The sequence below is a fragment of the Cryptomeria japonica genome, chromosome 5 (genome assembly GCF_030272615.1).
Source record: "Cryptomeria japonica chromosome 5, Sugi_1.0, whole genome shotgun sequence".
Classification (NCBI taxonomy): domain Eukaryota; kingdom Viridiplantae; phylum Streptophyta; class Pinopsida; order Cupressales; family Cupressaceae; genus Cryptomeria; species Cryptomeria japonica.
The window spans coordinates 197,400,786-197,544,964 of NC_081409.1; the positions used below are offsets into that span (position 1 = coordinate 197,400,786).

The 144,179-nt window shown below is 38.8% G+C and overlaps 2 protein-coding genes across 2 annotated transcripts; both read left to right on the top strand.

Annotated features, from left to right (window-relative positions):
• The first annotated feature begins 468 nt into the window (after window positions 1-468).
• Window positions 469-1,581, top strand: LOC131028006 (glutamyl-tRNA(Gln) amidotransferase subunit B, chloroplastic/mitochondrial-like). Its single transcript, XM_057958118.2, has one exon. It carries the CDS (start codon window positions 600-602, stop codon window positions 1,320-1,322), a length of 723 nt encoding a protein of 240 aa, XP_057814101.2. The 5' UTR covers window positions 469-599; the 3' UTR covers window positions 1,323-1,581.
• A 14,905-nt stretch (window positions 1,582-16,486) lies between these two features.
• On the top strand, window positions 16,487-121,251 carry LOC131027970 (glutamyl-tRNA(Gln) amidotransferase subunit B, chloroplastic/mitochondrial). Its single transcript, XM_057958063.2, has 8 exons — window positions 16,487-17,215; window positions 51,028-51,237; window positions 54,369-54,509; window positions 54,720-54,923; window positions 55,005-55,202; window positions 55,785-55,853; window positions 112,906-113,022; window positions 121,066-121,251. Exons 1-8 carry the CDS (start codon window positions 16,535-16,537, stop codon window positions 121,144-121,146), a joined length of 1,701 nt encoding a protein of 566 aa, XP_057814046.2. The 5' UTR covers window positions 16,487-16,534; the 3' UTR covers window positions 121,147-121,251.
• The last annotated feature ends 22,928 nt before the right edge of the window (window positions 121,252-144,179 follow it).

The window sequence follows — 144,179 nt, forward strand, 5'->3', positions numbered from 1 at the left end:
GCTGCAAGGATACACAATGCTTTACGTTTCCCAAGAATCCAGTCAAACATAACCTATACATATTCATGATCTTTTTATTTTTCTTTCTGTTATATATTAATGCAAAACAAAGTACGAAGAATAAGCAGCAATGAAGCTGCAAGGACACACAATACTTTACTCTTCCCAAGAATCTAGTCAAACATAACCTATACACTTTTTGCACACACTTATTATCTATAATATTGTTTCAAAGTCTACAAACAAGCAGAGTCTAAGAATGAACGTACGAAAGAGTTTTAATGACATCCATGAGACCATCAGTCTATAAGATCAAGAGCAACGTCGTTAACAATTTTTAGGTTCTTTTCATTGTCAGCTCTTCTGTTGTGGATCTTGATCAAGAAGCCTGCGGTTTTGTGAAGTCTTACCTCTTTAAAAAGCTCATTTAGACTGATGAAGGTACAATCTTATTAGGAAAGGATTCGCCACTTTTCATTGCCAGCTTTTCTATTGTAGATCTTGATCAAGAAGCCCACAATTTTGACAAGTCTTGCCTCCTTAAAAAACTCATTTAGAATGATCAAGCTCAATATACAATCCTATTGGAAAAGGATAACATGGCTTCAATTCGCCACTGTTGTCTACCAGGAGCCTCAGCCACCACTATCACCACCCCTGCATATTGCCGGTCCTTCAATAAAGTGATTACAAAACATAGGGTAAGAAGTTCATCACTTCTCCACAGACATTTAAACTCCACCAAAAATAATTCTATACAAAAAATTGTATGCAGATTCCCAGTGGAGAAAGAAAAAGAGGAGGGAGGTTTAAGATTTGAAAGGTATGAACCAGTGATAGGAATAGAAACCCATGTGCAGCTCTCAACGTTAACAAAAGCATTCTGTAGCTGCCCATCTCTGTATGGTTCACAACCAAATACAAATGTATGCCCAATTTGTACGGGACTTCCTGGTTCTCTGCCTGTTTTGAATGAAAAAGTGGTGGAGTATGCAGTCAAGTTGGGACTGGCATTGCATTGCCATGTGGGTCTTGAATCCAAGTTTGACAGGAAGCATTACTTCTATCCTGATCTTCCCAAAGGATACCAGATTTCACAATTTGATGTTCCTATTGCTACAAATGGGTTCGTTGATGTGGACATCCCTGTGGGTTTTGCTGGTGAGCATAGAAGATTTGGTGTGACTAGAGTGCATATGGAGGAGGATGCTGGGAAATTGATGTATGCTGGAAGTAGGCGGTTTTTTGGTTCTTCTTACACCAAGGTTCTGTTCTGTATCCTGTTTCCACTTTCTGGATTGAAAATGCAGTTACCCATTTAGAAAATCTTAATGTCATAGCATAGGGAGTGTTCTTTGCTGTCTTGCAAACTATAAAAGCCCATAGTCTCCCATAACATAGCATGACAAATTATATCAGCACTGCAAATAGGCGAAATCCAGAAGTTTCACATAACATATTATAGGAAATGATTACTCCTGCCCTGCCCATTGTAAATTAACAAATTCCAAATAATTTCCTGAAAATGAGCAATCCTACAAAATTAAAAAGGGATGATCGTCTTAGCTTAACTGATTGAAAAGGGAAGTATTAATGGTAGAGAATTTGTGTTCTTAATGAAAAATCATAAATTCAAATTCTATGAAAGTAAGGTATATATGTTTACAGGAAGTATAGGATAGTCTTATATTATTATAAGTGATAGTCCCATATCTAGATCCATATGCAGATGGATATCTATAAAAACATTCTAACTAATTAATTATCTTAGGTTTGAATTCTGATTGAGGATGATTTTATGATATGTATAAAAATATATTTTATTTAATATTTGTAAATTTATAAATAATTTTATAAATAAAATAAAATAATTTAAAAAATAGATATTTTCGAATAAAATAATGTTAAAATAAAAACTAAAAAAGTAAATTAAATAAATAAATCTAATGATAAAAGAAAAATATTTTAAATAAATAAGAAATTGAATAAATAAATGATCTAAATAAATAAAATGTTTTTGAAGTAAATAAAACAACTTTTAAGTAAATTAAAATAAAATTTTAATAAAAATAAAACTAGTAAAAGAATATCATTGTTAGGTGTCTATTCCATTTTTTATGAAGATAGATATGCTAGTATAAATATATTATATATATCTATTAGTCATGGAAATATATTAAAGTTATTTAATAAAGTTTTCTTAAAACAATCACGAAAGTGATTGACTACTATAATAATGAGGACACTTTTATTAAATTATCTTAAGTAAATAAAATAATTTAATGGTTGGTGTGTATGTGTGCCTGTAATTATTGCTTTCTTGATTCCTTTTTTTTATATTGATAAAATGCAATAAAAAGTTAAGCTTTCTTCATTCTTATATCAACATAGTAATTGCTTCTTCAATTTTATGTACATCAATAGTTTTTCCTTTGATTCCATATATAATCGTAATGACTATTGCTTTGACTTCATGTATGACTATAGTTATTGCTCATTTGACTCAATTTATGTCTATAGTTGTGCTTGTTGCTATTTCTAGAAGATTTCAAATCACACCATGTGATCAATCATCTTTCACATCCATCATCTTTATATTCTTCATCTCTTCCAAGAACGCCAGTAAAATTATGGATTGTGGAAAACTATTATCTTTATGTCTATAGTTGTTAACTCATTTGATTTTGTGTGGTCATAGTGATTCTTCGACTCATTGTATATTTGTAGCTATTGTTGTTTTAATGTGTTGTGAAATGCATCCATGATTGTTGCCTCTTGTGATGATGTGGGTGTTTATATGTCACTCCTTTAGTCTCTTTTGTTGTTTTTAACTCTTCAATATTATCAACCTTTTCTTTTGCCCATTCTTTTGGGTCTCGAATAGATGAAGTATTTCAGATTTCTTCACAAGTATCCTTATTCTTTCTAATGCTTTATTTTCAACAATTTCTTTATTTTCTTTTTTCAAATATATTTAGTTTCATCTTTATGTTTTACTTACACATTACTTTGTTCCTCATTGCGTATAATATTCTATAAGATTGTCTTCTTTTTTCATGCTTTACTTACACCTTACTTTGTTCCTCATTGTGCATAATATTATATAAGGTTGCCTTCTTTTTTTCTGTACCAAATATTCACAAACTTCTTTTGCACATTAATAATACCTATTCAAAAATGTCTAATCAAAGATATGAATGAACAATGTCCAAGCCATCCATAACTATAATAGAAAAATATGAATGCACAACATATTTATCGATAATAAACATAAAATTGTTAAGAAAATCTTAATTGTCTTATTATTGATTTTTTCATACAATCCTCAATATTCTTTGCTTGAATTAGTATTTGCTTATCGAGTCCATATTGATAAAACCATACATGTTGCTAGCATCTAAAGGCTAGAACTCTTAAATTCTTATCATCGGAGGCCAGACTTCTAGTTTTCAACTGAGAACTGGTTCTCATCATCTTAGATGTGAGACGGGTAGATGGGCAGTCCCTAAGGAAGAGTGGGATGAAAGAACTTGTCTTTTCTACAATTAAGAAGTGGTGGAAAACGAATGACACTTCATGCTTAAATGTGCAGAATAATTTGAAGGTGAGCAGTCTAAATGAACTATTTGAAGAGGCAAGGCCTCACAAAACCACGGGTTTTTTTTAATTAAGATCCACAATAGAAAAACCGACATTGAAAGGAACTTCAAAATTGTTTACAATAATACTCATGTTAGATACGCTTCTGGATTAGAACATGTGCAAGTTTTTTATATCTCAGCTTTCTATCATTTTAGTGATGAATCACAATATGATCAGAAACATTGATCATAAAAAACTTGCACACAATCGAATTCAAAAATAGCATCACAATACATATATTATAAAAATCTTACATGTTAATAATACTCCTCCTACCCTATGGACTAATAATTTTGTCGACGTCATTAAAACTTGCTCATTCGTTCCATTTTCGTCGCCCTTATCATCACCATCATGTTTTTATGATTGGCGAACCTGTAAAAAACCGAACATAAAAATAAAATGGATTGCAAAATATGAAGATTTTGCTAGTTCGCACCTTAAAAATTGACAGAATTTGCAATTATATAGGTCACCTTTGGACGACTGCGATTTCCTCAATTCTGTTCAGAAATTTTATTGTGATCATTTTTAGAAAGGATTTGAAAAGTTCTTTGCGATGGTGCAGAAATCATCTGAATAAAAAAACCTGGCAACGTAAGCGGAGCTTCTGAAATTGATCTAATTTGCCCTAAGTTTGTAACAAAAAATTCCTCAAATTTTTAATTTCACGACATTTATCTCCTTCGATAGTACTCATAATCTTTATCGTGACCACTGTAAAGCTCCTGGTTAAGGAATCGCCTAAATAAAAAATATGAATAAGAAAAAAAAAGCTTTTAAAGTTGAATTTATGGAAAACATATTCTTGTTTGTAGCATACAATGTCATATAATGACGGTGTTGTAAGGTTAAGGCTCCCATTTGCTTTGTAATCTTATGGATTATTCTTATGTTTATGTTTATGATACTTTTGGAAAATGTCCTTGAATACATATGGGTAAATAGAAATTTATATTTTCAAGGAATTTTCTTTTCTTTTCTTTTTTTTTTTTTTAACTAATGTCTAACTCATCATATTCAATCGTATGCAAACCATGTGCATAGGGTAAGTCCAGGGCTCAAAACCAATGGGGAGTAGACCCACGACTCAAGCCAACTCCACTACTCATGTAGACTAATAAGTGTATAGAGTATTGGTTGTCATATGCATTCCAAGCAGAATGGATTTCAAAATGTATTGAGGCATGTTTAAGGGGGCAAACTTTGCAACAAATTAGGGCATTTCAAGGTGTGTGAGTAGGTCATTTCACAATGGGCATGTGGCTTGAAAGGGCATTTGAACAAAGAGCAACAAGCAAAGAAGGGAACAGTTATAGAGGAGAGCACTTTTGGAGGGTTTTTTTGGATTCCTTGTCGGACTTAGCAGAGCAGTGGGACCACATTCATCGTATCAACAAACACAGGTTGAACCTAGGGAGCTATTGTGACATAAATCGAGGGTTTGGTCTATTGTGAGGCCCACACAAAGATTGGAGATAGTGCACAACCAAAGACAAAGCAAGCTCAAGAGGGCCCTACATATCAAATCAAGAAGACACCGTGGATCCCACAAATGCTTCATGGGGGATTTTGAAAGTGCATAAAAAGGTAAGTCCTTATTGTTTCCCTACGACAGAAGTGGATTTTGCAACAACTGGGTTCCTTTTTTAGTTTCTCTGAATGCATCTCAACTGTGACAACTTCAACGCAAACAAACCTAACAACAACAAAACAATATTTGGCAACAAGTTTTATTTTATTTTTTGGATACTCATTAAACCCAAAACACCATTGGTTAGTCAATATGGAAGAAAACATCTCAGGATCAGAGGTAGATTTATTAATAGACTTTTCAAACTACAAGGAGGAGGCACACTATGTGCTTTTGGTAAAACCTAATGGAAAAGATGGGGGAGGGACCTTAATGGAGCATGAGGCATCTTTTGCTCCATCTTTCTTTATAAAAGATTTGGAACCCCATGTCTACACACAGGATAAAGTTTCAGAAATAAGCAAAAAACGTACGTTTGTCAATGCCAAACAGAGAATACTACAGTGAAGGCAAGCCAAGATAGCTAGAAAGTTACAATGGCTAAGGCACACTAAGTTTATCATGATACTGCCAAATATAGTAAGCTTCAACCAAACAATCATACATGAGAAGTAGTAAGAGCAAGGAAAGACAAAAATAGAAATGCTAGATATTCTTGAAAATTTTGGGAAACAAGCTAAAAGAGAGTACCAACAAAATAACCAACTTAAATGAATTGAGGGAATGAAGCAACAAGAGGTGGAAATAAAAAATTTAGGAGAGGAAAGCAAGTTGGATCAATATAGCCCCGATTCAACTCCTTTAACATGGTCCTTAGATCTATATGTTAAGGAGCTAATGGGGTTAAAGAGGAGACTGGAAGGTTTGGAAGCATTAGAATGGTCAAAACATAGCAAATGGCAAGAGACGATGGATACCAATTATAAACTTACACAAGAGAACAAGTTCCCTAAAGAGGAACTATTCAAATTGCAAGCCAATTTGAAAATAGGGTAGCAAGAAATCGTGACCATGAAGGCAGAATTAAAACAGGTTAAAAATGGAAATTCTTTTAAACCAGCAGAGGAAAGAGATATTTCACACCTACAGGAGTTCTAATTAGCATTGGCAAACATAGAGATGAAGGAAGCTAAACTAAAGGAACAATTAGAAGAGGCAAAATCATGGGTACAAGTAACAAAAGGATCAACAAAGAGCCAAAGGGAAATCATAGAGAAGCATATTAAAGTGCAAATAGGGGAAGAATGGCATTGAAAGGATAGGGCGGCAAATATAATCATAACAGGTTTGAAGGACTGTGGAGAAGGTGAGCACACCGATAGGTTAGTAAAAGACTTTTTGGCAGATAAGGTGGAGTGGATAGGGCATATTCATCAAGCAAGAAGAATTGGTAGAGTGTTAAAAGATGGCAAAAATAGGAATGTAAGAGTGACATTGAAAAGCATAGAGGACAAGAATAAAATTTTGAGGAACAAAAGGTTTCTTAAAGGTACACGATTCTTCATAGATGCAGATTTAACCCCCATACAGCTAGAAGAGAGAAGGAAAGAATGGGAAAAAGCAGTTGCAAAGAGAAGTGTAGGTAATGAAGCATGGATGTACAAAGGGAAAGCTCGGTTCAACAATAAAACAACATATAATAAATAGGAAGGCGGGCCCCCCCAAACACATCTCTCAATGGTAAGCTGGAATTGTAGAGGTTATCCTTGGAGGATGGGGCCTAGTTTAGGGCCCATAGATGAGGGAATGGACATAATTGTCCTCCTTGAAACTAATGAGCATGAGGGTTGTAAGGTTTCAATTTTTTAGGGTTACACAAAGATATCAGTTTGGAATGAGTTGACAGAAAGTGGAAAAGGTTGTGGAGGGGTAACAATTTTAGTAAAAGAATCTTGGGAAAAAATGTAGAAGTGGAAAAAGAAGACCCAAATAAGTAGTACATATGAATGAAAATAGAGGCTAAAAAGATCATAATATATCTTGCAACATGTTATTTTTCTCCACATAGTTCAAAATTTTATAAGAAGAGGAAACTAGACAAAGAGGATCCTTATGCAGCCTTGAAAAAGAACATATCGGCATACAACCATAAGGAGAAATCATTGTAATGGGGGACTTTAATTCTAGAAAAACAAACAACCAATCTCTTTGCCTTAGTAATGAAGAAGGAATGGGTGACAATCTTTTATGGTTAGAAGAGGAAGGGAGTCAAAAATGGGAAAGAGTATCTCAGGATGCAAAAGGAGCTATCACATAATATGGAGCAAAATTGTTGGGAGTTTGCAGCCTATATGATCTGATTAATGCAATGGTTTAAAAGGTTGGCCAAGCTCAGGAAACTTCACATGCCACACATATAATGGTCAAAGTGTGGTAGATTATGTTATAAGCTCAAAGAAACTTATGTCAAGTTTTATAGAAGTTGAGGTGAAGGACTGCCCCACATAAATGAAATTAGACCATAGCCCAATATATACTAAGGTTAGCATGTCGAAAGATAATCAATGTCATGGGAAGATACAACAAAAAGAGAATAAAGAAGCCACTCAAATTACAGTCCTCTTGAAACAAGAAAACCAAGAAATCTTTCAAACAATGCTCAAAAAATAGTTGCAAGGAAAAGGAGTCAATGGGTTGACCAATTCAAGCAAAGAATTAATAGGAAGCATCAAGTTGACATCAATAATCCTCAAGGCACTCAATTCATGCAAAAGGTCTATGCCTAAGAGAAGTAGAAAGAATAGCTTTCCAACAAATCCATGGTATGACGAAGAATGTAAGGCAACAAAGAAAATGGTCAAACTATGGGGCAATAACAAAGAATATGTCAAGCTAGTGAGAATGAAAAAAGAGGTCTATATGCAAACTAGAAGAAGAGAGTTGATTTTGCTTGGGAAGCACAATCCAAGAGGCTTTTGGAGAGAGTTGCAACAAAGAGACATAGTCAAGGAGAATAACATCACAAATACTTAGTGGTTAGAATATGCAAAGAAACTTCATGAGAGAGTGCAAGATAAAGACTCCCCTCTGGCAATCAAGTCAAGAACTAAGCTCTTCACCTTAGACAATATTAAAGAAAGAATTAAAAAACTTGCTGCAGGTAAAGCCTGAGATATAGATGGCTTACAAGAAGAATATTTAAGATGGGACATGGAAATTCTTACACCACACATTAAAAGAATATTCAATGGGGTCATTCAAAATGGATTTCCAACAAATTGGACAACAAGTATTGTCATTCCCCTTGCATAAGAGTGGCAACATCAACAATCCCTCAAACTACCACACCATAATTATCAATCCTCTTTTTGGTAAACTTGTTGGGAGCATGATAGAAAGACAAATCAGTATTTGGGCTGAAAAAGAGGGAAAGAGGGTGAAAGGGCAGGCAGGATTTAGGCCAAAACATTCCACTATTGACCATTGCATTACCCTCAGACACTTGATTGAAAAGGTTTGGGACAAACAAGGTGATGAGGTCTTTTGTTGCTTTGTTGATTTCAAGAAAGCTTTCGACATGGTACCAGAAGTAAACTATGGATCAAGATGGAAGAATTGGAAATTCCATAACATTATAGAGTTTTTCATAGGCTGTATGACCAAGTCTGGGCCAAACTCTGAACCAAATAGAGATTATCAGAATGATTTGGAAGTGACATTGGGTTCAAGCAGGGCTGCCCACTCTCTCCCACCTTATTTGGGTTATATATCGACAAAATAGAGGATTGGATAGATAAGTTTGGTGGAGGGGGAGTTCATTTGACCAACTATGTAATAAAATTGCTCTTATATGCTGATGATCTTATCTTAATGGCAAAATCAACACCAGATTTGGAGAAACACTTGAAGGCCTTATAACTTTTTTGCCATGAGGCAGGGATGCAAGTAAACACTAGCAAAACTAAGATCATGATCTTTACCTTGAAGAGAAAGAAGGTTCATAGGGAATTTGTTTTTGAAGGCAACCCATTACAAATGGTCAATGAATTTAAATACCCTGACCTTGATTTCCACAATAAAATAAGTTGGGAAACATATAGAGCGAAAATGATCCAAGGAGGATGGAAAGCCTTATACTCATTGCAACATAGATGTAGAAGAGCTGAGCTATGGGACTGGAAAACTAAAAAGACTCTCTTTGTCCTTCTTGTGGTTCTAGTGGTCTTATATGGTTGTGAGGTATGGGGCAACAACACTTCAGAAAAGTAAATGGAGGCAGATAGAGAGATTACAAAAACACTTAATCACAAATAGCCTCAAGATTAAATCATTTGTTCCCTACGAGACTGTTTTAGCAAAAGCAGGGGCTTTCCCTATTGAGGTAGCAACTATGGCCCGATTACTAAGTTATTTAAAAAGAGTAGAAAACATGGAGACACATCGTTTGCCAAAAATAGCAGCGAACGAGAGGCTACAAAGAAGAAAGAAAACATGGATGAAACAAAACATTAAATGGTTGAGTAAATGGATTATTAGCATAAGTGACTGCCCAAATAACAAAAAGGAAATTAAAAAGTACATGGAAGGAAAGTTTAGAGAAAAGATATTGATACGACAACTTGAGAGAAAAAGGGAATATTATATCAGACATTTCAATTCCACACATGACCATACACAAAAGAATTACATTGGAATGGATATAAAATGGAAAGCAAAAATGTTAATTGCTCAAATCAGGACTAGTTCACATCAGCTTAGGTGTGAAACCAGGAGATGGATGATACCTAAAGAGGAGTGGGCAGATAGAAAATGTAGATATTGCACCCAAGGGGTTATGGAGACAGAATGACACTATATCATGGAATGTCCAGCTTACAATGGTATCCGAATTCACTGCATTAACGTGCTAAATGTAAACACCTTGAGCAGTTTATTTGAAGAAGATAAGATAACAAGAGTCGCAAATTTATTGATCAAGTTACATAGTTTAAGATCCAAGATGCAGAAGAAAATAGAAAAGGAGGTTTAGCAAATTGTTCTTTAGTCTTGCATACTCTTCTTTTGCTAGCTACCCGTGGGTCCCATAGTTTGTTTGGCCTCGTGGATGTTATTAAAAGAATTCATCCATTCATGATTAAGGTGGAGTTGAAAGTGACGGTTATGAAGCTAGTTTTAGCAAATCTCTCAAATTGGGCATGAGAAGTGAGTGGCCGTGAAGGCATACGAGTGTAATCGATGTTTCACAGACATTTTGTCACCTATTGTAGAGAAATATTTTTCTATTTTGCTAATTTCATCTCAAGATTGATCACGCAAAATTAAGTTGTATTATTTTGATGAATTTATGAAGTTTTCGTCACATTGATGTGTGTGTGTGTGTGTGTGTGTATGTGTGTGCATGTGTGTGTGCTCATGTGTGTGCGTGTGTGTGTGTGTGTGCGTGCGTGTGTGTGTGTGTGTGCGCGCGTGTGTGCCAACTTTATATGAACTGTCATTTTACTCTATTGATGTCCTACCACCATTCGAAGGATCTTATTATTCATTCACAGTTACTGTCATCATCGACAAAGTGAGTTTGTTGTAATTCTAATAAAGAATTACTCTGTTAAAGTTTGAACTTCTTGTTGCATGTAGGAAGTAAAATCATCTCTCTAACTTCTTGTCATTATTGTAGGCAAAGATAAATGCCATTATTTTGGGAATAGATTGTGTCACTAGTTGGGTATCAAAGCTCAGTTGTCATCATTTCGATAGTTGCCATTGTCATGGAAGTTGTGTGTCATCAAATTCTATAAATTGTTTTACCTTGATCACATGAAGATGTGCAAGTATCAATGATTTTCAAAAATATCTTGAGGAAGAAGTTCAATGGTAAGGGTCAAGTTCTTAGTAATCATCTCTCTTGTCAATTGACTTTATAACCTTGAGTGGATGTTTGTAGACAACATTCTTAAGCATGGATGTGACCTATATGATTTTAATGCTCTAAAGTGAAATATTCCTAAATAGATTTCTCCTTGATAATCAATATAAATTAACTACTTATTGAATGTGTTTAATTACTAATGTATAACAATAACATGCACAAAACATGTAGCAAGTCAACTCACCATGACTAGTGAAAGGATATGATCGACCAAATTTAAATTTATAAATTTGAAATTTGAAAGTCAATCCTAAATAAGTAAAAATTTAATATTGACCTAAAACAAAAAATAATAAATCTTAACACATAAATGAACATCCATACAAAAAAATAAATAAAAAATAATTATTAAATAAAAATGAAAAGAAGATTAAATGCATGAACACATATATAACAAGAGATGCAAAGCGTCAAGTTCCTGTCATTAGTGTGGTTAGCTTAGAGTAGATAAAACTAGAGATGAACATAGAGGAGGAAGGAAATAAAAAAGGATGATACAAAAATCTAATGTGAAACTAAGGTTTTTGAAAACTTGTTGTCAAAGGGGTAATGCATTCACATGCAAATATAGCATGGCATTATGATAGAAGTGAGATCAATTTTGAGAGTAACTCAACTAGATAAGGACACCTTTATAAGTTTGTATGATAGATGGATGATGGATTGTAGATCCGAGATGACAAATAATCTTAAATGAGGGAGAGGTAATGTCTTTTATAATTGACTTAACACATAATTTAATAGTTTGATACAAGAAACAGACAATGAGTAGCTTGAACGGAGTTAGGTTGAGCCTATTTTAAACTTTTTAATTTGAATATTTCAAGGTTGAATTTGTAGGTATGAAAATAATTGGGTCAATTTCACAAGAGTAGAATTAATCTTGGAAGGAGAATACATAATTTAAGAGCAAACATAATGATGGTTAAGTTTGTATTTATGACATTTTGCATTTATGGTAATCTTGATGTGTAGTTTAAATGTAGAGTGCAAATGATGTTTATGAAAAAACATTGCTTACATTATGTTTGTTTGAAAATGAGATGTTAGAAAAATTAAATTGCCACTTTATTGTTTTCTCAAGATTTGTCTTAATTAGAAAATAACAATAATAATAATATACTTATATTATTTTCAATTATGAAATTTTCTTGCTTCTATATGTAGAAAAATTATATATTTAATTATTTTATAAATATATATTAATATAAAATATAAACATATTTTAAATAATACATACATTTTTAATATAAAATACTTCTAATTAAATTCCAGTTATTACACTTAATGTTTTATTTTATTATAAAACAATGATTCTTTTTCTTTTTAAATAAAAAATATTATTTTTAAAATAATTATCAATGAAATGATTATATTTTATTTAAAAAAAGAAAAAGAAAAGTGAACACATGTCACAATACATGTTTTTAGCAAAAACTAAATTTAAAAAAAAAAAAAAGTAATTTAAAAATAAAAATAAAAATGCATAACCCTAAAGTTCATAACCCTAGAGTACGTTCTTTTTAAGAGCTAAAAAAATGGTTTTATGACTTAAAAACTAATGAGGTGAGCATTTATTTAGGTGAAGTTAGTTTTAAGAATTAAATAAAACAAAAAAAATTAAATATATAGTCTATTGTTTCCACATAATGTTCTATTGGCAAGTACAAATTAGTATATAATGTGCAGGTGTGAGTACTGGTGTTGGATCATAAACATCACACTTTGGCTATGGGTTTTCTTGCTTTCTTTTTTATGGTTATAGGTGTAGATCTTAGGTTGGTCTTGGAACTCCTGTCTCTATCTCTGATGCTACTGGTGTACCTAGAATTGCTTCTGCTTCTTTAACTGTCTCCACGTTTGGAACTGCTCCTGCTCCTACTACCTCTGCCTACTGTTTATAATTTATAATTTAAATAAAGAAATAAAAAATTAAATTTTATACTCACTATTTGCCATATAAGTCAATATAAAGAAAGATAAATAGCATTTTTTTAAATTACTAAATTAAAAAATTAATTATAAACTATAGAATTGTTAATGCTATCCGATTTCCACAATCCATGGTATAATTATTTTGATCCTTGTGGATTCAATTATGTAAATTGTTTTTTATCATCAACGTTTCGAATCACACTCTGTGATTCATCGTCAGGATGAGAGTTTAAAGGAGGTGAAAGATTGTTAGTTGCAGATCTAGACTGAATATAAAGATGAGAGAGGGGTAGAGAGAGAAAGAGCGATTCATCATCGACATCTCTCTTTCTCTCTCATCTTTATATTCAGTCTGGATCTGCAACTGACCATATTTACTCTCTCTCTCTCTCTCATCTTTATATTCAGTCTGGATCTGCAACTGACCATATTTACTCTCTCTCTCTCTCCTCTCTCTCTCTCTCCCCTCTCTCATCTTTATATTCAGTCTGGATCTGCAACTGACCATCTTTCACCTCCTTTGAACTCTCATCCTGATGATGAATCACAAAGTGTGATTCAAAATGTTGATGATAATTTTTTTTTACACAATCGAATCTAGAAGCATCAAAATAATTATAGAATTGTTAGTCAAAATTTTTAATTTTGTAAAATGATTGATTGAGTTAATTATAAAATTGAATTCAATGAATGCATTAGGGGAAGAGTACTAATAGTCATCATAGTTCCAATAGTCGTCATCTTATTGTCATAGTGACCCCCCAATAGCTGTCATAGTGAAAACACCATTAATAAATTTGTTATATACCAATAGCCGATCATTTTTTGTAATTTCTTGTTCATAATTGGCTCATTTGTGCACCACTATTGAATGAATGAATGAATGAATGAGTTTTAATGACATCCACGAGACCCAACGGCCTAAGGGACCCATAGGTTCACTTATCCCAGTTTCAGATTCTTTTCCATGCTGGATCTTCTCTTGTGAATCTTGATTAAGAGGTTTGCTATTTTGTGAAGTCTTGACTCTTCAAAAAGCTTGTTCAGACTATCTACTTTTAATTCATTCCCAAAGTGGCTGCGAATGTCTTCATATAGAGTACACTCCATAAGGAAATGCCATTATGTTTCTACTATCCTCTTGTTGCAAAACAAGCATGCTCTTTCCTCCCACTCTTCTTTAGGCGCCTTCCATCTACCAGTTTCACATCTCAAATGGTGGGATCCAGTCCTTAATTGTGCAATTAGAATTTTGGCCTTACTGTTGATCGTAGATCTCAAATATTCTTTTTCCTCATGTGCCCAAGTAGGGTTGAATTCTTTAATATAGTATGCTTTTTTCTTGCCTAGCATGGCCTTCCTAAATTTCTCTAAGACCCACTTTTTAATCTCCTCTTTGTTGTTGGGGCAGTCATGCAAATTTATGTCCCACTTGTTCATCCACTTGTTATTTTGTTTCTTCCAAGTCTTTTTCCTACGACTTAAGTTTTCATCAACAATCAAGATGGGCCAACGGTGTTTATCCATACTTTCCACCTTTTTTAAGTAACATAACAACCGAATGACCGCCGAAGCCTCAATTGGGTACATACTAGCTTCAACCAAAAGGATCTCATATGGTATTGTTGATTTGACTTTGAGGCTGCTAGTGATTAGATGCTTTTGTATTCTCTCTATTTGTCTCCATTTGAGGTTTGACATGCTATTCCCCAAAACTTCACACCCATAAAAGATAACCGGAACCACTAGTAAACCGAAAAGTGTTTTCTTAGTCTTCCAATCCCACAACTCCGCTTTCCTACATCTGTTTTGAAGAAGGTATAAAGCTCTCCAACCCCCTTGTATCTTTTTTGATCTACATGTTTCCCAGCTGAGCTTATTGTGGAAGTCAATTCCTAAGTACTTATATTCAATCATTACCTCCAAGGGGCAGCCCTCAAATATAAAGTCTACTTGCTGTTGCCTCTTCTTCAAAGAAAAGATCATAACCTTGGTCTTGCTGGTGTTCACTTGCATCCCAACTTCCTGACAAAATAACTCAAGAGCCTTCAAGTGTTGTGCAAATTTTGCAATAAGAATAAGATCATCAGAATATAAAAACAATTTCACTACGTATCCTGCCAACTAGATACCTTCCCCATTTGTATTGTTTAACCACTCTCCAAGTTTATCAATATATAAGCCAAACAAAGTGGGAGATAAAGGATACCCTTGTTTGACCTCGATGTTGCTGCCGAAACATTTAGACATTTCATCTTTAGTTCTGATTTTAGCTCTAACCTGCTCATATAGTTTGTGAACAACAACCCTAAGTTCCTTTGGAACTCCAAGTTCTTCCATTCTACACCAAAGCTTGTCCCTAGGTACAGTATCAAAGGCTTTTTTGAAATCCACAAAGCAACAAAAGGCTTCTTCAACTTGATTGTTCCACACAATTTCAATGAAGTGTCTTAGTGTAATGCAATGATCAATGGTGGAATGTTTTGAGCGGAAACCAGCCTGCCCTCTTGCCCTTTTCCCTCTTTTTCTGCCCATTTATTGATCCTACATTCTATCATACTCCCAAAAAGTTTTCCAAAGAGGGGGTTGACCATAATAGTACGGTAATTAGAAGGATTATTGACATCCCCACTTTTGTGGAGAGGAATGACAACACTAGTTGTCCATTCAACTGGAAAGTTGTTTCAGATAACTCCATTAAAAATCTGTTTGATATGTGGAGCTAGGAGCTCAACTCCCCATTTAAAAAATTCTACTTGTAGACTATCAATATCCTGTGCTTTACCACTTGCCAGATTCTTTATACCTTGTTTGATGTCCATTACTGAAAAAAGTTCAGCTGAGGTGTCAATTGTGGGTGGTTTCATTTTCTCATGTGTTCGTTCATAGAGGAGCTTTGCATACTCCATCCATTAGGCATTTGTGATAATATTTTCTGTTTGTTTTTTCTTTTCTTGTAATTCCCTCCAAAATCCTTTGGGATTGTGTTTCCCCAAAGCAATTAGTTCTTTCCTTCTTGTGATCACATAATTTTCTTTTTTTGATTTTATCAATTGTTTGTATATTAACTTGTGTTCCTTGTTTGATTCTTTCCTTTAAGAGATTTTTTCGCAACTTTGCAGCTTTGCAAAACTATTGGGACATTTGCCCACAAGTACTGGCAATTTTGAGTGGATGGTTATTGGAACATCTTTAGTTAGGTATCGGGTGACACTTTGAAATGTGTACTTTTTGACCTTTTGTGCGTATACTTATTCCAAAGCGTGCATCGTTACTACCCACAAGCTAGATCAATAGCTACAAGCAGTTAAGTCACGTATGAAGACAACTAAAAAAAAATCAAAATCTGATGCACCATTTAAGACTTGTGGGTGCGCAAAATTAGATATGACGGCTACTAGTGCTCTTCCCCTAGTACCCTGCCAATGGCATGAACTTAAAAAAAAATAAAAATGGATAAAATTTTAAAAAATCAAATTTAACACAACCATAAACCACATTGGAATTTGCCACTACAAGTATATGGTGCGTATACAGTCTTACTGTGAAAGGATAGGATGGCTTCAATCTGCCACTGTTGTCCGCAAGGAGCCTCCGCCACCACCATCAACACCTCTGCATTTTCCCGGTCCTTCAATTCAATTGTTGGAAAACACAGGCTTTTCCCATCCTCAAGTTTATCATTTCTCCACAGGCATTTACAGAAAGAGAGAAGATTTTCGATAAAAGAAATAGCATGTAGAGCCCAAGTGGTGGAGAAAGAGAAAGAGAAAGAGGAGGGCTTCAGATTTGAACGGTATGAAGCGGTGATAGGAATAGAAACCCATGTACAGCTCTCAACATTAACAAAGGCATTCTGTAGCTGCCCATCTCAGTATGGTTCACAGCCAAATACAAATGTTTGCCCAATTTGTATGGGACTTCCTGGCTGTCTGCCTGTTTTGAATGAAAAAGTGGTGGAATATGCGGTCAAGTTGGGATTGGCGTTGCATTGTCACGTGGGTCTTAAGTCGAAGTTCGACAGGAAGCAGTACTTCTATCCAGACCTTCCCAAAGGCTACCAGATTTCACAATTTGACGTTCCTATTGCTACGAATGGGTTCATTGATGTGGACACACGCGTGGAGTTCGGTGGTGGGCATAAAAGATTCGGTGTGACTAGAGTGCATATGGAGGAGGATGCTGGGAAATTGATTCACGCCGGAAATGATCGGCTTTCTGGTTCTTCTTACACCCAGGTTCTGTTTTCTATCCTGTTTCTACTTTCTGGGTTGAAAGTTCAGCTACCCATATACAAAAGGTTGGTTTCATGCTTTAGGAAGGAAGTTTCTCTTGTAGCGCTGCAAACTATAAAAGGCTAATCGTCTCCCATGACATAGCAAGACAAATCACTATACCACTGCAAATAATCGGAGTCCAGTAGTCTCACATAACATGTTATAGGAGAATCTTTACTCTTGCCGAGCACATTGTAAATTCACAGATTCCAAATAATTTCTGGAAGAACAATCGATGCTCCAGACTGAAAAGGATCGAGTAGCTTAGTGATAAGCACTCCATGGAAGATCTGCGGTTAGCATCCTAGTTGGTCCATTGGGTGATTTTATGACGTATATAGAAGTAGTCACTGCACTTAGAATATTCTTCAGACGATATATCTTGCACAATTATAGTCACCTCATGTAAAAATCTCCATCTAACGATAATGAGGGTAAACCCATAGTCCCAACATAGGAGAATTCATTATTCAACATAACTAATTCCACAAATTATCTATTTCACATAATAATACTCGTCAAGGGGATGTGTGCAACATTTTGGCTATTCTATCATCTTGTATATGTTTTTTTTTAATATATAAATATTAAAACAATGCAAATACAAGAATGAAGCTACCAGCAGGTAGCTGAAGCATAAATAAAACTAAATAATATACATTACAGCCAAAGAATGGCAGAGAAGAGGATACAATTCATTTCATTACTTGACAAATTGCTTGATTCTGATCAAGATCGTACACAGTCTGAAACTGGCTAACTTGCTCTTTGATTTGCTGAAGCTTGTCCAAAGCATCCACGTTCTTTTTGTGATCATTACATGAGCAAATTTGCAATCAAGATTGAAGTGATTTTGTAAACAACAGTTTAACGCAGATTCAAGAGCAATTTTCCTTTCATTTCCAAGCTGGATTGAGGCGAATTTGTGATCAGACCTGAAGCACTGATGTTTCCAGGCCTGAACTTTAATTTCTAGGGTGGCAAGGGTTTGAATGGTGTGAGTTCTGAAAGGATTGATGGGATTTTCATTCATTTTATGTGTTTGATTCAGTATTTGTTTTCTTTTCCAGGTCTGATGCATGGAGCGTGAGGATGAAACAAAAGATGCAGCGTGGTGTGGACTTCATAAGGATTGCACTACAAATTCAAGGAGGTCAATCATATCAAGGACGAAGGATATAACTCAAGGCGTGAAGAAGACTTGACAATGATGGCGAATAGATGAGGAAATGTAATGTCCCCTTCTCGATGATGTGCTTTCTGTGGTCCATTGGCCTATCTTAGGGACCTGTAGGCTATGTGGAATGAACAATTAGGGTTTCAAACATTGGTGTAGCATGAACTTACTATTTTTAGTAAGTCAGAGGTTGACTGTTTAGATGATGCTATCTTACAGAGTTTTCCATGTTCTGTCACAAGGTGCGAAGATGATGTTTTTCGGAGCTATATAGCTTGACTTACTATTTTTAGTAAGTATTTGTTCAGGTGATTCTATTCATAGCAGGGCAGTTCAGAGATTTAGTTTAGTTTGGTGGATGGTTCAGAACTCCAGTCCTCAATTCATTTGGGTTTTGAGCAGTATTTGGCTTGCAGGATGATTTATTAAATATTAACACTGCATTCTAAAGTTAATATTTAATTATATTATTTTGGACGACTTTGGGAAATAGAAGCTTATTTTATTTAAATGATTTTATCAAATTTTCCCAAGTCAAGGGCATAAAGGAAATCGAATTATTTCATGAGCATCACCCAATGTCTTGTGTGCAAGTTATTATCCTAGGCAAAACTTCGAACTTGCTTAAGGGAAGGGGATGCCACCCTTGAGGGATTTATTTCATATTTTTCAAATGTATTTGGGCGCCTTTGGGGGGAATAATGGAGTGACATGTAATTTGGAAGTATTTGGGCACATTTGCATTTGAATTTAGGGATCAAAAAGTTATAAATAAGAGCCTTGGGCTCTCATTTGGAGCATCTTATGAAATTGCATCATTATGCTGCTGGTTTGGTGATTGAAAATTTGAGCTTCGAAGTGTGGCTTCCTAGCTAAGTCTCAGTTTTGTACTTGGAAGATAGTACCTAGCTGCGTTCTTGTATTTCCAGTGCTGTTGGTGAGTGAGTTTTGTAGATTGTGGAGTGTTTTGTGTGGGATTGGAGTGTTTTCTGGTTGTTGGTTGCGAAGTTGTTGAAACCATATTTTGTTCATACCTCTTGGCCAGGCGATTCTATCATTCTGGGTATTGACTCCTTGGGTTTCTATGTCCTAGGCATTGTTATTTGTAAGTTTTCAGCTCCAAACTTTGAGTATTCATTTTTATATTGCATATCGAACTTCCCAGTTGTGGCGCCATTCTTTGTGTGGGCATTTTGGAAGCTAGTTGTGGTGAATGGGAAATATAGAGGGTTTTTGTTGATTGTACTTGGTTATTAATGATATATTAGCAGTTTGGGAGTCTTTGGGGATGTTGGTGTGAGTTGTGAGTGAGTTTTATGCATTTTAGTGTGTCTTGGAGCTGCTGGTTGTGCATTACCAGCTTGCTATCATAAAATTACAAATTTCCAGAAGTTAGTGTTTGGGTGTGCATTTCAAAGTGTGAGTAGTTTAGTTGATTTGGGTGTGATTTGGGGTGATTTGAGTGAGTTTGGAGAGAGATGTGAGCATTTCATAGTTTCTTGAAGTTGCTGGTCTGCGTGTTCTTGATCCTAGAATTTCATAATCTCATGTTGAAGGATCTTTTGGGAGTTAGTAACTGTTTGGAGATATTTATCAGCATTGGACAACATTAATTCTCTATTCTATCTCTCTATTTCTATATTGTAAGGTTAAGTAGTACTACTACTACCCATTCCTGGATTGTAAGCTTTTCCACTGCATAAGTGGAAGAGGCTGGCCATGCCACCTATCTTTGCTTGTAATAATGTCCTCCTGCTGAATAAGTGGTGGAGTTGATGGCAATCTTTATTTCTGTCCTCCCACTGAGTAAATGGTTGAGTGATATTGTCTTCCCGCTGAAATATGTGGTAGAGTGATTGTTTTAATTTATAAGTCCTCCCGCTGCATAAGTGGTAGAGTGAGATTGCATTCAGTTTCTCGTTGTTATCCTTGGCTGGTTTACAGCCAAGAAGTTTAGATTCTATCCTGATGTATAAGCAGAAGGGGCTGGCTTGCCACCTGTGCATTGTAATCTTTTAGTTGGATTTTGGTGCTAATGATCCCCGGAACACGGTATACCCTCACCCTCCCAGATTGGGCTCTCGGTGATCAGAAAGTGGAAGGGTTACTTTCAGAAGTGTTGTGATTATATTTCTCTAACCTTAACGGGTTACTGTGTTTGTTTGTAAATCTCATTGAAAAATCAAAAAAATTTAAGGGGAATATTACAAGAAAGCATTTCAAGGAGTTCAAGACAAATGAAAGAGATGAATATCACAACCTCAACAATTTAACCACATCATGGAAATTCTACAATTACAACAAGAGCATCAAAAGTCTAAATATGCAAAAAGGTGGAAGTAAATGAAAAGCAACTACAACATGAGGAACTTGAGTCTCAAGTCATGCAAGCATGAAAGGTTCTACAACAACATCAACGTTGAAAGCTTTACCACGTAAGAAGGAGATAACAAAGATACTACAACATGAAGAAGAATTGACATAAGGAGAAGACTTTATACAATCTTGAATTTCCTTTGGAAATCCAAGAATCACTGCTAGTACAACAAAGAAGTATTCTAGGACAAGAAATTCAAGATGAAATATAGTGTGATTGAAGGTTAGGATTCCCAAGTTAAGAGATAAAACCATGAAAGCGTGATCAAGGAAGTAGATAGTTTCAGAAGAGTTAAGCAAAGTTAAAAGGTTTGCTTGACCATGCTAAGATGATACAATCTGGGAATATACCCGATCACATCACATTAAGCTTGGATAATTTTGAGTATCAAGATATATTGCTCAACATATACACTTCTTTTGTGATGATCTACATGGCAAGTTGAGGTGGCATCCCACTCATCATCAACCTAATCACATCATTCCAAGTCAACACGTCCAAGTTCATTGAATCCGTTTCATCTCATGAAGGAGCGAGTGACACATGGCATTGTATTGGAGTTCGTTTAGCATACCTAACCTCACCTTTCTTTGGTTAGAAATCAAAGGACATGTGTCTAATTCAATTTAATTTTCTCATTGGTCAAGAAAGAGTTTGTTGTAGCAAATCCTAATCAGGGTTTTATTGTCAAATCTTGGCCATTGATTTGAGAATCAATCTGAGCCTTCAAAATGTAATGGGACCTCTATATAAGGCTCAAACCTTCTCATTGTAAAGGTTAATAGTTAGTAGATAATTAGTAGCTGACAGTAGAGTAGGAGGAAAGGAGATTGTTGCCAAGGCTTGTTGTAATAAACATACTTTCTTCATCGAATTTATGGTGAATTTGGTTGGCTATTTCAACTTGTTGCATGGTATCTACTTCTCATAGTGTAAATGCTTGTTAGATGGATGAAAGATCTTATTGTTGATAAATGTTGAAACCTAATATTCATACCACTTGGAGTTTGTTGATTGCAAATTACAGTGTGTGGTTAAAGTGAACCTGATAAAAAAAGTAACTTCAATTACTTTATGCTCATTGTTCGTGATGTTGGTGTGCATTGGTGATGTGAAAATCACTGTTTACATTGTTAGGAGCAGTATAGGTTTCCTAAACCCTTGCCTCTTTTATCTTTATTTTCCAAGTCAATTAGAATCCAACAGAGTTCAAGCAAAATGCAAGTTCCCTTGTGAACCAGCAATATCACATCAAGCACACTAAGTCTATCCCAAGCAATTAAGTCGCATTGTATACCTTGGAGTTGTCTCACTTGATCATATTATTTAGCACGTGAGATTTCTTTGTTCAAGAGAGGTTTGAATACGTTGATATTTTATTTTGTGCTTAAGGTGCATAAAAAACACATCAATAGTTCCCCTTGTAATAATTTTGGATTGACTCTTTGGTCTTATCCATGGCCTCATAAACTACCCCATTGGGTTTTGATCCCCATCTAGCAAACAAAGAACTCTAATTAAGGGCTCTGACACCTACAATTTACAAATACAAGAAGATTAAAGTTACAAATTTATACTGATAGACTTAAATTAAAAAAAAAATATTCAATTTGAATTTAAATTCAATGTTTTGAGGTTGCCTTCATGATCTTTGTAGCTCTTGGTGCAAAAAGTTTGTCAAAGACTATGTTTGTGACCCTTTCTCCTTTAGGTTTCTTTGAATATGATGAGTCTAGCCATGCTTGATTCACAAACATTTGTTTCAAAGAAATCAACAAACCAATAATGCTTTGCAACGTCAGGAAAATAGCTGCAAACCTTGTGACACCCGATTGCACTAACTCTCTCCCTAGGGTTTGATCTCTCATCAAATTAAGAACCCTAGGATTGTAGATAAATTTTGTTATGCTTGCATCATCTACAACCAATCCCATTCAATCAAGTTTGCCTATGTCTTCCAATAGAAGGTCAAGGCAATGTGCTACACAAGGTGTCCAAAAAAGTGTTATGTTTTTCTTGGGGTAGTCTCCCAGCTGCCACTTATGTTGTAGCATTATCAGTTATGATTTGTACTGCATTCTCTATACCCATCTCCATGACAAATTCCTTCAACATTAGACACAATGTTTCCACATTTTGGACTTTGTTAGAGGCATCAGTTGATTTAAAAAAAAATCACCTCACCATTTGAAGCTACCAAAAAAATGATAATGGTGCTGTTTTTCCCATCCATCCACCCATTGTAAAGAATAGTGCAGACATATTTTTTCCATTGCTTCTTTTGTTCTTCCCCTATTAGCCTTGCCTTTTACAAAGTGAAAGTACAAAATTTTAATTTTAAAACACAAAAAGATAGCCTAAATTCAACATTGATTACTATAAGTTTAAATTAACCAACCTCCCACTTAATTCTTTATGAGAGGATGCCTTGTAGCCTTTTCTTGCAATTGTCAATGGAGTTACCAAACTCCCAATAAGGTCTACTTGCCACATTGAAATGAATGTTGTTGAAGTACCGAAAATCAGCACATGCCATATTTGTTTGTTCTTGCACCTCCCTATTCCACCATGTAGCTTCCAATGATGGCTGTTCTCTAGGTGTGTTACTGGGCACAAAAAAATTATGTAGCGTGTGTAGGTGTAGGCGTTGGCACTCTACTTGAAGTAGATGAAGTGGAGGCCGATTTGCTTTAGATGCATGGACCACAAATAGAGCATACTATGCCTTGATATGTCATATCTCCATCTGAATTTGGTTGCACTTGAGAACCATAACCATTAGCTGTGGATGTTGCTATGGCTGCCCTTGTCTTCTCCCTTTGCAATTTCTTTTCTTTTGTCTTCTCCCTTAATACGAATCTGTATAATACTAAGTTGTTGATATGAGTATGAGATATGGGTATTGCTGGTTTGGCAATTTTTTCCATTTGGTTACAGTACGTATGGGTACGTGTATATACACACACAAAGTCTAAAGAAATATACTAAATTATAAAACTAAATACATTTGATAGTATGATACTTCATCATTGATCAATGCCAAATGGCAAAATGGCAGTGATAAAGATAAATATTTAATGCCAATCGATAGTTGAATGTTTATATTTATCTTTATTAATTGGCATTTAATAATGATAATTTTAGTTGTCTAAGTTCTTGATTTTGGTCTCCACTCCTAGACCCTCTCATTGTAATCAAATTTGTTATATGACAAAAGATCTCAATAACTAGTGAGGGTTTGGGAGTGGAGACCCTAATGGGTTTGATGGGCAACAATGATAAGGTGCACAAGGTGTTAGATGTGAGAAAAATCCAATGATAGATGGGGTGATTTTAGAGAAAATGAGAAAGAGAGAGTGAAGAGAGCAAAATGTTCTTTATCTATGGTGAAATGATGCTTTTATGGGCGTTTTATGGTTTCAATTAAAAATGTAAAATAAATATTTTTTAATTTTGTTTGGGCACTTTTTGGCCTTGGGACACTCGGGTTCCTTGTGGGTATGCATCTATGTACCTATAGGGAATTTGGTGCATCTGGGGCATGCCCATGTACCCCTGGGCAAACTTGGACCTAGGCGAACCGGGTGTGGGTGCGGGAGCTAATACCTCTGTACCCTGCAACTTAGGTATAATACAATCTTTTATTTTTTCAACTTAACAATCATAATAACATCAATTACACAATATCAATAACACAATATGAAAACATGTTTTATATGGAAACTCTTACAGGAGAAAACCACGACAAAATATTGCTTATATAAAACTCTTTTTACAAACTTAATAGGCACCAATCCTCTCAATTCGTAAGCACCAACCTACTAGAGACATCAACCCCCACATTTCATAGGCACCAACTCCCACAACTGAGCACCAATTCATCAAGAAACACCAATCTCTTCTAAATGTGAAGGCTCCAACCTCTCCAATATCTGCTCTAAAATTTCACTTATTTTTGCTCCAATTCTGCTTTGATACCAATGATGAGTACACGATTATACTGATAGGGATGGGGGTTGGGGAGGTGAATCAATATAATTCTCTCTTTTACTTTTTCAACTTAACAATCATAATAACATCAATTGCCCAATATCAATAACATAAGAAGAACACATGATTTACGTAGAAACCCTTAGGGGAGAAAACACAACAAAATATTGCTTATATAAAACTCTTTTTACAAACTTCATCGGCACCAACCCCCACAATTTGTAGGCACCAACCCCACAACTGAGCACCAACTCAATAAGAGACACAAATCTCTTCTAAATTTGAGGGCCCCAATAAGGCATTCATCTCTCTTTTTATTTATTCAGTGGCGTTCACACAGGGTTTGGCATTATAAGGTTGAGGTGATTTATGCCTCCATGATATAAGTTTGTACATCTAATGCAAACAATTGTCCCATGCATTGGTCCTTGATAGGCATATTTCCAAGCAAGGTCTCTAGCTCTAGCAGGAGGAGTGCCTATTATCAGCAATGGCATCAATGGGGCATAGCTCGACCTTGAACTTAATCCAATAGCTTCTCTATTTTCCATTATATAATATATTTAACCTACGCATACAAAGTGAAAGCACAATATTTTAATTTTCAAATACAAAAAAATTAACCTAAATTTAACATTATTTCCTATCATTAGAATTTAGCATAAAATTAGTTTAAATTAATATAAATGAGTATAAAAAAAATATTAATATACTCTAAAGAGACTAAACATTTTATTAAAAAAAAGGGTTAGAATAAAAAAAATAAGACGTATGCAAAAAACAATGAATTCATTAAAAAAACCAGAAAAAAATCATCAAAAAAGTTGATGAATCTAATTTTTTTGGATTTTAAATGCAGAAATACTACATAGTTTTAGCACATGATTTTGTTTTCAAAACTAAATGCTGATTTTTGCAGCAAAAATGTAGTAAAATGTTAAAAAAAACAATCTGGTAACATGTGCTTCAAATTTGCCTACACAATTTGCTAAAAAACCCTTTTAGATCTTCTCTCTGAGATGCAAAAGCGTTGTGAGGGCTGTGTACAAAGTGGCCATGAGTTTTCGACAGTGCCTTACTGAATTTCTGGTGAGTACTTGACAAAAATTGGCAAGTGGTTTTCATAAAGTCAGTGAGCATTTCTGGTGAGTTGTCAGTGGGATTACTCGGCATGAGAAAAAGTTGGCAAGCATTCACCAAGTCTACCATCTAAGCTTTAGAGTCCATTTTCTTTTCAATTTTCTTCCAAATATCCCCTCTTTTGGATTTTGTAGCTAGGAGGTTACTATTGGGCATAGAACCTATCTTGTTTTGGTACTACTGAATGTAACATTTGTTGAGCCCGATCCAGATGTTCTATTTTTATGACATAGATGGCACCTTAAGGGAAACATTTATAATTGAATTCATGATGCTAGGTTCCTGAGTACATAAAAACTTTTAATTGTTGTTAGAAGAGGTTCTGAGAGATCTATTATAACTTTTAACACAAATCCATGCATAGGTGCCTAGTTTTTCTTTCCTAGTGACATTGGGTAATCTAATTCTCCAATAAGATTTCCATTAATTTTCAAAAATTGAGTCATTTTACAATTTGGATAGTAATCCAAACTTACAAATGTGAATTTATCATCATTTTCTTACCTGGATTAATGTTTGGTATCTATGATGTGATGTATAATCTTCCGTAGTGCATAAATTTGTGCACTCCCTTGCAATCCCAATCTCAATCCTTGGAACTCTCAAACACAGCTAGAAAGAAAACATTTGACAACAATCTTATTTCTACACTTCTTTCCCATTTATTCTCTACCAAAATAAACAATTCTTCCAAAGTATGTAAATAGCCTAAGAACTATCCATTCTGTATATTCATCCTCAATCACCAATACTAGATTTTTTTCAGTCATTTTGAATCCTTTGAAAGTCTTTCTCTTGTCTATTGTTATTGTTGCTTTTTCCTCGCCTTCAGATTTTTTTGCTTGGGGCCTCTCATATCTTGTTATTTCTTTATCCTTTTTTTCCCTTCAGAGTACTCTTCTGTTCTAGATGTATTTGTTTATTTGGGAATTCCTAGGGCTTTCTGTTCCCATTTGCTTTCTCCCTAAGCACACTTCACTACTGTCTTTTTCTTCGATCTTTGATCTTCCTCTATCTAAACTTCTCTGCCAATTTCTCCATGTTTCTTTTGCAAATCTTGCATTTCCTTTCTATCTTTCAATTGCTGAATATTATACCTCTTTGTATTTATAAAAACTACAAGTTGAATGATTTGTAATTTTTTATATAAAGATAGTTAAAATTTAATAGTTCTAACATATGTACCTAAGAACCTTAAAACATAACTTCCAAAATTTTATAATCCTTTTTTTTGAGATGGAAATTGTTTGCATTTCATGTTTCATTGCTTGATTTTGTTAACATAGAACAAAGTTATAAGAGTGCAACCCTCACAGGATAAAATAAAGTGAAATCCCCAAGTCTGTCTTGAACACTAGAAGGAGGCTTTCCAAGAATTATTGATCACACTGAGGCATAGCCACCCAAAGAAATGATATATGGGTATGAGAGCAAGGATGCCCCCTTTTAAATAGGTTATGTGCGTATATGTACATAGGCAACAACTATAATACATTTAAATATAGCCACCAGGAGATGCGAGTACAGGTATGTGGATGGAGTCCTCATCATTGAACCTAAGTTTCTGTTACCATGATGGCATTAATACGCAGCCTCACAATGTCCTGGAGAAACTATGTTTATAAGGCTCATGAAACACGCACTTTGCTAGCTCTGTCAATTTACCAGAAGTAGGGCACACTAGCGCCCTTTTGCTGACATTTTCAGATGCCATGTATATATTTCTGCCAAACTGTTATCTTAAATAGGCCCTAAAATTGTACCTGGCTGGTTTTTTTTCACAGGAACCTATGTTATTTTTGTATTAAAGATCACAAACCATAAATATATGTACATAATCAACTAAGAAGGCAGAACTGTTTCATATGAGACCTTGCAGGGTCCCTAATTACTTAGCTAACGAGAGACTACACAGGGTCTAATAAAAATCACAAAAATGATCAAAATATTACGCTGTCTTTTGCTGAGCATAAACAAAACATACCGATCTATAACCTGATCTATACAGTATACTGTTGTTTTGTAGAGAGGATACAACATATACAGATCCAACTACAGATCTATACATTACTCTGTCTTGTGCAAAATACTGACTCTGAATAAAACACACTGATGACAGAATGGCATAGGAAACAGCCTGACACACTTGTTCAAAAGTTTCTACTCTCACTGTAGGAGTCATTATCATTCCAAGGTGGATCAACAACTGAAATGTCTTCATCGGACCTGACTGCTTGTATAGTGAAGTCTTCTCCTTGATTGATATGAAACCTTGAACCTCTCTGGAAATAAAGGTCATTCTCCAATACCTCAGTTGAATGCTGTTTGTTATATTTCTTTTGAAATTCAAAATAACTTTGCATGTAGGGAACATTATCAGCTTTATTGTAGGGCCAGTGTCTCCCATATTTCACCTTGGTTTTGTTGATATCCACTTTTCCATCTTTTAGCAGTTTCTGAAATTTATTTTTTGAGATTTCCACAGTGAGTGTTACCTGCACAGAAATGGTGTAAAACATGAGTCTTCTTAAAGACTCAATAAGTACTGTCCTAGTACCCAGGAAAATATCCTCATTTCTAGCTTTCCAGATTACTCATAAGATATTAGTAGTCAAAGTAAGCCAAAACAAGTCATAAGAATTATTTAAACCATCCAAATAACCAAAGATAATTTTTTGCCAAACTACTTTACCTTTATCCTCCCACTCAACCAGATCAATAAAGAACATATTCCAAATTTCTTTTGCAAAGAAACACTCAATGAAGATATGTCTAATGCTCTCGGGCTGTTTGCAAATATAACATAAATTCACCATGGAAGAAGAAATAGCAAATGGGAGTTTTTTATAAAATGAATAGCCATTTGAAGCAAGCAACTTTAGGTTCTAACACATTATTCCATAATATTTTAAGTTTTTTTGACCAAATATTTCCAGAAATATTAAGGTTTCAGCATTTATTAATGTGATTGGTGAGGTCCTTGGGTGAAATTAGAGATCTATAAATAACTTTATAATCATTGTTTTTGAGATAGAAATTGTTTTCATTTCATTTTCCATTTCTTGATTTTGTTAACATAGAACAAAGTTATAAGAGTGCAACCCTCACAGGATAAAATAAAGTGAAGTCCCCAAGGCTCTCTTGAACACTAGAAGGAGGCTTTCTAAGAATTATTGATGAAGCATAATCACCCAGAGATACGATATATGGGTATAAGAACAGGGACACCCCCTTTGAAATAGGTTATGTGAGTATATGTACATAGGCAACAACTATAATACATTTAAATTTAGCCACCAGGAGATGCAAGTACAAGTATGTGGATGGAGTCCTCATCCTTGAACCTAGGTTTCTGGTAACTGTGATGTCATTAATACAAATCCTCACAAGTCTTGGAAAAACTATGTTTATAAGGCTCATGAAACACACTTTGCTAGCTCTGTCAATTTTCCAGAAATAGGGCACGCTAGCTCCCTTTTGCTGACATTTTCAGATGCCATGTATGTATTTCTGCCAGACTGTTACCATAACAGGTATGCCCTAAAATTGTATGTGGCTGGTTATTTTTCACAGGAACCTATGCTTTTAGTTCATTTGGCAGAGTTATCTTGTATTATTTGGTCATTTAGTCTCAAGTATATTGCTTTTGGTTTTATCAAGAAGAATTTCAACGTGCTGTTGAATCTCATGGGTGTATCTGAGATAATGCTTTTTGGTTACCTTGCAACAGAAGTAGCTATAGTTTGTTAACTAGATCTGGGAGCAAATTCAGGAGATTTCTGTGCATAGCTTGGACTTATCCATCACCATGTACTGCATCCACTTTATAGAGAAGAGATTCAGTCCTTGTAAAGTGGCCTCCTCTTAATTTTTAATTCAGTACAGTCTAGGTTTTGATCTGACAAAGTAAAGGGAATTATCTTAATCAGAATTTCATAGAGCAATGCTCAAATTTGGAGGCGCTTTAATACCATGATAGCTTGTTTCTAAAACCTCAAGATTGAAACGACCAAGGGTGAAATTGGAGTCAGCTATATTTGATCAGCTCGTTAGTGATATTTTCTTTTGGGTTAGTTATAGACTTAATAGTGTTACATGAACAGTTTGGTGAACTTAACTTCCACAAAAGTTCCTCTACCACATACACTAGAACCTGTTCCTTTATCTGAAATCCTAGTGGTTATGATTTATGCTGATGATAGTCAGCCAAATCCATAGTACTGTTGGAATCGTTTCCTGTTGCTCCAAAAGCTCGAACTATCAACAACTGATACAAATGCCAGATTTAACCTGACCCATGGGAGGCAGTTAAGCCATGTCACGAGTCCCCAAGGAGGTGCTGAACACCAAGTCAACAATCTCCCCCTCAACACTGATTGAGCCTTCAACACCCACTGAAGGGAGACTCCAACCCGTGACCCAAGGCTTTGATACCAATTGTTGGAATCATTTGCTGTTGCACCAAAAGCTCGAACTATCAAAGCCTGATACAAACACAAGATTTAACCCGATTCACATGAGGTGGTTAAGCCATGTCAGGAGTCCCAAGGAGGTGCCGACCACCAAGTCGACAAGTACATGCGTGTTCATAGGAGTTTTGTTTTTCCTTGCATTACCCTTTTCATTATGTGCTCGGGCACTGGGTGTAATATTTTACAAATTTAAATTTTGTTTTCAATGAAGTTTGTTGCTGTAGCACATGTTAGCTTCGCAATGACATGGAGCCACAATGGATGAAACTAGCTCAAATGGGTTACAGGACAATAGATTTTTTTCCCGAAATGCCAAGTTCACTAGGAAAAATTGAAGCTTAGTTAAACTGTTGCTGTGGAATTCCTGGCTCTATTCCATGAGGTCAGAAGTTTTTGATTAAGGTAAAAACAGGTTTTGAGGGGACTCGAAACCCCATACAACAGGTTTTGAAGGGACTCGAAACCCCCAAATTTTACTAGGATCTGGAACCCACAAAATCACTCTGCCAAAGGATACAAACAGGGAAAATCAGCTGCCCAAACACAACTAAACAGGCTAAAGCCAGCCGAACACCAACGCAACCACAAAAAGAAAGAGCCTGTTTCGCCTATGGAAACTATTTCAGAAACATAAGAAGAAAATGCACAGTACAAAATAAGAGATGCTAGTATGCCATAAGATAAGTGTTATATCTCCAAAGAAACAAGTATATTTTCCTTCATATAGTCCCCGGTTACAATGAATGATTTCTCGAGGGAACAAGATACAATATATAATACTTGAGGGGGTGCGACCAACCGTCGCGTCCAACTGCCCTTCGGGTGAACTAACTAACTCCCATAACACACAATTACCGATGATGACACAACATAATGACGACACTATAACATAATTGATTATTCCCGATTACATCATCCCCCCCCCAAAAAAGAAGTCTCCTGGCGACTCAAAACAAAATAGGGATGACATACATGACTATCAAAGACAGAATCAAGGAACGGAAGAAGGGGGCTGAGATGGCGTCCCTGAATCAGCAGGTGGCGGGGCTAAGGAAGATGCTGATGCCAGCTGTGCACACAGGTCGTACACCTGCTATCTCCGTATCCTCAAGTCTCGCTTCGCAATCTTCTTGTTTTCTATGGCAAGCTTGACCATCCTGGCAACCTCTAGTACCTTCTTCTCCTTCTCATCCATGGTCTCTCTAGCCTGCACCAAACTCATACTCAGGGTCATCTTCTCCGTTCTGGCGGCCTCCAACTTTGCTGCTAACTGGTCCCTCTCGGCAGTGAACTGAGCCCTCTCCGTGGTGAATTGAGCCCTTTCCGCTTCTAACTGAGCCCTCTCGGCGGCCAAGTCTTTCAGCAACTCTGCAACTCTGGTGGTCAGCTCCTCCCGAGCTCTCTCCGCGGCCACCCGGGCAATCTCATGGCCTGCAGAAATGTGCGCCGTATGGCGAAGAGTGTAATCTTCCTCCCTAAAAGCTTGCTCAACCTGCCTCTTGAGAGACTCGACCCTACTCTCCACTACTGGCTCCCTCATTGCCCATGCATTCAACATCTCCGCTGTCTTAGTTTCTGGCCATCCGCCTCTCTCAAAACACGCAGCAAATGCCCGAGGACCCCCCTCCCGTACAAACCCGAGTATCCGCTCCAACCCTTGGGTGGTGCTATTCGAGGCCCCTGCCTGTAGGGATGCTATGACCTCCCGCCCTCTGCATACCTCGTCCTGCAGATAAGTCTGCACCATCTCCTGGAAATATGTTTGCCCTCGACCAACCACATCTTGGAGGTAAGCCTCCACGTCCATCCTGCCTGGGTGCCTGCTCTCCATGTGAACCTCCACTCTGTCTGACGGGACCTCTGTAGGGACCTCTGCCTTCTGTTCAAGTGCCAACTCCCTCCCCTGCATTTCTGCCGAATGTGCCATATCTCTAGGGGAACCGTGGCTGTCTATGTCAACCACCTCCACCTCTACGTCCTCTCGAGGGTCCCTGCTCCCAGAAGTCGTGTAAAGACGTCAATCTAGGATCTAACCCTAAACTATGCTTTATTCATAAAGAAACTTAAAATTTCAATCTCTAAGCATATTTTATACAAGCTATAAGCAAACATCGAATATATCGTAATAATGCACATGAATAATCCAATATAAAGAGGTTCTTATTTTCTACTTAGGCTTCCAAATTGCCTTAAGAATATACAAGAAGATGCATCCGTCGATCTTTAGTCTGAGTCGCTTCCTTCTGTCTTTCGAACGCAGACGAGAACAAGAATCAGGCGCTTTTTCCGCCCAACCTTGAAGCTTACGCTTCCCCAGAATTCTTGGTCAATCAAGAATACCCGACCCTGCACGAATTGGTTTAACCAAAGAATTCAAAAGCAAGAGGGAATCTGGTGCATGCCTAGATAATATATGCATTTTCATTTTTCCTAGTTCATTCTAAAAAACAAGCATTCGCTATCATACTAGGATGTGGTAGAGAGTATAAATAAGGAATTTCCATCTTTTTCTACGGATAATTCAAACAATAACTCGGCCGAGTATATGGCATGCACAACAAAATAATAGTTGGAAAAAGAAACTATTCTCCCTAAAGCATCCACATTTGGCACCCGTCTCGAAAGGTAAATTTTTCCAACTCAAGCTTAACCCTAGCTTGATTCCCTCAAACACAAATTCTTTTGAGAATACAATCTTTCTTTTAAAACAAAAATAGAGATATCATTTTTGTTGCTTACTAATCATTACTTGTCTAATATATCTTTCGAAGACAATCTTTCATAAAAACGATAAACTTTTATAAGCAATAATCTTAAAATCAATCCTTTGACCAAAATAAAGTACATACAATAGAAGGTGTTAAACATGTATGAAATTAATCTCATATGTAAACAAAAGTACGCAAACACATTCTAAAATAGAATTAAAACTAATTATTTTTGTGCAAAATACGATATTAACAACCTCTTTTCTCTAAATTCTTTTCTTTTATTCCACAAAGGTTTATAAAGCATTTCAAATACAATATTAATAATCGATACCCATTTGGACGTACATATCTATTATCTAAACTTCCTTTTCTACACATTTTATACCAATTTTAACAATTAAAAATGAAATGAAAAACAAAGGATTCTAACCTCTTGGAAACTTAGAGTGGATTGTAAGCTTTTGACCTTGTCGTTCTTCGTCAAATGATTCGACTCCTTGATCGCAAGTCTCTCTTTCTCTCCAACTATTCTTATCTCTATCCAACTATCTCTCTATTGCTCAATCTCCACGATATTATCCAACTATTCTTCCTCTACATCCAACTATTCTTCCTCTATCTCAAACTATTCTTCTTCTCTTTCAAACTATTCTAACTCTCTATCAATCTATTCTAACTCTCTATCGAACTATTCTTACTCTCCCTTCAAGAAATTATCGCTCTTCTAATCTCGTGTGAGAAAGAATGAAAGAATGAGTGTGTGCATACGTCTATTTATTCTAATTTGTGGCTATGTTTGCTGCTATCCTCTGGGTCTTATTTACTGTTCCACTATGTGGTTGTAACTATCATCTCCACGTAGTCTTATGGATTAAATATCATCCTTGTTAAGTGGCAAGTTCGAGTCTTTTTGTCTAAAACTTCCAACCGTTTCAGTTGAAGCTTGATTGCTGCATGAAATCTGTCAACTTCTTATCCACTGTGGAGTCACGTTGCATACCAAGTCTAATTCAATTTAAGTTTTGATTATATGTGTCGATTAATGCAGATATCGTGGCTTATGTGTTTTGCACGTTATTTATGTTTGGATAGTGGTAGTGGTAGTATCTCCTTAAGCTACGCCTACCTTAAACATCTTACCTTATTGCCTCCCACCGCATCTGACCTGCGTTAAAGGCTTTAACAACATCTACCGTGGGTGGAGGAAGACTGTTACAAACCTATCAAAGCGGCTACCGTGGGTGGAGGAGTTTGTTTATACACCGACCAAGGCGACTCTTCCATTTGCTTTAAACGGTTATGTTTAATATTATATTTATAATATGGTATGTTTTATAAGTTATTTATAATGACTTTTCATTAATATTAAACATTAGACTTTGTTTTTAAATAAATTCTTTGATATATATCGGATTTTCATTTCCTAATTTAAATTTCATAAATACATATTCAATATTTACAAAATAGATGATCAAATTATTATTAGACAAATTTCGAATGGTCATGATCATAAAATAAGAAGATGATTACTTAAGCATAATTAAATATTCAATATATAAATGTATATATATATTATGGATTATTATAAAATAGTTTAATTCCTCAAACCTATATTTGATAATTACACTCTTATCTATAAGTCTGTGATCGAATTATCATTAGAATTCATGTACACATAATGCGTATATATTTTTGATCTCAAATGATTACGTATATGTATAAATAGAAGTCTTGACGAAATCAAATTTCACTATAACTGGATATTGATATATGTATATGATTGAATAAATTTCTCATATATATATATTAGACTATTATTCAATTTACAAAATTTAAACTCGTAAGTACTCTTTTCATACATTTACATATCTGAACAAGAAGGACATAAAAACCTAGGGTCGATATTCGTTTTCGAATCATCTACACATTATATCTCGTTTAACCATAAAACATACTATTTCACAATTACTCAGACAACTTATATTTATTTCAAACACTACTCACATCATGCAATTAATGCACATATATAAACATTTAAATCAATCTACCTCTTATTCCAAATTCATCATTTCAATTTGAACAAATACTCAAATAAGGTCATTTAAATCATCCACACTTTCAAGATGCAAATTATAAATCCTAATGTGGTGTGTGAAAGATTCCCTTTTCTATCGAAGTCGTTCAGTTAAAAGCAATTCTACCTGATTCGTGTTCTCGCCTTCGACCTCCTTCACCTCATCCTGCATTACTTGCACTCAAAATTTTATGAGCATTGACAAACCCAAAAGAATATTGAATTTCATATCATTTGCAGGAGTAAAAAAGCATATTCTATTTCCTCATACTAGATTATGAATGATCTAATCTATTTTAAATTTCAAAATCACATTACATCTTTAAATTGCACAATATTAAATAAAACGATTCATGACATCCTTCCCCTCTTGGAAGAGACATCGTCTCGATGTCTTGCCACTCATCAATATTCACAAAACCATAATATCTCACAAAATGTCAATCTTTACCTCAAATTCAAATAATAATACCAAGAGCACACAGGCTATCCAAGTTTACATCATAAAATAATAATAATTGTTTCAAAATATCCAAAATTAAATAGCAGTTATTTCCTAAGAAAGCAAATGAGGAAAATGACGGTCAATCGTCTCAGCATCCTCCCAAGTAGCACTATCTTCAGAATATTGGTCCCACTGAACCTTATACTGAATGAAATCTCTGCTACGTAGCTTCGCACTATGCTGATCAAGGATTCGGATGGGCTCCACTAGCACCACCCCCTGGATCCTGAACCTGTAAGGATTGCCATTCAAGAATATATGGCCTTTGGCATAAAAACACATTTGAGATTAATGAGTATAAGGTTGTGCTAACATATGTTATGATGTTAGGAAATTTTCTGTCATCATGGTTGCCTTGTCGTTTGTCGATTAAGAGCATACATAGTAATTTGGAAATCTTATGGATTGATAGAAGTATAAGGTATGAAACAGATTGAGTTGGTTGGAATAGTTGGAAAAAAAAATAAAAAAATAGAAAGAGTTAATCAGGTTGTGGAAAATTCATTTTGATGTATCGCATGAATTTGAAATACGAATGGAAGAGATATTTGCCTTTGGACTTAGTTGGCATACAATAAAATCTTTTCATGCATTATTAAGAAATGATACCCATTATGATGCTTTATGACATAAATGACAAACATTTGTCAATTGGGATAGAATAAAGATAGGATCATCATTGGTTCTAATATGCTTAAAATAAACGAATAAGCAAATGAAATTGATCAAGAATATATTGGAAGAGATAGTCGACAGACAAGAAAAAGATATCATAATAGAAACAAGACTCTCAGATAATTGTTACTGAAGAAGAAATTATTTTGAGAGAGAAGCCTCATAAGAGCTTTATTTTATTGATGAAATCATCAAAGTTGGTACCAAGATATGTTGGACCCTTCGATGTGCCGGAAGTATCAATCCAGTTGCTTATAGATTAGCTTTACCCCCTGCTCTAGCTCGAATCCATAATGTGTTTCATGTGTCTTTATTGAAACCTTACAATGCTGATGCATCTCATATTCTTGATTGGCAATCCTTACAGGTTCAGGATCCAGGGGTGGTGCTAGTGGAGCCCATCCGAATCCTTGATCAGCGTAGTGTAAAGCTATGTAGCAGAGATTTCATTCAGTATAAGGTTCAGTGGGACCAATATTCTGAGGATAGTGCTACTTGGGAGGATGCTGAGACAATTGACCGTCATTTTGCTCATTTGCTTTCTTAGGAAATAACTGCTATTTAATTTTGGATATTTTGAAACAATTATTATTATTTTATGATGTAAACTTGGATAGCCTGTGTGCTCTTGGTATTATTATTTGAATTTGAGGTAAAGATTGACATTTTGTGAGATATTATGGTTTTGTGAATATTGATGAGTGGCAAGACATCGAGACGATGTCTCTTCCAAGAGGGGAAGGATGTCATGAATCGTTTTATTTAATATTGTGCAATTTAAAAATGTAATGTGATTTTGAAATTTAAAATAGATTAGATCATTCATAATCTAGTATGAGGAAATATAATATGCTTTTTTACTCCTGCAAATGATATGAAATTCAATATTCTTTTGGGTTTGTCAATGCTCATAAAATTTTGAGTGCAAGTAATGCAGGATGAGGTGAAGGAGGTCGAAGGTGAGAACACGAATCAGGTAGAATATCTTTTAACTGAACGACTTCGATAGAAAAGGGAATCTTTCACACACCACATTAGGATTTATAATTTGCATCTTGAAAGTGTGGATGATTTAAATGACCTTATTTGAGTATTTGTTCAAATTGAAATGATGAATTTGGAATAAGAGGTAGATTGATTTAAATGTTTATATATGTGCATTAATTGCATGATGTGAGTAGTGTTTGAAATAAATATAAGTTGTCTGAGTAATTGTGAAATAGTATGTTTTATGGTTAAAAGAGATAAAATGTGTAGATGATTCGAAAACGAATATCGACCCTAGGTTTTTATGTCCTCCTTGTTCAAATATGTAAATGTATGAAAAGAGTACTTACGAGTTTAAATTTTGTAAATTGAATAATAGTCTAATATATATATATATGAGAAATTTATTCAATCATATACATATATCAATATCCAATTATAGTGAAATTTGATTTCGTCAAGACTTCTGTTTATACATATACGTAATCATTTAATCATTTGAGATCAAAAATATATACGCATTATGTGTATATGAATTCTAATGATAATTTGATCACAAACTTATAGATAAGAGTGTAATTATCAAATATAGGTTTGAGGAATTAAACTATTTTATAATAATCCATAATATATATATATATATATATATATATATATATATATATTGAATATTTAATTATGCTTAAGTAATTATCTTCTTATTTTATGATCATGACCATTCGAAATTTGTCTAATAATAATTTGATCATCTATTTTGTAAATATTGAATATGTATTTATGAAATTTAAATTAGGAAATGAAAATCCGATATATATCAAAGAATTTATTTAAAAACAAAGTCTAATGTTTAATATTAATGAAAAGTCATTATAAATAACTTATAAAACATACCATATTATAAATATAATATTAAACATAATAATATAGGGTGGCGGGTTGAAAAAGGTGGTCGACCGTTTAAAGCAAATGGAAGAGCCGCCTTGGTCGGTGTATAAACAAACTCCTCCACCCACGGTAGCTGCTTTGATAGGTTTGTAACAATCTTCCTCCACCCACGGTAGATGCTGTTAAAGCCTTTAACGCAGGTCAGATGCGGTGGGAGGCAATAAGGTAAGATGTTTAAGGTAGGCGTAGCTTAAGGAGATACTAACACTACCACTATCCAAACATAAATAACGTGCAAAACACATAAGCCACGATATCTGCATTAATCGACACATATAATTAGAACTTAAATTGAATTAGACTTGGTATGCAACGTGACTCCATAGTGGATAAGAAGTCGACAGATTTCATGCAGCAATCAAGCTTCAACTGAAACGGTTGGAAGTTTTAAACAAGAAGACTCGAACTTGCCACTTAACAAGGATGATATTTAATCCATAAGACTGTGTGGAGATGATAGTTACAACCACATAGTGGAACAGTAAATAAGACCCAGAGGATAGCAGCAAACATAGCCACAGATTAGAATAAATAGACGTATGCACACACTCATTCTTTCATTCTTTCTCACACGAGATTAGAAGAGCGATAATTTCTTGAAGGGAGAGTAAGAATAGTTTGATAGAGAGTTAGAATAGTTTGAAAGAGAAGAAGAATAGTTTGAGATAGAGGAAGAATAGTTGGATGTAGAGGAAGAATAGTTGGATAATATCGTGGAGATTGAGCGATAGAGAGATAGTTGGATAGAGATAAGAATAGTTGGAGAGAAAGAGAGACTTGTGATCAAGGAGTCGAATCATTTGACGAAGAATGACAAGGTCAAAAGCTTACAATCCACTCTAAGTTTCCAAGAGGTTAGAATCCTTTGTTTTTCATTTCATTTTTAATTGTTAAAATTGGTATAAAATGTGTAGAAAAGGAAGTTTGGATAATAGATATGTACGTCCAAATGGGTATCGATTATTAATATTGTATTTGAAATGCTTAATAAACCATTGTGGAATAAAAGAAAAGAATTTAGAGAAAAGAGGTTGTTAATATCGTATTTTGCACAAAAATAATTAGTTTTAATTCTATTTTAGAATGTGTTTGCGTACTTTTGTTTACATATGAGATTAATTTCATACATGTTTAACACCTTCTATTGTATGTACTTTATTTTGGTCAAAGGATTGATTTTAAGATTATTGCTTATAAAAGTTTATCGTTTTTATGAAAGATTGTCTTCGAAAGATATATTAGACAAGTAATGATTAGTAAGCAACAAAAATGATATCTCTATTTTTATTTTAAAAGAAAGATTGTAATCTCAAAAGAATTTGTGTTTGAGGGAATCAAGCTAGGGTTAAGCTTGAGTTGGAAAAATTTACCTTTCAGGACGGGTGCCGAATGTGGATGCTTTAGGGAGAATAGTTTGCTTTTTCCAACTATTATTTTGTTGTGCATGGCATATACTCGGCCGAGTTATTGTTTGAATTATCCGTAGAAAAAGATGGAAATTCCTTATTTATACTCTCTACCACATCCTAGTATGATAGCGAATGCTTGTTTCTTACAATGAACTAGGAAAAATGAAAATGCATATATTATCTAGGCATGCACCAGATTCCCTCTTGCTTTCGAATTCTTTGGTTAAACCAATTCTACTTGATTCATGTTCTCGCCTTTGACCTCCTTCACCTCATCCTGCATTACTTGCACTCAAAATTTTATCAGCATTGACAAACCCAAAAGAATATTGAATTTCATATCATTTGCAGGAGTAAAAAAGCATATTATATTTCCTCATACTAGATTATGAATGATCTAATCTATTTTAAATTTCAAAATCACATTACATCTTTAAATTGCACAATATTAAATAAAACGATTCGTGACAAGTCGCTCATGGGGGAGAAATGGTAGTAGCCGGCTTAGGTGACATAGGTGTTATCTCCATTTCCCTCAGCCAACATTCCTCTTCGCCCATAGTACTTGTCTGATCCTTTCTCAATTCCAGCGCCTCTATAGTGGGTACGGACTCCCCCGCACCCTCGGATGGTACTGCCTCTCTCACTTCCTCTGTTGCCACTACTGGCGGCCTCTGCTGGCCGAAAGCAGGGATAGATGTAGTCGTCACCGTCGGCGGACTCAAGTGTGCTGAGGCTGTCAGCATGGGCGTAGCAAACAAGACTGGTGTGGATGCCTGTACGGTCTCTGCTAGGCTCTCCTCGCTATCTCCATCTGAGTCACTCGAGGCCTCCGAGGTGTCATCCCTCCCACTGTCAATATCCTTAGACTCTGACACCTCTTGCCTTTGCCGTTTTTGCCCCACCCCGGGTACCAACCCTATGTCAAGATGCCTCCACTGAAAAATAGGCGGCTCGCCGTGTTCCAAGTTTCCCTTCGGCCAAATTTCCAGTTTGTCTGCTGGAAGCTGTGAAAGCATCGCCTCCAAAAATAACCCGATGGCGTAGTGCGGCATATAAAATGTGCGATGCTACAATGTCATGAACTCGAACATTCTGTTCACCAGTACTGATGCCCAGTCATACTGTACTCCATTCATCAACCCGCTCATCAGGATGATTTGTGGGAGTGCTGTGTCCAATGCCCGGCTGAATCCCGTCAATCTTCTCTTGACCACGTCCATGATGTAGCACCATGGCCCTTTTGCCACAAAAGATTTCTTCATCCCTCTCCCCTTAGTGGCCTTGGCTATGGAATCAAATTCCGTTGGTGTAAGATTTCTGGAGACCATGCGTATCCAATGTTCTTTCTGGTCTGTGTTCATCTTTTGCGCCTTCATATCTATTTTCTTCCCATTCCTCTCTGGTATGCCAAATACCCTGGCGAAGTCTGCTGCTGTGAAGGAGACTGTAACTGTACGCTTCATATACTCAAAAGTGCTTTTCCTGGTGGTGCGGTCGAATGCTGCTATCATTGTCCGCATCGGTGGCTCAAATTTCTTGATCTGAAAAACCGGCATCTGAACCAACCAATGCACTCCTACCTTCGTTAACCAATTTTTTACTTCATGGTTGTCAGGGTTCTGCTGCCACCACCTCCTGCACTCTTCTCCATTAACTCACTTGAATATAACCGTGTCGGCTGTAACCCTGGCTGTTGCTTTCCCCTTCGGTGGCATCTTTTTGCTGCTACCGACAACCCTCACCCTTGAATGTAAAACCCTTGCCATTTTATCCATGTTCTACAGATTCGTCTTCCACTGCCTTTTTCCTACTGAATGCATTTCTCTTGTTCTTGCTTTCTGTCTTCAACTGCCTGAGGTAGTTACGCCACCTTTCCCTTTATTCCCGACTGTAATCTCTTTTTCTCTTGCGATTGCGTCTTTGGCTGGGCGTGGGCACTTTTCTTTTGGCGTGGGCGTGGCGTGAGCGGAAGATATTGTCCGGTGGGGGGTTTGGCTGGGGCAACACTTTTATTTCTTGTCGCGTGGGCGTGATGGTTTTGTCGGGGTATCTTCCGCGGTGGACAACCACCGCACGGTGGTCACCGGCGGTGGCCCCCCGATGGTGGTTCCACCGCACGATGGTCCCTCGATGGTGGTCCATCGCACGGTGGTGCCCTCGACGGTGGTCCATCGCACGGTGGTCCCACCATACGGTGGTTCCATCGTGGCCCCCCTTTTTTTTTATATATATATTTCTGTTTTATTTATTTAAATTGTTACAGGGATCTTCGTCGGGCTGGGTGGGGTTTTCGTCGGGCTGGGTGGGGCCCGTGTCCTGTCTTCGTTCATGATAGATTTTCAGCTTGGACTCGTTGACGGCCTCTGGAATCTCCTTGCCGTCAAGCATCCCCAATTTGACTGACCCATTCGCCTCAACCTCTCGGACTCTGTAGGGCCCCAACCACTTTACTTTAAATTTCCCTAGTTTTATCTCATTTTTTCCATTACATTTCAACACCAACTGACCTGGGGTAAAGCCCATCTTCCGGAGGCGCTTGTCGTGCAAGTGCTTCCTTCGCTGCTGCGCGACCTCGGTTGCCCATTGTGCCAACATCCTTCGCTCCTCGAGTTTATTGAGGGCGTGCAATCGCTCTCGTAGGCTTTCCATATCCTCGAGTTTATTGTCAATAGCGATTTGCAGACTTCGTACCATGAATTCCACAGGGACTACGACCTCTTGCCCATACATCAACTGGAAGGGTGTGTGGCCCGTGGTGGTCTTGTAGGTCGTGCGGTAGGCCCACAGTACCGATGGTAACCTTTCCTCCCAATCCTCCCCTTCAACTCCGCAAGACTTGTAGATAATTGTGACCAAGATTTTGTTTGTTGCCTCGGCTTGTCCGTTTGCCCGAGGGTAGTAGGGACTCGACAGAGAATGAATTTTTTTGAATTTAGTCGTTAATAACTTTACCACATGGTTGACGAAATGTCCTCCTCTGTCACTGGTCAATTGAATAGGGATGCCGTATCTAGTAATAATTTTCTCATAGATGAATCTAGCCATACTTACTGTAGAGTTGTCCGGGAGAGCCCTAGCCTCCACCCATTTAGTTAAGTCTGTAGCGACCACAATGTAACGCGACCACAATGTAACGACATCGACGTGCACGGCTGGCCTTGAGAGGCCCTATGAAGTCAAGTCCCCACCGTTTGAATAGTTCTTGTGCATGTGAAGGGTTTCAGGGCATAAAGTTCTGCTTCAAGGGTTTGCCTGCCCGCTGGCAAGTGTCACACCCCACAACCCACTCTCGAGCATCGTTGTATACCATGGGCCACCATAGCCTTGCTAGCAACACCTTCCGTGCTGTCGTGTCCGAGCCCATATGTCCGCCTGTGGGGCCCTCATGTGCCTCCCTCAAGACACAGGGAACTTCCTCCATAACACAGCGCCTTAGTACTTGGTCCGCTCCCATTTTATATAGTAGGCCATTAATTAACTGGAAAGTCCTTCTCCTTAACGCTAGTTTCCTTTGTTCCCCTGGAGGCATGTCTTTCAAAAATCGAGATGACGACAGGTACTCCCCAATATTTTAATACCACGAGGGAAGTACGACTATTCGAAACAGGTGTGCATCTAGGAAGTCATCATTGACTCCCTCCGAGGGTTCCCCTGACTTGATCCGAGACAACTGATCTGCTATGACATGGCTTTGTCCCGGTCTCACCACGATTGTGAATGTGAACTCCTGAAGCAACAAGAGCCAACGACTTACCCTTCCCTGGATGATGGGCTTGTTCACCAAATACATAAGTGCATGATGGTCTACATAAATGGTGAATGGTGTGGCCAACAGGTAGTGCTTGAACTTCTGCACGAAGTAGACCATGCCGAGGGCTTCGCGCTTTGTGGTGCTATAGTTCTTCTCAGCCTTGGAGAACAATCTACTTGCAAAGTATATCGGGTGACCCAACCTGACCTAGTGTAGCTCCAATGGCATAATTCGAGGCATCCACGTGGACGTGGAATTCCTTGTCCCAGTTCGGGTAGGTGAGTATGGGGGCTCCCAACAATCTTGTCTTCAACTCTTTGAATGCGTCGTTCTGTAGCTTCGTCTAGACATATGGCTCCCCCTTCCGTGTAAGTCTGTCCAAGGGGTGGGACACTTCGGCGAAGTTATTGATGAACCTCCTGTAGTACCCCACATGGCCAAGGAAAGACTTCACTCCAGTGACGTCCGTCGGGGCTTCCATCTCTACTATGACTCTTATTTTGTCAGGGTCTGTTTTTAGTCCCTCCCTGCACACAATATGCTCGAGTAACCTTCCTTGTGGCACCATGAACCTGCATTTTTTTGGATTGAGGGCTAGTCGTGCCCTTCAACATCTCTCCATGCACTCCTCGAGGGCTTTGAGATGCATGTCTTGGCTGCTATAAATGGACCAATCGTCAAGGAAGGCCTGGAAGTTCCCTGTAGACATCTTGTCGAAGATGTGCAAAATGATATGCTGGAAGGTCGCTGGTGCATTACATAGGCCGAAGGGCATTCGATTGTATGCATATACACCATCTTCCACTACGAAGGTTATCTTTAGCATGTCTTCCTCCACAATGGATATCTGGTTGTACCCAGAGAACCCATCCATGAAGGAATACATCTCGTGTCCAGCCACTTCTAGGATACTGTAGGTGAAGGGGATAGGAAAGGGGTCCTTGATGGTGATCGTGTTCAGACATCGAAAGTCTACACAAATCCGAATCTAGTTGCCATCCTTTTTGAGTGAGATCACAATGGGGGACACCCATTCACTTGTCTATACTTTAAAAATTATCCCCGCTTCCAGCATCCGTTCAATTTCTTCATTCATCCGTGCAACATAGTTTTTATACATATGGTAGGGTCGCTTCCTTACGGGTTGGGCTCCGGGTACCAATGTAATGTGGTGTAGGCATAGCTCCGGGGGTACACCCTTCAGGTCCTTGTAGGTCCACGCGAACACATCCTTATATTCTAGGAAAATTTTAAATGCTGCAGCCTTCAGCATCGGGTTCCAGTCATCCCCCACAAAATCTTCTTGGGATCGCTCGCCTCTCCTAAATTTGTTTCTTTCAACTTGGCTTCCTCATATCTGATGGGTCTGTCTTTGGGAAACTGGTGTGCCAGAGTATCATTCACACAGGCCTCCCCCTCCCTGTATTCTCCGTACTCTTGGGGGAATACCTCCGGTTGTTCTTCGATGCTCAACACATTACACGAGGGTGTGAACAATTCATAATCCTCCATCTGCCAATGGAAAAGGTCATTCATAGAATCCCCGTCATTCCCCGGGCATGCTTCTAATTCTAGAACCCCTTCACTGTTGGGCTCCATTCGCCGTCGGCCTTCATCTTCCTCCCACCAGTCTCCATCCGACTCCGACTCCGAGGAGGATGCCAACTCCTAGCTCACCATCTGCGTTCGGATGTCTCTCACGTACTTTCTCCCCATGCTCTCTAACGAGAGTGTATTTCCCTTCCAGTCATGCTTTGCCTTGGCGGCAATTAGCCACCCTCGTTTGAGGATGGCGTCGTACCCTTTCTGTTTTAACGGGATCACTACAAAATCCAGCACGAATGGCTGTGTGCCGATCATCACCTGCTGTGCCATGAGTGCCCCGAGGGGTTTAATCCCATGCTGGTCTGCTCCCAATAGATTAAACGTGGGGGGCCACAACGTGGGCTTCCCCAGTTTCTTCCATGTCTCCTCCGGGAGCACATTTACTCCCGACCCTTTGTCCACGACGGTGTCCGTTAGGGTGGTCCCTAGGATGCCCATTTCTACCACGGCTGGGTGGCGTCCACTGTTAACAACTAACAACATTGGGTCGACCGTAGAGCTTTCAGCCTTCTTCGCTTGGTGACTTTGTGCGGGCACAACATTTAGGATAGCCGTTTTTAAGTGCGGCATGGTTTCGAGGAGGTCTTGGACTCTCACGGGTACCTCCATTTGCAGGATTTGCCTCAAGATGTTTTCCTCCCCCTTAGTCCGGGACGTGCTTGTGGCCTCCCCACTATTTCTCTCTTGTGCAGTCATCTCCTTTGTAATCTCCACCCTTGCTTCTCGTACACGTTCCATTTCTATGCGAGGGTCTGGGTAGGAGGCCATCTTTGCCTGCGCCCTCGTAACCACCAATACCTCTGCCTGAGTGGGTTCAATGTTCAAAAGATTGACTCCGGGTTTCAGGCAGTTTGTATCCTCATGGTCCCCCGTTCCGCATCATCGGCAGAGATGTTGCTGGTTAGCCTCCTTCGTGCAATCTCGGGTGAAGTGCCCCCACTGACTGTAGGCCCTACACTGGATCATAGGTTGGACCTTGGCATCATACTGGATACGGCTCTGGTTATTGTTATTATTATTATTATTATTCCTTCCGCCGCGTCTATTGTCTCGGTACCTTCTAGAGGATGCCGTTGTGTTGTTTTGCTGGGTCGTACCCGCTGGTGTGGATGTTGTGGCCTACTCAGTGAATAGCACTTGTGCATCCTGTGTCTTCATATTGTATGGGCACTCCTTGATGGAGTGTCCCATCACTTGGCAAATCTCACAGGAGGCCTTCTTTGGATAGGTACCCTTCGTATGTCCTTCCTCTTTGCACTCTGTGCACCATACATCCCCTTCGGTTCAACCCGTGCTTCTCATTGCTTTAAATTCTCTCCTCATTCGCTCCATGTCTTTCTGGAGCGCTTGCACCTTTTTGCCGAACTCGCCATCGCTGCTGCTTACCTCGGAAGAGTCATTATCCTCGGACGAGCTATCCTTCTTCTTTTTCTTCTTGGATGTCTTGGTCTTGCTCTCGAGATCCATCGCTCGATTATATGCATCTTTGTATGAGGTTGGTGGAACAATTTTCATCTTCTTCTGGAGGGAGTGTTTTAGTCCCTCCACGAACCATCTCTTTTTCAACCCATCCGTTGGTTGACTCTCCATTTTCCCCAACAGTTCCTTGAGCCACCGACTATAGGCTCGGACCGTCTCGTTCTTGTTCTGCTTTGTGCCGTAGATTTCGGCTACTATTTCATTGTCGTCTCTGAGGAGGCAGCTCTATCTCGAACTCCTTCAGGTTGGGCCATGTGCTGACTTTGGCCTTATCCGTATCGGAGTACCAGTCAATGGCCACTCCCCTTTAGGTTGCTGGAAATTGTGTTACCCATTCGTCTTGGTCGGTAACACTGTTCACTGACCATATGGTTTCGCAAGTGCGGCAATGGCGGATGGGATCTTCCTTCCCGTCACCGTTGAACTTCGACAACTTCTGTTTACTTGCCATCCCACCGCTGGGTCTTGCTCCTCTAGTGCCTTGTGTGCTTGTACCTGGTGATCCTCCACCTCCGCCTCTTGCACCTGACCCTCCACTCGTGGGTCCTCCGGAGAAGGTTGCTGACCCCAAACTGAACAAATTGCCTCTCGTACAGTACCCTTGTGCTCCCCCGGCACCTTCGGTCGTTTCCCTCTAGTTGGTTGTCTCCCTCCGGTTGTCCTTTGAAATCGACAAGTTCTTTAGTAGGTCTCTGGTAGCGTCGATCAGGTTTAGACTTTGCCTTGTTTGTTCCACCAACTCTTCGCGACTTCTTACCCTATGGTGGTATTCTGGCGAACTGTAGAGTTCTCCTTCGGCACCCTCCGTGACTCCTTCTAGGTTCCCTTTGGGCAACCCTACGACAGTGTAGAGAGTGTAATTCTCTCCGTCTATCTCTGCCTCCGCAACCTCCGTGACACCTCCTGGGTTCCCTTCGAGCAACCCCTCGGCCAGTCGTCCCTCGACAAGCTGCCTTAGCCTATGCCTTCGTTCTATCTGTTGTCTGAGATTCAACGCTCTTTGTGCCATTTCCCATTTGTCACTTTGTATCTTTTTATTTTTGTCCTTATTTAGTATATTGGGCATGAATCACTTCCGTACATAGCGAGCACACATCATATACACAAAACAAAAAAACTTTTATTATTTTCCCTTTCGGCCACAATTTATGTCAACATTGTGCCGGGATTATTACAGTATTGCTTTATTCCTCCCGTAGGGGTTCAGGAATTAGTTTCCCCTGCGGCGTCTTTCATCATGCTCTTCTTCCCATCGCCGGTTGTTTTCCTCGTAATTACGGAGTAGTTGCTGTTGTCTCTGTTCTCGCTCAATCTCCTCCCTTCGGTGCTAGTGAGTGAGGGATGCTTGGGCCAGAAGACGAGGGAGTTGGTGCAACAGTCTGTTTGCCATTGGACTAACGTTGAGAGCGTCCCACACTGCACCCTGCGGTACTTCTTCCTGTGTCGCCTCTCTCTGCACGAAGGTTTCTATGGCCTCCTGGAACCAGATTACAAAGTCTCTCATCAATGCATCCTCTCCTTCATAGAGTTCGTTCAATTGCTCATCATCCTCATCAACGATGTTCTCGCGGATAGGTTGACCCATTTATCCTTCAGCCACGTATGTCCGGATTAGACTCGGCAATGGCGCCAGATGTTTCGCCTATGGAAACTATTTCAGAAACATAAGAAGAAAATGCACAGTACAGAATAAGAGATGCTTGTATGCCATAAGATAAGTGTTATATCTCCAAAGAAACAAGTACATTTTCCTTCATATAGTCCCCGGTTACAATGAATGATTTCTCGAGAGAAGAAGATACAATATATAATACCCGAGGGGGTGCGACCAACCGTCGCATCCAATTGCCCTTCGGGTGAACTAACTAACTCCCATAACACACAATTACCGATGATGACACAACATAATGACGACACTATAACATAATTGATTATTCCCGACTACAGAGCCAGCCAAACAAACTTAAGATAATCAATACAAATCAGGATGGCAGCACTAACAAGGCTATATCAACAAACTATAGCTCATAAAAGCAAAGAACGAGGGTTTAACAGGCACCATCAGCCAACCAGCAGGGAATTTTCGGGCTCCCTTAACTTTAGACAAAAACTCCAAGTAGCTAGAAGCTAGCCCAGACCTTAACCAAAAACAACCACAGCCTATATTGGGCCCTTGAAAACTATCAGCATCCAGCCAGACAAAAAACCATAAAATAAACATTAAAAACTGGACAAAAGCAAGGGGGTTTTGAAAGGCTCCCCTAACCTTCGATTTGGGTTTTGTAATGGTTCCCAAAACCACCAAGAAGAAGCCAGCAACCTCCAAGCATCTAATAGCCACACCTCCAACAACAAAGCACCTGTCCACCTCAATAGGATAGGGAGCCACTTCAATAGGGGCTGAAAAGAAGGAAGCCATCAACAAAGAGAGCAGAGCATCTAACCACGAACCAAGGTCTAGCAGCTGAAAGATGGAACCACAAAGCTTTGCTGGACAGCTGGTTTTTGAAAAGGCTCCCAAAACCTTGCACTTAAGAAGAGGCCTTCTCCAAACAGATTCCCAACAGACAAACTCCTCCAAAGTCTCCACCTCTATAGGAGAAAAGGGGAAGAAGCCCGACAGCAAGGAAAGAGCAACAAAAATACCACCAGCCTCAGAAAGCAGGGCATCCAAAACCCCAAACAGGAGCCATCCCAACAAACTCAGCCCACAACTCTTCCACACAACAAAAGAATGGTCCACCTCAATAGGACTGTCTGAGAAAAGTTGAAAGATGGCAGCCTAAAAAACACAGCTAGGATTTAAGAAGGCTCCCAGAACCAAATGATGAAGAAGAGGCCTTAACCAGTCCAACTTCGAGCAGATAAGCAAAATCAGAATCTCCACCTCTATAGGAGAAAATGAGCAGAAACTTAGCAGCAGAGAGAGAGCAACATTCACCCAACCAGCCCCCCAAAAGTTCCATCTATCAGCAACCAGCCAACCACTCTTCCCCTCTTCAAGAGGACCCCCAACCGACCTAGAAACCAGGGACAAGCAGTCCTCCCAAGCAAAGATCCCTAGCAGCAGCAAATCCCACATCAAGGCCTGAAGATAAGCATCCAGAGCACAGCTTGCGGGGAAAGTAAAACCTCCAAAAATTCTTTGCAAAGGCAAAGAAAGAATAGGGGAATCCAGAAAAGACCTCAAATAGAACACCAAGGAAAGCTCCCAATCCGGGCTTAAGAAGCTTTCATGCAACCCTTTGAAAAAAGAGGGACCAGTGAAAAGCCAAAACTAGCAAACCCCAAGGGCAAACTAAGGACTGAGGGGAGAGGAGATACCAAAAACCCTAAGAGAAGCCATCCTCCGGAGACTCCACCCGGGTCCCATACTTCCCCCCTGCTCGAAGACAAACCCCCACCGCTGTCTAGAGAAATAGCAACGAGGGCCCCTTCTTCACCCCCGCACTCACACTGAACAACAACATTGACCGCACAAGCTCCCAATCCGAGCTTAAGGAGCCAACAACAGTGACAAACTCCTTACGACACCACACAACCAACTACGCAGGGAACCAGGTCTTCCCGTCTCCCGCAATGTAGAACAACCTCCCATCTTCAGTAGGAAGAGAACCGCAGTCGTTGTCCACAAAATGGCTATCAGTCCTGCCAACAACAAGCCCATCAACGCTGTCCGCTCCACCGCCCCCAAGTCCGGCACTCTTCAAACTACAGTCACCCATGCAATGCCCAACAACATCATCCGCTTCCAAGAACCCCTTTGTTGCCACCACCGCACCCCATCTGCAACATTCTTCCATAAACTCCGCTCTGAACTGAAACCCACACACAGCAGGACAGATGGCAGAAAAACAGGGGCAATGACATAGGAACCAGGGCAAGATTGGAGAAAGAGAGGAGAAAACATCCTCATCACCATTGCCATCGCTTTCCCCTGAATCGTCTACCTCCCCTGATGAATTCCTAGCCGCACTCCTGCTCCCGCTCGCCATTTCAAAATTTTTAGAACAATCTCATGAGGTCAGAAGTTAATAACTAAATCAATTTTTGTATTTTGACATGCCACTGTATAAATATTCCAGTGTTCTGGCCTGATTAAATGGAAAAGAATGACAAGTGACATGTTTAGCTTGTTGCATAGAAAGGTTATTGCAATGGGGGTTAATGTCAAAAATAAATGCTCCTTTGCCTGTAAGGAAGGTCTTTTATGCAATTGGCAAGAGCATGCCCATGATATGAATGAAATGTTAATGGCTGTCATGATTTCCTCTTAATGATAGTTATGAGTAGATATATAAGTTATAACTTAAAGAAGATAAAATGTTGTGTTAATGATTTTAAACAAATGGATAAGATAGATGTTCTTACACTCTGGTTATTTACTTTGTATAACACTTAGACCAGCAAGGATACACATTTACTAAATAAGTGTTTAAAGAGGATTGATAAACTATGTGCTGTCCATTTCAGGTGGATTTGAACCGAGCCGGTGTTCCTTTGCTTGAAATTGTATCTGAGCCTGATATGAGAAGTGGGCTTGAAGCTGCAGAGTATGCTGCTGAGTTGCAAAGGATAGTACGCTATTTGGGAGTGGGCAATGGGAACATGCAGGAAGGATCATTACGATGCGACGTAAATGTTTCTGTTCGGCCGAAAGGTGACCCTCTCTTTGGAACTAAGGTATTTTACCATACTTTAATCTTTCATCTATAAAGGACAGTCAAAGAAATATACAGCTGATTGTTGAACTTGCTTAATATTAGATGTTTCCATGGTAGCTGTTACTTCAAAGTGATAGGTTTGGGTAAATGAGACCATAATTAAAATTCTCCGACATGGCAAAAATTGTAAAATAAACTTAAATAATAGATGAGAAATGTAAATAATGAATTTAGAGAACACATGTCTATTTGAACATAGCAGCATTACTCAGATTTGAAATTAACTTGGTAATTCAAAGGTATAAATGGAATTCAATTGCTTAGGAAGTATTTAGGAAACGAAATTTTTTTGGTTTTTTATCAGGATTCAATTGCGTAGTTTTTGGATTCAAACTCATTGAGCCACTCATGAAATATGGGTCAATGAGATTATATTAAAAACTACATTGTTGGATTATGATACAACAACATTATTTGACACATTGCCAAAAATATAACCTACTTGTCAATGAATGAGCTAATGAATGGTTCATAAGGCACAACACTTGCTGAAGGTTTTGGAAATGGGGTAGTAAGCTAAGCGGCTTTGATCTTGGGGAAACTCCATGGTTAAGTGTACTCAAGTCAGAGTAGTACTGGGATGGGTGGCCTCTTCGGAAGTCTTGATGCTTCACCCCTGTGAGCTTCACCTAGATGCAATGAGTGTTAAGTAAACTATTCACATTCACAAGGGTTCATTTTGTGTGAACCCACTACTCATGAAAAATGGGTCAATTAGTTTGAGTCAAAAACTACACAACTGAGTCTTGATAAAACATCATAGTTTTGGCAAACTATGGAAAATAGCACTCACTTGTAAAATTAGAAAATGCTGAAAAATTGATCAAAACAGGAAATTTTTTTGCTTTGTTATTTCAAGCCAAATAAAGGGAAAAATTGCTGCTTTTTTCAGTATCCAGAAAGGTCAAGCAGTGGAGACCTCATTGTCAAGCCCACATTAAGGCCTTCAAGAGCACATGGACCTTCATGGTGCATGGCAATTCTCATTATTTTAGTTCAATTGTCAATAATTTGATGCAATGTTGCTGAAGAGTCAAAGGCATGATAGTGTAAATGAGAAACTGGCAGAAAATAAGGGATTTTGTGTGTTGTCTGCCTGCTGCCTTTATTTTCTGCTGACAGGCAAGTTTTCTGCATAGACTTGGCTAAATTTGCTAGTTATTGGGTGATTTACTTGATGAGCAATTGCTTGAAACATGATGGCAAGTTTTTTGGGGAGTGACTTGCTGGACCCTTGTAAGTTGTAATCTATGTTACCAGCTTCAGCAAGAATGCCTGCCTTATCCTATGGGTATGGTACCTGTCCTGATCCGTTATGGGTCTACCTGCGGGTACGGCTAAAATTTGGGCATAGGAAATTTTAAACCCTCACTGGATAGTTCACGGTGACTCATAACAATCTCCGCCAATTAATTTACCCAGGGTTTTTCAGGCCCCTACTATTCGCCATCATCAAGATTGTGGCTTCTCTTTGAGTGCATCCGAAGGCAGCTCACTAGGTCAACATTGACGTTGGGGTGCATTAGCATGGGGAAGACTCCAAGTGTGCATCATCGGCCTTCTTGCCCCTATCTCTTTACGGGTCAGTTGTAATAAAATTATCTATCATTATAAAACCTCACCCTATATTTAGCATTTTCTCATTTTAAACTATATTTAGCTCATAATAGTAAATCCATGATTGCTCACTAAATTTTTAAACTGTGCCCAAGGCCTTTTATTATTGGTAGTTACTGAAATTAAGTCCTCTTGAGTGGCTAAAAATCCAACTGCATAGATTTTGAATGGAAATATATTGAGTTTGCTTATATGGTTGTTTACATGTATATACTGAACTTGATAATCAAATCAGTCATACAATTCTGAGTGTCTTCATCTCAGGGATCTAATTGTGGTTCAGTTTCCAGAGTACATCAACTCATTTTCAGATTGCATCACGAAGAAAGATCTTATCTGGATTTATGTCTGGCCTGCCTCAAATTTGTATAAATTTTGTGGATTAAGTATTCCGAGGAATTCAGCCTGTATAGAATGGATAATTCTGTAAGTGCACCAGTGGATTAAATTGACTTAACAAGCCATTTAGATCTGAAGCTCTTGGTCAATATCTTAAATGGATTCAATAACCAATTGCTTCAAAGCCTCTTTACCATAGTTACAGGACTTGTCAAGTATTAGGCGAGTCCTTTGAGGCCAAGTCAGAGCAGGTTCAAATTAACCCTGCTAGTTTATTTGCCAGAATTGGTGACTCTAGGTGAGTAGCACATAATTGATTATCGTTGAAGAAATTTTAAAGTAGAGTGTAGAGAAAAACATCTGCTTCCTAAAAAAAATCTATTTATTATGTTTTTCTAAAATTGCGGAGCCTGTGCCATGTTTTTACCAAGTCTGATTCCGAGCTGAAACTTAGCCTGCTGAGTCTGTGCTGTTAATATCTAGGAATTCTGCCAAATTCCAATCTGTTTACCTCTTTAAAGATCTGTGGGTCAAGGAATCATGCCAAGTCATCTCTGAAACAGAATATATATCATTTTTTAAATTTTTCGTGTATAAGGCTATATATTTGCTTCTTTTTTCTGGCCAATACTTTGTTTGTTTTCATCTTTCTTATCAACAAGGTTTCTTTACGTTATAAGTTCATCCCATCTTGTCATCAACTTTGTTGAGTATTGTCTTCAAAGATTTATTTTAAAATGATAGATAGGAAAACTGGGCAAGATGGACAAGGATTTATCTGTTGAAGCCTATTGGTAGGAGTTAGGAGGTGAACTATTTCCTAGAAGCAGGTAAGAGTTGATTAACAGTTTGTGAAGTCCATCAATGTTCAGTTTGAACTTCCCGCTACTCCAAATTGCCTGCTAAGGCATTATCTATTTTGAAGCACTCAATTCCTTGTCATTTGCTACTTCTAGTTTTATTTGAATAGAGATTCAGATACTTAAAATTGCTTGAATGCCTTATCTGCATCAACATTTAGATGTCTGTAAATTGACTCTGTACTTAAGTGGTTTCTAGTAATTATAGCCATTAAGATTTGAGGCAATTCATCAAGGATCGATTGTCTATTTCATCATGTGATTTTCTGGACAGGTGGAGATAAAGAACATGAATTCATTTTCTGCAATGCAACGGGCAATTGATTTTGAGATATCTAGACAAGTGTCTCTACACGAGGAAGGTCGAAAAGATAATATTGTACAAGAAACTCGACTTTGGGAGGAGGGAAGTCAGGTTTGAACAGGCCAGTGTTGATAGGAGCATGATTTTGAAGGTTTTTAGTGAGGCTTCATGGTCTTTTGGAAAGTTAAACATGTACAAGTTTCTCCACATTTTTGTAAACATGAAATTGTCTCTATTGCTTGCTTCATTTTATGTTTGACTATCCATTTAAGTAGTCCTTAGATGTGTAAACAATTTCCTAATGTATATTTACTTGTTCAGCGCACAATTACTATGCGGGTGAAAGAGGGGCTAGCTGATTACCGATATTTTCCAGAACCTGATCTTCCCGAAGTTATCTTATCACAGGACTACATTAATGCTGTCCAAGCTAGTCTGCCAGAGCTTCCAGATGAAAAGCGTCGCCGTTATGAGAAAATGGAACTAAGCATGCAGGATGTCATCATTCTAGCAAATGACAATGATGTAACTGCTCAACATAAATTTGTTGTCTTGATGCATATCCTTTAAATTTGGTTGAATATGACAATGTGTTATTTGTATTAGGTGGCAGCCTTTTTTGATGCTGTTCTTGAAATAGGCTCTGATGCAAAGATGGCTGCTAACTGGATAATGGGTGATATAGCAGCTTATCTCAAGAGTGAGAAGCTTCCAATAACCAAGACCAAATTAACACCTCATGCATTGACAGAACTTATAGCTTTCATTAAAGATGGAACTCTTAGTGGAAAAACTGGCAAAGAGGTTAGATGTTATGTCATTATTTACCTTGTTTCTAATGAAAGTTGCAAATGATAATTCAGTCTCTTGTTGATCTTTTGAGGATATTACTTGTGAGTGCAGTTTAATAAATTAATAGCATTATTTATGAATATCTCCCTATGAGCTCAAGTGATCTGTTGATTTTTTAATTTTTGTGCATTTTTCATTTTTAAAGAATTTCTGTGAATAATTATTGCATACGTAGAATGATTTGATGTCCCTTGTGAAGAATTTGAAGACTTAATAAATTTTTGAATGAGATGAGTCAGTTCAACCCATTCCAAATAAAATTCTAATTGTCTAAAAGACTGTTATCTGTGAGCATGCTTGCAAGCATTCACTTTTACTTGCAAAGTGAGACTCTGGAGTAGAAATGGATTGAAGCTTTAGAAATGTTTCAGTTGTGAATTATATACATAAGATATGTTTTCCTTTTTTCTCCATTTTTTGGATGAAGATACTAAAGACATTGGACACTCACTTTGCTATGTTTGATAGTCTCCTTTGTTTCTCAACATTCAAATCCTTTACTATATTTCAATTCTGACATTTTGAAAGTTTCAGGTACTGGTAAAACTTTTAGCAAAAGGAGGAACAGTAAAAGCATTGATAGAAGAAAAAGGTCTGGTTCAGGTTAGTAATCCAACGACTCATATTGTGATGTTATAGTGCTGTTGAAGGTTGGTTATATGTATATACTATATAGTTCAAAATGATAACAGAGCTGGTATTGCTGTGTTGCACTTAGTTTTCACTGCAAATTTATATAATGCAAGCATGCTGCAATGCAAGATAGGAATACCATTGATCTCTCTCTAAAGTTCTTTTGTACTATTGAAACATTGTTTCTAGAATCAACTCTGTATGTTTTTCAATTTGCATTTTGGATCATACTTAGTGATTCATCATCAGGAGGACTACGAAAAACTCATGCTAACTACTTCTGTATTGGTATTTTTGTGATCTAATGAATTTATATGTAATGTCCCTCGCTGAAAAAATGTGCAATTTTCTGTATTTTCCGATTTGTTTTAGCTGAAATGAAACAAATATGATGTATAGACAACATAGGCTGCAACAATGATGGCTGATCAACATTAGTACATAACAGTAATTTAATTGTCGAAGTCCTTATGCATCAAATATCATAGATATAACAATAGATCTAGCAATAGGGAATGCTTATATGATATGACAGTAGTTATAATTTGAATTAGAGCAACAAAATTATGAGATCTAATGACAAACTGATATTGCAATAGGAAGGTACAGGAGAAACTTTCAATAGCATATATGAAAAGTACAGCTGCAGCAAAAGGATTGATTACATCCAATAACAATGTCCAGGAATTGGAACAGTCAATGATCAGCACAATTGCCGATATAAAATGATTCAATTTTACTTTGCAATGATACAATTCCTATTGCAAGTTTGATTGTACAGAGCCCAAAAGATGGGATATTAGTCGATGGCAATGTTTATGGTGGATGGAATGATGAGATTTCATACTGTATTGAGTATAGATTTAAAAAAAGTGACCACTGGTATGACTGTATGGTTGGCACTAGGGGTTTCTGATGGCTGAAAACTTAGGCATAGACAATGAATAGGGCTGCACAGAAGCAAAAAGCCCTCCAAAAACTCAGATCTGGATTATTAATAATACTGTTCTCTGAATGGTGGTTGGTGTTGAAGTTTATAGCTTTGGTCGGATTCCTTCTATGGCCGACATAGCTAATCTAAAATGTCTAATTGGCCTATCGGCCTTAGACATTTTATAGGTTCAAGTTATAAATACTTATATGCACCGATGTATTAATAAGCCGATTTGCTAATGTAACTATTAGTTATATTAATCACATCATGGCCGACTTGAATGTCCACCACCTTTGCATTGGGACGTAACCTTTTGGAGGGAGCCGACTCTTGGAGAAGAGTAACCCTCGATAGGTATAAAGGAAGACAATATGTTCCTCTCTTGGCAACAACGCACATTGCCCTTCAGCAGTTCTCATCATTCACACAACAGTTCAATAACCATCTACAGCAGATCGAATACAATTCATAGCAGTTTGCATATACACTTTAGCAGATCGAGTTCCCTCCATTGCAGACCGAGTTCATTCCATAGCAGATTGAATTCATTCTATACATCATATCGATCATTATTTGTGTGAAAGTCTTCTTCAGCAGATCGACTCCATTCTCCAGCAGTGTGCTCCCATCTTCAAAACAAATCAATTAATATAGAAGTCAGATCGAACAGGATAGATCATCATACAGCAGTCCACATCCCTACAACAGTTGGGATTGCATACAGCCGTCTAGGGTGAATCTATATCATCATATAGCTTCAAAGTGTGAAGCAATTCCTTGTAAAGATACTTGCCATATTTGAAATTTTAGAGATATACTTTGTTGCTGGGTTTTTCACTTTCAAGAGGAAGGTTTTCCCAGGATACATTCTGTGTTTTTTGTGTAAATTATATTCTATCTAATCTGATCATAAAGTTTAACATGGTATTAGAGCCACGGTGAAGTAGATCGTGATCAGATTGTTTTTAGAAGCAGCAATTTATTCTCATTCTAAGGAGTAGTTCCTTGCAAGCAAAAATGGTGAATGGACTTAAAGTCGAGGATAGGCTTGAAGGCACATCGAACTTCACTTCGTGGAAGTTTAGAGTGCTTATTGCACTTGAAGAAAATGATCTTCTTCAGTTTGTGGAAGAAAAAGACTTATCCGAGCCAGAAGATCAAGAGGAGAAACTTCAATTCAAGAAGAATGCCATAAAAGCGAAAAAGATATTGATTGACTCCGTGAGGGATCACTTAGTGGCTCTCATTTCCAAGACGACAGCTGCGAGAGACATGTTCAAGACCTTGGAAGGCCTATATGAGATCAACAACACAAGTAGGGCTCTTGCATTGAGGCAACAACTTCATCAAGTCAAGATGGCGAAAGGAGAATCAGTCACGTCATTCTTCATGAAGATCTTAGAATTGAGGGATCAACTAAGCGCTATTGGAGATCTAGTGGTTGATAAAGATCTTGTCATGTTGGCATTTAATGGCCTTCCTCATTCTTGGGAGCCATTTATTCAAAGTATAAGTGGGAGATCCAAATTGCCTAAGTTTGATCGTCTTTGTGCGGATTGCATCCAAGAAGAATCTAGATTGGCTATCAGGGGAATTGTCAAAGGTTCTCAAAATGAAGACACTCATGTTCTTGCCACTCAATCTACCAAGGAAGGAAGAAATTGGAAGAAGGGCAACTTCAAGAGGAACAGAGATCAAAGATCAGATTCTGCACTTGATTCAAAGAAGAAGAAGAAAGATCTCTCTCGCATTCGGTGCTTTAGATGTGACAAGTTTGGTCACTATGCAAGAGATTGTTTAACAAGGCCTAAGCAACAAATGGCGAACATTAATGAAGTCTCAACTCAAAAGGAAGCAAAAGACAACTCTAATGGATTCCTCTTCATATCTGCCTTATCAGGTAATGTTCCCACATATAGTGACACTTGGCTAATTGATAGTGGAGCTTCTTGACACATCACAGGCTATCGAGAACATCTTTCGGATTTGGTGGAAAGGGAGTCTAATCTCCAAGTGATCATTGGAGATGATGCATATTATTCCGTGAAAGGATTTGGTGCTACATCACTCAACCTAGAATCTGGAATTTCTCTCCATCTAAGTGATGTCTTATTCGTGCCAAGAATCAAGAGAAATCTTGTGACCATTTCAGCCTTGGAGGAGACGGGTTATCAAATAGCATTCTCAGAAGGGAGAGTTCTTGCATGGCCAAAGAACTCCAGCATCAAGACTGCTCGTGTGATAGGGAATCGACATGAGAGTTTGCATAAGCTTTCCACTCATCCAGTCCAAGTTCTTCTTCATGACTCTTCCAGTTCTAGCGAACTATGGCATAGAAGACTTGGGCATTTACATTTCAGGGCTCTTCCATCATTGGAGAAGATGGTTAAAGGTATTCCTAAATTTAGTCATGTACATGATGGTACTTGTAAAGGTTGTGCTATGGGTAAAAATATTAAGAGTCCATTTCATAGCAGTGAAAGTAGGTCAAAAGAAATCTTAGATCTTGTACATTTTGATTTATGTGGTCCAATGTCAATTGCACCCCTAAGTGGTTTTTTGTATTATGTAACTTTCATAGATGACTACTCTAGGATGACTTGGATTTATTTCTTAAGGTCTAAAGAGTCTGATGAAGTCCTAGGTAGATTTAAAGAGTTTAAGGCTCAAGTAGAAAACTTATGTGGAAAGAGAATTAAAGTTTTAAGGTTTGATAATGGAGGTGAATACAACTCTGGTAGCTTTCGTGATTTCTATATTGAGGTAGGGATCAAGAGGGATTTCTGTGTCCCTTACAACCCATAGCAAAAGGGGGTTGCAGAAAGAAAGAACAAATCCATTGTTGAAGCTGCAAAAGCCATGATCCATGATCAAGACCTTCAAACCTTTCTTTGGGGAGACGCTTCTAGAACAACAGTGTATGTTCAGAATAGATGTCCTCACTGGATATTGCAAAATATGATTCCAGAAGAAGCCTTTTCAGGGATCAATCCTGATGTCAATCACTTGAGGATCTTTGGTCGTCTAGTGTATGTTCATAAACTCAAAGACAAAAGATCCAAGTTGGAACCTTCTAGCAAGAGTGGAATATTTGTGGGCTACAGTGAAACCTCTAAAGCCTACCGAATTTACATTCCCGGTCAGAAGCAAATAGAAGTGGGCAGAGATGTCACATTTGAAGAAGATGTTGCATTCAGAAAATCTAAAGGTTCATGCATGGAGATAGTTGATGAAACTCCTCAAGACATGGACATTGATCATACTCCTGAGATTCAGAGGGAGCCCACTGAACTTGTAGCCTTTGGATCCAATTGGAGGGCCTAGAGATATTGGTGTGAATTGAAAGAGACTTCTTTGGGCAAGGAACACTATGCAAGTTTGCAACTCCTAGAGGCACATTTAGAGAAAGTAAAAGCTAGCTTGCCGGTTCGGGTTCGAAGAACCAGTATGCCGGTACAACAAAATTTTGAAAAGGGGTTTGGGTTCGTTAGTACAAAAACATGTAAATTATATATATATATATATATATATATATAAATATTTGTGCAGCCTATAAGCATGAATTAAGATTAGCATGTCACATAGCATCATATAAACAACAAAACAAACATAAACTTGTAATCATAGCATCATGATCATACCATAATAGCATCATATACATCAAGTTTAATATCAAAATGACAAAATATTCAAGTATCATTGTTTCAACTTTCAACAATATAAAGTTTAATCATCAAATGGATCAGCTAATTCATCCTCCTCCTCCTCCTCCTCATCATCATCATCATTAACATTGACATTAGATGAGCCAACGCCACTTGCACTTGCACTATAAGTTTGCTCACTCTCCAAGTCATCAAGTGTCAATGCAAGAAGCTGAGAAGCGAGAGCATCCAAATTAGTATTCTCTAGCTCTATATCCCACATCTTTGTTTCCCCTTGTGTGTAGTCACGTTGTTTGTGTGAAAGAAGACGTAGGTTGGAATGCACATATACTAAATTCTCTGCTCTTTCTGATAGCAACCTATTGCGCTTTACTGAGTGGATGAAAGAGTATGTGCTCCAATTTCTTTCTGAAGCAGATGAACTAGCAACCGATGAAGACAAAGTAAACAATTAAAGTTATACATTAATAAAATTAAAATTAAAATTTACTAGCAACCTATGAAGACAAAGTAAACTATAAATAAACTTGTGATAAATTTTAAATTTTAATTAATTAAACTTGTGATAAAACTTTTACAGCGAGGGGGTTGTATGTGTTGGAAGCATGCACCATGGAAGTACCACCAACAATGAGCATCCTTCTTGGATCTATGACGAAGTGCTTCAACACTTAGACCATTCCCATTTGCGAATTCTATGAACTCATTTGTAAGAATATCTCACAAATCATCATCAGGATATAGTCTAAGAAATGCTGCCTTGTACCCATTAGATACTTCTAGTTCTCTCCATGGTGGAATCCTTCCTGGTTTATCAAAAAACTGATTGCTATAGTACTTTGGTGTCAAGGCATAGGCAAGAAGATGCAAAGGAGTGGTCATCTTATTCCACCTTTGTACAATAATTGCTTTCACTTCTTTGAAGAATTTCTCCTCAGGGTCATTCTTTTTTGCATTTATAGTGAACTTTATTTTTTCAAGCATTGAATCAATGCTATCATAAATCTCACCAATGCAAGGCCTATCCATGTTGGTATAGCGAATCATACTCATAATGGGCTCAGTGATACTTAGGAGATATGTAATAAGATCCCACCATTTCTCACTCAATATTCTCTCCCTAATTTTTTCTGCCCTCTCAGTGCTACTTTGCTTCCATACAGTCCAATTGTTGCTGATCACCATATTGCATAGTAACTTTCACAAGTCGTCTTAAGATGATTGTGTTTGATGCAAAACGGGTCTCAGCAACCTATAACACAAATTAATGCCAAAATGATTAAAAAATAAAGCCAAACTTTAAAGAACTAAAGAAGGATGTACAATATAGTTTACACAATGATATTATGAACATTGAAATTAAAAAAATCAGAAAATGTAAAATTAAATTACTATTTCACTTACCTTCAATAGCTCCAAATTCGAAAAGGATCTAAAAATCCCTTGAGACGTGGTGGTTTGTGATGAACATCTGGATGTCCTCAGCCTCTGCATACACATCTCTGATCCATTTTATTTTAGTCTCAATCCTTTGTAGCATAAGATTGAGTGAATGGATTGCACAAGGTGTCCAAAAGATGTGATCATAGTGTTCCTCAACCAACAAACCAACAGCTCTACAATTTCTTGCATTGTCTGTTATGACGTGGACAACATTGCGGGGTCCCATTGACTCAATGGTGGAGATGAGAATTTCTTCAATAAATTGGCCATCTTTTACTTGGCCCTCACAATCCACAGCTTTCAAAAACATTGCCCCTTTAGGGGACACCGCTATGACATTGATCAAGGGGCGATTTTTAGCATTTTTCCACCCATTTGAAACAATTGTTACACTTGTCTCAGCCCATGAATTCCTTATGTGTTTCAATGCATCTGCAACCCTCTTCACCTCTTTGTCCGATAATGTTCCATGTACCTTCTCATAACCTGGGCCCTTATACCCTCTTGGAGCTTCATTAACACTTTTTATCATTTGGTTCCAATATGGGGAGCGAAAAACATTGAAAGCCAACCCATTTGCACAAATGCACCTTTCTATATCTTGGTCAACAATGTCTCTACTCTCATTTTGAAATGCGTTTTCTAAAGGCCCCTTTGTTCTTTTGTGTGTGAAGGGTGGTTCACTTTGAGTTTCATTTGTGGAAAAGAAGGGGTGGTCTTCTACTACAACATCGGGATTAGATGGGGCTTGCATTCCCCTTGTTTTCTTTGTTGCGGTTTGATTCAATCTACGGGCTTCTCTCTCTTCTGCCTCCTTATGCTCCCTAAAATTTTTCATCATTGTCTCATTTGGTATAGGTTTACCATCTTTTCCAGGGCATTTTTTGATGCCTCTTCCTTTTTTTCCACACAAATGGCCTACCACCCGATAATATGAACTATTACGTTCAATACCACATCCTTGGCATCTCCAATGGAATCCCCCACCTCCTGGAAGTGGGTTTAAAATGTCAACATACTTCCATAAGGGAGAATTTGGATCATTTCTTTGTTTTGTAATTGTTTGTTCATTGCCAACGAAGGAAGAGGTAGATGCCATTCTAGTTCCTATGGCAAGAAATAACATAAACATATTCAAAAACAAAAACAAAATAATGAAAAACAATTAATGTTTCATGTTTGGCAATTTGTGATACAAAAATAGTTGGAAAAAAATGTTAAAAAACCTACCTCTTGTAGCCAATGGGAGCTTGCAAATGTATGGAAATGATGCTGCAACACTTGTTGAAGCTTAAAAAATGAGTCTTCAACTCCTTTTTGATCTTGGAAGCCAAACTTTGTTCACCCTTCAACCTGCTGTCAAAAAACTTTTGTTTGCAACACAAATGAGGAGAAATGAGCCAAGATTATATTTTAGAAGTCACTTTTAGGGTATAAAATTGACTTTTTACATGGCGGATTCCAAAACAAAATTAAATTTTGCATTAAAAAAAGCGTTTTGGGCCGCCCAGCCATCTGGGTTTGACCTGGGTTCGACCTGGTTTGATCTTGGTCCGCCAAGTTTCGAACTAGTTCGAACCCCCTCTGGGAAATTAGAACCCTGGTCGAACCAAGGCCGGACCGGACCCGACCCGAACTAGGGACCTGGACCATACTGGACCCGAACCGGGGGTTTAGGGAGGCGAACTTGGTAAGCTAGAGTAAAAGACTTCAGAAATTCTCTAGCTATGTTGCAGTAATGTGTAATCTTATTGAGACTGAACCTTCCCGTGTTGAGGAAGCCTTAAAGTAGCAAGTATGGAAAGATGCTATGGATTGAAGAATATCAATCCATTATTAAGAATGATGTTTGGGATATTGTACCTAGACCCGAAGGAAATTCAGTTGTATCTTCCAAGTGGCTATAGAAGATTAAGCATACTGTTGATGGAAGCATTGAGAAATACAAGGCTAGGCTTGTGGCACGTGGTTTCTCTCAAAAAGAAGGAATAGACTATGAAGAAACATTTGCTCCAGTTACTCGCTATACTTCCATTAGGACCATCATTGCCATTGCAGCAGCTAAGGGATGGAAGCTAAATCAGATGGATGTGAAGACAACTTTTCTCAATGATGTAATTGAGGAAGAGGTCTACATTGAGCAACCTGAAGGTTTCATAATTCATGGGAAGGAGTCTCATGTATGCAAATTGAAGAAAGTATTATATGGTCTTAAGGAGGCTCCTCATGCATGGTATGAAAGGATTGACAAATACTTGGTGAGTTTTGGTTTCTGCAAGAATGATGCTGACTTGAATCTTTACTTCAAGGTATTCAATGGTGAAGTTTTAATCTTCATGTTGATGACTTATTTCTTACTGGGGAAAATCATCTCATCCTTAGATGCAAGGAGTTGACTTGAGAATTTGAGATGGACCTAGGACTCGTGCATTTCTTTTTAGGTTTGGAAGTATGGCAGAGGCCTAAGGAGATTATTCAGAGTCAAGGAAAATACACCATTGACATCTTGAAGAGATTTGGAATGTTAGATTGCAAGTTTGTTAGGGGTCAATAACACATGTTAGTTTATAGTGGGATCGGGTGTTTATATTTGGTTATGTTGAGTTGCCGAAAGGTTCCCGTGGGGTAGTTGGTAGTTAGTGACGGTTGGCAACTTGGCCAACTGTTGAGTCTATATATGGTATGGATGGAACATGGGCAAGGATGGTATTGTACTGGCATATTTTGAGAATTCAATAAAGATATCATTATTCTGTAATAGTTGATCTGTTACTGTTATTCATGCTTTGATATATATTAATGTTATGTTACATGAATTGTTGGTATGTGTGGGATATCTCTGTTTTATTCGTGAGTTTACCAACCTCACCTTAAGGACTAAACATTTTGGCGCCGTTGCCTGAACGAACCTGGAGATAACTCTGGCTGCAAGCGGAAGGAATTAATGGGCTGGCCATTCAACTAGCAAATAACTGTCATAGACAGTGACACACACGAAGAAAGTACCGCGGAAGAGGCACGAGAGGATCAGTTGACGATAGAATTGGTAGAGTTGTGGGACGTGTTAGTCATGCAGTACGTGCAGAGGGAGGCTCAGGAGAGAGTCGTCTCTGAAGGCACGGTACGTGGTGAACTCACCGTCAGCACTTCCGTCTTTGATCTCCTCGGAAGTATTCCAAGGTTGCTCGCCAGAAATTTGATTGCACTCCAAGACCGAAGGGAGGAAACTGCATGGGAACTCCATCGGCAACAAGTACTCCAAAGGTACGAAGAGCGGAACCGTAGGGAGGAAGAGGAAAGGGAGACAAATGGACACCGCACCCCTGGCACTTAATGCCCCTACGACCAAACAAAGACAAACGTACCACTACCATCGAAGGAGTAGACGAGGGAATTGTACGAAGATCTCTTCGCATAAAAGAACAGGCTGAGCAGAGACGACGGCTAAAGGAAGTTGCTGACTCAAAGAGCCCTGAGGAACATAGCAGAAGTTAGAGTGTGAGTCGGAGTCATAGTCGAGAGAGACAAAGGCCGTGTACGTGGAAGGAGTTGGAGGAGGTCGCCAGGATCCTGCCACTTCCAGACGTAGCGAAGGAAGATCTCGCCGACCAGGCCCCACACTCGACGTCAAGTGAAGAAGACTTTGGAGCCGAGTCGCAGAGGAACCCGTCAGAATATTTTGAACAAGGAGAGGAGGCGGTACGAGATCTGCACGAAGAGATCGCCAATATCTTTGAAACGACATTATCTGACATCAGGAATTTGTCCTTGTTAGAGGAAACCAAAATAGGAGGGGCAGATCCAGAAACCTCGGGAAGGAGGGACTATAGAAGCGAGGGTGAGCAAAGCCCTGCGGACAAGGGTCCAACCAGGTCAAAAGTGTATGGTACCTTCTAGAGACGTAATACCTTCCGGGCATATAATAACTTCCAAGCACTACATAAAACCCTTCAGACAAAAACAATGGCACACACTCCAGAGAAACAGAAGCTTCCAAGATTCATGGGTGACGGGTTAGAGGATCCCGTACGACATTGTAAGACATGCATGACCATTTGGGAGGCAAATGGCCAGGATGACCAGGATTACTGGTTGAAGGCATTTCCAACCACTCTGCGAGGAATAGCAATTGATTGGTATACGGACCTGGATACCCAATATAAAACATCATGGAACAATCTAAAGAAGGCTTTCCAAGAGGAGTTCAAACTCCTACGGGATGACAATGAAATCATTGCGGAAATTTACAATGCCAAGTAGGGAAAAAGTGAAAGTGTGCGGGCATAACAGAAGGCTGAGGGAATTGCTCAATAAAATGGAGAACCAGCCGGCTGACGGCTTGAAGAAGAGATGGTTTGTTGAAGGACTGGTACCGTCTCTCAGATGGAAGATGAAGGTGGTCCCTCCGCCCTCGTATGACGAAGCATACAACCGCACGATGGATATTGAGAGTGAAAATAAGACATCCCAAGGGAAGCGTCGGGTAAGCGATGGTGATAGTATGGATGAAGACAGCGACAGGGAATCCAAGACCGTACAAGCACTCAGAAGGGATATGAGAAGGATGATGAAAGAACTAAAGGCTGACAAAGAAAATGGCAAGGAAGGGAAGGAACTATGGTGCACCGATTGTAAGACACAAGGGCACACTAAGGGGAGTTGCCCTCGAAAAGCTTTCTGTGACATTTGCCAAGTAATGGGACATTCCATTAAGGAATGCCCGTACAACTTGAAAGCACAGAGCACACAAGTGCTCTACGCCCAACTCGACCAAGTCACATTACCAGCGACACCTCCAAAGCCGGTAGCAAACTCGGACTCCTCTCTTGGAGGGTACCGAAACAACCGGCGGGGTAACCACAGGTCCAACAACAACACACTGAGGAGTAGAATTCAATATGACGTAAAAGGACGACCCATGATCCAATGTCGAAAATGCAACGAATAGGGTCACTTTGTGCGGTTTTGTCAAAATGGAGATGACGCAAGGAGTTTGCTGTGCAAATGGTGCAGTCTGGAGAATCACGAGGACATAGGGTGTCCAAAGCAAAAAGGGGTGAATATGTTGGAGGTAGAAGAGCCAGAGGAAGGTGTATTGGCAATCACAAGATTGCAAAACAAGAAAGCCATGTATCCTGACCCTCGCACGGAGAAGGAAAGACTCCAGGAAGCCAAGGCAGACATTGAACGTGCGATGGCAGAGGAACGAAGGGCCTCGCATGCGGTTGCCAGTACCCCACTCCGGTCGGGTCCGAAAAAAACTATCATTAGGCAGATGTTACAGACCACTATACCCGTACGGGTATCCGACCTCCTATAGACCATGCCGCAGTTGAGGATGGCCCTGACAAATGCAGCCGGTGACATCACCGTCGACCAGGAACACCGAACGACAGAACCACCTAGTATGGCTCCGGTGAAGGAACTTGGTACGGATGCCATAGACCCTATGCTGCTCACCGTAAGCATTGGACGGAAACCTATCGTGGTGGAGATGGACATAATGGGATAGAAGCTCACAAACACCATTGTGGATGGTGGGTTTGGAGTCAACGTGCTACTAGAAGAAACTTGGAGAGGTCTTGGCAAGCCTACCCTCTTGCGACCAACGTTCCACCTCGTCAGTGCAGATCAACACGATATCAAACCTCTTGGGATTCTCATGGCACAAAAGGTCGTGACCGGGACACAACAATTCCTTTTGGACTTCCTAGTCATTCCACTAGAGAGAAAAGCGTACGATGCCCTCTTGGTAAGAGGATGGCTAATCATGGCTAGAGCCAATCATAACTGGAAGAAGATTACACTCTCAATCGAGAGTGAAGGTCATAAGTATGTGATTGACCCAAGGAATCACTCCATCAGTGAAGAGCTTGCGTCGTTTGACTTCGACTCGACTCGGAGGACTTGGGAGTGGGGTTTCGAAGGAGACAGAGGAGGGAGGGAACCCAACGAGGAAGGAGTGTTGGAACTGGACGGATGCTCTGAAGATGGAACTAGTTCATTGGCTGGACTCTTCCATTGGCAGATGGAGGACTACGAGGTCTTCCACCCGGATTGCCACATGTTGCAAATATGTGAGATTGGGGAATCAAGTGGCAGTACGGAAGAGCAGTCATTTCCCCCGGAGTACGGTAGGTACCAGGAAGGGATGGCATGGGTGGATGACACACCAGTCCACCAGTTTGAATGAGACAAACCCATCAAGTACGAGGAAAGGGATGTGAAAAAAGTCAATCTAGGCAAGGACGAGGACCCGCAGGTGATACTCGTAGGGGATGACTGGAACCCCATACTGAAGGCGGTGGCCTTCAGGATATTCTTGGAATACAAGGACGTCTTTGCCTAGACCTACAAGGACTTGAAGGGGGTACCACCGGAATTGTGTGCACATCGCATATCCCTCGTACCAGGAGCCCAACTCGTACAGGATGAACAAGAACTACGCGACCAAGGTGAATGAGGAAATCAACAAAATGTTGGAGGCTGGGATGATATTTAAAGTGGAAACAAGTGACTGGGTTTCCCCAATAGTCATTTCTCTCAAGAAGGAGGCTAATCAGATAAGGATATGTGTAGACTTCAGGTACCTAAACGCAGTAACAATCAAGTATCCATTTCCAATCCCATTCACTGACAGCATTCTGGAAGAAGTAGCTGGGCACGAGATATACACATTTCTGGATGGGTTCTCAGGATACAATCAGATAAGTATTGCGGAAGAAGATAAGATAAAGACCACATTTGTGGTTGAAGAGGGGGTGTACACCTACAATCACATGCCCTTCGGGCTATGTAATGCATCGACAACCTTCCAGAGAATAATTTTACACATCTTTGACAAAATGTCCGTAGGGAACTTCAGGGCATTCTTGGATGATTGGTCGATTTTCAGTGATCAGGGCACCCATCTAAAGGCACTCGGAGAATGTATGGAGAGGTGTCGGAAAGCTAGGTTAGCTCTCAACTTGAATAAGTGTAGGTCTATGGTACCGCAAGGAAAGCTCCTTGGCCACATCGTTTGTAAAGAAGGTCTGAAGACTGACCTAGATAAGATAGGAGTGATCGTCAACATGGAGAATCAGACGAATGTAACAGGGGTGAAGTCATTCTTAGGCCACGTTGGCTACTACCGGAGATTTATCAAAGGCTTTACTCAAGTCTCCTGGCCCCTAGACAAGCTGACAAGGAAGGGAGAGCCCTTTGTATGGGGTACGGAGCAAGAAGGAGCCTTCAAGGAATTGAAAGATCGATTGGTGAGTGCACCAATACTAGTGTACCCGGATTGGAATAAAGAGTTTCACGTACACGTCGATGCCTCCAACTTCGCGATTGGTGCTACCCTTGCACAAGTAGGGACGCAAGGACTAGATCACTTCGTTTTTTTCGCCAGCCAACTTTTGTCAAAGGTTGAACGAAACTACAACACAACGGAGAGGGAGGCACTCGGGATGGTGTACGCGGTACAAAAGTTTCGCCACTACTTGTTGGCTACTCTGTTCACGTTCTACGTGGACCATCAGGCACTGATGTACTTGGTAAATAAACCAATTATCCAAGGTCGGGTAAGTAGATGGCTATTACTCTTGCAAGAATTCACCTTCACCATTATTGTGTGGCTAGGTAAGTCCCATGTGATAGCCGACCAACTATCAAGGATCAGGTCAGGAGAACCGGTTGAAGGGGTGAATGAGGACTTCCTAGATGCACACTTGTTCCAGATTGCAGTACTACCATCGTGGTACGAAAAGATCGGCCAGTACCTCTCTACTTCCACATTCCCAAAGGAGATGTCCCTGGGGGAACGACGGAAGTTGGCACTAAAGAGTAAGACTTTCGATCTGATCAATGGCCTGTTGTATAAAATGGGCCCCGATCAAATCCTCAGAAGATGTGTTATGGACGAGGAAATCCCCAGTGTCTTGAAGGAAGCACATGACGGGTTAGCAGGCGGACACATGGGACCAGATGCAACTGCGAGGAAAGTACTTCTGGCTGGTCTGTGGTGGCCAACTCTACACACTGACGCCTGGGAGTGGTTGGTCGGGTGTGACACTTGCTAACGTGCAGGAAAGCCACTCAAGCGGGACTTCATGCCCCTCTTTCCCTCACAGCCACGGGAGCTATTTGAACGGTGGTGTCTGGACTTCGAAGGACCCTTGAAGTCGAGTAGCATGCACAGGTGGAAATATATTGTAGTGGCTACAAAATACCTCACTAATTGGGCAGAAGCCAGAGCCTTACCAGATAACACGGCTCTAAGTACAACACAATTCTTGTATGAACAGATCGTCACTAGGTATGGGATACCCCTTCAAATCACCAGTGACAGGGGAGTGCACTTTGTCAACCAAGTAATCCGTACCATGATTGTAGAGTACAATATCCTTCACAATCTCTCTAGTCCGTACTACCTCCGAGGTAACGGACAGGCAGAAGCAACCAACAAGGTATTGGTATAATTTATAAGTCGTGTGGGGTGGAGCAGGAGGACTAGGAGGAAAGGCTACCAGCCGTACTGTGGGCTTACCACACAACCTACAAGGTCACTACTGGGCATACCTTGTTCCAGCTCATGTACGGACAAGAGGCAGTGGTACCTGCCGAGTAAATCGTACCAAGCCTCCGGGTGGCGGTGGATAATAGACTCGGTGATGAAGAAAGATTGAGTGCAAAGCTGGACAGCCTAGTGAAACTGGATGAATGAAGGGTGATGGCACAATGGGCAACGGAGGTAGCGCAGCGACAACGAAAGTGCTGGCATGACAAGCACCTACGGCGGGTCAACTTTCGGCCGGAGCAACTGGTGTTGAAGTATAACGGTTGGAACAAACTCCGACCGGGGAAGTTTAAAGTGCATTGGCTCGGACCCTATAAGATCAAAGAGGTCAGCAAGAACGGGACGGTGAAGCTATCTACCCTAGATAACAATCCAATCAAGGACCCAATGAATGGTTCGAAACTGAAAGTCTACAAAAGATCGAAACAAACATGTGATCGAGATCAACATGCTGGGATATGCTACAAAAGGGAACTGGACCATTGGCCAGAGCAGGGAAGCCAACGAAGACCCGGTGGTGAAAGCAGAACCGTACCGGAGAGATGAAGATTGGGCAAAGCATCTTGCAGCCATAGAAGAACAACTTGTGCTGAAGCGGGTGGAATGTGTTGCAGTTCCCCAGACCCACAAGCACCTGACAAACGCATATTTTGGGGATCCTGCTGTATGGGTACAGATTTCAGAACATTGGAAGATGTGGGCCCCATATGAGGGTGTTCGAGAAGGGTACGTAGCATATGATATCAATGAAGAGGCCGAAGCCAGAAGGAAAGCCGAAAGTGCAAATAAAGAGGAGGAACCTATAGACCTAGAGGAAGAACTTGACTTAGAGGAGTACGAGGCAATTCTAGGTCCCTGCTTAAAGATGGTGCTGAAAACGGAAGACCTATTCATTATTGCCTTCCAGCTAGGTGAATTGGAAGCTGGACCAAATTCGTTATATCGGGTGATCCCTAACCCCGTAGGACCTCCGTAGGTTGACGGAGAAAAAGTAAAATGGTATCAACAGTACAAAGGCTACTACATTGACGGGCGGTATAAGGGGGTGGGGCAAGCTTCGTTGGTTGACAAAATATGGGACCTGGAGTATGTGGGGACGTGTTGTGCTCAAGAATGCTACAGGAGGATGCCGCACGTATGTATGTGGTTGCACGATTCGAAGATAAGAGTAAGGTCCTTGGTTGGTTCCTCAGGTGTAAAGAGGAACATAGGAAGCGAAGATGCTGACAAAGGGTTAAATAAAAGATGGAAGGAAAACATAACACATTGCAAGGGAACAACAAAGAAAAAATCAGGTATCCGTACATCAAAGAGGAAATTGAGGGGGCGAAAAAATCTAGAGGCATCCGAAAAAGCAACAAGCTATCCTGAAGATCAGAAAGGGCCAAATGCATGGCAGAAATAGACTCCGGGATACCTTAGTATATTGAAGGTACGGAAGGTTGAATTTAAAAAATATTATTACTTGAAGACTTTAATAAAAAAATTGTTGTTTAAAGGGGTACTGAAAGTCAGAAATGAAAAGTACGTGGAAGAAATAAAAGGGCCAGGGATGATAAGCAAAAAAAAATTAAAATGTAAAGAAAAAGTAATGGAAGTAAGGGAAAAATACATTTAATAAAAAGGCACTTGTTCTATAGAAAAATGATGAAATATTTATGCCTAACCCTAACCCTGGAAAGATCAAATGATTATAAGAAGTCCCAAAGAGCCCTTTTGTACATACCGCATAGGCATAATCAAATCCGAGGAAGTAGTACTTGTCAAAGAGAAAATTTCAGAGAAAAACGAAGGTGCCAAGCAAGGTCGTACGGGTCTGTACACCTCACACCAGTCCAAGCACAAACCGTATGTCCACCACGAGCTAAAGAATCCGTACGGATGATAGAGGACAAGGCAGAAGGAATTCGCGAAGTAGAGCCAGAGAATCTGTATAGCCTTGACAGACCATACGACGTATGACCTGAGAAAGGAGTGAGAAATCCGTACGGCGTGGATAGCCCATATGGTGCACGACCAGGTGAGACAAGAAATCATTCGTATGATGTACGACCAGCATACTGTGAAACCTGTGCATACGTTAATCATCCGTACGGTGTACAGTCGATGAAGAAGGAAGTCGTGCACAGTTCGTACGGTGTACGACACAAGAGGCAAGGAATCTGTATGCGTGGGGGATACATATCGTACGACAGAACATCACACTCAACATCAAATGAAACTAATCCGTACGGATACCAGTGGGCAAAGAAGGAAGGGCGTATGGCCATAAAACGTGCATCCCGTACAGGCAAGATCTATACAATTCCCTCCTAGCAAGCGTCCGTACACGCAGGGAGCAGCTGCATAAAAACATTGAGGGTATCTGTGTAGAAATTCGTGCCATTCGTGCAGAGATGCGTGCAGAGTTGGCGTAGGTTGAAGAGGCTGTACGATTAGGGAAGGGAAGTGTACAGACTAATACGTACGATGTAGAGGTAGTAGTTGGTCCATACAAATTTGCGGGTTATAATAGCGACTGTTATAATAATGGTCAAGGACTGGACAAAAACAGGAAAACAGGGCAAAGCAGTTACAGTGCAACCATGACCGCTACAGACCCAACCAGCAGCAGCAAGAAGGCCAAAATCAGGCCAAAAGTGTAGAAGGATCCGAAGGGAATCACTGCCCAAAATATAGCCTTCGAGAGCGTGACTGGTAGCGAATACCGTACTTGGTGGGAGGAAACCCCTTCCGACCATGTGATAAAGGATTCCCTCAGGAAAGCACAGGTAGACCATGCCATTCAGATGTTGACATTCAACGTCAAGGATTTTGAGCCGGTGTTGCGGACCATGATGTCTGGATACAACCGCTAGGAAAGGGCTTCCATCATTCAGTTCTAGGGCTGCACAACACCGGTTTCCTTCAAGGCAAAAGACTTCAGGAGGGTATTTGGTATACCCGAGAAGGGAGCATCTGCAGCGAAACCAACCAAGAAGCTCACTAAGGAGAAAAAGAAGTGCATGCTGGACTTGGTATGCAGAGATGACCTAACAGAAGAGCAATGGAAGAGTGCCTGGTTTGACAGTAGGGGATTGAAGCATGCTTTTATCACACCTGGAGAATGCTGATAGACTTGGTAAAAAGTTGGCTCACAGGGGCTAGCCGTGCATCCGATATAGCCATTTGGATGATAGGGTTGATGAATGGCATTAAGTGTGGCAAAGTCTATAACTGGGGGCAACTTTTAGCTGAGAGGATTCATGATTTCCTCAAGCTGGAACATAAGACATTTTACTTGTGCCACCACGCCATCAGCCTATTCCTGGATGCCGTACACTTGCAAGTACCGCCAGAAATGTGGGGCACTTTCGAACCGCGCGAAAGGGTGGAACCTAATAAGCCGTCCATGTACTATTATGCCCACCTGGACACTCTTGGTGACACCACGCAGCCGACAAAGAGGAGGAAGCTGGATGTGTCTGTTGAAGTTGAAGATGATAGCAGTACCGAGGATTCCGAGGAGGAGGCCGAAGAAACTAAGGAGCAGGAGAGTGGAGATGAGGGATTCCATATGGCACCACACACAGTAGGAGAGGATGAAGGGGAAGCGAAATCACAACAAGAAGGGGAGGAGGAGGAAGAGCAACATGGAGGGCTGCGAGCACAGTGGAAAAGCATGCGGGTGAAATTTACACCCCCAAAATTGTCCTCTTCAGCACACTTGGTACCACAGGAAGTACTTACAGTGGCTAGTCCCGTAGGGGACGTAAGACCAGTAGGGGTGTTGTTCTGGAGAATTGATGGAGGAGAACCACCGGCACAACGACGGGTGTCACTTCCGCAGATCAGTTTGGCTATACTCGAGTCACAAGTTGTACCAGTAGGCCTGACTGTACGGGTAGTGACCTAGGTGGCAGGAGAATGGCAGACCGTACGGTGGCAAAGGAGGCTGTACAACATAGTCCCGATGGAATGGTTCAGGAGACGGCCGTACCAGAGGAAGAAGCAGTCGCATAGGAGATCGGTCCCGAATTGGCACGACAGATACTAGTACGACAGGTACTAGTACAGTACCAACAGGGAGAGATGAGTTGGGGGATATACGGATGATAGGAGATGGTTTGGAGGAGTTGGCAGTAGTAGACACATTGACGGATGAGGATATAGATGCATCTCTGGATGGGTGGCTGGGGCAGTTTGCACTCACACCTCACCCTCCCCCCTTGCCTTCACCACACGCCATGGCAGTTGGATGGAGCCAGACACAGCATAGGACCACCCCTATCACAGATTAGGATGAGAGGATGTTTGCTGAGGAGCAGAATAGAGCAACAGGAAGTGGTGGACAGGGCCCGAAGTTCATTGATGTTGAGGAGAGCGGGTCCGGAGGACTACTGGCAGGTCTTCACATCACTCTGCCAGACCCTAGCAATCCAGCTGGCTCACTCCAGCGGTTCTTTGGGGAGCTACAGGGGATTTCAAATATAGCACGCGGAATGGCACAGTTGACTAGACAGATGGATGCCGACAACTCCGCTGACGCTAAGAAGCTGTGCCACTTCATGACTTCCGGATGTGCGGACGAGTTTGCACACCACCTTGAGCAGCAGGGGTGGCTAGATAGTAGTACGCCAGAGATGGTACAAGAGTGGACGCTCATGCGATTGGTGGAGGGAGTGGGCACCTTGGGTGCCACCTTGAGCAGTATGGAAGGATCTTTGTGGGATGTCTACCTGCAGATGCAACAGAGTTAGATAGAGCAGCAGACCTAGCGGCTGTATGCAACAAAACTAGAGAAGGAAGGGGAGAAGTGTGCGAAGTTAGCCGCAATAGAGAAGAACCCGAGGATTGAGCTAGAAACAAAGGTGACTACTTATGAGGCCCGTTGCAACATGCAAAAGGAGGTACAGGTATTGGTAGCACAGGTGGCCGAGCTTACTCTACAGATGGAGTAGAAGGACAAAAAACTGTTGGAGGCCGCACACATGGTCAAGAAGGCACGGGAACGACAATTGATAGCAGAGAAGAACCTTAGACTCCACACAGGGCAACAACCTTCTTCTTCAACCACTATAGGGACGCCTCCTCCCCCTTCTTAGTCTTAAGTCTTTTGTTTGTTATTCCAGCTCTTGTTGTCTTGGTTGTCTGGAAGACGACTACTTTTTTGGGGGGGCTGATGTTAGGGGTTAATAACACATGTTAGTTTATAGTGGGATCGGGTGTTTATGTTTGGTTATGTTGAGTTGCCGAAAGGTTCCCGTGGGGTAGCTAGTAGTTAGTGACGGTTGGCAACTTGGCCAACCATCGAGTCTATATATGGTATGGATGGAACCTGGGCAAGGATGGTATTGTACTGGCATATTTTGAGAATTCAATAAAGATATCATTATTCTGTCATAGTTGTTTTGTTACTGTTCTTCATGCTTTGATATATATTAATGTTTTGTTACATGAATTGTTGGTACGTGTGGGATATCTTTGTTTTATCTGTGAGTTTACCAACCTCACCTTAAGGACTAAACAAAGTTTATGTCTACACTGATGGAAACTAACTTGAAGAAATTGAGGGAATCTGTAGCTAGTTCAGATCTTGTGAATCCTACTATGTATAGGCAGTTGATTGGATACTTGATGTATCTAGTTAACACTAGACCAAATATTTGCTATGCAGTGAGTGCACTTAGTTAGTTCATGTGTGAACCAAGACAGATACATCTAATTGCAGCCAAGTATATCTTGAGATAATTTCGTGGCACAGTTTGATATGGCTTGAAATATTCTCTAGTGTGGACTTGAATCTACAAGGCTATTCTGATTCTGATTGGGCAGGGAGTGTTACTGATCGGAAGAGCACCTCTGGTTGCTGTTTCAGTTTGGGATCTGCTACGATTTCCTGGTGTAGCAGGAAGCAGTCTTCAGTGGCACTGAGCACCGTAGAGGTAGAATACATTGTAGCATGTGTGGCAACTCGCGAAGTAGTGTGACTTCGGAAGCTTCTTGCAGGATTGTTTGGGCAATCGTTGGAGCCTACAGTTATTCATTGTGATAACCAAAGCTGTGTGAAACTATCTGTAAATCTAGTGTTCCATGACAAAACAAAACATGTTGAGATCCAATACCACTACATCAGAGATATGGTATAGAGGAATGCTGTTCAGTTGAGATACATTTGTACAGAGGAATAGATGGTTGACATTCTAACCAAGCCCCTTCCCAAAGTGAAGTTTGTGCATTTTCGAGACAAGCTTGGAGTTGTGGAGAATGAAGCCCTTGCTGAGAGGGAGTCTCAGTATCAGTAATTTCATGAGATGTACTATAATGCATTATTCTCTCTGAGAGAGAAGTTTGAGGTCCAAGCCCTTGTTGATGCATTCTTCTCTGTGAGGGAGAAGTTTGAGGTGCAAGCCCTTGTAACGTCCCTACTAGTTAGAGATCACTGCTCTGCAAAACAAATTGTTAGAATACAACATATATATCGATATAAACCATCTTTTTAATTTGCAATCTATCTTTAATACTAAATTAACATATTCATAATTTTCATCTAAAAAGAAGGATACGAATGCCATACGAAAGTATGTCCTTAGGCGGTCGTGAAGCTCGCCCTTTTGGAACCCCTTGGTTCCAAGATGCCCTTAGGCGGCCATGAAGCTCACCCTCTTGGAATCCCTTGGTTCGAAGATGTCCTTAGGCGGCCATGAAGCTCGCCCTCTTGGAACCCCTTGGTTCCAAGCCCTCCAAGAAATCGAAGATGAGTTCGATTCCTGTCTTGGGTGTAACCTCTTACACCCAAGCCCTCCAAGGAAGACCATGTGTCATTCCTTGCCTTGGGTGATGCATCCCATCACCCATGTCCTTGGAGTGGACCGACCAGATCCATCTCCTCTTGGTTGAACTTAATCAACCAAGCCCTACATATGCATATCAATAATCAGTATATATACTGCCCTAGGGATTTCATAATCCCTTCCTTGGACTAAGGGAGTTTCCTCCCTATAGCCTCCAACATGTGTTTACATTTGAATTTATGATGCATTTTGATGATTTAGTACTATTTTATTTCCTAATCTACATTTTATATTAACATGTATTCTTAATGTATTCTTTAACATATATACATATTAAATGTACTCTATCATTGTTAACATATGCATTACACCTTCCTTGATAACATCTATATTCCTTAATCATTCCCTATGTGTAGATTAGTATATTAATTAATTGTATTCCTTAATGCACACATGTTCTAGCCTTAATATATTCTTACCAATGCTCAAAAATATACATTAATTAACATTAACATATTAATTATCATACTTAATTAATGCTCAATGAAATATACATTAATTAATATTAACATATATTAATCCACACTAATATATTAATTATTTATAATATATTATACCTTACCTCTTACCTGCTGGTCACGAAAGTCTGCTCCTGAATGCTCTCCCCTGCTCCCTCCTCTTGGACGTTAGAATGGTTTCTTATACATCTTCTTCTGTGCTGGAGGATCATGCCTCTTTCCCTACGGCCGTGTTATTTGTGAAGAGACATTTTCTATAATTAATTGCCGCCCTTTCACAATCCATGTTTAATCATTATTGAACCGATTTACTTAATCCTTGGAATTAATTAATAGTTTGTGAACAAGATTGTTGCACCCTTAAATATTAAGCAAACCCGATGACTTAGGTGATTGCAACCCTGATATGCGTTGGACGATTGAACCATAAGGTTCGATTTCATGAAATTGTGATGTCTTACTTTGTAAGACAATTTCATTGCCTGGATTGGTTCGCTGATTATGTACCATAATGTTGATAGTTTGAATTGTCTATTACTTCTGCCCCTAGTGATAGTTCGAGAGGGGATACTTTAGTTATAGATCTCTCCAATTCTTGTGTATGTGATGATCCAATTCCGATTTCAAATGACAACTTGAATGCTTTCCAATGCTGTAATATATTCATCGATCATGGTATTTGATCATCTATATCTTGAGATTATGCATCGATAGTACTAGTCGATGCTAATTGTTATTTAGATTGGGTAATTCTTATTAGTCATTGTCCACATTTATTATTGAATATATAAATTATGTGTTTATTATCTATATCTTGAGATTATGCGTCGATAGTACTAGTCGATGCTAATTGTTATTTAGACTGGGTAATTCTTATCAGTCATTGTCCACATTTATTATTGAATATATAAATTATGTGTTTATTATTTTAAATATATAAATTGTGTTTATAATATAATATTAATTTATTTTTATTTGAATATTTCAAACATTAATAAATATTAATTGAATAATAATATTTAATAAATAAATAGATTTCAAATAATCATTCTTTGGTGATTATTATATTAATTAATAATAATAATTGCTTCATTTAGGATATATAACGATCAAGGAGGGGACATGACACAAAACAAGCAAAAAGAATGCAATCAACTACCATAAGATTACTGCCCAAAACTACACAATCGAGAATCCCCAAAACAAAATGTGATTTGGCACTTTATGCTTAGTGTGATTACAGATGCTAGATTCCAAAAAATAGCAACTAGTCTTGATCTTAGTTCTTATAGATGCAAAATTTGGCCACAAGCTCAAATTACAAGTTTTACTTAGAATGGGATCAATTTGATTACACCATTGCGAAGTATAGGAAAAATCATCCACTTTAGAAAAAATGATATTCAAAAATGTTACTGTAGGAGCAAAACAGAGCTTGAGAAGTTCTCAAAACGAGAATTGCTTAGCAACCCTTGTGAGAATTTGCAATTATTGGAAAAACGAGGCACCAAAACAAAAAAACGATTGCACCATTGCGAAGATCACAAAATTTTACCCCAAATAAAAGAAATTGTTCGCAAAAAGGAGGTCGGATGACTGAGTTATGAGTATTTGAAGTTATCCTTCAAAAATGAAATTGCGAATGAGATCGGGGACCTAAAAAGGGGTTGACTTGTTGACACAATGTTGGTGTTAGTATACAAGTTGACAAAATATTCCTTCTTGGACGCAATATTCTCTTGCTAAACCTATGACAAAATATTCTCTTGCCAAACTTGTGATGGAATTGTTGAATCTTCAAAAGATTCTCTTCATCATCACTCAATAAAATATTCACATATATTCTCACAATTGACGAATATAAAGGCGATATAATATTTTCACAATATTTTGATAATTTTTTTGGTATTTCTATTCAGCCGGCAAAGTTGGATTGGCCATAGTAGGCGAATGTGGGACCGTCACGTGGCGGAGGTCGAAAGCAGCAGTGCATTGGTATATATCATACTTTGCTTGCACAAGATACAATTTGTGATTTTTTTAATTTTAATGAAAATTTTTGAAAAATGTAATAGATTTTTGTTGATATTACTGATTTTTTTCAACATGCATTAATGATGATGCCAACAATTGTATAGTTGTATGGACGGCCGAGGAGGGGCAAAAATTTCTCTGAGGGCTTTAGGCAAAAGTGTTCAATTTTGATGATTTGACGACTAATCTATATATTTTTGGGTCTTCTAGATGCGATGGCAAGATCTGTTTTGGCCCAAAATGCTCCAAAATGGTAGCTACCTTTTGAATTTGGCAACCACCTCCCAACTTCACCCTCATAGATCTGGCCTCAGATGTTCGATTTTGTCCTTGGATGAAACCAAAGAAAAAATTGACTTTCTCAAACCGTTTGAATTCAATGGCGAGCTTAAATCTGCACTAGCAAGCTTCGATTTTCACCTGCGTTACAAAGCCACAAAGAGGAAACCATCAAATTTGGTATTTCTTTCAATTTTTTCTGATTCTTTAGATCATCATTCAATGTAGGAGAAGAACATAGTCAACTTTTCAAGATATACCAAGATTTGTAACCTAGATATCTCAAATTTGACTAACAAGAAGCAATCCCACAAGCTCTAATACCGTGTAAGAGTTGTTAGAGAATGCTCTATACCATGCAAGATTGGCTGAAGATTATAGCCAACCAAGATCTAGGCACTTCATGAAAGCACAAGAGAGATTAGCTATGAAAAATTAATGCTATTTTATCAAGGATGCTGTAAGATGCCCCCTTGCTAGCCACTTTTTTTTGTCTTTCCCACTCACTGTAATTTCGTCAAACAGTTTGCTTGCAAGCTGATTACTAAGTTTTCTGATTTGGGTTTGTTTTGAATTCGCAGTTGTTGTGAATGGATATTGAGATGATACAACTGTAATGTCCCCACTTTCCCAATGATCATTCAGGAGCATGGATTTGCCTGTTAGCCATCTCCACAGGCAAGTTTAGAGGTTAGGAGATGATTGGCTAACCAAGGGGATTTGTACTTAGTCATTTTCTTGGCCTTGGTGAACTTATATTATGTAAACTTTATAATATTTCATTATAAAGTTAACTTTTTCTAAAATTAGTCATGTTTTATAAAGTAACTTTATAAAAGGGGTTAATTAAAATGTCAATGATAAAATATAAAATTTACCCCTTTATGCATGCCTACCTAGGCAAATTATAATAAAATAAAGTGGGCCACATTAATGATGAAATCAGACCCTCAAACTTGTATGCCCAAGTTGAGGAGAATATTCTTTTGGAATTTGATATTTGGAAAACCTAAAAGTGGCGCCTAGGTTGGAGATGGATAGAAAAGCTTGAAGGCTTTCATTTTTGACATTTCTGACTATTATTTTTCAGCTTCTATTTGGGAATTGAGCTCTACAAATGCATACCAGCAACAAATCAGCCTTGGGAAACGAAAACTTCGTAGAGGTGGATGATTTTGAACCACCCCAACTCATATAACTGAAGAATTGTTTGTGCTTCAAAATCAGACTTGTAGCAGCATTATCAGATTGGTGACAGCAAATCGATCAAGAATTAGAGGCCATTGAAGGCTGCCACATCCATTTCCAGCTTTCATGTGGCTTCCTAGGGCAGATCGTACACTTTGGATGCACTTGGGGTGTCAAATAAATAAATCAGCAGTAGTTAGGGTGTGAAATTGGTTGGACATTCATTGTTAGTAGTAGCAATCATCAAATAAATCATTTCTTTAGGCTTATTACAACATAGGTGGATGATATGAACAAATCAATGAGGAAACTTGGCTAAATTCAATGATCTTGCTTGAGAACCTGAAGGAATCAATAGTAGATTTGCCCATTCTCGCAATAATTGTTTTTGATAATTATACTTAGTGCAAATAAACCTCATTGGAGGCATTGGTCTACCTTGGACGCCATTATATTGCAGTTTATCAATAAAACACTTCATTCCAGGTTTGGCATGGGACCTCTGGGATGCTATTTGTCCTTCTTTTGGGAATAATTCTTTCAAAATTGCAATTGTAGTTTGCTGTAGTAAATATCAGAATTCTGATTTCCTAATCAATCAATTACTTCATAATAGAAAAGATCTAAAAGGTGTCATTGCTGTGTTTATTTCCTTTGCAATCATTATATTACCATTTGGCATCAAAAAACTCAATAATTCAAATCAAACCAAATGATTCCCTTAGCTGGTTAAAGAAAAATCAGACAAGGAAACAAACCAAAATCAGAAAAATTCCACTCAGTTTTCAGCTCAACCAGTGTGAGGTTTCCTGGATGCCCAAACTAAATCGATTCAGCCATTTGAGGGCATGAATCTCATATAAATTGCATGGTCAGCATTGCACATGAGTAATTTAGTGATTTTATCGGTTACAAGAATAATTCTCTCTTCCTGATTAGTGTTTTTTTTAGTAGATTGAATAATCCTCCTGGGAGCTTGAAGGAATCAGCTTTAAATTTGTCGAGTCTTGCAATAATTGTTTTTGATAATTATAGTTAGTGCAAATAAACCTCATTGGAGGCATTGGTCTACCTTGGATGCCATTATATTGCAGTTTATCAATAAAACACTTCATTCCAGGCTTGGCGTGGGATCCTTGGTATGCTATTTGTCCTCCTTTTGGGAATAATTCTTTCAAAATTGCAATTGTAGTTTGCTGTAATAAAAACCAGAATTCTGATTTCCTAATCAATCAATTACTTCACAATAGAAAAGGCCGTCATTGCTGTATTTATCTCCTTTGCAATCATTATATTACCATTGACATCAAAAAACTCAATAATTCAAATCAAACCAAACAATTCCCTTCGCTGGTCAAAGAAAAATCAGATAAGGAAACAAACCAAAAATCAGAAAATTCCACTAAGTTTTCAGCTTAGTTGGGAAAGGGATCTTCAATGGTATCAGAACTTTGATTCTGCCAGCCTGAGGGTAGAAGTCAATTGCTTCAGTTGTTGATTACATCAATGGCTAGAATTAAGGATGGAAGATTATTACCTACCTTCCTGCTTCATCAATGAAGGAAAAGGTACCTAGCTGGGAGAAAATAATGAAGGGCCTTGCAAAGTTGAGAGAAACACAACAACAAAACAATTGAGAATTGCAACATTTTGATGATTCACATTCAAGGAAATTTGGGTACTTGAAGGTTTCATCTCCATCTACAAGGACAATTAAGAAACCTCATTCCATGGCAACAAATGATGCAATTATGAACAACTACCATAAGTATTGCTCCCTTGCTAAGAAGATACGTGACTTCCTTTCCTTGAAACAATTTATGGGTGTACCCAAAAAGGATGATGATGATTTGGTATCTATAAGTTCAAATCAACAGTGTAAGAGGAGAGATTATTCAAATGAAGTATGCAGAAATCTACATGAAGAATTTGATAAACATGCGAATCCGGTTCATGAAGACAAAAGTATAGCATTGTGGAGTGACTCACATTAGGCTTCATCATCTTTGCGAGGAGATTCACAAGGGGATTCTATAGGAGAGATAAGCATGACTTCCCTTGATGTAGGGCATGAGATTGGCATGGATAATGATGGTATGGATTCTTTAGGTGAGCACAATGCATCTTCTAGTGTGATAGTTGATTCCAATGATGACAAAATTCCTACACATGAAGAAAAATCAGAACATGGCACTCCAGATTTCAGAGTCAAACTTGAAGTATATACCGTGGATTCAAGCCACAAAGGTTCTAACTTTGTACATCATACCATGGAAGATGTTAAAAGGACACAAGATATGTGTGATGGGTGGTTACAAAGAGCTAAGAAAGCAAAGATGCTTGCTGCCCAAGCAAGATGACACCTACAAGAGGTCAAGGAACGATGCAGCCAACTAGATAATGCAAGGAAACAAAGGGAATCATACATTAGATCATTATTTCTTCCAAGAGAAGAATGTATACAAGTTGAGCGTGCAAAGGAAGATCTTCTTGAGGTAAACAAACAAGAAGAACATGTTGTAGTGTGTGAACAAGAGAAGAGGTATAATTCAGAAAATTCAGAATGTTTATCTAGTTTGCATCATGAGGATCATGAGTTCCCTCTTTTAGAGAGTTCTTTCAAAGCTCAAAACTATGATGATAATGGATACACACTTGGTGGACCAGCCACTAGTATTATACCTATTTGTGTAGAAGGAAACATTATTGATTCTATTTTGATTGAACATGCATCATCCACAATGAAAGAACAATTGCTAAGATCATATGAGGCATTTTGTCTCAGACAACTGACTATAGAGAGTAAGAGATTCCCTAATAGTAAGATCTTACAATTTGATAATGTTTGGTTTGTTTTGAATACTATACGATGGAGTTGGTTGGTAATGAAAGACAGATCAGCTTTAGCAGCGAGAAATTTATGTTACTTGCAACAGGTCACACCTCATAGGCCAGCACTCATGGAGGAACAATCTTCCCTCAAAAAAGATACAAGAAAGAGCAATAAAGGCACCTTGGAAAGGTATGAGTATAATTCCAGTTCTTTGAGTTGGGATAGCAATATCGTGACATCACATGGGCACAAATCCAAGAGGGATAGTGGTGACAAGAAATGTAGCATGGTAGACATCCGTGAGTGGATTGATTGACTAGAAAGGGCAAGGCAAGCCAAGTTATTGGCTCAACAAGCCAAGATCAATCTTCAACATGTTCGAGATGTTCACCATTCATTTGATGATGAGAGACATGAGTTGCTTAATTCAGAATTTCCAGTTGAGGTATTTGCTCATTCTCATGATGGTGATAGTGGTTTGATTGATGACTCTCTTAGTGGGCCAGCCACTCAAGAGTTGTCTTTAATGAGCATTGATGGAACACATATTTTCTTTATGGGGCTGTCTCATGATTTTTTTGATATGGCAACGATATCCGTGTTGATCGGTGACTTCATATCACTAGATTTTTTATTGAATAGTGACTGTCCTAGTTGGAATCATAGGGCATATCCGGACTTTCCATTGTTTACATCAGTTTCCCAGCATTATGAGAGTGTTTGGGGGTATACCTATGGGATAGAGATGGAGCGTGGAGTGATTTTCATTGATTGGCATTGGTTTGTTGACATGTTTGATATCACATATATTGCTGATCAGAATTATAACAGTGAAGTTGAGTGGCCATTTATGCTGGTTCATTGGCATGTGGGGGTTCACTTTCACATTGTTTTGATATTCTACATGCTTGTATGGTTACTTCATGGTGATCATTTGGCATTCTCCTACTTCATCTCCTACAATAGATTCTTCATTTTGATATGGGATCCATGTATTGATTTGCTTGGTACATTATTCCACATGGATTCCAATATGTTGCTTCATGGTTTGCAGTGCTTGAGCATTTTAATCAGAATGGAGTAGTGGGTTGTTTGGTGTTTGCTTGAGGGCAAGCAATCCTGGGAAGGGAGCACTGTAATGTCCCCACTTTCCTAGTGATCATTCAGGGGCATAGATTTGTGTAGTTGGTATAAACTGCTTATTGTTGTATTTGATAATATTTGTTATCTATCGAAGTATTAATTATTTGTATTAAGTGGGTTGTCACTCTCGGGTGGTTAGGTGTCGGTTGGTTGATGGTTGTGTACCTCTTGGCAATTGTCGGGTTCTTTAAATATATTGTGCCGCCAAGGAAGGTAGTACGCGATAGTCAAATCTATTGTAATCCTTGGCCGACCATCTCTAGTCTCTTCTCTGTAATAATTGCATGTGTGAATAAAGATATATTTTACTGCTGTGTCTGGTATGCATTGTCATGTACATTATTATTTTCTGTATTTAATTTACCAGTTGTAGTGGTAAACATTTTGGCATCGTTGCCTTAAAAGAAATCGGGTCAGCCTTGAGTGATTCATTCTTGTAGACCCCATTAAAGGTGAGAAGAGGCCATAGGGTGGTCAAGACAAAGCGATTAGGTGATCTGTCGTCCCTCGGCCGGAGGAAGCACAGAGATGAGTTGGAGCCTGGAAGTACTCGGAGTGTTGGGACGTTGGAGGTGGACATGTACTTGACGCGTGTGTGTTTGAGAGTGCAAGGAAAACACCAAAACGTAGCAGTCAAAACAGTCCACCCAGGTTTGGCACACCTGGAAGCATAGTTGAAAAAGTCTGCAAGTACTTGTAGGACTCGCAAGTACTCACTGGTCATTTGCTCAGCTGAGTCACTCGCGGAAAGACTCGCAGACATAAAAAACCAATGTATTTAAATGTAAAATTAATACTGAGACATGAATTTTCAATACTATGATGTTAAATAAATACGATTATGCCTTAAATAGTTTTCTATTAATATATGTTTATTCTAATATAATTACAAAATAAATTTAATGTCATTAAATTTATATAAATGTGTGTTTTTGAAGAATATTTAAAAAAATATACTTTCAAATGTTTGATAAAGTTGCCGAGTTTCTCCTCTAGTTTTTGCGAGTTCCAAGTTTTTTAAACATTTTGTGCTTGCCGAGTCATTGCCGATTCCGAGTTTTTCAACTATGCCTGGAAGTACTCAGATTGTTTGGGAAGCTGAAGGTGGACGTGTAGAGGATGTTTGTGTGGTCGAGAGTGCAAGGAAAACATCGGAATGTAGCGGTCGAAACAATCCACCTAGGTGTGACACACAAGGCGAATACACATAGTACCTTTCGAGTGAAAACAATGATGAACACCCAGGAGAAGTAGAAACTCCCGAAGTTCACGGGGGATGGATCCGAGGATCCCGTATAGCATTGCAAAACATGTATAACGATATGGGAGGCAAATGGCCAAGATGACAAGGACTACTGGCTTAAGGCATTTCCCGCTACCCTTCGGGGGATTGCCATTGACTGGTACACAAACCTTGATGCTAAGCACAAGGCCAAGTGGAGTGAACTGAAAAAGGCATTCGAGGAGGAGTTCAAACTCCTGAGGGATGACAACGAGATTGTGGCCAAAATCTATAATACCAAGCAAGGGAAAAATGAGAATGTATGCGCTTACAACCGTAGGCTCAAGGAGCTACTGAACAAGATGGAGAACTAGCCAACCGACGGGTTGAAGAAGAGGTGGTTCATCGAGGGATTGATACCCTCGTTGCACAAGAAGATGAAAGTAGTGCCTCCGTCCTCGTACGTTGATGCTTACAATCGTGTGATGGACATCGAGAGTGAAAACAAAACCTCCTCCCAAGGGAAGAGGAAGACTGATGATGTCGAGAGCACCAAAGGTAGCAGTGACGAAGAATCCAAAACTGTACAACCCCTTCGACGAGATATGCTGAGAATGATGAAAGAATTGAAGGCTGAGAAAGGAACCAACAAAGAAGGTAATGAACTATGGTGTATTGATTGCAAAAGGGAGGGGCACACGAAAGGTAATTGTCCCAGAACTATGTTTTTTATAATTTGCCAAGTGCTGGGGCATTCAATCAAGGAGTGCCCGTACAATTTGAAGATGAGAAGTACACAAGTACTCTTCATATAGGGAGAGTCTAGGCCATCGAAATCACATAATGTATCGCCAAGCGGTTATGGAAATCAACGAGGGCAAAACCAAATACAGTATGACTCCAGAGAACGTCCTTTCATACAATGCCGACAATGTAGTGAATGGGGACACTTTGCGAGAGATTGCCAAAACAAGAAAGAGAACGTACAATTATTGTGCAAATTGTGTGGACCAAGGGACCATGAAGACACCATCCAAAGCAGAAAGGGGTAAATATATTGGACCTCAAAGAGCCAGACGAGGAGGTACTTGCAATCATCAAGTTAGAAAGTAAAAAAGCAGTGTACCCCGATCCTTGTACGAAGAAGGAAAGACTCCAAGAGGCAAAGGTGGATGTTGAACGGTTGATGGCAGAGGAGTGAAGGGCCTCACATAATGCCGCCAGTACTCCACCATGGTCAGAGTGTGAGAAAACTATCGTAAAACAAATGTTGCAAGCTACCATACCAATACAGGTATATGACCTTTTGCAGACTATGCCACAATTGAAAATAGCCCTCACAAATGTAGTCGGCGACAATATCATTGAACAGGAATGTTGCAAATTGACGACAAAATCACCTAGCACATCTGCCATGGACCAGCCAATGGCAAAACCATTTGGCACATCGACTGTGGACTCCATGCTGCTCACTGTGAGTATTGGTCGGGAGCTAGCTGTAGTAGAAATGGAGATCATGGGACGAAAGCCGACCAATACCATCGTGGGTGGCAGCTTTGGAGTAAATGTATTGCCGGAAGAAACATGGAGGAGTCTGGGCAAACCAACTCTCTGGCCACCAACATTCCAACTTGTAGGTGCTGACCAACATGGTATCAAACCCTTGGGAACACTAATGGCACAAAAACTTGTTATAGGCACCCAACATTTCTTCCTCGACTTCATCATCATTCCACTGGAGAAAAAGGCCTATGATGCCCTCCTCGGAAGACGTCGGCTGATCATGGCGAAGGCAAATCATAACTGGAAGAAGAACACAGTCTCCATTGAGAGTGAAGGGCATAAATATGTGATTGGCTTGAGGAACTAGGCGGTGAGTGAAGAACTGGCATCCTTCGACTTAGAGTCTGAGGGTGGAGAGTCTAGTATGGACGAAGGGAGGAAAGACATGGAACCCAACAATGAAGGGGTGCTCGAACTGGAAGATTGCTTTGAAGATGAGTGGAGTTCCCTGAATGGACTATTCCACTCGAAAATAGAGGACTATGAGGTATTTTCACCATCATGTAATTTTCTTGAAGCTACAACTCTTGGTGAAGAGCAACTAATGAAAGCATGTAAAGTTATGAATGATACATCTAGTAGTACGAAGATAGAAAGTGGACAAGAAAATCCCACCGGCGAAGGACGGAGGCCGTACAAACAAAGGAGCTTGTACGAAAGGAAAACATACCCGTACGGAGTCAGATTGTATGCTAGCGTATTGTCAAAAAATATGGAATTGAGAGGAAAAATCAAACAGAAGGAACCGTACAAGCCACAACGAATTCCTTCTCAGCACTACGACACCAGCCCAACACCCTACGGAGTAAGGGATTGCACAACAAGGAGACCATACAACCCACAAAGATACGCATAGAACCTAGTTCGTACACTGCATGGGTACAAAGCATAATGTTGCACAAGCGGAGGTCGTATGCCATACGGTGAAGGGAAAGAGTGTCTCACAGGAGGAAGGACTATAGCAGTACTTGAATGATGTTACCCTGTTGTTTCTCAGTCCTATATGAACCTCCAGTTGACTGCCAGACATATATGACCCACTTCCAGCTAATTTCCAGCATGTATGGTACCCCTGGTTTCAGTTTCAAACCTGTACGTTGTTGCTGAAGTCTTTTTTGGGTTGTACGACACTCCTGTAGTATAATTTGGGAATGTATGACATCCCCAGCTGGATTTCAGACTTGTTCAATCCCTTCCCAAATAGACTCAAAACTGTATGACAAACATATGCTTCTAAAATCGATGGTTTTGTGCATTAAGAAAGGGCAGTGTTGGTTGAAAATTTTGTACACTTGGGGAAATATACAAAATTGTGGTTTCAACCACAACACACGAGTAAAAACTCTCCTAATTAAGGGAAGGCTCCCCCTATCTAACTAAAACTGAAATAAAAACAGGATGGTACAACAGTCTCCCTTCTTTCTTTAAGAAAGACAATATCCTTTTCTCTTAGCAATTGAATATGAACAGTAATAACCACTTTTAAGTAATATGAGAGAAAGGAAATGAAGTTTCCTGAAAGCGCAAAGACTTCCGTCACTTCCTTTGGGACGGGACAACAATATCAAGCTCAAAGACTTGACTATTGAAAGTCCTATCTACCCTTTGCTATACTAAATTTTACAATGAAAGACGACAGCACAAAGACTGGAATAATTTATTCTTTTAAAACAAAGACAAGAACTAATGCAAGCTCAAAGACTTGCTGCTATTTCTTATCACACAATAATTTTTTCTCGAGAACAAACGCAAGCTCAAAGACTTGCTGCTCCTCCTAGAGATTTCCTATTTTAATTAATCTTCTCTACTTGCAGCTCAAAGACTTCAAATCAGATTGGACTAAGCTCCTTTAGAAACACTTTGCATAGAATAAATAAAAAGAATGAAACTCAAACTTGTAGCTCAAAGACTCAAAACTTGAGTAATCTTTCTTTACTTTTTCTTCAAAACCTTCAATTCACATACATAAGCTCAAAGACTTCTTGCTGTAAATTTGGCAGAGTTTTTGCTTGCTTTCCCAAGAGATAAAGATTACAAAGGACCCTCTCTTCTATTTATAGGAGAGGAGCCTTGAGAAAAAGGTGGGAGGATCCTAACCAACTTGAGAAATTCCCTCAACCACCAAGACCTATTCAACAACTAATTATGACTTCATTAATTAACTAAGACTTATTCTAACTATAGTCCTAATCGGACACAACTTGTAGTTGCCTTACCAGTAATTACAAAAATGCAAGTGATGACAACTTGCAATTACAAAAATGCAAGTGATGACAACTTGCCGAAAGGAAAACTACAATTCTGAAATTACAATTTTAAAATTTTACAACAAGTGTTAAAAACACTTAAGTTGCAACTCTTGAAGATACGAACAATTCGAACTTCTGAATAACTTTCTGCAATTCATCAGGATCTGGTTCATGAGTGTTCATAGCCACCACCCTAGTTTTTACGATGACATCATGGCATTGGCATAGCGTGGAATTGCCTTTTTCCAATGCTGACCGGATTTCCTACAACTCAGTTTGATACTTAATCAATATTTGAATGGAAGCGACTGAGAATTGCTCACTTCTCCATTCATCATGAATCTTGAGTTGCAGATCTGCAAGAACTTCTTCCTCGGGCAGCAGCTCATCATTCTGATTCAAAATGTCGCAGGATGCCTTTTTGCAATGGGAGGTTACATCTTGAAAGACCGCTTCACGCAACTTTAAGGTTTCATCAATTTCTTCAATGAGTGATTTGAGAACAAGAGATTTGTTCTCCAGTAGTTCCTCATATTCAATGTACGTGACCCTGGAAGGAATCACGTCATGCACCTGAAGAACGCCCAATTGATGTTGAGGCATCTTTTGCCAAGAAACTAAATTTCCTTCAACCTTTTCCAAATTTAGCTTGAAAGCACTCAAGATTTGATTCAACTTATCTTCAATGATCTCCAATTTAACCATCGTTTCAAATACCTGTCTTATGACTTGCGAACATAAGTCATGTAGTTGATCAACCCAGGTGTCTAGGGCTTGAACCTTTTGGGCGGCTCTCTCGATACCTTGGATTGGTTCGCTGACCCTGGAAGAAATAGGTACTTGGCCTTCTCCACTTGAAGGTTGAGTAATACTTTGGATAGCTGCCATGAGTCTTTGATTCTCTACTTCCAGTTGATCTTTCTTGGTCAACACCTCATCATACCGTTGTACCAATGTAGCCACTGTTTGTTGAGCATCGTGCTTGACAACCTCATGAGTCTGCTTACCCAGTTGAACTTTGGTGATCCGATAATCAGCTGCTTGCATTTCTTCAACTGGTTTATCTGATATTGGTTCAGCAATCTCCGCCACTCTCATCTGGTTTTCATCAACGATCACCCTTGAAATTGTCTTTGCCCTCTTAACAGCTTTAGGTTTTGATTGTTTCAACTGTTGGTAGTCGAAGGGATCAGGTGAGATCACCTGCTTCTTCCTCTTTGCAGTGAAGGAACTGAGCCATGGAGGTAAAGCCATTAACTCTGATTTTGGGATAGAGGGAGAAGCAGTTTGTGTTTGAATAACAGTGGTGACCTTGGGAGAAGTGTCTGTCTGGATAGCCACCATAGTCTGCTGAGTGACGACAGGATGTGATGAAGATGTCATGAATTCATCAAAACAGGTCATAGAATTATCAATATCAGACACAGGTACATATGAAGGATCTTCTGAAAAGATATTCAACAAATTTTCTTGAGGATGGCCTTGAGATGGTTCTGCTGCTGAGAGAGGGAGGACGTTCTGCGGAGATTCTGAAACTGAAGGGGCAGATTGTGAGCTCACATCTATCATAGGAGGAAACATGGGTACCTCAATAGGAAGTGAAGAAAGAGAATTATATGGAGACTCTGTAGAAAGTGACTGAGGAGCATTATCAGATTGAGTTTCTTCCTCTGAAGCTTCAGGATCAATCACATGAATTTCCAATTGTGGCTTCTCTTTGCCTTGAACTGTTATTTCCTGAGGAGGAAGCACCATTGCACGGCTGACTCGCAATTTAATCCTCGTACTAGAAGAGGACGCACCCTCTTTGTTGTCTAGTTGAATTTCAGACTTCCGCCCAAGAGGACCTGTGGAATCATCTTCTTTCCCAACCTTAATCTTAATGAGCTTGACACCATTATTCTTTAGCCAGATATTGGTATTGGCAAGAACTGACTGAAATCTATCCAAGATAGAAGTGCTTTCCTTGTGGGACCAGTGGATAGAAGGAAGCGGAGCCTCATCAACATTCTGATTGACAAACTCAGGATCAAGAATGTTACCATCATCAATCATACCTTGTGGCATGTTCACAAGGTTTCGATCCACAATCTGTTCTGCAGTGAGTCGGCAGTAATCCATCTTGCGAATCTCCTTTTTAGTATGAAGATCAGCCCAGATATCTTCTATCCGGTGTACATGAATGAAGGTCTTCTTGATCTTCTCCTTCATGCCTCGGTAATTGAAATCAGCTCTAGGTTTGAATCTTTTGAGTCTGATTTCCTGCAACTCAGTCTCCATAGCCCTGGCTTTGATTGAAGTCATTAGAGAATATTGACCAATCTTCAATGGGTTGTTGGAAGAAACACCCATGCCAACCTTGTGCTTAACTGACTGGTGTGTATGCATAGCCATGATCTGCCTTCCCAATTCCATGAGAATAATCTTATCTGTTGGGTACCATGGGAGCATGTAAGGCTGCCCGCCATAGCATCCAACTCTCATGTAGGTAAAAGTTGGAAATTGGAGAAACAAACAACCATATTCTTTCACCTTTTCCCATGCTTCATCTGAGACTCTTTTGTTTTTCAGGTTCTTGTCAAATTGACACAAATAATGACCAAAGAAAGCATCCTGAACCCTTCTGAAATGAGACCTACTTGATCTTAGAGGCAACTGATCATAATATTCCCAAACCGGTATAAGCATGCGGCCACCCTTAGTGGAAAGACCTGAGAAATTTCTAAGTGATGCAGCAATATACACGAGATATGAATTCATGTAGAAGGTGAAGGTAGTAGGGACGGCTGCAAGTTGCTCACACAAAGCATCACTGATGATTTCACCCCAACAGATGTGTTGAGACTGCCTTACTAACATAATAAATTGGTACATCCAAGGTTCAAAAACATTGGAATGCTCCAATCCCATCATACGGCTAAGAAGAGTAATAGTATCACCGATCTCATTTTGAAATCAGACGATATAACTTTGCCCATCTGGTAAGCGTGGTGCGAGGTTCATGAATCCATTTGTTGATATGACGCTTACAGTTTTTCTCCCTTTTGGCAAAGTATTCAGCTGCACTTTGCTTAGAGATCTCTATATAAATGGTTTCGGAAGGTATTTTGAAAACCCTCTCTATAGCTTCTGCATCCAGGCGAATGATCACTTCCCCATCATCATTTCTAATGACTCGTGTCTCTTTGTCAAAATGATGAGCACATGCTAGAATAAATTCTGGTTCTAGGGCAGCAACTAGAAAGGATGCGGCATGATGGATATGGCTGTCCAGCAACCGTTGCGTATCACCCTCCTTCGGATCTTCAATCCTTTGTATGAATTCGGACATGTCAACATGCCCTATCTCAGTATCCTTGATATGATCAAGGGAGGAGGAGATCTGTGATTGCGGAACTTCATTCTGGTATTTATCATACCTGTATTTCATCTTTTTTGGAGTGGGAGATGATGATACATCTGTCATCTGGAAACAACTGGGAATGCTGCAATGTATATCCAAGAGTATCAAGGTAATATCAAAATCAGTATCTTTAGACATTTTCACTCCTCCAAATAGGAAAGTTCAACTTTCGTACTTTGGACTTGTGAGAGGAAATATAAGAGGTGGAAAGATAAGCTTTTGACTTATGTCGGGTTTTGAAACATGTTTTGCAAGTACACAAGAGGGAAGTACAAACGTGCAATCGGGTTTTGAAATTCCGAATGCAATTATACTTGCAAAACACGAAGCATGAATAAATGGAAGGAGAATGAATTTTCAGTTTGGAAGTTGGGAAGAACACATTTGCAATTGGTTTTCTAAATCCAAATGCAAACTTATTTACAAACTGAAAATCGAAGGAATGGACAGGAAAAAAGGTATTTAGGCATGCAGGAAATGACGAAGATGATAAGTACGGATGAGGGAATTGGAAGCGGATAGGTAAAAATGAATTTCGGGAAGATCACTTGGAACTTTGTCATGCCAAAATGGGAAGGACTTTCAACTTGCAATTCGGATTTCAAAACCCGAAATTGGGAAGAACTTGACTTTTTCGTCATTGAAACTTGATTTTTTGGATCAAAGAAGGTTAAGTCTTTGTCCAAAAAGGGAAGAACGCATCTTGAGGTAGAACTTTTCACACTTGCAGATTTCTTTGCAAATTGGGAAGATTGCAAATTGGGAAGATCATATTTGGAAGAACACATTTTTCTTGTTTTGAAACTTGATCTTTTGGATCAAAGAAGGTTAAGTCTTTGTCCAAAAAGAGGGAAGAACACATATTTTCCTCTTACTTGCAATCGGGTTTCTAAAACCCGAATGCAAGTAAAGAAAGAGAATTTTCAAAGGGGAAGAACAACTTTTACTTTACAAATTTCTTTCTAAAATGGGGAATTTCCTCTCATAAACCCAATATGAACATGAACAAAACCAAAACTAAAACAAGGAAATGCAAGGAAAGAAACAAGAAAGAAGTACAAAAATAAAAATTACCTTGCAAAGATGAGGAGAGATCCAAGCTTGTAGAGTCAACCAAACATAGAAGATGAAACCCTTTAAATAGAATTTAAACAAAGGAAGAAACTTAGCCACGCATGGTGACCAAAGAAAAACCGATTTGCTATAAAAACGCCATGAAAAATGCCAAGGAAGTAGTTCGAAAATGATTTGATTCATCATTACATACAAGAGAAAGCAAAAATGATTTAGAATTGAAAGCATACCTCGAATGAGAAAGGTGCGAAACTTGCAAAAAACGTGACTGGTTTTTAGGGTGTTTTTGCAAATCGATTCCCTAAAATGCGCACAAAATGGTTTGAATGAAGCTTGAAATCCAATGCATTTATGATTAAATCAAAAACGCCTTAGGAAAGAGCAGATTCGAACCTCCAAACCGTGGCAAATGGCACAAATGCATGATTAAAAAAAAAAAATGTTGAAGAAGACAAATGGCAAAAATCAGTTTGATAGATGCGTAGAACAAGGGTTTGAATCCTTCAAAGTTGCAGCAAATCCGCATTTGGAAGGAATCCCTATCCTTCCTCCAAAAAATTCGAACCTAAATCAGTTTGCAAAGGCATGGGAGAAATTTCGGGTTTTAGAAATGGAAATACAAGTTTTAAAAATGTTCATATTTTTGCCTCTAAGGCAAATTTCGGGTTTTAGAAATGGAAATACAAGTTAAATTACTTGTAATAGGGAAATAGAATTCCCTTTACAAGTGATTTTACTTAAAACATGTAAAGGGATTTTAAAATCCCATTTACAAATTATATTTAAAAATAAAAAATAACTTTAAGTCATAAAAACATGTAAAGGGGTTTTAAAAACCCATTTACAAGTTTTACAAAACACTTAAGTCATTCTACTAGTAAAGGGGGTTTTAAAACCCTTTTTACCAGTTTCCAAAAACTTGTAATTGGAGAAAAATTCCCATACAAGACCAAAAGCTTCAAGGGGGTTTTGAAAAACAAATTACCAGTTACTGGTAATTATCGAAAAATTCCCCTACATTGAAGCAAAAACATAGCAAACAGACTCGAAATGCGATGAAATTCGAAACGTATCTTGGGGATGGATCAACAATCGATCCAGTCCAAGGATGGGGCGAATTTTTACCTCGAGAAGCGTGCCATAGAGTAAATTTTTTCATTTTTTAATAAAAATTTCCATGTGATAGTCCAATTTTTGAAATCAAAAATTGAAGACAACAGGCAATGCGGCTAGCAACAGTTTAGTCTCGGTCACAGCCCTTCAAAATGTCTTTCAAACCAATTTGGCAATGCTTCAATAAACCAAACTTGATGATAACCAACAACTAGTAATACTTACAATTTCAGCTCAATGTGTTTCCTAAACTAGAAACACCACTAATTCCTTTTACTGTATCTTGCAACAACGAGAAGAATGTCATTCACGAGGGATTTCGTCCTCACAAACCCTTGAAGATGAACTCTCTAATTAATTCACAAATTATCAAACCAACCAAGCATGCTGAAAATCAACTCTTAAGAGTCTTTTCTAATATTCCTAGGAGAGCCCACACACTTTTCCAGCCAATGTGGGATAAATAGGAATACTTCCCTTTTAATATTTAAGTCTTCAAGTACCTTTAATGAAGGGGAACTTTTAATATTTAAATAACTTTCCCTTTAACTTAAGTCCCCATATCAATAAAGTTAAATGTTTTAATTTTAACTTTATAGCTTAACTTTATTGATAAATAAACTAATAATTACAAATGATATTAAAATCTCTAGTCGATATCAACAATTACCATCGATAGGATATTATCCATGAGTCATTGATAATCCTAACCTGGCCCAATTGACTTACTATAAATAGTAAGTGTCCAAAAACCACACCAAAACACCTTAGAATTACTTGCAATTGAAACTATCTAGGTCAATTATCCTCAAGATCCCTTAAATGTTCTGGTTAGCTTGCGAGACCATGAAGAAATAGGCTAACGACAACCTCATATAGTATGTGCTAGAAAGGGGACATAACTGATGCAAGTGATAGATTACAATGGATTGGATTAGAAAGGGGACCCCCTCTAACATGATAATATTAAATTACCTAGGAAACAAGAAATACATGTCAAGATAAGGAAAGATTCCTAGGACTTAAATGATGACTATTCTATGTGTAGCCAAGTAAAATTGATTAACATGTGATGTGTGAAGAGGACCTAGGTGATGAACTTAGATAGGTAAAACACCCCTTTCACATCAAGAGCTGTATAATTATATAGAGCACATTTTATATTAGAGCATTGTCTTAGCTTTATGGAAGCATATGAAGTAAAGTAGTATTGGAGCTTTATAGTCCAGAGATAAGAGTCAATAAATTAGAAAGCTTTGATGTTATTCATGACAATAGTAATAGAAGATTTGTATGAAGCCTATTTTGCAAGATTGGGAGCTGCCAAAGCAGAAAACGAGAGTGAAAAGGAAATGGTTCTATGGATAGATGGAACTGTTTAATTTGCTATGCCATCTACTTGATTTGTGAAGCCAAACGCCATCCACTTGCTTGAAACAAACATTCTATTCAATTTCTTTATTTGTTGGCAATGAGTTTGCAATGTAAGGAAGTGTGTTGCAAATCTTGTCACCTTTGGTCAAACTAGCTCCTTGCCCTCTTTGAAAGAGTACATCATTGATCATACACAAAACCCTTGTGTGATTGTAGAGAGGAATTCGTTTGTAAAGAATCTCACAACAACAACATTTCCTATAATAAATTGAACCACGTTTTTGGCCCTATGCCTTTGACCACTAGGTCAAACATATTGAACAATGTAGTTGCAAATTTGATTGTATCTAAAGCATCCACAAATTTCAAAAATATTGTGCCAACACCACAAGAAATGAGAAATTTGATGAGGGTTTGATTCCTTCTATTTGTCTATACATTTGATATTATGGTGCAACCAGTCTTAACCCACTTGGGTTGATGCTTACTAACAACATCCTTAATATATTGCATCATTGAGCATACCAAGCACTCAATGTCTCATAAGATGGGGCTTGCAATTGCAATAACATCTACCATACGTTGCTAGTATAGAGACTTGGTAACATGGAATGGCAAGCTAAAATAGTACTGGAAATTTGGACTTTGTTTGTTCATGGACAATTAACATTCTTCCTCCATCCTATAATCTCCAAAGTGTTCTGTGATCCTAGTGTAGTATGAGGTGCAAAGAAAGAATTAATGTTTCCTCCACCTGTGTTTGGGCTATGTGTTGTAGGATGTGTTAACTCGGATTCCTTGAAAGACTCATGTACATCATCTTTCTCATCCAAGCAATTTCTCCTAGCATCCGTAGAATTAGAACTTATTTCAACCTTGGCTCTTGCTTTTTTTGCCATACCCTTAGGTTTTGCTTGATATGTGACATCTATAGGGCATCTTGGACAAGGAGTGGTGTTATTCCATGCTTCCTTTGCCAAATGCCATTTGAAGCGATAAATGCCACTAGTGATATCATTCAAATGCTAGTTGCATTAAACCTTCGTTGTACCTTAGACTAATGTGCAATGTGCCCATGCAAAGTCTTTCTAATGTGGCATTATGATCAAATATACAAAAGCATTTTAATTCACAACCATCAAAGAAGTCTATATTCTAAGCATTCAAAAAGGTCCATTTTTATACACTCGGACCTATTTTTAACAATATTTGAACAATTATCATCTAAGACCATCAGGTGTACCTCTATTCACTTCCTCAAATCCCAACTCATTGTGCTTCCCTAGCTTGTTTCGTTGCCAAATCTTTATAATACAACCTTTTTTCCACATCCCTGCGTCATTCAAATTCATAGTTGTGGTCAAAATAGGTCACACAACTGCAATATATAAAGATTTAGTGTGTTTTTAGGGTTTAGACACAATTTTTATGTGATAAAATCATTGAAAATTGTGATTTTTTTTGGGTCAATGATTTTTTAAATAATCAAAATTTTTTTTGGGAAGAAATCATCCCACACGCTGATTTAATAAAATCACAATTTTCATGATTTTTTGCATTTGTTTGCTTGTATGCTGCACATATCTCTCTATTTATTTATTCACTTCTATTTGTTCTTATATTCTTAGTTGATCTTGAGTATGTAAATATTACATTCTGTTGTAGACAACTAGTAGATACTTGACAAGTGATATCAAAGATAATTTTTCTGACTTGGACCTTGAATGTTGAACAATGGTTTGGTAAATTTCAAGTTTGACTGAAAAAACCTGATTTAAATTTGCCAATCTTCCTGTGTTTCACCAAAATTTTAGAACAAAATAAAAAAAAAAAAAACATGTAATTTGCAAAAGAAAATCAAAGACTTCATCATAAGCAATTGAATTTAAAGAAAATAGAAAATACAAATAATAAATTACAATCTATTTTAATTATCTTATTACTAAAAAAATATGAATTTGATATCATATGTGACGCTTTAGAAGTTGAACTTTAAGGGAGAGAAAAAGGAGGGAAAAAAGAAGAGAGAAAAAAGGAAGTATAAGTGGCTGTGTATTTGACAATTTGTTCTTTACTAAGGTGTATAAGGAAAGGCAAATAACAATTTATTAGGGAGGTAATTCTTATTGAATAATAAATCAATTATCTCAATTAATTATATATTTAAAATTATAATGTTTAAAATTGAGAAAAAAAGAAGATCAAAGAAGTTTTATCAAAAATTAATATTTAAAAATTAAATAAAATGAAGTAGTTAAAGGTTAAACATATATATCTTCAACTATTTTTTATATGCTAACTATTTTAATTTTTATCCCATAAAGAGTATGGCAAATTTTAAAAGTTGTGATAATAGCATACTCCTGATTGTTTTTAGATATAGCCAAGAACAGATTGGTTCCATTTTATGAATTTAGATGTCTTGGAAATTCAATCCTTTTGCTGAATTTGTACATCGCATGACCTGAAGTATTGGGGGCTGTGGTCCACCACTCCATAATCTTGTTGCTAGAACTAGATTCCACAAGCCACATGCTTTTGTATCTGAGTCGGATTCTTGGTCACGTCAGTGCTATTTTAGCATATAAAGGTACAACCTAATGGTTTGTAAAGTTGTATTTTGGACTTTGCAATCTATACGAAATTGTGATTGAACCCCGTGTTGTGAGATCATTATGTTCTGTCCTACCTTTCTATTAGTCCATGTGAAAGCAATGCAACCAAAATCCAGGCCTAGAAGCTCTGTATGTGCAACTAAATCCCTGAGACTCTTAACCATCCTTTTGTTGAACCTAAGGCTACTGGTTTTTCAAGCAAGCTCCTTAATTTTGTTAAACCTTCCACAAGAATGATAGAAATATCAAGTGCCCTTGTAACCCATGTTATCGGGAAAAAGTGTATAGTTAGTAATGTTAATTATCAATAGTTAGTTAGCCGACGGGTAGGTAGTTGGAGTCGCGACGGTTGGGTCGCACCCCTTCGGCAATCATATATTGTATCACCTCCGGGTGTTGTGACATGTAATGTTGGCGACAGATATAATATGAACATCCTTTGACATTAATGGAAAGCTTATTCTGGTACTTCTTTTATATTTGCATTGTACATTGCTGTTCGATTTCTGTATTCTTCCTGTTTACCCAGTGAGGTAAACATTTGGCGCCGTTGCCAACACGAACTCGAAACAGGAGACACGGAGACACGGATGGCGCACAGACACAATGGGCCTACCCGTTGGTGAGGTGAATCCGGAGGTCGACGATGCCCAAACAGAACTCTATATAGGAGAAGACACTGCGACGAGAGAATTTTCGATTCTACTCCAAGTAGCCATTCAGACCCACGTGCGACGAGAGGCGGCGGAGGCAGGAGTCCCACCAAGTGCCGTGTGGACAGCGTTGGAAGTGAGTCCGGAGGTGAATCGGTTGATGAACCATCTCCCTCGACTGCTAGCACAAGCATCGTTGGCACAACAAGCTCGCCTGGAGGAGATTGCCCGGGAGGAGCGACGCCAAGAAATTTTGCAACAGTACGAGGAACGGGAAGCAGAACGAGATGGCGCCAGAGGCATTTGAACCGTGAGCCATACGGGACGGAATAAAGAACATTTATTGTAATAATTATGTCATATTGTTGGCATAAACTTGTCTACCACATTATGAATGAATAAAAGTGTTCTACTTTTTATGTCATTAAAGCGGTTTGGGAATTAATGCCCAATACACTGAATAAAGACAAAAATAAGCAACAATATATAGATGAACGTGCAGTAGCCCAACGTGCCTTGATCCTTGAACAGCAAGCGGAAAGGCGACAGAGGTATAAGCGAAGAGAGGAGGAACGCTCCGAAGGGGACGGTGAGGCCAGAGGCCACCCACGGAGTCGGGAGGAGTTACTTGCGGAAACCCGCCGCAGGATAGAGTGTACCCAAACTCAGTTGAGGGAGTTGAGGGACTTGCCACACACACCAGAGGCTAGCAAAACTCCAAGGAGTGGGGATGAGGCAGGAGAGGGAGAAGACACCGGGGCTGCCAGGAGTGTCGGAGGGACACCGGGGCACGGCGGTCAAGCACCCCTTATAGGATCTGACCCATCAGGAGTAGGACAACAGCCACCACCACCAGTAGTAAAAAGGCAAGGTATGGCACAAAAACAAAAACTTCCAAAGTTCCATGGGGATGGGAAAGAAGACCTTGTCCGCCACTGTCGCACGTGTGAAACAATTTGGGGAGCGAATGGTGTTACCGATGAGGACGATTGGGTAACACAGTTTCCCGCAACACTGAGGGGCGTAGCCATCGACTGGTTTTCGGACACGGATAAGGCCAAAATTGGTACATGGGCAGACCTAAAGAAGGAATTTCATGCAGAGTTTCGTCTCCTAAGAGACGATAATGAGATCGTAGCCGAAATCTACGGCACGAAACAGAGGAAGGACGAGACTGTCCGAACCTACAGCCGGCAGCTCAAAGAGCTGCTAGGAAAGATGGAGAACCAGCCGGCAGACGGATTGAAAAAACAGTGGTTCGTGGAAGGCCTAAAGAAATCCCTTAGACGAAAAATGAAGATAGTACCCCCTTCTTCATATTCGGACGCCTATAACAGGGCAATGGATTTAGAAAGTGAACAGAAGACGTCCAAGAAGAAGAAAAATAAATCCTCGACGGACGATGATTCCTCTTCGGACAAAAGTGATAGTAGTGATGACGACTCTAATCGGAAGGTACGGGCTCTCCAAAAAGATATGGAGCGAATGATGAGAGAGATAAAGGCAACAAAAGGAAGCACAAGCAAGGGCGACGAAGGGGAGTTATGGTGCACGGACTGCCGTACCGACGGACACACCAAGGGGTCTTGTCCAAAAAAAGCATTTTGTGATATTTGTCAGATTGTCGGACACCTTACCAAGGAGTGTCCGTACAATATGAGGACCCGTAGCCAACAGGTTCTCTTTACAGAACCATCTGCGTCAGCCGGCACGTCCCAGCCTACGAGCAACAATGCCTCGTCTGGCGGCTACCGAAACAACAGGCGAGGAAGAGGCAATAATAACAATACGAATAATAGAAGCCGAATCCAATACGACGCTAAAGGGCGGCCGATGATACAATGCCGAGCTTGCAATCACTGGGGGCATTTCGCCAGAGACTGTACGGTGGAGGAAGCACTACAAAAGCTTTGCAAGTGGTGCGGTCCGGGGGACCATGATGATGGCAATTGTCCCAAATCTGGCGTGAACCTATTGAATGTAGAAACGGAGGATGCACTCGCCATAACAAGGTCCAAGACGAAAGCAGCCACTTATCCAGACCCCCGTACGGAAAAACGAAAGGCACTGGAGGCACGAGCGGAATTGGAGAAGGAGATGTTAAGGAGCAAGGATGCACAAAGGCTGGCGGGTACTTCTCGCTTTGAAGGAGAAACAAACATTATAAACCAACTGTTACAGGTCGAGATACCTGTCAAAATGAAGGACCTCCTGGAAAGTATGCCGCACTTGCGAGCGACGTTGTTGCAATCCGCAATAATAACCCCAGTAGGCCAACCAATACAGGGCAAGGACAACCTTGGCGAGACAGCAGCAGACCCATTAACCCTGACGATCAACAATGGTAGACACCCAGCAGTGGTGGAAATGGGTATATTGGGCACCATCCTGACCGACACAATTGTCGACGGCGGGTCGGGAGTAAATGTCTTGCCAGAGGAAACATGGAAAAAATTGGGTAAACCTACTCTCTGGCCGTCCACCTTTAATTTATTGGGAGCAGACCAACACGGCATCAAGCCGCTTGGCACACTCATGGCGCAACAGGTGACGATCGGAACACAGCCGTTCGTCTTGAATTTTGTGGTCATCCCATTGAAGAAGAAGGGGTACGACGCCATCCTCGGCAGAGGCTGGCTGGTGGCGGCCAAAGCAAACCACAATTGGAAGAAGAACACCTTGTCCATGGAAAAGGCTGGCCGAAGGTATACCATTGACCTCAAAACTCAACTGGTCAGTGAAGAGTTGGCGTCAGAGTCAGAGTCCGACGGAGACGATACCGACGAAGGAAAAGAGGGCAGGGAACCAAATGATGAAGGCATCTTAGGAATTCAAGCCTGTTCTGAGGATGAGACGGATTCTTTGAGAGGGCTCTTCCATTGGCAAATGGAAGACTATGAATTATTGTACGGGTGCAATATGTTGGGGATTGAAGGACCTGACATGAACGAGTTTCCGCCAGAGTACGGACAATACAAGGAAGGGGATGTCCCTGTGGATGACGCACCAGCGCACAAGTTTGACAAAAGTAAGCCCATAAGGTATGAAGAATCCGCACTTCAAGTTACAAACCTTGGAGAAACTTCAGAACAGAAAAATATTCTAGTCGGCGACGACTGGAATCCCGTCTTAAAGACAGCGGCGTTCAAAATCTTCACCGAATACAAGGATGTGTTCGCTTGGACATATAAGGACCTCAAGGGGGTACCACAAGAACTTTGTGTACATCGGATTCCTCTGGTTCCCGGAGCCGTGCCCGTACGGAAGAGGCCATACAGGATGAACAAAAATTATGCGGCCAGGGTAAATAATGAAATTGACCGCATGCTTGAAGCAGGGATTATTTTCAAGGTCCAGACGAGTGAATGGGTATCACCCAGTGTGATATCCTTGAAAAAGGAGGCCGGTCAGATAAGAATCTGTGTAGACTTCAGGTGTTTGAATGCTGTCACAATTAAAGATCCATTTCCCATACCATTCACAGACACCATCCTCGAGGAAGTCGCGGGTCACGAAATTTATTCATTTATGGATGGATTCTCCAGATATAATCAAATTTCCATTGCAGAGGAGGACAAATTGAAGACCACCTTTATCGTAGAAGATGGCGTCTATGCATACAACCGGATGCCATTCGGGTTGTGCAACGCGCCAGCTACCTTTCAACGGATAATCCTCCATATCTTCGATAAAATGTCCGTGGGAAACTTCAAAGCATTCTTGGATGATTGGTCCATTTACAGCACGGAGGAGGCACATCTGGCCGCACTTGGCGAATGCATGGAGAGATGCCGACGAGCCCGCCTCGCCCTAAATCCCAAGAAATGCAGATTCATGGTGCCTCAGGGCAAGTTACTAGGGCACATTGTCTGCAAGGCTGGACTGAAGACGGACCCTGACAAAATACGGGTCATTGTGGAGATGGAGGCGCCCGACGATGTCACCGGCGTCAAGTCATTTCTTGGACACATCGGGTATTATAGGCGGTTTATTAAGAACTTTGCCCAAGTATCATACCCACTTGATAAGCTGACACGAAGGGGGGAGCCGTACGTCTGGGGGATGGCCCAAGAAGAGGCTTTTCAAGAGTTAAAGTCACGATTAGTGGGTGCGCCAATCTTGACATACCCAGACTGGGACAAAGAGTTCCATGTACATGTCGACGCATCCAACTTCACCATAGGGGCCACCCTGGCACAGGTCGGCAGCCACGGGCTGGACCACCCAGTATACTTTGCAAGTCGACTCTTGTCAAACGCAGAGAGGAACTACAGCACGACGGAGAGAGAAGCCCTCGGCATGGTATACTCCGTCCAAAAATTCAGACATTATTTACTGGCGACACCATTCACATTTTATGTGGATCACCAAGCGTTGATGTATTTGGTGAACAAGCCAATCATCCAGGGGCGGATTAGTCGATGGCTGTTGCTGTTACAAGAATTTACGTTCAACATCATTGTCAGACCTGGCAAGAGCCACGTCATAGCCGACCAGCTATCACGGATCAAGTCGGGAGAGCCGGCCAAAGGCATTAGCGAGGATTTTCCGGACACCCATCTTTTCCGCATTGCCATCCTTCCTCATTGGTACACGAGTGTGGGGGAATATCTGTCAACATCAAAATTTCCGAAGGAAATGCCACCAGGTGAAAGACGGAAACTTGTATTAAGAAGCCGAACATTCCAACTTATAAATGGTCTTCTCTACAAAATGGGACCTGATCAGATCCTACGACGATGTGTCTTGGAAGAGGAAATCCCAGGAGTATTGAGAGAAGCCCATGAAGGGGCTGCTGGAGGGCACATGGGACCGGATACGACAGCAAGGAAGGTCCTACTAGCTGGCTTGTGGTGGCCGACACTGCATAATGACGCCAGAGAATGGGTGACAAGTTGTGATACATGTCAGCGTGCTGGGCGACCATTAAAAAGAGATTTCATGCCACTTAACCCGGCGCATGCTCAAGAATTGTTCGAAAGATGGGGGTTAGACTTCGTTGGTCCATTAAAACCGAGTCGCGCCCGACGATGTAGATACATTGTCGTGGCGATAGAATATTTGACCAAATGGGTCGAAGCCAGGGCGTTGGCAGACAACTCCGCCGTCAGCACGGCGAAATTCATTTATGAACAGATTATCACCCGGTACGGAATACCGATTCAACTGACAAGTGATAGAGGAGGGCACTTTGTAAATCATATTGTTCGACTACTGACAACCGAGTTCAAAATTTTTCATTCTCTATCGAGTCCGTACTATCCCAGGGCAAACGGTCAGGCCGAGGCAACCAACAAAATCATCGTGTCGGTAATTTATAAGTCCTGTGGGGTGGAAAAGGAAGACTGGGAAGAGCGTCTGCCTTCGGTACTTTGGGCGTACCGCACAACTTACAAAGTAACCACCGGGCAGACACCTTTCCAATTGATGTATGGCCAGGAGGCTGTGGTACCGATCGAATTCATGGTGCCAAGTCTCAGAATCGCCATTGACAACAAACTAGGCGACATGGAAAGCCTTCGAGAGAGACTATACGCCTTAAATAAGTTGGATGAAAGACGGACGATGGCACAATGGGTGACAGACGTGGCCCAACAACGCAGGAAATACTGGCATGACCAACACATTCGGCGGGCGAGGTTCACGCCGGGCCAATTAGTCCTAAAGTATAACGGAAGGAACGAGATTAAGCCCGGCAAGTTTAAGGTGAAGTGGCTAGGCCCTTACAGGATCCAAGAGGTCGCAGCCAATGGATCCGTCAAGCTCTCGACCCTCGACGGACAGGAAATCCCAGAGGGCGTCAATGGGTCGAAACTGAAAGTGTATCACCAGAGGGTGGAAGCGCGCAGGAGCAGCCCGAGCCCGACAGGAGGTGCACAATCGCAGTGAGGCAATAAATGGAAATGAAAATTTTTTTTTTGAAAAAATTAGAAAATTCGGAAAAAAAAATTTTTTTGAAAAAAAATTGAAAAAAATTGAAAAATTTTTTTGAAAAAAAATTGAAAAAAAAATTGAAAAAAAATTGAAAATTGGAAAAAAAAAAAATTGAAAAAATTAGAAAAAGGGAGAAAAAGGACCACCGCACGGTGGCCGCGTGTTGGCACCACCCACGGTGGACACCACCGTGCGGTGGCACCACCCATGGTGGACACCACCGTGCGGTGGACACCACCGTAGGTGGACACCACCGTGCGGTGGCACCACCGACGGTGGGACCACCGACGGTGGAAGCCACCGTGCGGTGGCAGCCGCGGGGGGCTATAAAAGCCGCACAAATCAAAAAGAACATAGCACGCGAAGCAAAGGCGAAGCAAAGGAAATAAAACACCGCACGAAGCATAGGCTCCGCACGAGACAAAGGCACCGCACGAAGCACAGGCTCCGCACGAGACAAAGGCACCGCACGAAGCCACCGAGGGTTAGGAAAAAACACCGCACAGCCGCACCTTCACCACAGCCGCGCCTACACCGCACAGCCGCGCCTTCACCACAGCCGCGCCTACACCGCACAGCCGCGCCTTCACCGCACAGCCACGCCTACCGAAGGGAGATAAAACGGAGAGAAAGAAGCTACCGTGCGGTAGAAGGAAGAAGGGGGATTCTGGGCGAACAGCGTGAAAAAAAACGCACCGCACAGTCTTCGCTCTTCGGTGCCTGGAGGCAGTTAGCCGTTTTTTTTTACTACAGCTCAAATCAAGAATCAGTTACGGGAAGCTAATGGAGTCTGCGGGAAAAAGAAACTGGAAAAAACAATTGCAGGATAGCAGCCATAGGAAGCCGGATGCACGTATTCTCCCTTCAGGTGTTCGAATAGCAGGCGGCACGATGGAAGACAGGCAGAAGAAAAAAACACCACAGCAGCCCACTGTACGAGGGAAGAACACCTCCACTTCACAGAATATCACTTTTGAGGGATTGAATGGGGTGGAATGTCGGAAATGGTGGCAAGAGACGTCGGATGATAATTTGGTGAAAACAAGTCTTCGCCGAGCAGGGGTAGAATGGGCTATACGGATGCCTGTGTTCGCCATTCACGAGTACGAGGGAGCATTGCGATATATGGTTGATACCTTTGATAGCTGCTCACGGACGAGCACATTTGAGTATTTGGGGAAGGATATCACCATATCCTTCAAACCTGCAGATTTCACCAGAGTATTTGGCATCCCAGGCATACATGGCAAGAAAGTGGACTTGAAGCCGAAGAAGATGACACGGGAAGAAAAGGAACATTGGATTAGGCGAGTGTCCCGAGACTTGACCCCTGCAGAGTTGGCGAGCATCGTAGACGCCACGAAGGGTCGTGGGATGCGCAGGTCCTTTGTCGCAGAGGGTCACTGGCGATGCATTATGGACGTCATCAAAAGCAGGTTGACAGGGTCGGGTAGGGCATCAAACATCGCTCTACCACAGATAGTATTGATGAACGGGTTGATGAACGGAGTCGTCTATGATTGGGCTACCTTGTTATTAGAGCGGATGTGCGCATTCCTGATGAGGGAGCAGCGCACCTTTTACATGCCCCACTATGCCATTGGACTGTTCTTGGAGGCTACGCGAGAAGCAGTGCCAGAGGCTGAGTTGGAGGTACGGCCACAGGGACCTTTGGCGGAGGGTGAGCCTCCTATCATGCATTGGCGACACCTAGATATTGGACACTCTTCCGCGAAGCGGATACGGGTATTAGAGACCACTGCAGCAGAACCAGATAGTGGGCGAGAAACTTCCAGCAGTGCAGAGGATTCTGAGGATTCGGAGGACGAGGATGACAGTAGCAGTCGGGCCACAGACGAGGGGAGGATGGAGCCCGCCGGAGAGCGAGTGTTGTTTGCACCACCCACACTCCCACTTGGCACACTTGTGGGGTCGTCCGTGGGCAGTACTTCGATTCCGGCATTTGGACAGAGCCGCACGCCCCTTACACTCAGGCCCATGCAGCCGGCCGCAGCACCTTCCGTCATACCAGCCGCAGGACCGACTCCCGCAGAGGCATGTACTGACAGCACGGCAGAGTTGTGTGGTCCACCGCAGGGAGGCGTGGCAAAGGAGATGGTTGAGACGGAGCCTCAGGTACGACTGGACGTCGTGGGATCCGATGCAGTGGTGAAGGTTGCTGCCTCCTTGTTGGAGGAGCCCATCGCGGGACATGTCTCCGAGGGGGAGAGAGGGTCGGAGGTGTTGAGTGCAGTTCCATCGGTGGCGGCTATGGGGAGTTGGCTGACCCGGAGATTCCAGATGACAGTGACGCCACCCGTAGGAGCAGCTGTACTCTCACCTCGGCGAGAGCCTCCCACTGAGGTGGTGGATCTGGAGGATTCCTCGGCGGAGACGCAGGCACCAGCAGAGGGACAGGTCCTTGGAGAGGGTGTTCCTACCGGCCCAGAGCAGGCGACTGCTACACTGGAGGGGGCGGGGGAGACACCATTGGGCCAGCAGGATGCAGTTGGTGTGGTTGAGGAGACTTTTGAGTTACCACGTGGGCTTCCTGTACCTACATCGGGGCTAGAGGGAGAGGATATTGAGGTTTATCTGGCAGATATGGTGACGAGGGGTCGGCGAGTGGTGGCCGCAGCTCAGACACGGTCTCTACAGCAAGTTGTGGAGGAATTAGAGCAGGTCCTCCAGTTTATGCGAGAGGGCTGTCCCGCAGCTTTCACCTCATGTTTTGAGGCACGAGGGTGGCCAGTTACCCAGACGGATGCGATGTTGGAGGCTTGGCGTGTGCCTCAGCCCGTCGTGGAGAGTAGGGTGACGACTCTCGTCCGGGAGATTGAGCAGCTTTATAGGGAGGCCTACTATACCTTACGCCAGACACAGCATGAGTCCGCAGTTCGCGAGGCTGCTCGAGTGGAGTTAGAGCAGGACATGGCCAGGCAACAAGCCTCGTGGGCAGCCGAGAGATCAGAGTTGGTCGCACAGCTTGAGACAGCCCGTGCAGAGAAGGTTGCAGTGGACGCCCGTCTTTCAGAGGAACAGGGTGCGCGGCGTCTCATCCAGCAGGAGTTAGATGTTGTTCAGGCTCAGTTGGTTAGCATGACGGAGTCCGCCGATACCAAGGAGAGGGAGCTACTGGAGGCTGCGCTTATGGTGAAGACTGCCTTAGAGAAGGTGTTGGTAGCAGAGCGGGATGTGGCAGCACGCACCCAGCAGGTCTATGAGCTCCGCGCCCGCCTGGCGGCCCAGCCACCCACATCTCACCCTTCGACTTCAGGGACGCTTCCTCAGCCCCCTCCTTGACTTTCACTTGGTTGTATATTTATATTACATTGTCTCCATTTTGTTGTTAGTCGTCGGAGACGACTTCTTTTTTGGGGGGGATGATGTTATCGGGAAAAAGTGTATAGTTAGTAATGTTAATTATCAATAGTTAGTTAGCCGACGGGTAGGTAGTTGGAGTCGCGACGGTTGGGTCGCACCCCTTCGGCAATCATATATTGTATCACCTCCGGGTGTTGTGACATGTAATGTTGGCGACAGATATAATATGAACATCCTTTGACATTAATGGAAAGCTTATTCTGGTACTTCTTTTATATTTGCATTGTACATTGCTGTTCGATTTCTGTATTCTTCCTGTTTACCCAGTGAGGTAAACAACCCATTACTTTTATAGATCTAAAGCTATTATCCTGTGGTTTCCTATTGGTGGCAGTCAGTGGGACATATACATTCGCAATGCTAAATTGTCGCTTGAATTCAAGAGTCGAAAACGCTAGCAAGATCCCAAGTGTGAGTACAATAGGGAAGATGCTTGCCTACCCCATGGACTTTTGATTTTGGTGATCTTCAGATGTTAATATCCAGTGGTCTCTTGAAGGAGAATCAAACCAAGTATTGGCCTGGCTATGAAGTAGGTGTTGATTAGCTGGGGCAAATATCCCCTTATAGTGTTCATGAGAGAATAATCATTAACTCTGAGTTAGGGTTAGAGATGTTTAATCCCTCCATATCTTTGGAAAATTGTACCTGTGGTACCCAGAGCTGTATGATGTTCGATTTAAAAGTGCCTTCCATGAATATAGCTGAAATTTGGAATTCCATGGCAAACATATATTTCTTTTGAGCAGTGAAAACTTGTCATGTTTCACCTCTAATTGGATTGGGAGGAAGCTTATTTTAGACTACTTGTGACTGATTTTTTTCTTTGGGGTAAGGATCGCTTTGCCTTTTAGTGGGCATTGATCCCTTTTGCTCATTTGCTGTGATATTTGGCTGATTTTTTCCCTAGCTTCCTCTCTTGGAGTCTCCTTTGGATCTGTTGGTTGAAGATTTTGATCCAACACTGCAAACAAATTAGTTATTGGAGTCCTCATCCGGTCATCAGGCTTGCCATATTTTTCCTAGCATGGGCTTTGTTGGATTTATTTTCATCGTTTTGGTTGTGTACAAAGCTATTTCCTTGCATGTTGGTTTGGCATTGCTCTCCACTTGATGAGTTGGACTGAATTTATTACTGGAGGTTGTACTTATTGGCTTTGGATTGACATACCCTTCCAAAGTGCCCAAATTCATGGCAGACCTGACACCTGAAAGGGATGTTCTCATGGGCCAGGAGATGTTCCCAGTCAATTCCAGCCAGATCTAGAATAACCCTATCAGGGAATGGCTTATCCAGGTTTGACAAAAATGCAGTAGTTCAAAACATCTGAGTTCGTTGTCAGATCTGAGGAAGCGATATACTCCCAAATGGTAGAGCTGAACCCAGACAAGTACCACACAAGGTAGGACCTCTGTTGGGTTGATTTTTGGGGCCCAGTGCTCCATAAGGAGTCTAGAATTGTTGATAAATATTTTCCTCCTTGAAAGGTTCTTTGTCTTTTTTGCTTGGAAACAAAGATGGTCAAGAAGTATCCTTTGGACATCATCAATGTTCAGTTGATCCCATGGGCATCTAATTTTCGAGGATCCAAGTCTTCAGTGTTCTCAGGCCAGGTAAAGCCCCCGTGAATAGGTAGATCAGTGCTCTTTCCTTGAGCAGCAAAAGCCTGCCTTCCATTTCTTCCAGGGAATGAAAATTTAGGAGGGTCATCCATGCAAAGAAAGCAATCATTTTCTTTTTGTGCTGGGAAGTTGGTTGAATGTATTGTTCTTCTAGTGTGATGGTGGAGAAGTCCTGCAAGGTCTGAGCTGGTTGGTTGTGCCTGTTGCATTTAAGATTGTTGGTTATTGGATCCTGTTCCATGAAGGAAACCATGACCTCCACTGGTTGGGTGTAGCTGGAGCAGCAGATCCGTGGGATTGAGGAGAGGGGAGATTAGATGGGAAAAGAGAGGGCTGGTTCAGCAATAGGAGAAAATTCATGGGGAGAATGTCATATTACACATTTTTTACCTACCCGAATCTCTAAATCTATTCTGCTCAACATCACGAGAAAATTTAATGCTGCATTATATTTAACAAGCAAACATCATGTCATTTACATAATTGAAATTTGAAATGCAACTCCCACAATCAGATGGAAGCTAGGAAGTATGAAAAGAGAGAGAGCACCAAAGGTTTTAGGTGGGAACCATTGTAACCTTATTCTTTAAATAGCTTATAATACCAATTAATATCAAAGTAAAGTTTACATCCCAAAAAAACTATTGTTGCCCATTTAGGGGGTTATATATGTAGTTTTGTATTTCACTTTAATCTGAGGATTAAACACATTCAGCTCTTTTTACTATGGAGTTGTTTTTCATAGATGGGCTTTGTTGACGGATAAGCAACTCCTCATCCAGGCACATCTTTTTTGTCTCTTTCCATCTGTTTATGTCTACCATTGGAGAGCTGTACAGATCAGCTTCAGGTGATGCATATAGGACTGGAAGACTTTGCTTTCCAGTATAAATCAATAGACATCATAACTAGATATGAAAAGTTGCTTCTTGTTGGTCCATCACTTGGTTTCTTGCGATCTGTTTGATTTGATATTACCTGGTAACTGAAGCTTTTTCAACTACTTTGAGGATCACACTAGTCACTATATATCCATAAATCCGTGTCCAGGCAACCCTCTCTGGAAAGTTTTTGGGAAATTATTATAGTACTGTGAATAAAAAGGACACTTGTGACATTATTATTTTGTTTCATTTTAACTCTCATCTGCCTGCTGTAGATTATTTACAATGCTTTGTTTTTTTTAGCCATTTAACCTTTTATTCCTTATTAGTTAACTTCTAAAGATCATAGGCTCTTCAATGAAATAGTGTTGTATTATAGTTATCATCTTTTTTATTGTTTTCTAGTTGTTTGTGGATTGCAACATAAATTATTTCCTTGTCTTCTCTCCTTCTGTACCTGAAATTGTAAATGCTTGTGTTTTTTGAAAATGTCATGCATTTTGTAGCACGTGATTAAAAAAACATTAGTTCATGTAATTTCTGGTGAATACTTTCAAGCAGATTTCAGATCCAAATGTGATTGAAGGCATGGTAGACAAAATATTAGCAGAGAACCCCAAACAACTGGAGCAATATCGTGGTGGTAAAACAAAGTTACAAGGATTCTTTGTTGGTCAGGTATGCAGTATGACCCTGGACTAACATTTCAACTATTTTCCTAATCTTAGGAACATATTTGAAAATGTCTCTTTCTCTCTGCCCCTCACTACCTCTCTACTTCCCTTTCTTCCTTCCTTGCTCTCTCCTACATGGTTTTAAATATATTCTGGTAAAGCCTGTTTCTTTAAAGTTCCCCAAGCATTTGTTTTTGCTCAACTTAAATGGAGTCTTATTAGGACCATAATTTAAAGATGGCAAAGCCAGGGGAAATTAAACAGAATCAGAACTTGACTCTTTACACAACTGTTTAATGTGTTAGAATGCCTTTGTTGTATCCAAAAAAAATCAAATCTGTTTTTTCTCCTCTTTTTGGTAAATGCATAGCTATATATTAAGGTGTCAAAAATTTATACACAGTGGACCTAGTAGATGTTGTTTTTATGAACATTGAGTTGTCTTTCTCATTTCAAATGCAAGTTTAGTATGCAGTTTGTACAAAAAAGAGATGAACCATGATGCTATCGTGGAATAATATTCAATGCAGAAAAAAATTCACCACACTGAGCTACTATTAGTCTTGGCATGTAGTATATACTCTATATTTCATAATTACCATGTTCAAAATTGATAGACTCTTTCAAGTACCTATCCATTGGTGTTAAACACTCAAGCATAGGAACTTTACAACAAATTTGTAATAACAAATCTATTGCTGTTTAATTACATATGCACCTTACTCATCGAGACTACTTCATCTTGGGTTCTTCTCATTGGTGTTCATGTTGGTCCTTTCCATTGCTTTGATCATCTCTTCTTGGTTTTTATCTTCTTTCTTCCTCTTGTTCTTCTACCATTATTCTATGTTACCTTAATGGGAATGCAGATACAACAGTTTTTTGTGACAAACCCAGGATGGACAACTTTAGGATTCAGCACCATCAGTTATGTGTCCCTATACACTCACACCCCTAATATTTATTATTGCGTCTGCATGATTTAAGTGCAGGTAACATGGAAGTTGTAAACTTGTAAGGGTTTGACTGTATGCTTACATGTCAGACTCATAACTGAAAGAAGATATTTCCTAAGATTGGTTTCTATATTCAGTCACTAGTTTCCTGGAAGCTATGCATCAAATAAGATCAATATTTGTAGCCTAAGAACCCACAACTTGTTTTGTTTCCAGATTGATGCTGAAACTTGTCATAACAATGTCATTTAAGTGGTCTTAAATTAATAATGAGGAGAGAAAGTATTGAGATTCCAACTTGAAATCCAAAATGGTGAGTACGATGAGGCATTTAGAGTTAGACAGACCTTGTACATGGCACATCCCATGGCCTATTGATGTCATGATATGACTGACCTCCCTCATGGGCAGTGATAGGTCACAGAGACCAATGAATAGTTTGTGTTCATTCTGTATTTTCTTTAGGTGGCTCCAAATATAATTTGCCTTTACTATTGCTTTCAAAAAAATTATCTTCCAAGATATCCTATTGTCTTTTGTAATCTGTTCGTAACCTTGTACATTTGTAATGTACTAATGAAACTCCAAGCGGTTAAAAATTGTGTGCATTCTAAATTGGAACATATAAAATTCATATGTTCTGTAATGTCCCTCTTTATTAAATGCCCTAGTTTTGCCCTAGAATCAAATTTCCAAGGAAGTAGGAGATGGAATAGGGTTATGTACCAATTTAGATCACCCAAATTGAGGACCTGCAAACATGTTAGATAATAATTGAAAACATAATTAAACAAATCTTTGTTAGAGATAGTAAGCAAAACATAGATCTCGTTACTAGGGTTTTGGAACATTAACTTGATTACAAGATAGACATAACTTAATGATGGATCTCAACCATAGGGAGGCTAAGATAAAGGGTATGTTAGGGTGCCTGAATGTACCTCTACCCTAGGTCCAAGAGCAGATATTCAATCCCTCTTGGCCCCATTGGACCGTTCAGTCACTACCATGAGGTAACGTACCTAGTGAGGTTTCCCCTAGCCGTTCTCCTCACCATCCTTCCTTTATCTTACCCTATGATTTGAATTCCTTAATTTCATGGCCAATCATGATAGGGAAGTCAGGACGACTACAGTTGGGTGTCCCAAGAATCCTCCCCTCCTAAGCCCAAGGGCAACACACCTTGTGCTGCTATGAGCTGGCGTACGTAGGAGAGGACCTCATCCCTGTTTCCCCTCCCTGTATCCCCTTATTCCTTTTCCATCATGATCTATTGCAGCAGATTGGAAGTCATGTTACTGATCATATCTAGTATTGTAAAGTGTATAGGTTATATTAGCATATAAGAATTTATGTACTTATTTCTGCATACAGTCAATATAGATATATACATATATATTAAACATTAATTTCTGCATACCAAAAGGAATTAGAATATTACAGCTCAGATCAGATCTGATTGCTATCTATGGGAACTCTTGCTGTTCCTCCATGCATTTAGAGTATTATTGATTGTCGATAAACATGGTTCAGGTCTGGTCCCCTTCGTTATCTGCTCTGAACTCAGAAATTAGCATGATGTTTCCATGAATGGTTGTTCTAATGTCCACCAAAGACTTATTTATATATCCCTCAACATGCCTCTTCAACCAATGATCACCTCTCTTTGATTAGGTGGGACATCATTAATTTAATAATAATTATTTATTTGTTTTGATCCCATCTCAAAGGGTGCAGTGCTTTGTAATATGCCCTAGGTCAGCCCTAAGTTCCCTTTGCCTTAGTCGGCCTTCCTCACCCTATTACAAATATTAAATGCAAATAAACCTAGGTCGGCCATAGGGTTAGTGCTATGTTATGTATTTATAAAACCCAATTCTCAGGCGGACATGACAGTCTACCCCTCCCATGATTGTCCTCAAGCGATGTCAGTCTTTTAGTATGCGGATCCCTAAACTAACACTTAGATCCTCCTTGTGATATAATTAGCTTCTGCTGCCCAATTATCCTAAGTTGTTTATTCGAATTAAGATATATACGTTTTCTCTTTTGACTTGAATGTGAGTGATAACCAATAGTTGGAATTGGCAAGGTTTAATTTAAGACAAGTTTTCTCTCATCAGTTGTAATCATTAGAACTGTTTTGGTTGGTCCTATGGATATCTTTTGAGACAAGGCAAGGGCGAACCTCCCATATATGGATGAGAGGATTAGAACCATGACACACATCTATGACCTTCATATCTCTTTTGGTTCACTCTTGTTAGATTGAAAACAATAATCATGGATATTCATATAGTAGACATGTCAAACATGGAGCATGCACATAAAAACACGAAGCATACACATAGATATATGCAAACACGGAGCATACGTGCAAATGCATCCATTGATTTATCTTTACCCTACACGCTAGCAGGATCGAAGCTCTGATACCACTTGTAATGTCCCTTTTTATCAAATGCCCTAGTTTTACCCTTAAATTAAATTTCCAAGGAAGTAGGAGATGGAATAGGGTCATGCACCAACTTAGATCACCCAAATTGAGGTCCTGCAAACATGTTAGATAATCATTGAAAACATAATTGAACAAATCTTTGTTGGAGATGGTAAGCAAAACATAGATCTAGTTATTGGGGTTTTGGAACATTAACTTGATTATGAGATAGACATAGCTTAATGATGGATGCCAACCATAGGAAGGCTGAGATAAAGGGTGTGTTAGGGTGCCCAAATGTTCCTCTACCCTAGGCCCAAGAGTAGATATTCAATCCTTCTTAGCCTCATGGGACCATTTGGTCACCTCCAGGAGGTGGCATGCCTAGTGAGGATTCCCATAGCTGTTCCCCTCACCATCCTTCCTTTATCTTCCCCTATGATCTGAATTCCTTAATCTCATGGCCAATCATGATAGGGCCCAAGGGCAACACTCCTTGTGCCCCCTTGGCCTCATGGGACAATTTGGTCACCACCATGAGATGGCGTACTTAGGAGAGGACCTCATTGCTGTTTCCCCTCCCTATATCCCCTTATTCCTTTTCCATCATGATCTATTGTAGCAGAGTGAAGTCATGTTACTGCTCATATCTAGTATTGTCAAGTGTATAGGTTATATTAGCATATAAGAATTTACGTACTTATTTCTGCATACAATTGATATAGATATATGCATATATATTAAACATTAATTTCTGCATACCACAAGGAATTAGAATATTATGGCTCAGATCAGATCTGATTGCTATCTATGGGAACTCCTGTTGTTCCTTCATGCATACCATAAATCTAGAGTATTTGATTGTCAATAAATATTGTTCAGGTCTGGTCCTCTTCGTTATCTGTTCTGAATGCAGAAATTAGAATGATGTTTCCATGAATGGTTGTTCTACTGTCCACCAAAGACTTGTTTATATATCCCTCAACATGCCTCTTCAGTCTTCACCCAATGGTCACCTCTCTTTGATTATGTTGGTCAACATTAATTTAATAATAATTATTTATCTGTTTTGATCCCATCTCAAAGGGTACGCTGCTTTGTAATATGTCCTAGGTCAGCCCTAACTTCCCTTTGGCCTAGTTGGCCTTCCTCACCCTATTGCAAATATTAAATGCAAATAAACCTAGGTCGGCCCTAGGGTTAGTGCTATGTTATGTATTTATAAAACCCAATCCTTAGGTGGGACATGACATGTTCTATGGCGGTGCATCCCCACTCTAGGTCCCATGATCCCATTCCACAATTCTTCATCCTCACCCTTGTGCTATTTTCCAATCCCCATGTTGTTCTTAGCATTTTAAGGGTACATCTTGGCGTCTCCTTTATCCATTTCTATTTTTCCCATCCTCTAAAAGGGTATTTTGTGAAAGATTGTTGTTAGCTTAAATAAATTTAAAATTCCTTTTGTTTATTGATGACTCAGGAAAAAATCAATGTAGTTTATCTTTAATTTGGAAGTTGCATTAAGATCGGTTGCTATTTTGTTTATATCTTAATGTGGAAACAAACCTTTTTAAGAAAGCTTTTCAAGTGAAGTATTGCTGCTAATCCATAACCATATTGATAGTTTTGGACCACAAGGATTTCAATCACACAATATTCTACTTCAATTTTGCATATCTATTCAATAAGATATTATATATTTAGAGGACTAGCATTTCATATGATATAGGAGGATTTTTATACCTCCAATTAAAAATCCCTTTACATTGACAAGTTGTTCTAACAACTCATATTACAACCAAATATTCATTTAATCGAACTATAACAAGTCTAGTAATATTCCTAACACCCATAATAAATATGTGAATTGTTACTACAACTCACTTTATCTCATTTATTTGCACATTATTATTTTAAACTATGTGAACACTAACATGAATTTCTAACACCACCCCTTAGTGTGAACATGGGGAGAAAGGGCATCACATGAACTGAAAACAGAATCGTATGCCTATGCATACTTATAGGTCTGCATACTGCTATTCTCACTGCGCATGATCACCTACATACGAGAACTTATATTGCTTTCACTTCAAGTGAACTTATCACTGGCTGATCACACTTCTAAGAAGTCTAGCAGTTAGAAGCTCTTGTAGACAGCTGCTCGCCTATACAACTGTTTATAACATCAATGATATATACATTCTCCTCCCTTCAAACTTAGTATTCCAATGTTTACAATGCTCCATTTTGCATGCAATAATGAAATGAAATGCCACTAATACAAAACGCAACCTCATCTTTAGTGGCTGATGAGAGGCACTATTTAGCTTCCTTCCTCCAATACCTCCAACCTCCATTTTTCTCTATGTCAGAGTTCATACTTGAGAAACAGGCCTTTCTTGAAACTCATTCTCCACTACTGAATCCAAACAGCTGTTCATTTCTGGGGTGAAATGATTCTTCCCATCACCCACTTCAGCTTTGCGAAAAAGAGAGTGATTGCTAACATTGGTATTCTTCAAATTTAATTTACCATTTCTATTAATGTCTAGAGTGTAAAGAACTTGAAAGCTACATCGAATGTCTTCCTCTGTCAAACAAGATTGCCTTCCCAGGAAATCTGCAATCTTTTTTGATGTGAGACAAAGAATTTGCCTTCATATCTTTGTAGATTAAGAACAATTTGTTGCTTTAATCACTACAGGGATTCCAAAATCTGAAGAAATGGTTAACAAAAGGACCAAAGAGAGACACCATTACAAAATAAATCGAAGAATACCTCATTGGAAGCTGAAAAAGTTGTTTTAAGTTTTAACATTGATGATACCCTGTATTGTTGGCAAGAACTTCAGGTGGGAAACAAAAGTGCCCCTGGGATTTTGAGCTATATAAATGATTCGACAGACCAAAAATGTGATTGGAGGAAGAGAAGAGTAAGATGAGTGACGAGCAACCTTGGGGAGGGCATTTCTGCAATTACAGTGGAAGCATTAGGCATTGCTTGTATCCTTGGATCTTTGCCATGGTATTATTCTTGTTCTTAGGCATTGTTGGTGTTACAGCTTGACTCCCTCTCTTGCCACCCTTTTCATTAACTTGTATGGTATAAAAGAGGACATTGGTATTTTAAACTGAAATTATGTGGCAGAGACAATCTAGAATCCATGAGAAAACAGATCAGCAAAGGCATAGCATCTATCAATTCTATAGGTATGTGTCCATCCAAGTCAAGAAGAATAAAAATGTGCTTCACAACTGGAACAGGCTATTGAACATCATATCATCCTACTTTTGATTGAAGATAATAAGCCCAAACAATGACCCTGATGCTAAGGCCACCAAAGCAGCAAGGAGAGCACTCTTAACAAGCTCCAAAATTTTTTTTCAGAAGCTGTCAAGTCAACTGCTATAGACTGGACAGGCTAGGCTTTCCTCTTCTTTTGTTGATTTCAAGCTCCAAGAAGATGGATCTATATAATTTAAAATGTATTCCTATTTTCTACAAGGAAACTCACAGTGCTTTCTTAAACCCATGCGTCTCAACCTCTGTAGGTTCTACATATGATTTCTTCCTGTAATCACACACTCATGCTCTTCCACATGATTGACTTCACATGGTAGGATAATAGCACTCTGATACCATATTAATTATTTCGGACCACAAGAATTTCAATCACAAAATATTCTACTTTAATTTTGCATATCTATTCAATAAAGATATTTCATATTTATAGGACTAGCATATACTATATATAGGAAGATTGTTATACCTCCAAAAAGAAATCCCTTTACAGAGGAAGATTGTTATACCAAATATTCGTGTAACACAACTATAACAAAGTCTAGTAATATTCCTAATACCCATAATAAATATGTGAATTGTTTCTACAGCTCACTTCACCTCATTTATTCACACATTATTATTCTAAATTATGTGAACACTAACATTGAATTCCTAACAGACCATGCTAAGGTATTGAAGAAGATAGTCAAATGATGTCCAATAGTTTTAAATTAGCAACTCAAATTCAAAAATGAATGTCACAATTTCTTTAGATTGGTATTTTCTTTGGACTGGAAACATTTTCTCTTTCTAGGTCTAACAATCTCAAACTACACTTTGACTTAGGAATCGTCTTTTGTAACTAAGGCTTTATAAGGAAAATGGGGAACAGCCACAGCCATGATAAACAACCACAACACTCGGAATTTCATTTGCCAATTGTAAGGATCTTCAATTTCTACAGGAGATTCTTCATCTCACATTGTTATCACAGGAATAAAAGAAGACAAAGTAGAATCCCAGAGTTGATCCATTGATTTTGTGAGGATGTCTATTTATTAATTTAATAATACTAGCATTAATATCACTTTGTTCACATTCATTTGTGCCTATTCCATTTACACGGGACCTCATAAATTGACTTCTAGAAATGTGGATTTTTTGCATAAGCTGATTCTCTAATGGAAGCAACAAAGATATTTTATTTTGTAATATTTCTGATCTCCTTGTGATGCATAAAACTACAGAAAGCCTTCTTTTAAGTTCTATTTGATTCTAATCTTTGTGGTCAACTCTTTCCCAACTTTCAACATCACTACTTGGACATATTTTGATTTTAATCTTAATATTTTTTGGTTGCTCCAGATTATGAAGGCCTCGAAAGGAAAAGCGAACCCAACATTGTTAAACAAGATACTGTTGGACAAACTAAATGCAAAACAGTGATATTATTGTTTGGACTACATGTTCTGTGTGTGAATATATTTCAATCTGAAGTTATTAATAATTAAGAGAATGGGAATTCAAGTTCTCACATTTTTTTTCTAGTTTTATTCAGATTTTGTTCGAACATCCTAAATAAATTAAATAGTTTTTTGGGCATATAGCAGCATGCAAGAGTTTCTGCCCAACAGGCTAAAATTAAAAAAAAAATGGTCATATAAGTCATTTCTCAATTAGCTGTGAAAGCCTATTGATGCAATTCTATAGTACCAAATAATGCCAACAAACAATATAGACGTGTATGAGGTCCAATAGTAAAAGTAGGAAAGTGAGCAATTATGTGTCTAAAGTTCCATCTGTAAACAACTGCAGTGGAGATGGAAAAACTACCGTGCCATTCATGATGCACTAAGACTTGGTTCAAGTGAGCAACCATATGTATAGAATTCCAACTGTAAACTTCAGTTGAGATGGGAAAACTACAAGACTTAAAAGGGGTGAGATGACTGTACTTAAGAATAAAATGTTATACGTACATTTTTCTTTTCATATGTTCATTAGGGGATACGATTCAATAGTTGTGACCCTAATTTTTTGGCACTTAGAAATTTTACATGGCAATTCCAAATCACTAACAAAATTTTCATAGTAACTTACTTGGCAAGCCCTTTGCCTAAACCTAAGGTTTCAAGTCCACATTATCATATACGGTGCCATATCAACATGTTTTTGTTGAGGTGCCATAAAGTCCCCCCAAAAAGGTTAGACCAACAGTTGTGTATTAAGTCATGTTTTGTTGATGCACCAATGTAGCATCACATGATTTGTTGCTGTTTAGCTCTAATGAGTATATCTCATTTAACTATTAGTAATAAAGATCAACACTAAAAATCCCGAAGTCACAATTAATAGTGTCACACTATCAACAAGCAAATAATTTTACACATTATAGGAACTTGTCAGCCATTGTTCTATTCTAATGTGTTAAATCATTTTGGGAGAACAAAAATTATTGCAATAAAGTATGTATATGCTAAAGGGTTAATTTAAAAAAAATGGAACTATATAAAATATAATGTAAATAATATATTAACAAAAAATATTATAATAATAAAATAGAAATGTCAAAAGTGATGTGGTCAAGTGGTTTTATGTTGGAGATCAAGGTTCAAATTTTGGTAAGTGACATCTTAGCATTTGAAGGTGTTTTGAAGCCAGAGTTAAAGAAGAAAGCAAGGAAAATAAAGCAATATCCTTGTAGGTTAAATTGTAAGTAAACAATATTCCCCCAAGTAGATTATAGTGATATATCTCGCTAGTAAAATATTACTTGAAGTGACATCTTTGTAAATAAATTGAGATGTGGGTGCGATGGACAAACCCTTACAATTTTTAAGGATGGAGACCCTAAAGAAACCATGGCTAATTAATTCGAAAAATAACTAAAATAAAAATTCATGTAAGATGGAGGCAACTTTTCAAGGCATGTACCTTTAATTCTATTTAAAACAAAGAGGTGATATGGAGGACGTGCTAAAACCCACAAGATAGTAAGAAAGAAATTTGGGAATGGATAAGAAAATACTTGAAGAATTGGCTCAACAAAAAGTTTGAAAACTAGTTAAACAAAAAAGTTACCTAACAATTTGATAGCAAAGACATACCAGAGGAGGACAATTAGTGTAGTTGGGACTTGGACTAGTGCCATTGAAGTAAGAAAACCTAAGCTGTGAGGACACAACTTGAAGAGGCGAATTAAGTAACCTTTGTTCAAAGATGAGTTCCAAGGTTATTTTATGTGAATGTGGAAGAGTTATCATCAACATACATGAAATAATATTATCACCTTATATACAAGTTGGATCTAAACCATTGCACAAAAAAAAATGCTTGTAGTCGACTTTTATTAGAATGTGATTGTGAAAGGATTTAAAGAGTATAATCCTTACTTGAGACCATCCCATTACCATTGTTTCTATGAATTACACAATTGAGTTAGGTAGTTTTATGTATAGATGAATAGACTGAGGACGAGCAATTTAATATCTATCACAAACTCACCTTACCATATTAGACAAGCTTGATCTATAATAACATATAAAGGTTAGACTATTAAATTTGAGATTTACAATTTTTTTTTTGCCCATGAAAAATAATGTATTTTGTGTTTCCTCAATTGAAGCTTAGAGTCTTTTACTCTCTCCAAACACTTCTCTCCTTGGGCTTCTGTTTTGTTTAATGCTTCACATAAGAAATGGATCTCAAAACTTGTGTAACAACAATTTAGTTTGTGTTTCCTTACCTTGATTTAAACTTGGGGCCCTTTACTCCCCCCCTTATCTCTTCCATTGATGTTGAAGGGCAAAGGCTAATGATGTGATGTATGTTCATGTTGATGTGCACAACTCAATAAGTTGAAGCCTAACTCTAGATAGCCATGAGATGAAATGAACCTACTTAGTTCAAGGAAGGGACAATATGTTGAATTTAGAAAGTTGCTCATATGAATGTAATGCAACCCAACAATATTAAGTAGGCAAAACAAAACCTAATCTAGAGAATTTGTTAGTCACATGATTATAGGACCAACATATCTAACATTGATGTCATTTACAACATATCATTTGGTGGTGTTACACATTTGTTGCCGATCTTTGTGTATCCCTCTAAGGGAATAAAAGAATCAATACAAAAACATTTGAGAGAGTGGAAAATAGAAAAGGAATAGTTACAAAACTAGCAAGGAGAAAACATTGTAGGAATCTTCAGGGTTTGACATTCCAATTTTGGGTATTGTATTTTTGAGATTGTATTGATGTGGGTTTGTATAGAATATATAATAGAATCTTTGTGGTTTTGAAGAATGAATTTAACTAGCAAATCTACCCTTGTTTGAGTCTCTCTATGAGTATTTTGTATGTTTTCTTGACATGTTCTTGAGTTTGTCTAAAAAACTACACAATTGAATCTTGATAGCAATATTCATAATTTGACTCGCTTGAGATTAGTGTTGGGATGAGTGATCTTTTGAGAAGGCCCAATGCTTCACCTTTGTGAGCATTACTTGTTAGTGTTTGTAGCTTAGGGAGATACTTTCTCCTAAGTAAAATTAAAATAATGTTTCTCAAGGCAGGCTGGCCTTGACTTACAAATTATATTTTATATTATTATCTTTCTTAAAGGAGGCCGACCTATATGAAGAGACACATTATTTTGTATATATACAAGGTGGAGACCATTCAATAAGATCAATCAATTGGAATTAACATGGTATCAGAGCCAAGTTTGAGATATATTCAAGGCGCTTATTCTCCATGCGGTCTGGGGGAGGGCGCCACCTTTGGGCGCCATTCTCTTCAATTGTTGTCCACTCAATCAGTGCAAGATCTAGGCAAGCAGATTCAACATCATCATTCTCTGTAAGCAACATCATACTACCCACGGTGGATCCATCCTAGCCTAAGCGATACTTTGGGAGTTACTTGTGTGCACCTTGCAAGAAGGGTGTTCGATACTATAAGTGTTATTTAATATGCATATCTAAGATTGCTCGACTTGAGCATAGGATAGCCTAGTATTGCCAGATTCATGTATGATCTGATATACCTTGTCATCATTTCAGACAACGGTTCTATGTGAATCTCTATTGCAGAATTTGAAAGTTCCCTTTTGTGAAGTTTTTCTGAGGAGTAGTTTGTAGACATTGGGAAGTTTGATTCATTAAAGAAATTATTTTAGTATTGAGTTGTTTGAATTCATCTTGGTGATCAATTCCTTGCGGGAGAATTCGTGACTTGTTGAGTATTGAAATCACAACTTATGATCATTTCGACTTTGGGAGTCTTCATTGACATTTCCAAGCACAACTCTCCACAACACATTTAGTTGGACTCTAATATTGAGGCTCTGGTTTATATTTGGTGTGTGCTAAGAAAGTTCGCACTACTTCAAATAACACAATTGTTGCCAACAAGATATAAAGGAGTTCGATATTTGGTAGAGTGCAATTGGGTCAGCATTGTTGTCATTGCTTTATCAAGACATCATTCCAGCCATGAGTCTGAAGGAGAAGTCGTAATGAAGCCGTGTCAATTGCTAAGTTTATACTGTCTTTCAGTGATGGCTGTGTGTGAATAATACATCAGAAGGAAAATTATGGAGATCGAAATCTGAAAGGCATCACTGATTGGATATTTGTGATAAAGAGATAAGTATTTTTTATGTTTGTACTTTGAATAATGACCATGACTTTTTTATGTAATTCATGCAGTGAATCATGTATGCTTCATGTAGTGGTCTATGAACTATTAGTAATCTCTGCTTCCAAAACGGATCGAGGAGCATAAGGATGATGAGAGATTGCATTCAAGGGAGGAAGAGCTTGATGTACCCTGTGAGGAAGTCATGCAAGTTGAAGAATGGAGACACAACTTGTTGCCATGGGGTTGAGTTGGTGGCGCATAACTGGAGACATCACTCAAAGAGGAAGAACCTATTTAGATTGTCATTGTGATCAGTTTCTTCGAAGAGGAGGAATTAACATTTAGAGGGAGTCTACCAAACCATTAGAGGCAACCTTGGACGAGAAGGTCAAGAGGTTGATACAAGTACTTGGAGCTTCAGAGGGAGTCACATCATCATTAAAAAAGATTGTGTTAATGCATTTTTCTCAGAGACGGAGAAATTTGAGGTGGAAGCCCTTGTTAATGCATTTTTCTTTGAGATGGCGACATTTGAGGTGAAAGCCCTTGTTAATGCATTTTTCTCCGAGACAGAGAAATTTGAGGTGAAAGGCCTTGTTGTTGCATCTTTTCTTTGAGACGGAGAAATTTGAGGTTAAAGCCCTTGTTAATGCATTTTTTCTCCGAGACAGAGAAATTTGAGGTGAAAGCCCTTGTTAATACATTTTTTTCTCTGAGACGGAGAAATTTGAGCGCATTTTTTCTCTAAGACGGAGAAATTTGAGGTGAAAGCCCTTCTTAATGCATTTTTCTTTGATACGGAGAAATTTGAGGTGAAAGCCCTTGTCCATCTTTGAGACGAAGATGTGGTCATTTCCACCCTTTGGGAGTAGCCATGGCGGATGTCATGTTGAGAGACTCCATGATGACATCACGTTGAGAGGCTTCATGATGGGCACTTGTATGTATGTTTCTTTCCACACATGGGAGTAGCCATGGTGGACGTCATGTTGAGAGACTCCATGACGACATCACGTTGAGAGACTCCGTGATGAACCTTTGTTCTTTCCACAAATGGGTCTAGCCATTGTGGGCATCATGTTGAGAGACTCCATGATGTGGATATCTGGAAAATATCTCCTTAGCTAAGAGGGAGTGCTAGTGTTTGTAGCTTAGGGAGATATTTTCTCCTAAGTAAAATTAAAATAATGTTTCTCAAGGTTGGTCGGCCTTGACTTACAAATTATATTTTATATTATAATCTTTCTTAAAGGAGGTCGACCTATATAAAGAGACACATTGTTTTGTATATATACAAGGTGGAGACCATTCAATAAGATCAATCAATTGGAATTACTTAATTCGCACCTCCAGTAGAAGTTTGTCATTCCAGCAGGTCAGATCTCAAGGAGAAGATTATTCATTTGTATCAAGGAGAGATATCACTATTCTTTGTATCAAATTCTGCCTTGAGTAGGGCCTGAGTTTTAAGCAAATTTACTGCTCTTATTCATCTGATATATATATTAAAGAGAGATCATTTCTTGTTGGGTTTTTTTTTCCTCGACTAGGAGGGTTTTCCCAGGATATATGTTGTGTTCTATTTTTCATGTGCTGTTGAATTTTTGTGGTTCTGCTTATTGCAAATTTGATCCTAAAATCAACATCACCTAGATGCAATGAGTGCTAAGTGCACCATTCATTTTCATGAGAGATGGGTTCTTGTGAACCACTACTCATGAAACATGGGTCAATGAGTTTGACTAAAAAACTACACAGTTGAATCCTAATAGTGATATCATAATGTCTTTGACTAGTTGGTCAACTAGATGACGAGAAAATCATTACAAAACTTTTGCGAATGTACAATTTTACTTCTAGATCAATAAGTAGACATAAAGTTCTACTATTTTATATATTCATTCATTTGCATGTGTAGAACCTAGTTGATATATATATATATATATATATATATATATATATATATATATATATATATATATATATATATATATATATATATATATATATATATATATATATATATATATAGATGAATAAAGTCTTTAAATATATCTTCATTAAGGTATTCCATTTGATTATAACTAATACATGTTTTGTATAAACCCTATATTATGTGCCCAACTAGATATAGTTGTCAGCATGTCACTTATTCCCATTCCATCACCTTAACACATTTAAAATAAGTTTAGGATTATCATTCATTTGTGTTGTTCATTTTTTCTTCCATGTGTATAATTACATAAAAGTGACAAGCATTGATATATCCACATTTCACATACTATACTTGGTAAGAAATTTTTTCTATTGTATGAAGGTGAATAACCTTGTAAATTTAAACCAACACATAGGTATTACCTCCAAAATAGGGTTACATTATGTAGTAGGTAGGATTGTAGCAAGACAATTGTTTGTTCTCTATATTATCATACATCTCAGCACTTTATAGGGAAGTTGTCAATCTTGCAGAACCAAAAGTGGAGGTCTTTCCTTTCTCAATAATTGATTCTTAGTTGCCCAAATTGAATACATGTTTAGTGTGGTATTTTCCCCAGTTTTAACACCCTTGACGCTTGAGAGATTATCTAGATCACAAACACCTTCCCCTAACATTTTTTTTTAAATTTATGCTAACCCATTCCCACAACATTTTACCACTAATGCCTTGTTGATTTCTTATATTCTTGATTTTGATCTTGCACCTATTCCACTTCAGGCTAGTGAGTATCCTCTTCTAACACTTTTAAATTCTTCAATATGGTAGGTACAATGGGCATTTAGCCTTTTATTGTAGAACCACTTTTTAACCTACCATTAGCTTCTCACCTAATGATGTGCATGTTAATGGTTATGATGTCCCTACGGTGTCTTGGAACTATTAATTTTAGTGAAATTAATTGTCTCCTTAGGTGTTTCATATAGTCATTTTTCATGACCCTTGCCATCAATCAAATCCTTATACTCTATCAACTTGAAAAGCATCCCTATATTGCTGATAATTATTCTTGAGCTAGTAATACTCATTTGAGAAGAATGGTTTATTTACCTACTAGATGAGATTATTATTGTTACAAGTTCATTAATTAAAAAACATAAATAACAAATGTGTTATATGTGGAGTAAATGGGTTCCCACAAGGGTAGAGCTCAACATATAGCCATGAAAGGACCGATAGCACTTAAATGAAATGATCTCCCTCTGCAAGGATTGTCACATAGGCCTAAAATCCCCATTACCATACACCTTGGTCTTCATAAACCTCAGTGGTAGTGTTTGAAATTGTCTACAATTGTTAAAATACAAACACTTTGCATAATGAACAAGCTCAACTTTCCTTTTAGCAAAAAACCTCAAAACAAATAAATCGGCAAGACCCTGTTGCAGTCATATTGATCGCATTAGGGTCTCTCAAAATCACAACATTGAAACTTTTCGGAATGACATGTTTAAATCATACCGATAAGAGGTTGAGCTATTGAAAGAAAATCAACACCTATTGGCACAAAACATACCGATAAAGGAACAAGAAGAACCACCGATGTGAATACTTCCTTTGGAGTGAGTGCAAAGAGAACAAACCGATCTTTCATGTCATACCGATAAAACGACCACGAGAGGAAGATTTTCAGGAAGATCATCCCGATGGATGCAACATCGGAAAGATTTATAAGGTCAGAGCAAACACACAAAAGTCATATCGACTACAAAAGTTGCACCGATGGATGATATAGGTGAACATGTTGGCATGACTCAACCCAATAAAAATAATGAGGAGAGTTATAAAGCATCAAAAAGACTAATGTTGTCGGAATAAAACCATAAGGGCCACGACGATTTCAAAAGTCACCCTGATAGGAGACATAAGGGAAGGATATCGGAAAGAGTCCAATTGATGAGTTCAGTATCAGTATGAATTACGAAGCCAAAGTGACATACTAGAGGTCGACCTGATGATGAAAGATATACCGATGAAATTATACAGAGATCTATCAGCGTAAGTCACTCCGATATGGGTCACAATGAAAAGACCAACGATCGGCAAGATTAGATGATGTCAGAATGAGACAATTGAGGGCAAACCGAATAGGCAAGTCATCCCGATAACAAAAAACATAAAATGTATCAGCCTAGAAGTAATTTGTTTCTCCGAGGAAGGTAACAATGAAGATTTATTTCATCGACCAGACTTGTTCAGATCGGGATGAGATACAAAAGGGCAGCCCGACTTCAAGAGTCACACTGATAAGATGAGAATGATAAATAACTATAGGCTCGGACAATACTCATCGGCAAGAGAATGACCATTGGCCAAAAACCTCTTTTGTGACTACGACATCAGTGATCCCGCCGATGGTGTTTGATCGTTATGACTCCCAATGATGATCATAAGAGAAGAGAATCCAGGAAGTAAGAGAGATTGGGCAAAGTCTACCCGATGAACAAAGCACGATAAGGTGAAGGGTTACCGATTGGATTGGTAAGACTAATAGTTGTCAAATTGAATCAAGTGAAGTGAACAATTGACATCCCCATAGGCGACACATCACTTAGGTCGTGACGATATGTTGACATATAAAGTCATGCCGATAAAATGAAATTGTCACATCAACCAGGTTATTCAAAATTCAAAATTTATTGAGCACAAGTTGTTGAAGATGACATTAATGCTACACAGTTGAAGTCCTCTAAGAGAGATAATTGCAGACACAACAAATTGACAAAGCATTGTGAACAGTGGAGACAAGGTATCGAGTTATAACACCTGAGTAGCAAGAAGTAAGCAGTCAAGGCCTTTTTCTTAACTCTATAAAATTTGTTTTGAATTGTGCTCTTGCATTCTTAAAATGGATAACCCTATGGCATCAAAAGGGAGACTCGGATACAACCAACAATTGTGTAGAAGAGATGTTCGGTAGAAAGCATAATCAAAGGCATCACTAAAGATTGTGATACTTATTTGAGCCAGGAATATGTTGATCATTTAACCAAAGTTCATTTGTGCTTGATTAGACATTAAAGCATTTAGTTATCATATGTTTAGTTCAATCTCAATAGACTCTTTGAAGGGGTTGACTCCTCACTTTACTATAAATATGTTATATGGTCATTTTCAAAAGACAATCAATAGAATATAGTCTTTTACTCTGCAAGTTTTATTTCCAATAAATGATCCAGTGTTTTCAATTCCATTGTGCTAAAGGAGTTCTTTTGTTCTGGATATTAGTTCTTGTGATTATTACTTCAAGCAAGTGATTGTTGTCTTAAACAAACTTATGAAAAGATTATTCATTGTTATAACAGTCTGACAAACAAGATTCATTTGAGACCTTCTTATCCTTATGATTCCTGTCTTATTGGTCTTTTCAAGTAAAGGTTAAATTTGGTTAGACTGATTGTTGTAACAAGCAATAGTGGAGTAGATTTAGAGGTTCAAATTGTTGATGGATCCATTCCAACAGTGGATTTAAAAATTGTCTCATGCAGTGTCCACCCTTGATTGGACTTTCATTTCATTTTGATAGACATGTTTAGACCTTTATCTTATGCACGATGGATATGTTTAGACTTGATTAAACTTATTGATGTTATGGATTATGTTTGTGATTATTTATGACTCTTTATATGTTCAATCGATTAGCATGATGTTAGATACTATGTGGATTCATGCTATCTTGTGATGATGTTATCTTACTGATTATATGACTTGATGGATTTTACATGTATTCATATGTGCTGATGAGTTACATTGATTATGCATTGATGATGATTAGATGTACTAACCCTAATCCTTAATTATATATGATAATGAGATGTATAGTTATTGCTTGTATAGTGTTCGACTTTCTTTGTGGAGAATCAACGTCACATCACTCATTGCGAGCGAGATGTGTCGTTGAGATATTCTTCCACTTGCCTGTTATATGTGTGTGTGTGGGCATCGATATTTGTGGTTTCAGGACTTGTAGGTACTAGGCATTTATTCCTCTTGGGTAACCAGGTGCAGGCATGTCTCAATCCCAATGGTAACATGTGGTTCCAGAGTTGATGTCGGTTCCCCTTACACACTCTAGGTTAAGTTTGGCACGTGTGGATGTCGTCAGAGTTGGCGTAGTTAGCCATGTGGTTTGTCAGTTGTTAGTTGATCTCCCTGGGTATGCGAGTATGTGGTATGCTTTCATTGTTTATTTATATGACTATTGATGCTAGATTGGTTATTTAAATTTTATTGGTGATTATATAGTTATAATGTTTATTTTGATTTATTAGATTTAACGATTTTTTATTATTTGGTAATTGATAATTATTATTAAAGGTTGCACAAGGTTTTATTTAATATTTAATTATTTATAATTTTTTTATTTATTTGTGTTTATTTATTGTTTATAGTTTATTTTATTTATTTAGTGTTTAATTTAATCTTTATTTAATTCAATATTGTGGAGTCTTAATTACTTAATTAATGAACTTTCCCTTGTTTTATTTAATTAAGTCTATGTCTAATTTATAAGGTATAGTTGTTTAAATATTATTTGGGGAAAAACCATAGGTTAAAATAAAATATAAATCCCCACTTGATATATGTTAATGCATTGGAATATTATTATTATTCTCCCTTTTGATTTTTAAAATCTCATTGAGAAAAGTCAATGAGAAATAATAAAATATAATATAAAGTTTGGAGGGAGACACATTTTAAAATAAAATAATCTGATTGGTTGGATTAGAGGCTAGGATTTTGGAGCTTTTCATTTGGCTTTTTATTTGTTGGGTGAAGTTTTTCGGATTCTTTTGGCTCTTCATCTTCTCTGCAATTTTTCTTTGCCTTTGGTGGAGCTTGGGATTGGAGTGTTGATTCTTGTTGTTGGATTGAGAATTGCTGGAACTCTTCTTCAACTCTCATTGCCTTCAAACGAGATTCTAGGTTAGAATTTGAGACTTTTGTTTTGGTTTTAAAATCTTTATTGTGTCTTCTTCGTGAATGATTGTTTGTTGGGAGCTCAGAATAGTTTTATTTTATATAGTATTAGATTAAAGAGAATGAGAATTTTTTTTTTTTTATTATGTTGGTTTGGCTGTATGCATTCATAGATTTGTCTATAGAGTGCACTCATGACAATGGCTTCTCCTTTGTGCATTTCTTTGTTGTTGCTGGGTAGATTACTGATGTAGCTTATTTGCATAGCTTTGGTTAATGAATGGGGAAATAGAGTTGCTTATGGTGTATAATGTATAGTTTTATCTGCAATATATCTTTATGATTCTTTGTATGTTGTTCACGACAATGGTTTCCCCACTTGTACATTCTTTGTAGATTGCTTGGTTGTCCTTGTGACTTTTCTTTTCCAGAGTGTTAGCTTTGATTGATTGATTATGTAGAAGTTGTTTAGCCCGAATTAGAGACTGCTTTCATGTACAAGTCTGCAAATTTCTGATGAACGTATCTCAAAAACTATAAACTGGGTTTTCACGAATTTTACTGTGTTTTTTCGCCTTGATCTTTTAATTTTTGTGTAAATTTCGTGAAAATTGCAATCTGGGTTTTTAAGATACGACTAAAACACCATGACTCTTTATTTAGAGTTTTCTGGTGTTTATGCTTATCTTGACTTGATTTCCTCAATTAACTTCGGTACCAGAGGTTAGTTTATGATATGTTATTGTGTTCCAACTTTACTTATTATCAAATTTGAAGTTTTATGATGCTTTATGAGCATTTGCTTTCATGTATTGGTTATTATTTAGATTCCTCTCAAGTGGAGATGGCATGAGAGGAGGTTGCAATTTGATGTTTGTGTTTCCAACAAGTGAGTGGCCTTGATGTGGTTTTGCTTTTATGTTTGCTACAAATTATGATGGCCCTTTTGTATGGCCTTTGAGTTATGTTTGTTGCCAAGAGGCTCCTTTCCTATTCTCTTTGATGTTGTAGTCTCGTTTCATGTATATGTTTATGTATGAGTGTTTGGGCTGCATGTTATGAGTTTTCATTTCTGATTTTCATACGGTTTTAGGGCCTCTTGAGCATGTATACCTTTGTTGTATGGGTCCATGTTAGGGGGAGTGGGCTTCCTTGTGATGATCGGGGTCACGAAAGATAGACTCCATGAGGTACCTTGTAAGGATGCATGAAGCCTAGACCGCTAGGGCACATGAGAGTTTAACTTGCATTGCAATACAAGTAATAACCTAAAATGAATATGAGATGGGTAGTTAGATAATTAATAAGATAATAACTGAATTGAGCCTCATGTCTTAGTCCTAGGGAGGATGTTTTTGGATAAGCATTAGAAGGCCATGAGGATGGCAAGCTAATCTCCCTTAGTCTTTCATAGGTTGAGATGGCTCCACATGTCCATCAAGCTTGTACCTTGTTGTTATGTCATGTGGATGGCATGTGATGACACTCCACCCGTATATGTGTTCCCTTGATTTGCATTGCATTATGTTATGTGTATTGTTATCCTTTGGGAGTTTCTTAATGTGCTTGCTTGTGATGGATTCATGCATGAGAGTCTTGTGTAGTCTTGTCATTTGGTGTTAAGTGTCAGCCTAGATGTAGAGTGTGTGTTGGGACCTTGCGTCATCTCCTAGCACGGGAGGTGGATCCTTGTAGGTTCCAAATTGGTAGGGTGGTTGGTGGTTTTTACCATTGGGGTTTTTCCTTCTTGTTGGTGCTCTTCTTCATTTGCGGAATTGGGTCTTCATCATGATGGCATTGGATGTTTATGGTACTAGATATATGTATTATTATTAAGAGATTTAAAATTTTGATACCCTTGTAATGTATATTGATGTTTATGTATAAGTGATGTAAGCATTTGTAATAGCTATAGGAGATCATTTGTACTCGTTCTAGATGAACTATGCTCATGTTGTAAGAACCATGTAATGAGCTTGTAATCATAATGTACTCTTGATTATGTTTAGACTTAGACAAATGATGTAATCATTAGGTGACATTGATATATATAATGTATATGATGTATGGTTTATGTTCTTAATGGGATAAGGAAATGATCCTTAAGTTGATTCTATCATGTTATGCTTTTATGTTGGAAACAAACGTAGATCATGGAAATGGATTAACATCATTAGAAATGATAATGGTATGCAATCTAAATGTTAGAATCCACATACAAGAACCTTAAACAAGTGACATGAAACTAGAGGGAAACCATAGTAGAATTCATATAATAATTAGAGATAGAAACATACCATGTAACCATGATCCTTAGATAACAACATGGAAACTAAATATGTCATAAAGCTGAAATTGTAATAGGGATAATGAATGGTGTTATTACTAAAGATGCATATTGGATATATTGACATAGAATTGTATCATGGGTAAAGAATAATATCATGTTCATAAACGCATTATCATGTTCGTAAGCATGCATGTCATAAGTAAAGATTAATGAGTATGACATGTAGACTTATGCATTAAGCAAATAGGTGTATGAAGGAATAGATCATGCTAGGAATAGGATTCTCATAGTAAGCATGTAAATGATAGAAATGTATGCATTTCATGTTATGCATTAAGTAAGGATTGAAGAAAGCATTTATATGATGCATTACACAAATGAATGGTGATAGGAAAAGATCATAATAGGACATGATAAGAGTTAATGGATTAATAATAATGCATTAAGAGATGGATAATTATGGTAGATGCATATCACTCATATAGATGATGAATGGATATGGGATTAGGAATATTTGGATTTTATGTTTAAAATGAACACTAGATAATGGGGATTAGTCTTGCATTTATCATATAACTTAATGAGCTTAGTAGGATGCATCATGAGGATAGCTAATGGTGTACTTGCATATGTGCTTAGAAAAGTTAGTAAATGTCATTTGTTATTTCACCTTGCACATGAGAACAATGATAGTTCAAGCTGCATTAAAAAGCATGTAGATGCATTTCATAATGGACTAATTTAGTGGGCTGCATATATGCATATTCATGATGATTAATGGATCTTAAAGTAATGACTAGTGGATTAGTGAATAAGGGTTGTTGCTGAAATTGAAGTAATGGCACTAATGTACCCTAGGGAGTTCGTGTGGTATCATAAAGAATATTTCGCTTGCATAACAACCTAATAAGATAACCTATGATTAAGTTAATAACACTAAGTAGAAACTAAGTAAACAATTTCTCAACATGTTGCCTAGTTGTGCTAAGCGAAACATTAGTTAGTTAAAAAAAAAAGTGTTCCACTCAAGGCTAGTGTAGTGTAAATTCTCTAGGGTATTTTGGCCTAGGTCCTGTAGAGCCTAAAGTGTAAGTAGTGAGTAATCCTAAGGGATCACTTTGTCAATTGGCCAAGTGAGTTGAGAAGTTTGAACATAAAGCTTGGCATACTTTTAGAACTTTCCAAACTGTTGATTTGGGAACCACCAGATTGGCGACTCTACCGGAGACAATTAGAAGGTACAATTATAGACTCTATTGAAGGAAGAACTCATAATAAGAATATTAATCCCATAAAAGGGTGGCGACTTTGATTTTACATGTATGGTAGGAGATCTTTGAAACAAGGACATCCTATCAATCCAATAAAGTACAAACAAAATAATAAAGACAAAAATAAGAACAGTAAACAAACTGCTAAAAGCTTGAAAGATACTCATACAAAAATGAGTGCTACAAGCAGTTCATCCATGGACCAAGATATGTCATTCATCAATAGAGTGGACCAATATTATCAATCCACTATAAGTTATATGACTTCTGATGAAGAAGACATTCAAAGGCAGTATGAGGCAATGACCCTGAGACATGCAACTGCAACACTAAACAATAGACGTTCTCAAAGGTTAAATCAACCACCAAGCCAACCACCGAGTCCAGAGGGTGGACATCAAACACCCAACACTCCACCCGGTTTCTCATCTTCACTTGGTATCCAGAGGATGTGTTTCACCCAGCTACACAATGTTAACCAACTAGGGACACAAGGGGAGGAGATCGCCCAAGAATTGCAAGATCAGATAAACAAATACAGGAGAACATGGAGTGTTTGAAGCTCATGGCTCAACGAGATGCTCTATTACAACAAATGAAAAGCCTTGCAAACAACTTAGTACCTCCTCAAAATAGTGCCCCACTGCATCCTCCACCAGTTACTAATATTCATTCATCCACTCAGATCCCACAAAGTATCCCTATGACTGGTACTATGGAAAATATGCAAACCATCACTACCACTCATACCTCTTCTCATGTGAATGCATCTACCACAAATCCACCAGTTAGCAATATTCATACTAATGCAATGCAGACTAGCATCCCACAAACTTCTATCAATACCACTATCCTACTTAGAACCTTTGCAGCCCAAACTAGTATGGGACAATTCAATTATGGCAGTAACTTCTATGGACAACAACTTCCCCCATATAACTGCTCAAGATTGAATCAAAATATGTATAATCCCTTTCTACATTATGTGAATAACCAACAATATAATTAGTTCCAACAAGGTCCACAAATGCAAAACTATCAACATCAATACCAACATGGAACCTAATACAAACAACAACAAAACACATTTGTAAGGAGACCGATGAATGTTGATAGATATAGACAAATGGATCTCATAGGAATCCTTGGGCACCCCAATCCAATCAGTGATGAACTCCAAAAGATTATCCCTAAGTTTTTCAGGAAATGGAGAGGCTTCAGGAGAAGATCATGTGAGAAGTTTTTAGAATACCTTGGATGACTTTGATGTACAACAAGAGGATGTTTTCATGAAATTGTTTATGAAATCCTTAACTGAAGATGCCAGTGAATGGTATAAAAGCTTACCTAATTCATCAATCCATAATTGGGAAGAATTCAAAACACTTTTTCTAGAGCAATATGGGAGCCATGTTGATCCAAAATTTGCCTTGCATGAAATCGCATATATTCAAAAGGGATGCAATGAGTTGGTGTCTAGCTTCAACACGAGATTCACAAAGTTACTAAATAAGTTACCCCCTCACCTTAAACCCAATTATTATATGGCTCAATAGTTCTTTATTGATACTCTTAATCCTAAAATAGCGTATGAACTAAGGACAAGAAATCCCCCTAATCTAAATAAAGCCTACAAAGTTGCAGTTGTCATAGAGAGTAATAGGAAAGCATCAAGAAAATCAGGAAGAAGGGATGATGCTAGGTTGTATGATCCAAAAGCACAAACCAAAAAAATAAAGGAAGAAGACAAGATGGACAAAGTCATTAATGCTTTAAAGGATCTTACTCAGAAAGTCACTAAAAATGATAGGCCATAATTTCAGAGAAATGACAGGCCAAGGCTACATGGCATGCCCTATAGGACTAATTGGAAGGATGGCAGACCCATTGATGAGAAGAAAGAGACTCCTGACCCATTAAAGAAACAAAACAATCATTTTGTGGCAGAAGCTCCATGGTGTATGGCATGCAACTTACCACATTCCCCAGTCCAATGTATTGTAGCTTAAAATCTGCAATATGATGAGCAACCATACCATGAAAATGAAGAGTATGATGACAACCGTACCATTAACATATTGTCTACTATGGGAGAATATGACTCATTAGATGATGGAGGGTGTGAATGTGACGTTGCTCATCAGAAAGAAAACAAACAATTATATCAACAGGAAATATTTTTTGATTGTGATGAAGATACTACTAGAAAGACTGGGGGAAGGTATGACACAATGTCATTGAGAAGACTTTCCGAAGAGGAAATTAAATCCCTCACTGTTGTTGTTGTTGAACAAGCCAAGAATAATTACAACCTAAGAAACAGGGTTGTTAATCATGATCAGGGTAAGCCCTCTGGTATGTTCATAAAGGAGAAGGGTGTAAAAGAACTTAAAAATGGAGGGACACCTAAAATGACAGTAACTAAACAAATTCCAAATACATCAAAGAACCAAGAATCTCAAAAGAAGGATGTACCACAAGTAGAAGTCGCCAAGGTATCAACAACACCTACCAATTCATTTTATATCACCAATGCATTGTCACAAATGAAAATATCAGTCCCCTTGCTTGAAATGATGAAGATTCTTGAATATAAGAGCAACACCTTGGCACTAATCTCTAAAGTTCCTTCTGATGTGGGAGGCACCAAACCCGAAAAGAAAAACAAGTCATCAGATTCAGGGGGATATAAACAGGCCCTTGAAATATATTTAGGAGCTACCCTCCCAGATGATCCATCTCAAGTAAATCCATTTTACTTGACTTTGTTGATAAATAACAGGCTGATGCGGAATTGTATGGTTGATTTGGGAGAAGCTATAAATGTAATGCCTTTAGGATTCATGAAGGAACTTGGATTGGGAGTTGATGACCAATATGGCACTTGTTATGCTATGGATAATAGATCAGTCCCTGTTGTGGGAGTTATCAAAGACGTAGAGGTGAAAATAATAGCATGTCCAGAAGCCACATACAAGATAGACATCACAGTCATAGATGTACCTCCTAGTTATGGAATGTTACTTTCAAGACAATGGACTGGGTTAGTAGGGGGAGTATTCAACTAGAATTGTCATATGCCATAGTATCGGTCAATGGGAGGGAGGTTTGAATTGAAAGAGAGCCAAGGTCACCACACATCATTGAATATCCAAATGATGGTCCCATGGTAAATTTTTGTGATACAAAGATAGGTAACTTTACTGTGCAAATAACAAAACCAGAGTTACAAAATAGTCATCCTATGAAAATTCATATTCATAAAAGTCTTGACGACATGTGCCAAATGTTCTTTGATGGAGCCTATAGCAAAGAAGGAAATGGGGGAGGAGTAGTTTTTGTGTCACCAGAAGGAAAAACATTCAGGTATTCATTTGTTTTGTCCTCTGAATGCACTAACAATGTTGCAGAGTATGAGGCCCTTCTGATTGGATTAAACCTTGTTATCAAACATAAAGTAAATATTAAGTTTTTTGGGGGATTCAGAACTGGTTATATCTCAGATAAAATCAAAGTATGCATCAAAGAATGATAGACTTAAACAATATACAAATGCAATCTGGGATTGCATTGAAATTTTTGATGCATTCTTTATCAATTGGGTTGAAAGAGCTAGGAATATGACAACAAATTTTCTTGCAAATGTAGCATTAAAAAGATATGACATTACCATGGCAAATATATCTGAGATTGAAATCAAGAACAAACCCTCTATCCTAGATAACATCTATAGCTGGTAGGTGTTCGAAGATGATGATGATTTAGTAAAGTTTTTGCAATGCATTGATAGATATGAAGCACACGAAATAGATTTCAATGCATTTGTTGAAAACACAGATGGAAAGGATAGGGTTTTTGGGAAAGAAGTAGTGCAATTGAAAACAAATAAAATCCCTAGGGGGTTAGTTGCTTTAGAGAGGGTTTTTGAAGGAAATGATGCCCCAGTTAAGATTGCAGTAGTGCAAAATGATCAATTGGAAGAGATAAACTTAGGAACAGAACATGCCCCAAAGAAGGTGTACATTGGGAAAAGGATAACACCCAAGGTCAGAGAAATGTTAATAACACTATTGAGGAAGTATAGACATGTATTCACATGGTCATATGTTGATTTGAAAGCATACATGGAAGACCATTTTCAACATGAGATCCCACTAAAACCTGATGCAAAACCATTTAGACAAAAGCAACGACCTATAAACATGACTCTTGCACCTAAAATGCATGAAGAGCTGATGAAATTAAGAGATGGAGGGATAATAAAACCTATTAGGCATTCCTCTTGGGTTTCAAACTTGGTACCAGTCAGAAAGAAAAATGGAGACATTAGGATTTATATAGATTTCACAAATTTGAATATCTCATCCGTGAAAGACAATTATCCACTGCCAAATATGGAAGCGTTGTTACAAAGGGTTACAGGTTGTGAATTGTTATCTATGATAGATGGCTTTTCAGGTTACAACTAGGTTAAATTCAAAGAATCATAACAATATAAAACTACTTTCACAACTCCATGGGACACATATGTCTATGTTAGGATGCCTTTTGGATTAACTAATGTAGGGGCAACTTTTTCAGCGGGCCATGGATGTGGCATTTGCAAATCTGATTAATGTCATCATGGTAGTTTATCAAGATGACTTGACTGCCTATTCAAAGGAGGAAGAACACTGCCTACACCTAGAAAATATATTCATCAGGGTATTAGAATATGTAATATCCCTTAAATCTAAAAAATGTCAATTGTAGTCATAGAAGAAAAGTTACTTGGGCACATAGTATCTAAGGATGGAGTTAGGATTGATCCTGAAAGATTTTTCACCATAGACAAGATCCCTATCCCTAAAACTGTGAAGGCAATCTAGTCCTTTTTTGGGCAAATTATTTTTGTAAGAAGATTCATTTCATATTTTTCATAAATAGTTAAGCCAATATAAAAAATGTTGAATAGAGGAGCAAAATTAGATTGGACAACAGAGGCCCTTGATGTCTTTATTGATATTAAAAGAGAAATCAAAGAGGCCCATGTACTAAAGTCACCAGATTTCTCCAAACACGTTTCAAGTGTTCTCATTCGCATCTTTCCATACAATTGTTGTTGTCATATTGCAAAAAAATGATAAGGGGAATGAACAGCCAATCACCTTCTTCAGTAAATCTCTACACGATGCAGAACTGAAGTATGACATAAATGAGGTAGTCAAATATTTTAGGCCATACCTGGTTGGGGTAGACGTTGTAGCATATGTACCCAATGTTGTTGTAAAAGACATCTTGAAACAAACTGAGGTGATAGGGAGAAGATCTAGGTGGATCAACTAGATAAAGGAGTTCAATATTGACATTCAAATAACTAAGCTAGTCAGAGGACAGGGATTAGCAAAATTGATGACGGAAGCCAACTTGGAGGTTGCAGAAGTTAATTATGTGATAGGGGGAGATGCAATTGTAAGTATTGAGAGTCCATTGGTACAAGGACGTTGTGTATTTCTTGAAGCACATGAAGTGTCCAGAAGACATGAAGGATAATCAGAAAAGGACATTAAAGTTGCAAGCTTCTAAATATCTTCTTATTGAAGGAGATTTGTATTGGAAAAATTGGGATGGAGTTCTATTATTTTGTCTGGATGAAGATCAAGCAAAAAGGGTACTAAAATAAATTCATAATGGAGTATGTGGTGGTCACTTTTTTGCTAGGGCCATGGCCCGTAGAATACTTAAGGCATGTTACTACTGGCCTTATATTTTCAACGATGCATACAAACATGTCAGGAAGTGTGAGGCTTGTCAAAAGTTTTTAGGGAAACTAAATTATCAGGGAGCATTGCCAATGAGGCCAATACAAGTTGATGAACCCTTTCAGTAGTGGGGCTTGGATTTTATAGGAGAGATATCTGACAAGTCAAGTGGGGGTCACCGATGGATACTAGTTGCCACAGACTATTTCACTAAATGGGTGGAAGCCATTCCTACTAAACAAGCAACTAGTAAAGTAGTGATAAAGTTTTTAATGGAGAATATCCTGACTAAGTTTGGAGTACTCACTAAATTTATAACTGACAATGGCATGTGTTTCAGATCAGAGGAGTTCACTACTTTCTGCGAAGATTATAGTATCGTTGTATCATATGCATCACCATATCATCCACAAGGGAATGTACATGCAGAATCTAGTAACAAAAATCTCTTAAAAATTATAAGGAGAATGCTTGGCAATAACAAAAGGGCTTGGGACTCTAAGTTAAACTTAGTAGTATGGTCAAATTGGATTACTACTAAGAAATCTATTGGTAAGTCTCCATTTGAATTGGTGTATGGAAAACAAGTGAAGTTGCCATTAGGAAATCTGCTACTAGTTCACAAGTTTATAGTTGATGAAGTAGAGCTTCTGGATCCTATGGAAGAGAGACTTGTACAATTGGTTGAACTTGATGAATTTAGGAGAGAAGCCTGGAAACATAATTTCAAAATGTAGTAGCAGGTGAAGGCCTTACATGATAAAAAATCTACCGACAAAAAAATTGAGGAAGGAGATTGGGTACTTGTATGGATTGCAAGAAATCAGGATAAGGGAAAACATGGCAAGTTTGAAGCACTTTGGATTGGACCATTTGTGGTTATCGATCGAGGAGGAGAAGACTCAAATTATTTACAAAACACATCAGGAGAAGCTCAAGAATTGCCAGTGCATGGACAATTCTTGAAATACTTCATTTCTTAAAGAAGATATGTTCCATGCACAGTAGAATATGTTTCACTCTCACCATTGCATATGTACATATAACCATTTCATCCCCCACCTTAGTCATAGTCTTCTTTCGAGAGATATTTTTGGATTCTTGTTATACCCACTAGGGGTATACATCCTCGAACAAAGCCACTGTTGGAACTATTAATTCTAGTGAAATTAATTGTCTCCTTAGGTGTTTCATATAGTCATTTTTCATGACCCTTTCCATCAATCAAATCCTTATATTCTATCAACCTGGAAAGCGCCCCTATATTGCTTATAATTATTCTTGAGCTAGTAATACTGGTTTGAGAAGAATGGTTTGTTTACCTACTAGATGAGGTTATTATTGTTACAAGTTCATTCATAAAAAACATAAATAACAAATGTGTTATATGTGGAGTAAATGGGCTCCCACAAGGGTAGAGCTCAGCATATAGTCATGAAAGGACCGATATCACTTAAATGAAATGATCTCCCTCTGCAAGGATTGTCATATAAGCCTAAAATCCCCATTACCATACACCTTGGTCTTCGTAAACCTCAATGGTAGTGTTTGACACTGTCTACAGTTGTTAAAATACAAACACTTTGCATAATGAACAAGCTCAACTTTCCTTTTAGCAAAAAACCTCAAAACAAATAAATCGGCAAGACCCTGTTGCAGTCATACTGATCACATTATGGTCTCTCAAAATCACAATACTGAAACTTTTCAGAATGACGTGTTTAAATCATACTAATAAGAGGTCGAACCGTTGAAAGAAAACCAACACTCGTATCAGCACAAAACACACTAATAAAGAGACAAGACAAACCATCAGTGTGAATACTTCCTTCAGAGTGAGTGCAAAGAGATCAAACTGATCTTTCATGTCATATTGATACACGACCATGAGAGGAATATTTTCGGGAAGATCATCCCGATGGATGCGACATCAGAAAGGTTTATAAGGTCGGATTAAACACACAAAAGTCATACCGACCACCAAAGTTGCATCGATGGATTATATAGGTGAACATGTCGGCATGACTTAGCCTGATAAGAATAATGAGTAGAGTTATAAAGCATTGGAAGACTAATGCTATTGGAATAAAACCATATTAGGGTGAACTCACAATGTTGGTTCCTACTTTTTGGTACATCCTGATTTTTGCTGAAATCATACATTTTTTAGAAAATATAATGATTTAAGCTTTTAGAAGTCCCATTTGAAGTAATTAATTGAAGAGAGTTAGATCAAAGGCTCTTAGATCAAAATTTATTGGATAGAACCTCTCTACTTCTAAATCATACTTGCAATGGAGTCTCCTATGCATCTATCAAATGCTGATAAAGAACCAATTTTACATTAGCTTTTGAGGGGTCAAATGAATTCATTTAGAATTTTAAAAAAAATGTATTTAGTCCTTATTATAAGCTTTCCAAATAGTATAATTTTTAATATATTTAATTTCATTAATATATTTTTATTTTATTTCTTATGAATGTAGGGTTTTCACCGAACATGAACTTCTTTGTTCAGTGCATTGGGAAAAATAGTAAACTAGTTCAAAAAAATTGTGACAAATATCTATGCCCTAGGTATTTATGTCTTCTTTCTAAAAAAAATAAAAAAATGAA

What these genes read in the sequence shown, in the direction of transcription:
- LOC131028006 (XM_057958118.2), top strand. Translation starts at nt 600, where the DNA reads ATGGCTTCAATTCGCCACTGTTGTCTACCAGGAGCCTCAGCCACCACT.
- LOC131027970 (XM_057958063.2), top strand. Translation starts at nt 16,535, where the DNA reads ATGGCTTCAATCTGCCACTGTTGTCCGCAAGGAGCCTCCGCCACCACC. An exon ending in TTCTAGCAAATGACAATGAT is followed by an intron (nt 54,924 to 55,004) that starts GTAACTGCTCAA and finishes TATTTGTATTAG; the next exon opens with GTGGCAGCCTTTTTTGATGC. An exon ending in GTGGAAAAACTGGCAAAGAG is followed by an intron (nt 55,203 to 55,784) that starts GTTAGATGTTAT and finishes TGAAAGTTTCAG; the next exon opens with GTACTGGTAAAACTTTTAGC.